The 115000-nt window shown below is 42.5% G+C and overlaps 9 protein-coding genes across 13 annotated transcripts in view; 5 read left to right on the top strand and 4 right to left on the bottom strand.

Annotated features, from left to right (window-relative positions):
- mllt10 (MLLT10 histone lysine methyltransferase DOT1L cofactor) overlaps positions 1–24036 on the bottom strand; it is a 57774-nt gene extending 33738 nt beyond the window's left edge. The window contains exons 1-9 of the mRNA XM_042710341.1: positions 23676–24036; positions 21683–21762; positions 16410–16464; positions 11840–11949; positions 10682–10785; positions 10294–10387; positions 6739–6828; positions 955–1053; positions 207–513 (exon numbers count right to left, since the gene is read on the bottom strand). Of these exons, the coding sequence (XP_042566275.1) occupies positions 207–513; positions 955–1053; positions 6739–6828; positions 10294–10387; positions 10682–10785; positions 11840–11949; positions 16410–16464; positions 21683–21762; positions 23676–23838 (1102 nt within the window). The 5' untranslated portion in view covers positions 23839–24036. The remainder of the gene's footprint in view (positions 1–206; positions 514–954; positions 1054–6738; positions 6829–10293; positions 10388–10681; positions 10786–11839; positions 11950–16409; positions 16465–21682; positions 21763–23675) is intronic.
- A 10838-nt stretch (positions 24037–34874) lies between these two features.
- Positions 34875–39876, top strand: skida1 (SKI/DACH domain containing 1). Its single transcript, XM_031584089.2, has one exon. The coding sequence runs from the start codon at positions 34890–34892 to the stop codon at positions 37284–37286; it is 2397 nt and encodes a 798-aa protein (XP_031439949.1). The 5' UTR covers positions 34875–34889; the 3' UTR covers positions 37287–39876.
- A 9953-nt stretch (positions 39877–49829) lies between these two features.
- pip4k2aa (phosphatidylinositol-5-phosphate 4-kinase, type II, alpha a) lies at positions 49830–72477 on the bottom strand. 2 transcript variants are annotated; one of them, XM_031583586.2, is made up of 11 exons: positions 71423–72476; positions 62508–62605; positions 62143–62239; positions 59570–59722; positions 58591–58737; positions 58423–58461; positions 54112–54225; positions 53275–53515; positions 52738–52841; positions 50796–50842; positions 49830–50278 (listed from the first exon to the last, which is right to left on the bottom strand). In XM_031583586.2, the coding sequence occupies exons 1-11, from the start codon at positions 71567–71569 to the stop codon at positions 50122–50124; spliced, it is 1344 nt and encodes a 447-aa protein (XP_031439446.1). In that variant the 5' UTR covers positions 71570–72476; the 3' UTR covers positions 49830–50121. The 2 variants fall into 2 exon arrangements, with proteins under 2 accessions (XP_031439446.1, XP_012688716.1); XM_012833262.3 differs by having other exon boundaries at positions 50135–50842; positions 71423–72477.
- Positions 72478–73494: 1017 nt separating this feature from the next.
- Positions 73495–81775, top strand: armc3 (armadillo repeat containing 3). Its single transcript, XM_031584330.1, has 17 exons — positions 73495–73681; positions 73997–74114; positions 74218–74343; positions 74442–74510; positions 74686–74861; positions 75110–75304; positions 75633–75816; positions 76100–76252; positions 76413–76521; positions 76879–77128; positions 77443–77579; positions 78399–78567; positions 78675–78775; positions 79700–79771; positions 79970–80137; positions 80446–80608; positions 81425–81775. Exons 1-17 carry the CDS (start codon positions 73634–73636, stop codon positions 81629–81631), a joined length of 2445 nt encoding a protein of 814 aa, XP_031440190.1. The 5' UTR covers positions 73495–73633; the 3' UTR covers positions 81632–81775.
- A 235-nt stretch (positions 81776–82010) lies between these two features.
- On the top strand, positions 82011–85099 carry msrb2 (methionine sulfoxide reductase B2). The gene is made up of 5 exons (XM_012833228.3): positions 82011–82438; positions 83774–83871; positions 84136–84212; positions 84377–84524; positions 84779–85099. Exons 1-5 carry the CDS (start codon positions 82321–82323, stop codon positions 84881–84883), a joined length of 546 nt encoding a protein of 181 aa, XP_012688682.1. The 5' UTR covers positions 82011–82320; the 3' UTR covers positions 84884–85099.
- Positions 85100–85358: 259 nt separating this feature from the next.
- Positions 85359–90286, top strand: c8g (complement component 8, gamma polypeptide). The gene is made up of 7 exons (XM_012833226.3): positions 85359–85767; positions 85862–86004; positions 88570–88640; positions 89005–89112; positions 89238–89339; positions 89420–89455; positions 90120–90286. The coding sequence occupies exons 1-7, from the start codon at positions 85603–85605 to the stop codon at positions 90125–90127; spliced, it is 633 nt and encodes a 210-aa protein (XP_012688680.2). The 5' UTR covers positions 85359–85602; the 3' UTR covers positions 90128–90286.
- A 1140-nt stretch (positions 90287–91426) lies between these two features.
- LOC105905217 (lipocalin) lies at positions 91427–93033 on the top strand. The gene is made up of 6 exons (XM_012833218.3): positions 91427–91778; positions 91897–92036; positions 92194–92273; positions 92399–92512; positions 92605–92706; positions 92833–93033. Exons 1-6 carry the CDS (start codon positions 91683–91685, stop codon positions 92850–92852), a joined length of 552 nt encoding a protein of 183 aa, XP_012688672.2. The 5' UTR covers positions 91427–91682; the 3' UTR covers positions 92853–93033.
- A 114-nt stretch (positions 93034–93147) lies between these two features.
- On the bottom strand, positions 93148–99967 carry zfx (zinc finger protein X-linked). Of its 4 annotated transcripts, none has more exons than XM_031583506.2 (9): positions 99495–99967; positions 99303–99385; positions 98427–98523; positions 97705–98007; positions 97304–97456; positions 96965–97102; positions 96505–96636; positions 96033–96182; positions 93148–95903 (listed from the first exon to the last, which is right to left on the bottom strand). In XM_031583506.2, the coding sequence occupies exons 3-9, from the start codon at positions 98488–98490 to the stop codon at positions 94621–94623; spliced, it is 2223 nt and encodes a 740-aa protein (XP_031439366.1). In that variant the 5' UTR covers positions 98491–98523; positions 99303–99385; positions 99495–99967; the 3' UTR covers positions 93148–94620. The 4 variants fall into 4 exon arrangements, with proteins under 4 accessions (XP_031439366.1, XP_031439367.1, XP_012688700.1 ...); XM_031583507.2 differs by having other exon boundaries at positions 99303–99381; XM_012833246.3 differs by lacking the exon at positions 99303–99385.
- A 1038-nt stretch (positions 99968–101005) lies between these two features.
- On the bottom strand, positions 101006–106806 carry eif2s3 (eukaryotic translation initiation factor 2, subunit 3 gamma). Its single transcript, XM_012833248.3, has 12 exons — positions 106679–106806; positions 105953–106016; positions 105588–105715; positions 105365–105486; positions 105178–105272; positions 104736–104894; positions 103295–103429; positions 103079–103173; positions 102660–102804; positions 102326–102495; positions 101650–101822; positions 101006–101360 (listed from the first exon to the last, which is right to left on the bottom strand). Exons 1-12 carry the CDS (start codon positions 106745–106747, stop codon positions 101297–101299), a joined length of 1419 nt encoding a protein of 472 aa, XP_012688702.1. The 5' UTR covers positions 106748–106806; the 3' UTR covers positions 101006–101296.
- Between the last annotated feature and the right edge of the window lie 8194 nt (positions 106807–115000).

Raw genomic sequence — 115000 nt, 5'->3', positions numbered from 1 at the left:
CTACCATTTCAGTGCCTATGATTGCTTTATATCAAAGCATATTAGTGTGATGTATAACATTAAAGATGTATAATTTCAGTACTTTATTTCCTTCTTTACAGCATTTCATGCATCTCTTTAACACATCTTACAGCTTTTCACTATACAGGATACACTGCACCACCCAAAAGGGCATGTTACACCATTGAACCGTTTCTGTTACTCACTTTGCTGGAAGGGGCTGCAGGATGTCGTCGAGGACGTGGCAGTGGTGACCACAGCACCTAGAGGTTTCCCCGTCATCGACTTCCGCCCTCTCTGCGCGGGGCAGTGGTTGTTGGCCTTCTTGTTCTTGCCCTCCATCGATTTCATTTCTGCCACCGTGCCCTCCTTGCAACCCCCGCCCCCCGCGTGAGCGGACACCTCCTGGAAGTTGGCGTTGGTGAAGCGGGCACTGCCGTCGTCTATGCGCTTCTGCATGGGTCCAGACATGGACGACAGCGACCCCGCACTGCTGCTGCCGCTGTTGTAGCTCTGAAGCGGATTAGAGAGAGGGGTACAGGGGGGTCACTGAGGGTCAATATTCAGAGTAAAACGGAGATGCCATTCGGTCCAAGATCTTTCAACAATCATGACTGGAAATGATCGTGATGTGATATGGAGTCATATTTTCCATCATGTCAGATTCCACGTGCTTATTTTAAAATAGTCACTACATAGAGAAGCCTTCATGCGCTAGCTACACCGACTACACCGACTAGCTACATCTTTGACACCGAATAATGACCATTACCAATATTCAACCATTCACACAGTACGAGAGGAGAATTAAAATACAAAAAGAGAATTTTAAGAGAATGTATATATATATATATATATAATAAAAAAAATGTCCAGTACATGCACAAAGCAGCATCAAATATTCTCAATACTCTCATCCGGTCCTTTCGTGAACACAAACTTGTCAACGCTCACCTTCTCAGTGGGCACCATGAGATGGCCAGGGACAAGTGAAGGGGTGAGCTCAAGAAGTTTCTTGTGCCTTGGTTTGTGGCGGTCGCGTTCTTTGTGTTTCTGCAGGTCGACAAAAAACACACGGGACAAATTGTTACTGATGAGAGAAGATCTAGGACAGGGATGGTGGCCAAACACAAAGCGCTTCCATTTTCCCCTCAAAAGGAGAACTGGGTCATCTTTTCTTGCTTTAAAAAAAAAAAAGAAAAAAAAAAAGAAAACAGATAACGGTAAGTAATAGTAACTAACAACAAACCGACACACAGAGCTCAGAATATGCTACAAGTCAATGTCATTCTGGGTGGGATCCCAGCCTCCGAATGATCACCACCATCAGGAAGAGCTTTTTTTGTTTTTTTAACGAACTGTGAGAAATTATTTTCCTTACGGCTGGATGTGAAAGATTTCACCCGATCCCTGGCTTGACCACAGACTACTCACATCTCAATTTACACCACTGGTTCTGTGACAGGCACAACCTAGCCGCCATTCTCACCGGGGACAGAGGGGGGGGGGGGGGGGGGGCGGTGGTGCGAACGAATTTACACCTCATGTTCCAATCGAACACCTCCAACCCCTTTCGTCTCTGATCTTCAGACCAGAGCTGTGAAATTATGCAGCGCTCCTGAAAGACACCGGCGAGCATATTTGCACATTCTGGGGTGGCTGCGCCATGCCAACCGCTATGGTTACTCGTGGCGACTCCCCCCGCTGTTCTGTCAGCTATAATCAACAATTATGACGCTGGAACTGATAACGGTTTGCCCTCATTTCCTGTGCAAGTGCCAAGAACAGCCCCTGAGGTCCTCGTAAGTGTGTGTGAGTGTAAGAGATATGCAATTTCTGCCATAATAGACATCCCTAGACAAAAAAAAAAAGGATCTGTGTGTTTATTTTGGGAGTGCGGATAAAAATTAAAAAATCTTATTCTGACAATGTGTCTATTATTATTTTTTTTTTGTTTTTCATTCAAGCCCCTTCCATGTGGGAAAAGGTCCAGCTGCATGGGAGACCTGGTCAGTGTTGGTTCTCTGGCAGCCTGTGAGCTTAAAGAGCTGAGAGAGGAGACACATTCAATCTGTCTGCACCCGACTGATCACCCAGAGACACGGCACTCTCACCCACCACTCATTCAGCTGCCTACTTCCTCCGACACTAGGCACAGTAGAATGGTTACAAACAGACAATAGACTCAAATGGTTGGGGCCTCGCACTCGCCTTCCATGTTTATAGCCTGGAGTTGGCCCCCCCAAAAAGCAGATGAGAAGCTATGTGATAAGACGTGTTTGTTTAGCATCCGCTAAACAAACAAACAAACAAATGTCGATGCAATCAGTGCCACCACAAGCAGCAAGACATTGCTGCACAATACAAACACCGACACCGACAAGGGGGAATAGGTTCTGAGGTAGAATAGGTTGGATAGAAAAGGGTCTTTTGACAGACATGGCTCATTTTTCAGAGTGTGGAGCCGGCACTGGAACCCCTTCGTCCTAATTAACAATCCTCCGAACAGGCGCTGACGGACGGACTGGGTGTGAGGGGCGATCTGGTGTTGCCGCTGCACTTTGCTTACACCCGACGCCCTGGGTCGGCTACAAAAGCTCAGCACATGTCATCACTAAAGAGCCGAAGGTGTTTTATCGAGCGGTCGCCGAGCGAATAATTAGTGATCATTTGCCATCCAGAAATGGACGCCCGTGTTTCACCGAGCCACAAAGGATGAATAGTACGTGAGGTTCAATAGATGGATTGGGCTTTTTTTTCTTCCCCCTCCGCTCCCCCTGTTGTTCTTGTCGGACCTAGCCAGCAGCAGGAACGAGCAAATGGGACGAAGATAATTACCATGATTCATCAATGCCTGCAGCAGGTTGGTGAATTTGGGGAATCTCTTTAAAAAGGCGCACCGTGGCAAGACCACTCTCTCGTTCGCTCACTCACTAAACAGCTTAAGGCTATATGGATTAAAATTCCACTTGTAAAAAAAAACAAAAAACAAAAAACAAACAAAACAACAAAAAAAACAAGAAAACCTGCATGTAATCCACAATATGAAATCATGCTAATCAAACTAACTGCCTAGAAACAGACTGTTATCAAAATTGTAGATATCTAAATGGGGTGAATAGGAAGGGGCTTACATACTGTTTTTGGAGTGGGGGATGTGGGGGTGGGGTGGGGGTACTATTGTTGTTTGGCTCCAGGGTTTGGAATTAGCTAGGTATACATCTGAGCTCGGTGACCCTTGACCTGGGAAAGCAAGGTGGGGGGATGGGGGACCCTTTGCTAATGCAAATGAGTCACGGCAACAATAGCCAGGGCAGGAGGGACAGCCCTATCCAACCAGAAGCCTTTTGGGGGAACCCAAGTCCCCATTCACCCCCTGCCTCCAGTATGCTTGAAAAATAAAGAGGATCACCAGATCATTAGTGCATTTCAAGATTTACCTACAACATGCATCTGCAACGAGGTGCTAAAAAAACATCTGTTTGACCTAAAGTGCAGTCTGTATATAATCACACAATGACTAGTAAATGTGGACTCGTTCTTACGTTAAAAAACGGTCAATAATCTGTACTACCCGAGGCCCACTGTGAGAAAATACAATATTGCCATCAAACCACGAATCAACACACCATCTACCTCACAGCCTTCATTCTGTCTTACTAGTCATTAGGACTGGGGAAAAGGTCAATGCATCAATGCATTGCAATGCCAATATGAAAGATCCTGCATTGATGCAGGGAAATTTAAAATTGATTTTTTTTTAAACATAATTAAATAAAATGCATGCCAGCATAATTAATTTAAACAACTCTTTTCAAATCCTTGTGATATGCAGTTGTAATGATGAAAGAAAAGTTAATTTACAGATAACGCTGACAATACACACTGCTTGTAACGTTTCACATTCCTTAGGGTCTTTTGACACTAGTTAAGTACAGTTAGTGTAAACCAGTCATTCCAAGGCGACCTCCACTAAAACAATTTATGGATCAAACTTTTTAGACTAATATGCATTTCTACGTTAATTTCCGTGATGGTTAAACATATCCTGACTGTTGTATTAAAGGCAATCCTTTGGCCTTTTATTAAGTGGTTTTCACAATTACTTTACAGTAGCACTGCATTTGTAACTCTGTGTTCCCTTTAGAGCTTTTTCAAAATCTCTCAGAATATAGAAAGCTGCTGTATAGTATTGCTGTATTCATATCTCATTCCTGATTGATATCGAATGGGAATCTAACCAAACAGGACTGAATCAAAATCATTATGTTGTGAATCAAAATCACATCACACCGGGGCATCTGTACCACCAGAACAGTAACGGTTGGTTCATATTTTAAATGCTGTACTGTTTTAGGTTTTATATACATTTACCACAGCTAGGCCTACATATTCATTTCTGTTAATACCTAGTGGATCAAGTTTGATCTTATAAGAGCCACCCTTTTTTTTAAGTAATATTTTTGTTATCTAGGACAGTAACTGATTAACCCTGTATGTATAATAGAAGGGAGGATTTTTTTTTAAATTGGAAATTAAACATTTTGTAACCTAGAGAATATTTTGTATTAAGACATAGGCTTGAAAAATAAGATGATCACCAGATCATTAGTGCATTTCAAGATTTACCTACAACATGCATCTGCAGCGAGGTGCTAAAAAACATCTAATCACACAATGACGAGGAATTGTGGACAAACTGTGTTATCTAAAAAAAAAAAAAAAAAAAAAAGAAGACAGCTTTTTATGTAATGGGGGTGTTTTTTACTAGATTTTTTGAAACAGCTGTTTAATAAAAAGTTTAAAGGGAACATAAAGTATAAATCTGAGTTCTTATATTTATGAATAAAAAACATGAAGGACAAGTGGTATTCATCGAGAATAGTGATTCATCGAGAATAACTTAATAATCCAATCGTCACCTTTTAAAATTGTACCGTAATTTCCGGACTATTGAGCGCACCTGAATATAAGCCTCACCCACTGAATTTTTCAAAAATAATTATTTTTAACATAAATAAGCCGCACATGTCTATAAGCCGCAGGTGCCTACCGGTACATTGAAACAAATGAACTTTACACAGGCTAAAATTAATATCAAAAGTAATACAATAGTGATGCATATTATTAGTTTTGCCAGTTACGATAAGTGCACTGTTGCTTTAAGAGAGCACAGTTGCAAGAGTCAATCAGAAGCTAGAACGTTAGATTGAAGACAGAGAGATAGAAGAAAGACGCTAGTTTGAAACCAGTGAGCTAAAGAACTTGAAGACTGGATTTGTATTGTAGTAAACTTTTATTTTCTAAAGTGTTTTGAGTTGTGTTCTGTCTATGCCGGTAGACTGTGGTTATTTTGACATTAGTTAAGTTATTGAGAGATACTGAGAAAACGCGTGGAGCTAAGCATCCATGCGGCTGCATCCATGCTAGCATCCTAGCTCCACAAAGCCACCGTAACAGGTATCATAATCCATAAATTAGCCGCGTCATTGTTTAAGCCGCGAGGTTCAAAGCATGGGAAAAAAGTAGCGGCTTATAGTCCGGAAATGACAGTAATCGAATCATGCGGCCTGTGAAGAGTCACACCTTTACTGGTTATTTTACTGATGTTGTTATTATATCTTTAAGGAGGCATCATTGTGCAAATACAGTTTTTTCTCAAACTTCAGATACTGAGTAAAATTACAAAGTAAGAAAATGGCTAATCCAAAGCCAGACATTAGTAAAAAATCCTCTTAAATCATGCTTAATAGTATAACTCAATTAGAAGGATGTGATGATACAATGTGATGATTTCATGTCCCATTTGTCATTTCAATAAAACAAGAGGACAGCAAATGAAATGATGGCATCTCAGATCTACCTAATGGGCTGGTGATACCAAACCAACTCAGCGATACACTCTATGGTATGGATGGCTTTTCTCTATCATAAGGTAGAAAAGCAAAATGGTCAATGGTAGGTTGCTAAGGATACAGGCAAAAAAAATTAAATAATAATAATAATAATAATAAAAAAAGAAATCGATGGTAACGCACAACAAGCACTTTTCACACGTCTCAAGACTATGAAGTGTACATCACCCATCATTCAGCCATTTCCTGAAACTAGTGCAGTAATATAATGGGGAGGTAGAGGGACGGTAAAAGAACATTACATCCCAAGTGTGGAAATATTTGCCAGAGCTATAGCAGTAATTGATGATGCTGTACAAGTATGCTGGGCTTAATTGAATTAGAGGGGAAGGGGAATAAGGTTGATCTGTGTGCATGTTCCATTCGATATGGCTGTGTCTGGATACATCTCGGAGAAAATTGGTGGAACAAATGACTGCTCTACCTATAAATACTGATTGCACATATTCAGTGTGACTAAGACCCGTGACTGATTGCTTTCAGGGAATCAAGCATCTTTTAGTCAGAACTATATGCATCGGTGCCAAAATTACGAATCACTGTGCATGATTACGCATACCTAGTTTGGACTTAAACCTAAAGCAAATAGGTACTGCCACTACCGTATATATATATATATAAAATATAAATATATATATGCCTACAATTTGGAACATTTGTGTTTCAAACAACTGGTGGTGCTAAACTCTCACCTAACCACGACCATGACTACACTGCCCGGTCAGTACACTTCATAATATGAGTGTGTAGGGAAAAGGGCACGTTGGGGTGAACTCATATGAAGGGAGAAGAGCTGGAGGGGAAGAAGGGGGAACTGCCTTACCTTCTTGTCCTGGTCATGGTGTTTATCCAAAGAGTGAGAGGAGGAATCGCTTAAGCTTTGAGCCCTACTACCTCGGCCTTTGCTCCTCCTCTAGAAGGTGAGAGAGGAACTTCACGTTACTACGGGACCGAAAGAAGGACTAGCTCCTGTGAAGAAAAAAAAACTCAAAAGACCTGGCTGAGACATAAGACTGATTGCATGGTCAGGATAAAAAAAATTTACTTGGATGATTAAAAAAATAAATAAAGGCTGAAAAGCTATAACAGACAGTGTCAGTAACAACAATGCTGTAAAAAAATAGACTCAAAGAGGCAATGCACTGCCAGATACACCTCTTTAATACTTGTCTGTAGAGTAAAAAAAGGATTCCTTTTTACCAGTGGTATACTAGCCTATTCATGGATTCGGAAGTTGTACATGCCAATACATCCTGTTGAACAAGGAAAATTATTTGTAAGAGGATGCTTTTTAAAAACATGTTTTTTCCCCCACTCCTATACTGGTCTACCGTTGGGAGGCACCACCCAAGACGAGCCTGTTGGACAAGGAAAGGGACTTTGAAGGAGCTTGTTTTCAAACCAATGGCACTGGGAGGAAAGCAGACCCAAATGTGCAAATAAATCAAAGCCAAAAGAAAAACAGTTCCATTCGATTGTAGTTCAAATACCAAGGAGGCAGGCTCAGACCAATGCAGGAATCCCCAGCAAGATTATTCAGTTTGTTACCAGCAGAATACTACTGTTCATTAAAAAAAAGGGTCCGTCCAGCTTTTTTAAGTAAAAAAAAAAAAGCTCTTACTGTATTCCCTGTCGACGCAGAAATACTTTCTCAAAATACTCTCAACACATACAACCCAAATTTGTTGTGACAGTGGAAAATGCCAGGCAATGATCAAAAATAAATTTTCGGAAAAGAAACCCTCGTACAAAAGTGTGTTCCTTTTCAATTATCGGTTCGTGAGAAATTAGCCAATTTCAGCAAGCCAGCTCACATTAGCTGGAAACTCAGTTTGTTACTACATGCATTTCAAAGTGAACCGTTGAAAAGTTTCTGCCCGTGGTTAGCCGTGATTGGCTCTGCGCGCTCGTAGCATACTCATACCTAACCACGCACAGTATAAGCAGAGCCATTCCTCATTCCACTGATTCCGCCACAAGGGACCGCATACGCACGCACAAAACTCCAAAGTCTACGACATTAAGGCAGTGGTGAAGAAGCCAGAGCCTACCCTTGCCACTGAAAAGGAGTGAGCTTGTAAGCTGCAGTGATTTTCACTCAGAAGTGTATGGACTTTTAAGACTATTACAAAAAAACAGTAATATATCAGAGTACACTTAAAAATAGATTGAAATGTGTGCATTTGTATGAATTTGTTGTATAGTTATCTGTATATTGTATATTAGGCTACAATACCCTGCTGAACAAAGGGCCGACTTTGCCAGATTAACAACACTGGCTCCTACAACATATTAAAATCAAAATAGTGGCTTTCAATGCAAGTGGGAATCGGACCTATGAAACGCTCTTACCGTCTCCGTAAGAAAAACATTCATAGGGAAGCACAGCTCATGATTGCTACATGCTGGCTGAAAAAGATTACAGGCATTTGACTACAGGTTGGCAAATACAACCTCAAACCCCCAACGCCACACCCTGCTTAAGGCAAATCTACATCAGATTCACTGAGCAGCTCAGCCCTTTTCATTCACCTAAATAAAAGACTAGTAAGAGGCACAGAAGTCATGTTAAATAACGTCAACATTGCACGTGCACACTTGCATGAACAGGCTTTATTGCTCGGAGCCAGGTGAAACACAATGCTTTTGCCAACTGTCACTTTTGACTCCATAGACATGGCTGCACATTCATAGTGCACATATATATATATATATATATATATATATATATATATATATATATATTCCCAGTGGCTGCAGGCTAAACACTGTAGATTCCAACCTAATGAGAGGCCATTTCCTTTGCTGTTTTTGTGTGGCAGTCAGAAATACACTCTGTAAAAGACTCTGAAGGCCTTCACCTCTTCAGCTAGAGAAGCTTCTGATGGAAACCTATCAGAGCCACAGCATCCTGTCTCCATATGGCCACAAAGCACCTCTCCCTTCACCTAAACCCACCCCACACACACACACTTCAACCCCAACACTCCTCTCCTGCACCTCACCGCCCCACAGACCTGGCGGCGTATGTGATGGTGGTGTTTGGGGGCTAGCAGCGTGTGTGTGTGTGTGTGTGTGTGTGTGTGTGAGCCCTTTGTTGGGTTGGAGGATGGATGGAAGACAGGCTGAGGATTTTTTTTTGAAGGGGGTGGGGTGGCACTCATGGCTCAAATCTGAGAAGCAGCAGGGGCTCGGCTAAGGGCCTAGAGTGTGGAGAGAGAGTCTGTCCACTACCATCCCATCCCCTCCTCCTCTCTCCTCTCCTCTCTCCTCCGTAACAGTGGGCCAGTCAGGCAGGAAGGAAGGAGAGCCCATCCGCCGACACTCAGGGGCTGCCGCTGGGGGTGAAACCCAGCCCCTCCCAAGGGGGGGTTGGGTTTTTTGGGGGGGAAAGGGGGTTCGGGGTAAAGCAGGAAAGAAAGAGTCCTGGGGGGTGGCTGAAGGGGATGGATAAGAGAGGAAGAGGGGGAAGGGGGAGGGAGGGAGAGAGAGAGAGAGAGAGAGAGAGAGAGAGAGAGAGAGAGAGAGAGATCAACAAGATCCAGAGAGTTGCTACTGATTGTCAATGAGATTAAGGGGTTAAAGAGATTGAGATAGAGTGGGGGTTGATGACTGCTCTGCTTTCAGCATCTGCAACTGGAGAAGAAACACGATCCACACGAAACACGGGGACCAAGAGGTATTTCAAACAGGGGACATTTAAGACAAAGAAGAGAAGAAAGAAGATCTTGTGCAATTCTGCCCGGACATGCCAACATTTCATAAGGACAGTCTCTACCCATGCGGTCATAATTTGGTTCTCAACCTACACATTTAAGAGTGAAGGCTATGATTTGGCATCTCCAGTGTGTTTGTGAGAACACAGAAGTCATGACAAGCAATACTTTTAAAACAACAGACAAGTGAAGCTACAAATATTGCACTGGTGTACGGGTGAATAATTGAGAATATGTAACAGTGAGCAACTAGTAGGATTAGCAAATAAGTGGAGATATGAAAGCCCTCAAACCCGCAGCTCAACAGTGGACTAGAGAACATGACTAAAGATTAAGTGTACGCCTGTAGATCTGTCTGCAGAGGTACTAAATGCCCTGATAGGGATCAACAATATGACAGGACTTCACTATTCTCAACCTCTCATCAATCTTGGATTATACCCTTTCATTCTTATCTCACCATTCTTAAATTACAGCAAAAAAAAAAACGTGGAATTTTCTTTTCTTTGTTTGTGTGTGTGTGTGTGTGTGTGTGTGTGTGTGAGAGAGAGAGGTTGCATGAGTTTGAAAGATGGCTGGAGACAGGAGTTACACACAGAAGCACAGCTGCACCAAGACAGCCAGGTGGAGGGGTTTGTAGCAGGAAGCAGCAGGAGGCTTACCAGTTTGCTGTAGTGGTATTTGCAGTAGCCACAATACTTCACGTTATCAGCGTCAGAGCCCTGCTCTTCACACAACAGCCCAGCAAACTGGGCGCTGGGGGGGGACACAGAGAAAGGTAGTGATGGTCAGTTGTCGTAAGTGATGGTAAGTAGACCTTTTAAGAATTAGCTTAAAACTAATTGTAAAGTGACACTACACAATGGTCTGGCAATCTGGTAAGTAGACCTCTAAAATTTGGTTTAAAACTAAATGTATCACAAAACTATACAATGGTCACACCACTACAAAAACAAACTTCGGGGTCAACAAAGTCAGAGATGAATTTGTGACAGGTGAGAGATATGGGCTTGTTTTGAGGGCAGGCACATGACACACCCTCCGACTCACCATGTGACATGGAAGGCCTGCCGGCAGCCATGTTTATTGCAGGTCATGCAGGCCCCCGTGGCGGCTTTGCTTTCCCGGCCCTGCTCCTCGCAGATGTAGCATGTCTACAAAGAAACACCACACACACACACACACACACACACACACACACACACACACACACACACACACACACACACACACACACACACACACACACACACGGATTCATTTTACTGTGTGCGCATCTATACTTGTGTGTATGAATGGACAAGATGCTTGGTGGTGGTGGTGGTGGTGTGTGTGTGTGTGTGGGGGGGGGGGGGGGGGGGAATCGGTGCTAGCTGTTTTCCTGGCTTTCGTTCTGGTTTATGGCTGGCTGTTTTCTCGGCTGCACGGTTAGTTAGGCACCCAGGCTCTGGCGGTTTGAGCGGCTTCGCTCCCTCTCTCTGATGCCTGCCTTCCAAAGGCTCCCGATTATCTAGGCCGTGATAAGCATGCCGTTTGAAATTGCTTCGCAGCGGACGACTCGATAACCAGCGGCGCTCCAACCATCTCATGTCAATCCCGACTCGATATGGAGGCATTTCAAGCATGAGATTAAACCTGGCTGCAGGTTGTGTCAGGCACCAGGCGCTATGCTGAGCCTCAAACACAAAGGAATTAACGCGTCTGTGTTTAGCTAATCACCCCACTGGTATAGGTGATGTCTATGAATAGTATTATATTTGTTCGCGTTGACGTTGCTTGTCGGTTGGGAGAAGAATGTTTACGTTGGCACAACGCAGGGCTTAGAGTAACAATCAAAGACTAACAAGAGTAAACAGTCAAGCCAAGAACCAATAACTAGTATTCTCAGTGGCGTCTTTTCTGATGCACATGCGCATGGAGATACGCTTTAGTTTTAAATCTGATGTGAGAGAATTAGGTATTTAGACAAATATGACTTTTAGGATGATATATTTCTTACAAATATGACCAGAAATACAATCACTACAAAACAGCAGCTCAGAGTAAATCATGAAGATCTGTCTGTAGTTGAAAGTGTTGCACAAGTTAACCCTGAGTTTGTAAGCCAATGGCGGACCATCTTCCTCAGAAGTTAAACATGGCGCTATTGAGCACATGTAGCTAAATCAACAGGAATAGTCCCAGGCACCGCGAGGTGTTGAGGCTTACTTTGTTGTAGCGCTCGTGTGGGACAGACTGCAGAACGATGGGCTCCATGGTGGAGACGTTGGCGAACTCCACCTCTGGGATATATAGAGCACAGACCACATGTGCCCAGCCTGCAAACAAACAACACGGTCAGCTGAGGTACATGGCACTAAACATGGAATGCTTTGAAATACATTGTAGACAACCTGTCAGCTAGAATGACTGAATTATATATATATATATGTATGTATAGCGTCAAAGAGTTCAGATATGGCTTAGAAATTAAGCTATTAGACAAGCTATAAGGGAGAAATGACTTGTCAACAGTGATATTTCAATTTTTAAACATGGCAACAAAAAAAAAAATCACACTTGAATAAACCAGTTTGCATGATCAAAGCATTTTACCAGAATTCATTTCACAATGAAAAGCTGTTCTTCACCCCTCTGTTATTATGTCTTAACAGCTCCACAAAAAAACATGACATAAAAGTATCTATTTCAAGACTGTTCAGTCACAACACAACACACAGAGAGAGCCGTCCCCTATGCATCGTAAAACTGGTATGATGAAGGCAACAAGCCACAGCCATCCTCACTGTGATGCCAGAGGGAAGAGTACTGTGGAGTGTGTGGGACGAGGGAGACTCGGCCACACGAAGGCAAGCACTGGTGCCCACAGACAGCAAGCCATCCCACCGTACCACCCAACGTGCCAACCAACTCCCGTCTCAGCCACGGGAACAACCAACACTGGTCTACCCACACACCCCCCCCCCCAGCATACACATCAAATTAAAACACTACAGCGGGCGACTGTAATAACCCCTTACCCACAGCTGCTGACTGCATAACCACAAAACCACAACCCATACTCTACAAGTGTGTGATGGGGAGTGTGTGTGTGTGTGTGAGTGTGTGTGTGTGTGTGTGTGTGTGTGAGTGGAGGAGGGTATTCAAACTTTTTTCCATAATGAAAGAAAAAAGGGGAATGATTTAATAAGGAGAAACTCTCTCTCTCTCTCCCTCTCTCCCTCTCTCCCTCTCTCCCTCTCTGCCTCTCTGCCTCTCTGCCTGCCTGCCTGCCTCCCTCTCTCTCTCTCTCTCTCTCTCTCTCTCTCTCTCTCTCTCTCTCTCTCTCTCTCTCTCTCTCTCTCTCTCTCTCTCTCTCTCTCTCTCTCTCTCTCTCTCTCTCTCTCTCTCTCTCTCTCTCTCTCTCTCTCTCTCTCCCTCTCTCCCTCTCTCCCTCTCTGCCTCTCTGCCTCCCTCTCTCTCTCTCTCTCTCTCTCTCTGCCTCTCTGCCTCTCTGCCTCTCTCCCTCTCTGCCTCTCTGCCTCTCTGCCTCTCTGCCTCTCTGCCTCTCTCTCTCTCTCTCTCTCTCTCTCTCTCTCTCTCTCTCTCTCTCTCTCCTCTCTCTCTCTCTCTCTCTCTCTCTCTCTCTCTCTCTCTCTCTCTCTCTCTCTCTCTCTCTCTCTCTCTCTCTCCTCTCTCTCTCCCTCTCTCTCTCTCTCCCTCCCTCCCTCCCTCCCTCTGGCTCTCTCTGCCTCCCTCTCTCTCTCATTTCTAGGAGTGCCACAGCCCCAGAGGCATCTGAGGGCGCAATAACAGGACTAAACTTAAAGTTGAACCCCTGAACTGTCTTTGACCCCGGTCAGAAGGGACACCCGGAGCACAGGGGCAGATGGGGCGTGTTGTTGTTTTGAAGTCCCTCCAAGAATCCCGCAGAAGCCAATAAAATGCAGCCCGTAAAACCCTCAGCACACTCCAAAGAGTCGCTCACCGCGGCACTGTTTACGCTTAGTCTCACCCGAGAGAGGGAAGGGGGAGGGAAAGAAAAAAAAAAAAAAAAGACTTTTCCACCATGTGTCAAAATACCCAACGTGAACATCCGTCTGCGTTGTCGATAATGTCAATCGTGCAGAGAAATGAAATGGCACCGAATGGCCGAGCGAGCCCCTGTGTTGCCTTGCACCTCTTTCCCCATCCGTAAAGTAATCCCTTTTTCATTCTCCAAGTCCTTTGCTTCCAGACTGACGTCCCTCTTCCCTGCCGGGTCGGGACGCGCCGAGGGGAAGCCCCCGTGGGCCGGCTGTGACCCGTGTGCTACAAGCCGCGCTCTGTGGCCCGGCCGCCGTGTTTTGGTTTGGGATTTGAGCGCGTGTTTGCTCTGCTTAACTGTAGCAACACCTGTGAAAACCACTTATGGACACTTTGCAGGAGGGGGAAAGGGTTCGCTTGTGTGCTCAGTGCCGATCGCGCTTCAAGACGTTGAATAAATTCAATGTGCTTACTAACTTCTGAAAAGAGGGGGGGGGGGTGAGAGAGAAATGGCATGCGGCTTTCTCAGACATTCCTCCTGTGCGGACCATTGGCTGGGCTCAAGGCTGACCGCAAGGACCTGACACACCAATAAATCCATGTATTGAAGACAGCGCTCTGTTTGACAACACACCGGCTCTGACTATCACATACATGTTCAAACTGACTTCAGACAGGGGCAGGGAGAGAGAGATAAAGAGAAAAGAAAGAGAAAGAGAAAGAGAAAGAGAGAGAGCCCAACTGCCCCCTGGCACAGTCACCATATGGGGGGAAACGGACAAACACGCAGAGACAGAGAGAGGACTAATGTCACGGCCAAAGGTTCGAGGACGTGGGTGGTTATAAAGGGGGGGGGGGGGCTGGTGATGGTGCTGTCGGGTCTGACAGGCTGCTGGGTTTACAGATTGCGGGCTGACCTCCAGCTGAACCCGCGGCCCCGCGGAGGAAAGGAGCCTCTTTCGCAACCTCACGCTCACCCCGGCCCGGGACGGCCCACCGACCAGCCCCTCATAAAAGCCAGATGAAACGCAAACACACACACACACACACACACAGAAAGTCTTTCTCGCACTGTCTGTCTGTCTCTCTCACACACACACACACACACACACACACACACACACACTCTTTTTTTTCTCACACACACACACACACATACAATCCAGCAGGCCCCCCCCCCCCTACCCCACGTTGTTTCATTATGCATGAAAAAATAAGCAGTGGAAGACCACGGGGTGTATGCGTCACCAATTACCATGGTGTGAGGAGGAGGGGGGGGGGGGGGGGGGGGGGCTCTGCCATTCACATAAAAGCAAGCCTAATATGTAAAACATTTTCACCACAGAGGGGCATAGTCTGTTTTTTTTTTTTTTTAAATGAATGTGCACCAGTTACTTTGCTCAGCCCTCTATTATATGTGCTGTAGCATAAAAGTTAATCTCTTTGCACATGGCAAATATATGACTATGGCGCCAATGCAACATTGTGCTTAATTGCCTCCATTTGGTGATTACGACACTGTACGACACCCTGTCTGTATGGCTTGCCAATGCATTTCAAACAGACTCTCTGAATTTACAATCAAGGTGGTGGTGGTGGTGGTGGTGGTGGTGGTGGTGGGCATCAGGGCTGCAGTCTTAGCAGTCAACCAAATACTCCAGCAGAACAAACAACACTTAAAAGAGCCCCAGGCCATTAAGGAGCAGGGTTGACAGAAAGGCCAGCAACATGAGCCAGACCAGCGTTGAATGAGAGAATTACCCAGCGTACAATGAGCCGTGAATGTATTCAGCCTCCCAGCTACCTGAACACGGAGTACATTAACACAGGGCACCGCACTGGCTACGCTAAGAAGCAAAACAAATAGCCAACTGAAAAATGTAACAGTACTGTGAACTGATATAACAACACATGCCTACGTATGAGATATACCCCCCCCCCATCAAGAATAATTGTTATTGTAAAAGTGAATGTTGGAGAAATGTATGTGCAAGACTGTATAAACTGTCTACCTGTCTGAACTGTGACATCTACATTTACACATTTATCAACGGCACTAAAACATTTCTGATGATGATCGTCTGTACACTGTATACTACGGACATCTGTGGCTCAAATGTGAAACGTACTCCACTTACATGGTGATGATGTAAGCATGTCATTTCACATTGAAGGGTCAGGTCTCGAATTAGGTGACGCTTGATCAAATATTTCCAATTGTAATACCACTAAATCGATAACAAATCATAATTAAGTTACAAAAACAAACAGTAGTTCTCAGGTCTTCGTGTGCAATCGAAAGTTTAGCCACCCGTGCCCGCGAATCTCACACCCTTGGTGTCAAGCGCTAGCAGACAATTCACTGGCAGGAATCTATTTCACAACTTGACGTGAGAAGAGAGTAAAGAGGTGAGTGTAGTCTTCCCCATCAACTGGAGATAATCTGCAACACCCTGCCCTCATTGTTATAGCAGCAGCTGTTTCTAAAACAGCACTGGGTTGCGTACTTGGTCTTAACTAATGGTGTTATTGTCACACCAACTCATGCTACAGCCGAAAAACAAGAACCCACTCAGAATTCTCCAAGAGTACCTGAAGTCTAACTTTACACCTGTTGTGCTGCCATAGTTATGGTAATGCCGTAATAATATACTGACGGATAGAGAAATCGAAAGACTGATAGAAAGAAGGGGACAGAGAAACCAATGAGAATATTTTGCACCCTGTAAACAGATGAAAACAAAACAAGTGGCTTAAATACACCAGGACGTACCTCCATTGTCTGTGCGTTTCAGGGCTCCATCTTTATGGGGGCACAGCTCACACCTCTGCAGAGAGAAAAACAGACGAGCGTAAGTGACAAGCCTCCAATCTGACCTCAAACTCTATAGCTTGGCCCTCTGTCCTGATGCAGAGCCCTACTGGTGGCCACTGCCTCGGGGACACATCAGAGACTCAATCATGGGACCTTTCTAAACCAACTTCATACAGCTGTACGGGTGAGGATTAATGTCACCTTCAAAAAAAATGTGTAAAAGTGATTCATCTCTTTTGTATATACTTTGCCACATACAAGGCTCAGATTGGGTTTAAGAAGAGTGCTCTGGTGTTAAAGTGAGAGGGCTGAAATAACACACTGCTTTGCATTTTACTATGGGTCATTTCTACTCTGATAACGGGATATAGTAGATTACAACACCCAGATGGCCTTCATAAATTAGCAGCAAAGCTGGTTGTTTTTTTTCTGCCTTTTACTGCCCATTACTTGTTTTGCTTATTGGGTGTTGAGCATTTTAAAGTTGCTGCAAAGTAATTCATAAATAATTCATTTGACATACCAATTGTTAATACACTGTTACAAGATAGGATTTTTCCCTTTTACGATATATAGTCAAGAGATATAATTAAATCACTTTATTTATGGTACACATGATTCTTTAAAAGGTAATGAACAGAAGCACATTAAGGCACTACATTAGAAGAAAAGTCTATTAAGATAGACTTAAAAATTCAGAGCCCTTCAATCTACCCCAGTGGTATACCCCAGCAAAGCTGGTAGTGTCAGCTTGTTTAAATTCAAGTGAACTTTGAGCTTGAACAGCTTTAATGGATATCAAGCCATTGAAATGTATCTCATTCTACATGTTAGTGAAAAATCATCATAACATTCCGGTCCCACGTCCTTCAGCGCCCCCTCCATCTCCAGTATGGAGATAGGGGGTCTGGGAGGGAGGGAGGGAGGAGGGGGAGGTTTGGGGTTTGGTGATGGAGGAGACAATTTTTGCCGTCCTCTTGGCAGAGGCTTTGGGCTCCAGATTACTCCTCTGGCTCAGCTGGGCATGTACTCATGTGATTGGCTGATGCCATGTCAACATGACCGCAGCTTTTTTTCAACCGAACTAACCCTGGCTTCTGGGTAAAAGAACACACGCAGGCACCAACTGGGAGCTTTTCTCCAAACAGAGAAAAAAAAAGTAACTTCGCAAAAGTGAATATTATTACAACCCTGGGCCACTATGTGACTACAAAACCATTATCGATGCACCATGATGCATCTTGGGCTTTATTGGTTTTCAATAGAGGCACTCCATCCCTTTAAACATTTTATTTAACCGCTGTTTTGAAAAATGAGAGAGGAACATCACATAAAAAGCCATCTCAAAGACACCCCAGCAGTAGGCCTATGTCGATGTCTCTGCTTGGCTGTATTGTCAGGAGTAGGCTTTCAGGGGGCGTGGCGAGAGTGAGCATCCGGCAAACAGAGGGAACTTCAGCTCTCCTCTGGACCTCGAAAACGGCAACAAAATCCAACAAGGGTTCAGTGTGTTTGTTAGCGTTGGTTGGGTGTTGTTGATAGCCGATTAAACATATTCAGTCTACCTTTGCTGGATCGCAGAATGTTTGACCAGTGTAGTATGATTTTCCAACACACTCCACAAGTATGTCACTAGAATGAAGCTAGAACTATGTCTTAAATACAAAGTATGATTTGTGCTTGCAAACGGCAAACTGTAAAAGCGAAACACTAATCACAATTGTAATTCACTACTCGCATTTTTGGAGTTTGAAAACTCTGAAATTCTACTTGGAGGCTGCAGGCGTTGAGAGCCATTTCTTATGCAGGCCTACACTTTTTGCCTTTCTTCTTTGTATACTGGCTGAGATTAGTTTCTGTTGCTTATTTGACTTTTGCTTTGTGTTGAGTATTATTTGAATCCACTCCATTTGTTTTATAGTAACTTAGTGTTACTTTAGCCCCTACCCATAACCGGTCTGACATTTTTTTGTTCATGCTTATTTTTTGCGTAAGCTGGAATACTTGTTAAGTTAAAAAAAAAAACACCTTGAATAGTGTGGGACACAAACATGATCAACCAGTTGACAATTATCAGTAGGACTATGATCACTTGATGCTTAGAATTCGCTGAACAAGTCTCAGTTTATCAATTTGTCTCCAGTAGACAAGTCACCATTTAAGGGCTTTTTCTCTCAATTTTCTCTCCTTTGTACGTCGCTTTGGATAAAAGCGTCTGCTAAATGACTAAATGTAAATGTACATTTTCTTACAGGGGAGCAAGCCCACAGACCCCACTAGTATTTCTGGGTCTGCAACTTTGTGCTTTATAGTCAATATTAACCACAAGGTAATAAAAAAGGAAATCATACATATATCAAGCAAATTATATTAAGCTAAGTAGTAGCAGAACTACATTAAAGCTATGTTCATTCACTGATGGGATACAATCACATTAAAATGTGTTAAAAATACGCTCATGATCCGATATCAATATCTGAATCTGGCTAGCATTAAAATACCCAATGGACTGTGTATGTGTGGAGTATGAATGTATCTGTAAGTTAACCATTCATTCACTGATATCTATGGTGGTCACAGTGGAAAGGTTTGTTTACTGTAACTGTACTTGGCCAGCTTCACAAGATAGTTGCACATTACAATACACATAGTGTATAGCCTAAGCTATTGCCAGCTTTATCTGTAAATGTACTTTTAATTTATCATTACAAATGCATATATCACAATGAAATGAGGTTTGAATAAGTTGTTTAAAAATTCATTAAGCTAGCATGCATATTATTCAATTACATAGGTTAAAAAAATTGAATATTTCATTTTCCTGCACTGATGTAGAATCTTTCACATTAGCATCATGGTACATTGATGCAACTATGATTTTCCCCAGCCCAAGTAAATAGTTAAAAGTTTGCCATTGCCATTTTCATGAGATAAACCTGAAGAATTAGGCTACCATTACATAATGGCAAAAAATATACATTGCCTGTACTGTAAGGCACTTTGGATAAAAGCGTCTCCTAAGTGAACAGGTATATTGCATATATACAACAATTCAGAGGATCGTTCAAAACTGAATTGGCGCAATGTGATTTGAAACGGTATTCAATAAACATCAGTGACCAGCCCCAGTCAAAAAACAGTGACCTTTCAACAAACCCACACCAACACACATGAGGTCAGTTCATGGCTTTTTATGACTTATGAAATCACCAAAAGCAAAATTAGCAATTTAACTCAAAGGGTACCAAGAGGTGGGGGACAATAACAAGAATGACATGTGAGAAATCCAAAGGAAGACTAGCCTAACAAGTCTGAAAGGACCATGAAGCTTTTCCAGGTTTTCATTTCCTGCTATCAACACGCTTATGTAAGTTAATTGGGACTTGGATTTCACTTTATTCTGAAGAGAAAAAGGAGATACTGGCAGCTGATATTTTCATATCGCACAATCAGAAGTCTGAAAATTCAGTGACCTTGAGGCTGACAAAGCAGTTTGGCTTCACTTCTGTGTGTATGTCGATTATACTTCATTGCCATTAAGGCCTAATGACACAAAGAACACACTGTGTTTGAGGGTGCTCCTTCAACAAAACACAGTTCATTACTTTTAGGAGAACTTCACTACTGTAGTGTTTCAGCTTCAACTCAGGTCTGTGACTGCACCACAGACGTAATCCTACGCATAATAACACAATGCCCCCTGCTCAGGTTGACTATTCACACTGACAGCTGGGCAGGTCTGTCACCCTGATAGCGTGCTAACATTAGAAGATTTATCCTCAATATTAATACATATGTAATGGTGGGCACAGAAACATATCTGCTTTCATCTATAGTAGATAACGGTGTCCAGTTTGGCCACAACAAAGCTCCCAGGCTTTGGGGCCCCCCACTCATTATGATCATCGTCATCTGCACGGTTACACACATTCAGTCCACTATCAATTAAGTCTCAAAACTGTCCAGTTATGATTACAGCATCCGAGAAACAAATAGAGGGGAAGCTAGAGCACTGGCTGTGTTTTGAATGTTGTTCTTTTTGCGGTTACCAAGAGAAAGAGAGATAGAGAGAGAGAGAGAGAGAGAAAGAGAGAGAGAAAAGAAAAGCTTCCTTTTTTGGTGTCTGAGCAGGTGCAGCTGTATACTGTCAGTGGTCGCACAGGCGTAACACTACATGCAGCGGGGACGGCGTGTTTTGGCATAACTCCAGCTCTTTCTGCAGAATGCCCACATTATCAGGGTTGCGCAACAGGCTTCTCATCCTGTGCCCCCTTCTTTATGCTCGAGATCCCAACTGCCATCTACATTTCATGCCGGCCCGACACTGCCTTGCACACTCAACTGCAACGTTCCTCCCCAATTCACTCCTCCGGAGCTAGAGCAGATATCCACTTCCAGGGAGGGAGACCATCATTATGACAAAGAGCTTCGTTGAGACAAATCGGACAAAGGTCCAGCTTATCCTGTCAGTGGTATAACCATGCATAGTAGCACATCCCAGAAATCAAAGCTACACACCATAGCATTTGCATTTGTTTTAATCGTTGCTTTTGTGCGGACAACAGGCATTTAGCAAAATGAAACTGAATGTTGCAGGACAACTGAGAAAACTGACTTGCATATTTTTGCATAATTGTGATTTTGGACAACAGCAGATTAGGGACAGTACAATCCATACTGTTGCTTGCCACCCAATTTTGAGCTGATGATAACACTGGACGATGCCAACTTAGGGGTCCTTTACACAGAAACCATGCTTTACAGTTCCCTCAATACTCTATTTTTTCCTGAGATTACCATTTAAACACAAAGGAATTTGGCCATTTAGGTGCTTGATTGTTAAAAAGTGTTGAAGCCTCAGTTAGTACTAGTGCACGGTCTCAAAACCAACAAAACCAAAAGGCTTGCTTGCAACATGAAATGATAAAATCTCATCCATAGTGCACAATTATGTTACCATGCAACCTAATACTTCTTTTGTGCAGGCAATATAAAAGCCCAGTGGAGAACAAACCTTACACAACAGTCACAAAACAGTGTGACAACTCAGGTTTACACAGAGGAACAAGACCAAAACAAGACAAAAGTCAGATCAGATGTTTTCACACTCCACTGACTGTTCTCTATTTGTCAGAGACTTAAAAATAGTCATGCATCTCGACACATGTTTCCACATGGATCACACCTTGGGAGTGGAGATGCTGCATCTGTGCGGTGCTGGGAAGACTTACCACCCTGGCAGCTCTCTCCTGAGATTCACACTTCCTGCAGAACCAGGGACCCGTTGGGACTTGCACAATTCCATAGCATGCTGCAATGGGGACAGGAAGAATTATGAGCATTTTGTAGCATCTTATGTCACTATTGTTGACCTGAATGGGACATTTCTGTGTCTACCTCAACATGAAGTGCTTTAAGGTGACATGGGGACTATGGTGAGGTGTATTGAATTGATGTTATTCATTTGAGAATACCAGGGGGTTCTCAACCACTCTATGAAAATGAAATCCATAGTGCCCTGTTAATCACACATCTCTTGGTCCCTTTGTGACTACAATAAGACACTATATGAAAAATTACATGAAATTGCTTGGATTGCATTTACTTTCACAAAGTCTTCAATAACAATGTCACTGACAACTGTACCACCAATCTATACATGTAATAGCTACAGGGGAGATGCTAAATAGTGTTTAAGAGCAAGGCATCCTAGTGCTTCTGACAACACTAGTGCGCGAAACTGAACAAATGGTGATTTTAAGCATCGTTTGACAGTCAACATAATTTCTAGGAGTTCAATATTCTGCAAAGACTACTCTCATTGCACACCAAAGCCATTCACAACTTCAATCTGAATGGCTTCATTCGAGATGTCTCCTCTCTAAACTAGGACCCAAAACATACAGGTGCTCAAGTGACAAATATCCTTTGACTGACAGCAAGCCATTGATGAAGTGTGTAAAGTGAATCCAGAATTTCAAGTTATTCAAGTTATTGCTCTATTACTATCCATACAACCCACCCACTACAAATACACAACATAAACTGAATATTTCATACAAGGTCATTTGCCGAGGTAACCAACACTGAAAAGAGGCTCACAAGAAAAGCCTAATATGTACTGGCCAGGAATATACACTACCCTTCAACCCTTATTCAAGTCACTGCAGCCCAAGTTCTGATATTAATCCATGTCTCAAGTTGTTTTCCAATTCGCAATGTAGGTCAGTTCAAAGCACACTGGTGAACCTGCATTTGGCAAAAGCAAACCAATCATGGCAGACCCACCCGGTCACCTGTTCCTGCTTCTGAGATCTGATCATGTTGTCAGTAACAATATATTCTAAACAAGGTGTACAGTTGACCAAGACTTTTCAGTTACTTGTAGTAGGCTATTGGCCGAGGTCAACACGTTTTGGCAGCTAACCTTAGCTTTTCATTACCTCAGTAACTCTTCAATATAAGATGCAGCCTATTTCTGTAGACCACTTTGTGTCGGCATGGCTGTATTAAATTATACAATACACGTTGGGCAAAAACCTATAGCTCCGTGCATGCAAGCTTAACCTTATCTGGATCAGCGGCAAATTCCTCAGCTAGGCTAGTTTAGTTAGCGTTGTATTATTAATGCACGCATGCTAGCTCGCTAACTGGCTATGTTGGTATGTGTTCATCGAGACATTACTGAACCCTGACAAAATCATCCGGCACAAGTTACGTGTGTTGTCGTTTCAAAGCTTGCCAACTGGTAAAATCAACAACTGAGGTAATTGTCAGGTAACTGTTCTGTTGCGGTTGGTATATAATTTGCCAGTAAGTTAACTCGCTATTTATAGCTAGCTAGTTAGCATTAAAGCATTGCTTGCGATCTAGGCAAGGTTAACATAAACAAAACACAACAGTGACAACAGTGTGGCTGTATGATAATCGATGATTTGATAACTATGTCAACTGACTTGCCTGGTAATAAACACAACAAAAGACTCTGTCCACTTCTTCATAGTGGACGAACCAAAAACGGCACCTGGTTAGCTGGCTAGGATAACCGAGTACATGGATAGCTGGCTATCTTAGCTAGGGCTGACGACTGGAGGGAAACCATGGTTGAGCCGAGGTCACTAGCAAAGCTTAGCACAACAACTCGCCTACGTTGGCAACAACTTCAGCAGATTATCCTCAACAACACACATGCAATTCATCTTTTATTTAGTAAATATAAGTTACCTTGATGAACAGCGACATTACAACCATGACCGTCACAGTAAACCAGAGGATTTTCGGCCCAGCCTCTCTCATCAGAGCAAACGCAGCAGCCTCCAATCATCTCCTTCATATTATTCGCGAAGTAGTCGTCTTCCACTTCCAGATACAGCTCACTGGATACCATCTACAATATAAGTAATAAAGAAAATGTAGGACTAATGGTTTACATTAAGTCTTCATATCTCCTATAAATGTATAGATTAGGTCCCACTCCTCAGGAAGGCCATTTTTTGTCGTGTTTACTTCCCCAATAGTATTTTCGCTCAGCACACAAATGCGAGTAGAGGCTCTTGGGAAGTAGGAACACGTGGGCGCATGCGCGTGGTCAAGACAGGGAGAGAAGAATGGGGGTCCAGTCTGGTTGGTTACATTGTATAAAACAGGCTGGTTACGCAGGTAGGATTTTGGCTCTTAACTGTTCAAATGGGATGCGATAGTTGCTCTCAGTCTATCATTTATTGGTGTCAACATTGGTGTTGAGCAAATGCAATGAATGCTTGGGAATCAGTTGCTAATTGCATTACTAGCATTAATAAATAAACCACATTATTTAGCTACATGTCTATAAAGTGCCCATGATTGATTTCATAAAAAGGACGCATATTTGGCTATCGTGTAATGTAGGCTCTTTCCCCCCTAACACATTTTCAGTTGTCATCATGACTTTTCAGTGAATCTGCTTGTTTGAGTTGGGCCTGCTTGAGTTGGAGGACATCAGTTTTTTAAGCAGAACACAATTCCTTGATTTTTTTTCTTTCATCTTCAAGAACTGCTACTAAATTATATTCATAATGTGAGTGGATGTGTTAACTAACTAATGATAAAACCATAAGCCATAAACCCCCTTAATTCTCTTTGAAATGTATACCCTACGATGCTACTACAGTTATCCATTATCTAATCAGAAGCAATAAACAAAAATCCATGTGACAGCGCCGGACAACTGTTGCATGATGCATGCAATTAAACACTGCATTCATGAATATGTTTTATACTGTTTATTATCACTTATCTCTTATAATAATTTGGCCACAAATATATAATTCTAAAACTGTCTGCTGCTACATATGTTAAGCCTATGGGCAAGATCAGTGTGTGAGTGTAAGGCTTTGAATCTCAAGTCATTACATCAAGCAATGAGAGTTAAAGGTGCTGTCAGTAGTATGGAATAGTAGTAGTATAACAGTATTGTATTTTTCATTGAATGAGAAGCATGGATGCATGTCTTTTGAGGAGTTAATTTACATTCACATTTACATTTAGTCATTTAGCAGACGCTTTTGTCCAAAGCGACGTACAAGGGAGAGAATAGTCAAGCTACGAGCAATAGAACCTGGTGTAACAATAAATACGACTTTACATAAGAAATATAACAAAATGAAAGAAAAAAAGAAAAAAGAAGTGCAGAAATGTAACTGCTGTAATTGCAAGTTACGCACTAGTCGAAGTGCCAGTTAGGACGGGAAGTGCTCTCTGAAGAGTTGGGTCTTCAAAAGCTTCTTAAAGGTAGAGAGGGACGCCACTGCTCTGGTAGTGCTAGGTAGTTCATTCCACCAACGTGGAACTACAAATGAGAATAGTCTGGACTGCCGTACTTGCACAGACGGCAGTGCCAAACGACGCTCACTAGAAGAGCGCAGCATCCTGGGTGTAACATTTGCCCTTACAAGAGCATTTAGGTAGGTGGGAGCAGAACCATCAAGCACTCTGTAGGCAAGCATAAGTGACTTGAACTTAAAGTTCACCAATTGGTTATTACAAATTGTCTGAAATTTTACTTGTTTTCCTTAGAGCTTTTCATTTCGAGCTAGCAGTCTATATTTAAAGCCAGATATCGTAAATATTCCCAAGCCCACCTTTGTCTCATAATAAGTAGGCTATACTGAAGCCTGTAAGCCCCTTTGGACAAAAGCATTATCTAAACACCTTGACTATAACCATACTGCATATGGCCCATGGAAAGGAGGAAGTCAAGGCACACTTTGAGAAACCAAATACCTCCTCTGGGTGCATTAAGCCATCGCCATTATTTGTTGATTTTTTATCCCTGTTCATTGTTCAAAGTATCACATCTTTGTTTTTTGTTTTTTTTTAATTTCCCTTTGATTACAGTTGACATTGCTCTATTTGATCTAATCTGTTTCGAGATGTGTGGTTTTCATTTGAGTCCATTAAGCATTAAACTGAGTGATTTATTTATTTGTTTTTGCTTACTTATTTACTTACTTATTATATATTGTTTTGTAATTCATTTCTACCTTGATTATAGTTGAGTTTGGGACCGTGGGATGTGTTGCTCTGCTATGTAACACTGATTATCTTCTGTATGACTATAATAATGACCCACACACAAACGTGGACCACCATCTATCGCACACTGGAAAACACTCACATTTATTATGGTATATTACTGAAATAAACCATGATGTGCAGAATGGTGCCTATCCTCAATAAAATGCATATACCGCATTCAAACTTTATTTTATTCTTTTAGTTTTGAATATGGTCACAGAGTGTCACAGAATATGCTCATCCTGTGTTCAATATTTTTAGGAATAAACATTTGATAAATAAATACATTTTGAGTCTTTTGCTCATAGCAACTTCTGCAAATAGGTGAACAATCAAGGGTGCAGAATGTAAAGCAGGTGAGATCCACAATTCATTTTTCATCCATCACATTTAATATGCAAGACCCAGCAACTTTATGCACGAACAGGGCATCTGAAAAAAAAAAAGTTAACTTGCATTGACATTACATACAATTAGAAATAGTCATGGCAGATCTCAATTCCAAAGTAATGTGTTTATACTTTTAAATATAATGTAAATATAAATCTGGACAAAAAAAAAATCATCATTTTATATCACAAGTTAACAAAATGAATGTCTAGACAAAACAAACAACTAAAGCAGCTAAAAAACTTGAATCTATGTATAATTAAATAATCTCTCTCTCTTTCCCCATTTGAATGTGTGTCTTCAACACAACTTTTTCAAATTGTTGTTCATTTGTAGCTATCCCATGTTTTATTGTTGTATCATGTGTGTATGTGGGGGTGTAGATGGGGGATGGGCAGCATACTGGGGTGGCGATTCCCTCTGAACCTGGCGGATTCTAGTATCACAGAGCTCCCAGGCAATGACCAGCCAACATATCTCTCTGCATTTGTGCCTAATTTAGTCAGCTGTTTCCAAGCTTGTACAATAACCAAAACGTATAATTACAGGCCATGTAATTGGTGATTAGTGAGGTAGGCCAGATATTCTGCCCAGTCCTTTGTCTTGAGGAAATAACTTGTTGATATTCCTCACAAGAAGGGTCTTTTCTAGTTCCCTGAAAAAGACTTTGGAAAATAGAGCATTATCTCCGTGTTAATGTAGTCAAATAACACATGCTTAAAATGCACATTTACACTTCGATTTAGACCGTTATGCTTGGACATGACGCTTTCACACTTGGAATGAAGCCAAACCTTGGCAGCCAACATCCCCAGCACGATTCAGTGAGTTACCCATCTCTCTCCTCTTGCGGGACAAAAGCCTTCATCTGCCAAATCCTCTTTGTGCATTCTGAATATCAGTATTCACTGGTATGCGCGACATGTATGGGACTATAGGATAGTCTATGCCTCACTGGTGATCAGAAACTATGTTTCACACATTGCCTGTGTAAGCTTAAAATGTACGTTGTTGTGTTCTTTAAATAATATGATGAGAATCTTGCAGGGTGTGCATCAAGAAGCGCGTGTGATGCACAAGATAACCTAACTGATTAAGCACCAGAGATATGCCAAGATCAGCTACAGCCTGAACATCATTTGATTAAACACAGTTTAGCGTATACAGGCCATTGGTACGCTAGAACTTCACGACTGGGCCACAATTGGGCTAGTCTACAATAATTCACTAACTGATTGTGGAGGGCTATGGATTAGCCCATTAGCCTACTCATTACTGGTATTAAATGAAAAGTTACGATCTGATCTCGTTGAATAGAGTGCGACAAAGCTTGCATACCAGACCTGTTTTCACATATTGCTGCCTGAAAAGCGATGCAGCCTAATATTTCAAAAGTAACCTAAATTGAATAGGCTACCAGGCCTAGTTCAAATGTGGTAGTTCCATTCTCTCTATTTGTAAAATTGCTGAGATAAATATAATTTATGTTTGTTTGCTGAATAATATCATGGAATTTAGCGGATTGGATAACTCGCCTGTCTTTCGCTGTGATGTTACAAGAAGACGCATGCCTATCTGATGCATGAAATGCCTATAATAACGGCAATGATACAGAATGACTTCATACAGCATAGGCTGTGAAGTTGTGAAATGTTCACGTTTCAGTGATGCCGCTGACATTCGAGTTGTCTTTGCACACCAATAGGCCAAGACCTGAGCCCAGTGTAGGCAGTAAGTGACCAGAAGACGAACGCATGCCAAAGTCCCATTAAGTCTGAGAGAAGTAGGCATTACCCATTATACAGATGTTTAAAACACATCCTGTCTAGTAACATTACAAGAATGTCCAACATTCATTTTCTAACATTTTGCATGCATCATTTGAACTTTTCTCTTATAGGATAAATGTCAACCGTTATGCATATCTTTTTTTTTTTAGAAATTGCAAAAGTGTACGTTAAATACCCGGTTTTTATTTGCGGTGTATTGTAGTGGTCGATTTTCTTGTGAAAATAACTTATTTGTCTGTGTTATGATTACCGAGGCCAATGCATTGTTCGCAAGCAGAATTATCATTCAAAACACTCTGGGCTCTAGGCACACCTGCTCCCTGGAAAGGAGCTAGGACAGAGTCAGAATGACAACAATTCTGTTCCTTTCACCACAGCATTACAGCTGCCAGATATCAGTCCCATAAAACTCTGAATGTCATTATGCTGGCTAAAGATGCAGCATATCTGTATCTGTGTGCCGCCAAGAAAATAGACACTTAGTTTTTGATGACGAACTTCTTCACGTAATTGGACGTATTGTTGCCTAATGTAATTAACAGTTATTAATGAATGTTCAGCAAGAATAGACAGGTTAGGCCTATATGTTGCGTAGATGTCTCTGTGAATACATAGACGTCAATCAATTGTTGGGACGATCCTGGCTACACTGGATTCGTTTAACATACGGTGCAGAGCATACAAGTAGCCTACAGGACGTGGGGCATATACTGCTTTAGGGATTGTGTTATAACAAACAAGAATGCTCTCAGTTTTGCCATCAGTGGTGTCACAGAAGACAGAAGCAGAGTGGTCCTCGAACTAGCTTGAAATGCGAAGGGTTAAAGAAGTGAGTTTGTGGCACGAGCTGCATTTACGCAAAGCCTTGTGGGTAAAGCAGGGGCACACGATATACAAATAGACACGACACCACGGGGTGAAAGGTTATTTTGGCCCACCCCCATCCGATTCACACAAGGTGTCAGGTTGCATGTAAAAAAAAAAAAAATAGCCCTCAAGGTATCTCATCTTGGACATCAGGTACCCATGTTGGCTGATTTTATTTAATTCTTTTAATTTTCTACCAGTTTGCTTTACAAACTGATGTCACTTACTTTCAAATGGAAGAATACGTTTGGCATTCACTTGTGACTCCAATAACTAATCTATTGCAATGAGCCAGTGTCCGTTTGGTGCAGAAGTTGTAAAAAGATGTGCACACCACCCCCCACCTCTGTGTACGTTTGGTTTGTAATAGAAGGCAGGCTAACCTTAAAATATAGTGGTGCAACGACTAGAGAACACCCTGAGTGGTGTGTAACTCATTCACAAAATTCAAAAACAGCATAGCCTATTTTACAGCAGCATGGTTTAACAGATTTCTGCGAGTTTTGTCGGAATTGTACCAAGAGCAGTGAGACAACGTAACATTCTCAAAAGCATTACGCTAGAAAAATTAAACAATGTCTCCAAAATCTTAGGTGTAATGCTGCTCAACATGTTTGTCACTGCGACTGGTGTTTCTAAAGTAGCCCCCGCTTCCGAGAACGCTCGTGAGAGCCCGTTCTTTGTTCTTCCATTGTTTTAAAGCGCGCAATTCTTATACTTCCTCTTACCTTACACTCGTTCTAACACGACAATCTTCTCCATCAAACTTTGTTCACACGATCATGGGGAGTATCACAAACAAGTCTCGTATCCTCACAACTCTTTAACGATTCAAATGAAACTTTAATTTGCGTACGATGTATTTTCTCCGTCGGTGTTTGAGAATCCGGGCACGTTGTTGTAGGCTAAGTATGCGGACCCCCACTTGGCGAGTCTGTCACGTTCGCAGCCCCAAGGCCCGTCCTAATGTCACTGCAAGAAATGAGTGGAATCTGGGGGTTGTACGAGAAATTAGCCCAAGCAGACCACTTTCAAATAACTTTTTATTTGCGATTAATGTAGGCTAATTCTAAAAGTCTATTTTCTTAGTCTATAGGGAGACTTGTAGCATGTGCATTAATTCAGAAAAATCACAGGTAGGCTAAAAGTTAAATGAAACTGAAAACCTGCACAACAATCCAAACTGTTTTTGTTTAACACACACAAACGCACACAAAAGTATAGATACGTGCGTGTAATTATAACTTTATAAGTTAATGTTATCACATTTATAGTATAGCCTATATGATTGTTATTCGGTGGCATATATTATATATTTTATATTATTAGCCTTTACCTTTATATTGTATTACTATTGTGCACTACTACTTATGGGTAATAATTTGGCATCAATTTAGGTAGGCACATTCTGTCAAAGTATGTGCACCGCAAAATTCAGTCACCGTAGAGAATACAGATTATCTTCTCCATCGTTTTCCTTAGTGGGTGATTCCTATTGTTTAAGGACTTATCCGGGAAATGTGGTTGAGGACAGCAAATCGCAGTTACCTCTGAACAACTCACATGCTCATAAAATAATCCTTCCCAAATTGTATACACAAGGTTTCATTTGGTTGAGGCTAATTTGTGAATACTTTAAAAGTAATATAGTATGGATCATTGACGTTTGCAATGCCACAAGCAGCGCCGAAAATGATGCTGCGAAACTGATAAACAACAGTCGACATTATTTTTGTATTAAATATTCTGGATGGTTAGACAATTCTGCCATTACAGAAGTACATATAGCAATCTATACCTTATATATTCAGAGTAAGGTTTAATTGGCTTGAGGTCCTGAGATCATCAAGTACAAAAGTGACATCTCCACTTTCTCCTCCACAAACACACACACACACACACACACACACACACCGAGAGAGACTGCAACGGCCTGATATTATCATCTGCTGCCTGTAGCACTGCGGTATTCATGCACTATTATAGGCTGGTTGTTAAACCCACACGTGCAATAGTCAGTTTTCCTCATCTGGATTTACAAGCGTTCGCAACAAGTGGTCCCAGAATGTCGTACAATGCTAGGCCTGCGGTGAGGAGTAGGCTACAATTAAACGTAGGACTGAAAAGGTGTGTCAAAAGGATCATTAGACAGGAAGAATTCACTTCGATGGACGATCAAAATTGACATATATACTGTAGCTTGCATGCAATGTCTAGATCGCGTGTGAAGGATCCACACATACACACATTAACAGAGAGAGAGGAGAAAGAGAGGGAGAGAGACAGAGAACGGCGACTGTCATTATATGATCATGTGGTGTTTCCAGGGCTATTCAGAGAAGAAGCCTATCGTCACTGTTTAAAAAAAAATTGGCAGTACACCTAATCTGCATTTACATCGTATCTCGATAAATGGCCTCAAAAAGTGTTGTAGTTAGACCGACTCTGTAGAGTATAAATAAAATTAGGGATGACAAGGTCTGTTGATAGTTTCATAACTTCGAGGGACGAAGCTTGCATACATATGCTACTGAGCACAATACATCTACTGAGTAGCGTATTTGCATACACACTTGGAAGCACGCGCGCAGATTAACAGAGAGAGAGAGACGCTGAATAAGTTTGTTTCTGTCGTCATGATGTCATAACCTGGTGCTTGTCTATCCTAATTCACGCAGATGTTGAACCTGGCGCCAAATGGACTGAGGTGATTAATACTAATAAGCACCTTGGTCTCCTGTTCAATGGTTTCACTGTCCCTAGTCTGTCAATGGCCAGAATATGTCGAGCTACAACAATCATTATGACGGTTTATACAGTTAGGATGCTATGTGGCAGACGGACTATAAACTAAAGTAATCCACTCTTATTAAATCTGGCTATACAACTGTATAGCCAACTTTCATATCAGGCTGTAGGGCCATTGGATGCTAGAGTAATGTCATAAAATAATACCTGCATTTAAGAGACTGCGACAGCTGATGTGCACTATGCATCCCCTTCTCATCTCCAACCACACGCACACACACACACACACACACACACACACACACACACACACACACACACATACATACACACAGCATACTAAAAACGTAAAAATGGCACACTACACTGTTTTTTCCCCAACTGAAATGTTACGGTAAATCTTCAAGTATGCCCATTTTGTTCAGAAACGATCTCGGTTTATGAAGGCCAAAACTCCAAGGCTTTAAAACTTTAAGGCCTTAAAAAAAGACGTCTGAAGAAGTCTGCCGTTAACTACCTCAGTGTTCACCAAACTAACCAGTGCACCTCACACCACTTTCGCGTGTTTTCAGTGGCCGTTTACCATTGCATGGGCTAGGCCCAGAGCCTTCTCCTGCGTAAGTAAGGCGCTATTCGTCGGCTCTCGCTATAAGCTGGTTTGACACCTTGCTGTAGCTATACTGAAGCAGGTGTTAATTCGCCCGGCTACGCAGGCAGCACCACACACCTATTTTCGAAGTTAAGGGGCGTCTAAATTTGTAAATGTAATCCCAGCCACTGAACAGAACTGTAAACTATGTGCCGTTCCCCATAGCGCAATAATTAACGATTTAAGATAGGAGCTTCTTAACTGATGATATGGCTCAGCGTGAAGTTTCGTCTCTCTCCCCGTTCAGTCAACCAAGAGGACCGCATATATCTTTGTGTAAGTGTACTGACAAAGACAGAGGTATTTCTGCAAATGCCATTCCCTCAAAGTCACACGCATGTATCGAAGATGCAAGCGGTAGACCTACCACACGCAGCCTACATGCATTTATGAAAAATACTTTGACATGGACGCACACTCTCTCTATCTTTGTCTGTCACAAACACACACACACACACACACGCACACGCACACACACACTCTCACACATACACGTGCGCACGCACTGAGAGATAGAGGCGCATACGACTTCATGCACATATACACACACGCACATCCAAGCATGTGCACACGCTCACGAATGCACACGGGTATAGATGACCCCTAGACTGCCGGCCTACAGACGTTGCATATCTCGAATGCTTTTGCCATTGTTCAACATTAAAGTTACCATCTCATCACCATCTCCTCTGTGCTTTAAACAATTATTGAAGCACTGTAAGGCTATCCAGCGAGTAGACAGCACTAACAAGAGGCAGCAGGCCACGGTCGTGTAAAGTACTTTTAATAATAACATTAAAAGCGTATCGACAGCTTGTTACTGACTTAAATATATTAGAATCAATAATCACAATAGCAAATACATGCGCGTGAAATCACACAAACAGACCAGTGAACAACCATTTAATTTCACAGCTACGGTATTCGAGTGTGAGCAAGAACTGCTGAAATGGAGGTCGGTGGTGAAGGGAAAAGCAACTTGTACAAGACGAGAGCCTCTCCGGTAAAGACATAAAGCCGCGCTAATTTAATAAATAAAACATCCCACAACGTTAGGAATGTGTCATGTGAAGGTATATTAGGTGTGTTGGTGCGTTAGTGAGTTTTTGTGATATTGCATATGTCCAGTCTTCCTATCTTTGTACAGAGGATGAGGTTTTCCTCTAAAGTCCCTCATTGTCGTGAAACATGGGGGAGGGGTCCGCTCTTTGGAGTTTTTTTTTTTTTTTACATAGGAATAAGAGCACACACGCGCGCATGCACACACACATTCACACACACATGAAGTCGACGTTAGGCGAAGGAAAAATCATCTCAGTATATTATAGATTTTGCGAATGATAAAAAATAACTTTAATACAATATGGTATATTTACTGAGTCCTTCATTATATTGATATTAAAGGATGTTTGACCATGCTATGTCTGTTTATAACTTCTTTCAAAGAAACTGAAAAGTACGGTATTTACGAAACTCATCTTTAACTAGAAATATATACGACAACGGTGTTTAGTCTGGAAAAATAAAACATTTGCTTATTTCATCAAGGGTGATTAGTGGAGGGCAGTGATATCTTTATATATAATGTAATACATTCATGGTTAAAATATTATATAAAAAACACTCACACACCGTAGTTTAGGTATGATAAATGAATCATACTCCGTCGAGGGTGCCGACATTTTGGCCACATCGTGGTGGACAATGACAAGAATTTTAGAAGACTATGTGTGGAAATTGCTAGACTATGAAGCATGAATGTCATAAAGACGCAATATTTACTAAACAAGAGGTAGGAGTACAATAGTATGGTAATCAGCTGAGGTGGGGGTGGTCAGGGGGTGGAATATCCATTTTTATTGCATCACCTGTCAGTGGCGTCCAATCAGGGCCGACTTTCGGGGCATTAATTGATGAAGGTGTCTCCGGGCTTGCTCACTTCCCTCTGTCATTTTATTTGTGGCTAAACCAGCAGCGGGAATAGCAGCTGCAATTGGGCTCTTATATTCTCTCTCTCCCTATCTGTTTCTCTTTCTCTCTTACGCACTCTCCCTTCCCTTCCCCTCTCTCTCTCTCTCTCTCTTCTCTTCTTATCCCACTCTCTCTAGCAGTGCTGTTCACCTTCCTCTTCTCCTCTTGAGCAAATGAGAAGAGAATTGAGGGACCGCAGGTACAGCGGCACAGACAGGCTACAGCCAGCCTGTCGGCAACATCACACACATTCCATCAATCATGCTGGGCCCGGGTCAACGGACTGATTGTGTGACTTCTTTAAAAATCATTCGTTTTTACTTTCATATCCTAAAGTTTTATCCATGATGCAGTGTGGAGATCTCAGCTACTAATTGCGGTTTCGTCAGCAGAATGCCTTGAGATAATCGCAGGAGTTTACAGTGGACGTTCATCGCGTTAAATGTTGGGATTTACTTGCTGAGCAACATGGGAGACCTGGAGTCGGGTTTTGAAGAGATGCAGGGTGTAAAGCTGGGCTATCTGGTGATTAAAGGCAAGCAAATGTTTGCCCTCTCGCAAGTCTTCACTGACCTCTTGAAAAATATCCCAAGGACTACTGTGCACAAACGAATGGATCACTTAAATGTAAAGAAGCATCACTGTGATTTAGAGGAACTGCGAAAGCTCAAAGCAATACATTCAATAGCTTTCCATGCGGCTAAATGCACTCTGATTTCACGAGAGGATGTGGAGGCACTGTATTTTTCTTGCAAAACTGAGCGTGTGCTGAAATCCAACAAAAGGAAGGTAAAAATAAAGCCGCCGGATGATGTACGTGTTGGCCAGGTTCACGAGGAGTCGCAGGATGGATTTTGGAAAGACAAAGTTTGGTTAAGTTTGCATGGCGTTCCACAGACTTTTTCATTTAAAAACAAAGCTGGCCGGCAAGAGGCTGCGACCCGACCCGACTCCAATCTACCTCAAATTTACAGCAAAACCCTTCGTCATAACTTCCAAGCTGTCACGAAGTCGGCATGTAAAACGCTCAAAAACTATGAAACAACTCAATTACCGAGCAACTATGTAGCCTATAATCAGAGACACTCGTTTATTCGGAATGCTGTGAGCCGACAGCCTGTTCTTTATCAGTCCGCCATTGCAGCTCAGTCCAAGCTCGCAGGCACCACCGACCTACTTTACAGAAGGAAAAGGAAGCGTGAGAGCACCGGGAGGCAGTTCTGGAATAGGAGCAGACCCAGTCACCAGCTTTTGTTTGTTCCGAAGTGCTGCAAGACGAAAATACCTAACGGATCTTTTCACCTTGATCACGACTTATACCTCGACCACCAGCACACTGGGAATTTTCAGGAGAGTTGCAGCAGCGACACGGAATCTAGTTCCTTCTCGGAGCGCGTTAACAATGACTCGGATTTTGGGTCAAGTTTGTCCACTACGAGCAACTCCGGAACTTCAGATGAGGAGGAGGACGAATCCCTCTCGGAGTCTTCGGATGTCAGTTCCGATGAGGAGAGTTCGTCCCAGTCTGATTCAAGTTCTGTGTCCAGCCAAGTGTCCATACAGAGCATTCGTTTCAGGCGTGCAAGATTTACGAGTCTCAACACTAAAGCACCTTTGCTTTTGCAGCCGACTTTCCAGTACAATCTCCAGCAGAGACCAGGCCCCCACAGTGGAACAACCGCACCGAATGATGACAAAGGCAAAAAACAGCAGAAATGTGGCTTTACCAAATGCAGGAATAACCACGAGGATAGCGATGTCTTGAATTTGTCTAAATTCAACACGTCTGTTGCCGCAAGCTATTTCATAGATTCTAAAGGAGACGGAGTTTCCAACACACCACTACAGTTTGAATTCCCAAATGATCCAAAGACGGAGGACCTTGCAGCTAACGGAGTTAAAGATACAGGCCCATCTTGCGTAAATGGAAACAAAGCATTTCTACAACAAAGGACATCAGGACATACAAACAAATGCCCTCAAGCCTTGATTTCACACCGTGCCCAAGACAAGGAAACAATAGTTTCGACGTCCTCTGAAAACAATCTTTCATTAGCCTCCCATTTCAAAAGAGAAGTGAAAAATAGCCACTGCCCGAAACAACCCTCACCTCTGAAAGCCATCAAAACAGAGGCGGGGGATCCCATCTCGGCCACAAGTTACAGCAACGACACCAGACTGGTGAAAACACCAACCACTTTATTGAATAATGTGAAAATCAAAGTGGAAAATACATATGACGAGTACGAATTTGCGACTCAGGGCTATGCGTACTCTGCCAAAGGAAAAGAATCAGACATAAACAACAGTCAAGACCTCACCAATGAGTTAAAACGAACCGACTGGTCAAGTAACTTCTCTAAAGCTAGCGAAAGCACTGCCACTATTCACAGGAAGACCCGTAGTAACCTAGAGGCAGAAAGCACTTTAAATACTGCTTGTCCCGTGGAAGGGGAGTACAAAAATGGTGCTCGAGTTCGGAAAAACTACAGGAGTTTGGCGCTGGGAAGTAAAGCTGAAGCTTCAAGGATTCAGGCGAGGGTGAACGCAAGAGTTGACAGGAGTCCTCGTCCAGCAGCTAAAGTCGACAGTAATGAAGGATCAGGCGAGGGTTGCACGGGGACGAATAAGCGCAAACGTGCAACCAGTAATGGGGCATCTGTGAAAAAACCCTTCAACTTCATGGCGAATTTTCCATTTCCGCCGTCACTCGTTCTTGGGAGTGATGGAGATTTGACTCCAGCTTACTCTTTGAACTCTTTAAGAAACAACGAACTGCCTCACAAGTCTCACCCTGTTTGGACATGGCAGCTTGGTGAATCTGTCGTACCTCCCCCACCCAGTCAGAGATTCAGGAAATGTTAATGTAACACGCTCTCATCTCGTGAAAATGTGCTTTGTTTATTTATGACAGCGTCTTAAATTTTGTGCACTGATGAGCCTCCTTCATACCACATTCATTATTACCTCCACCAGGGAGTTTGTTTTCATTGCCGTTTGATTGTCTGTTTGTCTGTCTGTCATCAGAGTTACGCAAAAACTAACCAGCCGATTTTCATTAAACTTGGTGGAGGTGTGTAGCATGGGCCATGGAAGAACCCATTACATTTTGGAGCGGATCCGTTTCACTTTCTTAAATACTGCGAGGTAGGGCGTACTGGCCTTGGCTGAGGTCTGCGCTCTCCAAGTGCCCTTCTAGTTTGCATTTGCTTCTGAGGATAAGCATGGCAAGTTGTCATGGAACTTAAGGTGCACATTATGCTTGGAGTTGGGCTTCTGAGCGTTTTGGTCTTATCATTGGACTGAATGAGACACGCTCCAGGAGTATTTTCTGAACAGACGCAAGAGAATACGAAGCTATTCCCTCAAGCAATAGCTGTGGTATTGCAAACGTTTTTTTTCTTCTTTGTGGACCTATTGTTCTTGCCACGGTGCTCAACCTGTTGGATTTTAGGTTGTCATTGTTAATATGAAGTAAACCTTGAGTTATTTACAGTTGTGGGAAAAGCCTCTTGAAACCAATGGATTTCTCATTGTTCCAGCATCGGCTGGGCATCGACACACTGTTGGAATTGATAATCAAAAGGACTGACTGTTGACGTGGATATGTCCTTTGATTTTTGCAGGGGTGTGAACATTATCTTTTGTTTGGAGGTTTTTTAATTAAGTGCTTGGGTTTGACATGGGTTGTCGATGTGCTATGTTTTCTGTTTAAAGAAATCCCCATAACCTTGTGTGTTTGTACAGGCCCGAGCACAGGCATCACAACACGTATGTGGGCCTCAGTACCGACAATCAGGAGTTGTTTGATTTGCACGAACGCATACAAGGGAAACAGACACCAAATCGATGTATTTTGAGCACACACATTAGGATTATACAGACAAACACAAGAGCACAAATTCACCACGTATTGCACTTTGACACAATACTGAGGCCTACATCAAGTGTACGAATTTTATAAGAGAAATGATATGAAACGCATTTCTCCTATAACAATAGCAGGTATAAAGTGCCCATTAAACTGGCTGAATTAAGATCAGTTTTTATCCATCTAGCCCGTTTTCTGCTATTGAAAGGGTTATGAATTCATCAATACTGTGTTTATTGTTCTAGGCTGGTTATGAGCTACAGACCAGCAACAGCACAAACATGAATTCTTTGAGCAAAATATTCTGTACATTGTGTAATATACCTTTGTGAATTATGGGTTGGAAAATCCCATAATCACACGGGTGATTATGCCCAGCTGAGATTGTATTCGTTCTGACCCACTATTCAAGTGCTATTTTTAATTGCTAAGGCTACCCTTGGAGGGTAAGTCATTGGATATCAAAGAGATACGAATTGTGTTTTTGTGTGCCAATGTAATGATATGTTTTCTGTTAATTCAGAGCCATCACTGACACAAGTAAAATGGCCACTGTGGATGCTGTCATGAATGTACTTCAGCACACCAATATGCATCTAAGCTTACCATAGCAACGTAAAGCTAAAGGGTTGCTACAAATGTTCACAGCTCATCTCCTGAACGAGAATGGCAGCGTTGAAATTCTGCTGAAATTCAGTCATTGTCCCAGACATACAGAGAGTTCATTCAGAGGCCAATTTTGTGTAGGCTGTAGAGCTTGCCCCACACCAAACTAGGCTTCACGTGTCTTGGTTTAAAGGAAAAAGAGCAGGGGATTTTGTACAGACAGCACACCCCCAGACTGTTAAATGTAGGTTGTCGGCCTACACATAAAGAGCCTCATGATACATGTATTTTTGTATTTCAAATGTGGATGTCTAAAGCCCCGCGATAGCAAATTTGTAAGAAGTTCAACTCTGCCTTGTAGATTGTTTGTATGGGGCTAAGCAAAATAGCACCACACTACACAGACCAATTTGATAGGTGAAAAGAAGGTGTTCTCAAAAAAACAAAAAAAACACGTCCCTCGCACGCATTTACGTTACACCAGTTTAGCAAGGAACCTTTCACCCGTAATCCCCGTGTCAAAGTGCACTGCGAGGCCAGGGAATGTAGCGTTGCAATCGGGGTGCAGCACAATGTATCTCAACGGAAGGATCGCCAAATTACATGCCGTGTAGAATTTAGCACAGATTAAGGGAAATGGGCATAGGCTCCATAGCATTTTGTGAGGGTCCTAACATGAACACGAGGAGTGAGGAGTTGCGGTAAACACGAGTGGTGTCGATGCAGATTCATATGTGAACGTCTTTCCTTTGTACATTTTTTAATAATACTTGAGGTCAAATAATGACATGGATTTTGAAGTCACTGGTTGTTTATATGAAAACCTGAATATTTATTTTCGTGATTTTCTTTCTTTCTTTGATAGGCCTACCATTGTTGTTTAGAATAACGCACTCGAAATGAAAACTTGAATGGTGGATTCTGAAGCACTTTCTATTTCTTTTTTGAGCTAAGAATTATTAAACGCATTTGGGTGTAGATGTCAGTGAGTTTTATTTCCTGTGAAGTACCGTACATGTCAACCTCATACACACTGACCCATTCAGGACCTGTTTCTCAGTTTGTCACCATAATATCTCTCTAGCACAATACTGTTGGAATTTGGAGTAGGAAAGAAATATTGTGAAACTGTAAATAGTCAATGCATATACACACGTGAGGGAGGGGGAGTGTTCCGGTGTCCCACAACACTTCACCCAAAAGCATGAGAACTCAGTGGCCATGAGTGTACATGAATGCAATTCTTAGTGGTGAGAAGAGTGAATGAGTGTCGCTTCTAGGCCTATTACGCAGTTGGCTGGAGCAACTTGATACATACGATTTTAAAGGGTCTAGTTACACCAACGTTCTGTTAGGAGGCAAGGTTTTGATTATCTTCAGAGAATATGTGATATTTGGCGAACTAAATATCGGCCTACGTCTTCCTGTCAATTAACATTTGCGGGATGAATTGGTTGTAAAAAGTGTAGTTGTAACTGCAAAAGTTAAAACAAGTCATCGTTATTTATCCAGAGACATTCAATCATGCTACAGTCTTCAAATGGATTCGTCGTTGGTGGTGTTCAGTGTTGGTCAAGTTTAGCTAATAAGTATATGGGGAATAATATGAGAATATATGTCTTAACTAATTAATGCTTGTTTGTAGGCCTAATTTGTGTTGTATTTTCTGATAGGATAAAGTAGGCTACTTTGATAATACCATTTTAGGAAAATGTGACAATCACTTCATTTCTTCAATGTGTTATTTGACTAAATATATGTGTAGGTCTATTTCATGTGTTCTGACTTTACACAAATGTACACAGAACTTTCAACATGAGTGGAAAGACAAAAATAGCTAATTAAGCGAAATAATCCAAGCCCAAAGAATATGTCTTATGCTGGACACTAATGTCGTGAAAAAAAAGCTGCTGTTCGGTCACGTTTGTGTATTCAACAATATGCTGCAACCTTGACTACGAGTCTCTGAATCATGGAGAATAGTCAGATGTTGAGTTAGGCTATGGTGAGGCAGTCACGGACTGATAAAAACACTAAAGTGAATTTACCATTGAAAACCAGTAAGTTCGACGGGATGTGTCCGTTTGGTCCGAGGCTAAACAAAGGAACTTCATAACTTTGTCTTCATGTTCTGAATAAACATCCTCTAAAGCAGCTCAGCTCTAACACGCACTTGGTTAAGTCAATGCGAGCGTCAATGCATTTCAACACAAAATGCTTAACACGCTTTAAATTCTTAGTTAATTAATTAATAGCCTACTAGTCAATCAGTCAAAAAATACACTCTCCAGATCTCCCTGCTGGATTGAAGGTATCAAATTAGCATAAAGTGTAAAGGCGTAGATCACAAACAAGCAAATAAATAAATAAATAAATGTCTTATGATCCAGCCGGAATACCTGCCTGAACACCCTGGGACAAACACAGATAAACGAAAAGGGTTTAAACCCCATCTCAGCGTAGCCTATCGTAAAACAAAACAGGCTATAGAGTAGATAGGTCTGTAAGACCTTCACGAAAACCTTAGGAAAGAGCATATATCTAATCAAGAACAACAAATTGCATAGATGGCGTCTTTCTTTACACCAGGCATTAGCCGAAAGCCTTAGAATTATGCTGACGTGTACAGCTTTGCAACTGTAAAGAGTATCCTACATTTAAAATATAGCCCATTCTAAAAGATACGAGCCTGCACTGTGTAGGTCTGTGTCTTTTAAGAATATATTGGACATACACATGCATATACATAGGCTTTATAGGCCTACTGAAGGGCAACACCTAGCCTATGCTTTAACAGGATGAAGTTTTTTCAGCCCCATGGACTGCCGCGATGAGCCGCTGATAATGCGCTCTGTCCTGCTGCCCTGATCCCCTTACTTGCTGAGCAGCTGACGATGAGAACACGGGACATTCGGTTTCCTTCGTGAATTTTTGTTGTAGCCTACTATTGCCTATCGATTTTGTTTCAAGGTGTAAATTGCTATGAACATCTGAGGACACTTGCGGGGACGTGGCCAGGACTTTAAAAAGAAAAACCGAGAAATATTGGCGGTTTCTAAAGATGTATTTGGATTTTGTGAAAGATGTATATTTTACGCAACCTGCAATCAGCCTATTGCATAAGTCCGGAGTCTCCTTATTTGATGTCAATTATATGCCCATATGCTCATGTCATTATATATATTGCACCTTTGCTTCCTCAGCTCTGTCTTGGGTGCCTTTCAAATGTAATGTAAAGGTTCAAATTCATTTGGTTTTCTATTTGGTGAACCTTCTTCTGCCATGGTTTTTCTTCCAATAGGCCTATGGACAGCCTGAAAAATTCATGAGAGAATTAGGCTATGAGTCTGTGTGCAAACAAAGGGTTCGGTTATTTAACATTACAAATTCGCTTTTATCATAAGGTATAATTAATTCTTATAGGCTTGATATGGCCTATAAGGCTATATTCTAAAGCTTTGCACGATTAGGCCTTCGCAGTTTGTGCGCCATGGCCCCGCCACATATATATATACACACAAGACCACAGCTTCAAATAAGTACGTTCATTCGGCAGTTATCATACAGGCCTACTTATATCAGGCTTCGTGCCTAGGTTGCCCCCGGACGCGGGCCACAGTTATCGCACTATTGCGCCACAGCAACAGGAACAGTCCAAGTTTGCTATTCATTCAGAGGAAGCATGGCACACCCTAAATAAACTTACTTCCCCCTGTATGTAATTCAAATGCTGATAAAGTACTGCTGCTTTGCAAGCTATTCCTATGGCTCTGCAATTCATCTTATGTCAAGTCTTATGTCATCAAAAATATGATTCCTCGTTGGTGAAAGTCGTCTTGTATACCAATCCAAAAATACCCCAGAAACGCAGTATAGGCTAAAATAAAATAAAAAGTTTATTTTAAAATGATTATTTTAAACCTTAATCAGTCTTTGAACCTAAATCAGAGACAACCACCTCATATCGGTGCCCCGTTCGTCCGAATATGATATTCACAAATTATTAGGCCAAGACAGGTAGCCCAGTAGCCTATAAGTATAGGACTATGAATTTGCTGTTTCGGCAGGCTATTTTATTTAATGTAGTACATGGTCATTTAAACATTTATAGCGTAAACCTAAATTTAAAATGGTCAATGGGTACAATTTTATAAGATGATGGCAGAATATCCGTGTATGATTTATATTTTTTATCTCACAGTATAGTGAGATTTCCGACCTATTGAATAGCTGCAACCCGCTGCATGGTTTCATGTTTGTTGGTTACAAACCAGTTAGATGTAGCCCTGTCTGAAAGGAATTATAAAATACGAAGGCTGCTCTTAATATATAGGCCTAGCCTTTCATAATTTCAATTGTCATGAAAAAGATTAATACATTGGGTTTGTCTGTATCTCCCATTCGATGCGTCAAAGCGAGCATTTGGCGAACGGTTCCTTACAGATAATAGCACGCATTCAGATCCAGCGATCAGACAACTGTCTTTGTTGAAAGAAAAGGGGGGAGAGCTTCTGACCTAGCCCAGTACAATGACATTTCTGAATCAGCTAAGTTTGATGGACAGCGGAGCCCTGTTTGACCCCCTGGGTAAAAGCATCATCTGTGAATGAACCGATCAGGCACAGGATCGAGTTTTGAAAACACAGGGCGATATTTTACACAGTTTGAATACCTGTCATTCACCGAATGCAATTTTTATAGATTCACATAAAAGATAAGATAGGTTTAAAGATAAGATATGGATATTGTAACTTCTTGATCCGAATTACATTTCTTCAGAATACTGAAGTAGTCAAATTTCAGATTTGCAGACGCTTGACCTCGACTCAACAATCCAAATACAGAACATAACGCTTGAACTAACCTATAGAACTGTAGGGTCCAGTAGATGACGCAAATAAAGCATGTAGCCTTAATGACAACTTGATGTAAACAGTAACCAAATATCTGTCTTCAAGACAGACTGTAGCTTCGCGTCAACTAACAAGGAAACATGTTTTGATAAGTCCTCTTCACTCATTCACTCTATCACAGTCACTCATTCCTTCATTCCTCCCCCTTTCCCCTCATCCGTTCACGCCGTTGACGGTAATGGTAATTTTTTTGAAAGTATAATAAGTATGACGTCATTTATCCAATTAAGAGATTTACGCAGCGTCATTGTAAAATCGGTGTGGCTTGCTTGTGTTTCCTAGCAGACCAATGTAATGTAATGTGGGTTGGAAAGAAAATAATAGATTTAGTGTGATCCTCTGCTCTGTCACCAAAACAACAGCAGAGCGACATGTATCGCATTTGGATAGGCCTATCCCATAGTTTGGTTGCCTCCAGAACAAAATCTTCACATGCACGGAAACCTGTGCGTTTTGCAAATGCCCAACAATCTGAAATAAACAAAATAGCCCATAGCTCGTAACCTAGCACTGAGTAAAGAAATATTAACAAGATTTCGTGCATGATTTGTAAAGTGTTGCATATTATTGCATGGTTTTAACTTTGTCCCTAACATCCTTCACAAATGATAAAATAATCTTATAAAAATAAAGCATTAATAAGTCATAAAGCATAAAGCATAAAAGTCATTAATTGGGTCTGTTCTCCCCAAAGACCACCATGATATTTCCAATTAGGCTTCATCTAAACTAACACTTATGCCATGGTGATTGCAGGCTATTTTCTTAAATGTGCATCACATTTCATGCACATTTAACCTGTATGTAAGTATGTATGTATGGATGGATGGACAGACGGGTGGCTGTAGGCCTATGCAGGTAGCCTGTGTGTGTGTATGTGTAGGCTGTACACGTATACTCTCTCTCTCGATGGGAGTGTGTGTTTGTGTGTGTCTTTGCACGCATGCGTGTGTGTGTAGGCTGTACACGTGTACACACACACTCTCTCTCTTTCTCTCTCTCTCTCTGTATGTTTAGGAAGAAAGGTAGCCTAACTTTACAGTGCTCCAAATGGGAATGATTGCCTGAATAATAGAGCTGAGCAACATTATTCCGACTCCAGACAGAAGCATCTGACGTCTTTCTGGGAAGTTGCAATAATGAAGAGGTTTGAGAGACACGTGGGGTGCACAAGCTTGTAAAGAATGTCACATGCACAAAGATGCATGTTCATTTAATACGAATAGACGACCAACCGTTAATGCACACGACTTAAAACAAATTTGCGTATATCATCAGTTGAAAATCATTCAAAATCGACGACAGTTTAAGACTCAATGCGTATAGGTGTCTAGTCTATATTTCAGTGGATTCCCAAATTATTAGACCTATTATGTGTCCTGGCACTGAATTTTAATTGATCAAGCACTCATGACAAAAACAGATATCAGTTTCCATTCAGAAATGATTAACCTTACAGCGAGTGATTTGAAGTGAAACAAATAAGACCTGACCACTTGTCTTTTTTAACAATAGAATCTGTTTTAGATGGTAATTTCAATTAATTAAAATTGTGAGAACAAGTAGCCTATGGCTTCCATAAAAAAACAGTCCTACATCATGGGGGTTGAACTAGGCTAGTACGACACTTTAATGTATTCAATAAAGAATAGAAATACACAATGACGGGTAATTAATGAAGAGCTAGGCAGTAAACAATATTGACTCAGATATTAGTCTAATGAACACGAATGTAATTCACAGGTCATAAAATATGAAACAATTACGATAATATTATACGTTTACAACAGTCTGTTGCCACATAAGCTATTTAGCCTACCCTTTTTTGCATAAATAAATCAACCTAGCTACTATTTACAGTAGCCTATTCTCTAGATAAAGTTCGGAACACAATATGTCTTGGGTAGCCTCCCACCACAATGACCATAACTACAAACTTCTTCAGCAATATGTGGGTTGGAGATAAACTGATTCTAAACTGATCAATGGACCTTTTCATACGAACAGTCTCTCTCTCTCTTTCTCTCTCTCCCTCTCTATGTATCGGTGTGTGTGTGTTCGCGCGCGCGTGTTTGTTAATCATTAACCGATTATGCCAGTTATGTAACTCAACAACATAAACAAACATGCTGTTAAAAACAGATGATGGAAAATTACATCTATGACATCTATGAAGCATAACAAAAATTAAACCCCTTTATAGTCTATTGCAACCCCGAGTCCAATGAAGTGAGAATGATAATGTAGACATTTTACAATGAAAAATCCTACGAAAAGAGCCTGACCTGCAAGTCTTATACATTGCTCCCCCCTACTGGTGATCTTAATTATTGAAAATATCTCTTAAAGGGGAGGTTGGAGAACCGAGGGAAAAAGTTAAGGAGGAACGGAGAGATAGCCGCATCAATGACTCTTTATTGTAAAAACAGCACCTTGTCTGTGAGACTGAGAAAACTGGAAAAGAGTACCCTTCTGTACCGTAGGCCCAAGGCTTAGGCTACTTTATAGCTTGTTGGCAAATATGGAAGGGTTGGGAATATTTTTTAAATAGTGTTCCCTTGGGTTAAACGATGCAAATCTGATGCAATGGAGAACAAAAACAGTTACTTAGACACCATTAAAACTGCTTAAGAAATCTCCTTGTTTGGGACAGGCTACTGGGCGCAAAATATATTTTGAAGTTTTCTATCAACCCCTATGTGGTTACTAATATATCAACGAGCAACGGTCGCAGACATAAGGACTTACAGAAAATATTTCACATGTTTGGTGGATGATAACACGTCAGGGCTTTCCTGTCAAAGACGGATACAGGCCTACATATTTCACACCTGAGACATGAGTCTATTCACAGGTATGTTCTGCCCTTCCAGATCAAGCAAATATTTAGTGGTCTGGAGCGGTTCACTTATCCAGATAGTGTCGCCTCTTGCGACACGAACCGTCAGCACGTATGGCCTTTAGGTGGCCATTTATTCCTTACATTATCCTATCTGATATGAAGAACTGATTTGGGGCACTTTTACTTAATAGGCTACTTAAATTGACTTGGCTGTACAGTCACATTTTTAATTTATGCAAATTAGTAGACTTGCAAGTGGATTTCACACACGCACGCACGCACACACTAAGCATGTGTTTGTTGTTAACATAACCAGACAATCTCTTATGACTTGAGACAAAACAGATTTTTGGCACGAATCATAGTTGTTGGTCAAAAATGATAGGCCAAGGCCTCCTGTTGGAATTTGTGATAAACCCAAGATGTAGGCTAGTCTAATTTAAGCTACTTTATGGCTTAGTTTAAGTGTACGGTTCTCTTAATTATGAATGGGGTCGTGATAAGTCTCACCACGGCAATTACCAACATCCGAAGTGGAAATATAGCCTATTAGTCTTCACAAAAACGTGTATTAAATTGAATTTAATTAAATTAAGAATTTCAGGCCCATACGACTTCGCTTGAACCCGATTTGGCGTTGTGGGGTTTTACCAACAGAATTGAAGCCGAGTTGTTGGTCAATAACTTACCCCCCTTTAAGTCAAATGTCACTTAAAATGTAAGGACTTTCAATCCGCTGTATCGTGAGGTGTTCAATGACTAATTACGACAGGTGTGCCGCACAAAACTCCTCTACTTCCTCTACGAAGGTTAATCTTACCAAATGTAGGCTATTGTCTGATTGGCAGTCGCAACTTGGTGGTTTGAAGTAGTCTTCCTGACCTTTGACAATGAAGACTAAACATTTGCGGTCGCTGTGCACCAAGGCATTCTCAAACCTTTATCAGCCATCGTAAAAACGTGCTCCTTGATGCTGTGTAGAAAATAAATGTAACACAATCCAATGATGAATGACAAAAAGGGACGATAAACATGGGAGGGCAGATATTGCAGACAAAGTGTTTTATTGTTTTGAGCAACGCACATGGAATGGAGCCTATCAATTCGGTTGACATGTTGGCTACCGCTTAGGGCAGCAGGACTCTTGGGAACTTGAGTCAGTGACGCGCATCGGAAAGGCAGGTTATCGGCATCGTGGTCATCGTAATTGCCCTTTCCAACAGTATTTAGATTGAAACAAACTAGAAAGAGAGTGGTGGTATTAAGCTATTTTCCATCAATGTTTACACTTTTCAAAGTCACACAAAACGTATATAACTGCGGCATTCATACATATGCAAAAAAACGTAAATGATAAAAGTACAATGTATAATTATAAGCTTCTCTGTTTTAACCACATGGATGCAAAAGGGAGAAGTAGGCCTGATGTTTTTGAACAACGAGAAAGATTATCAAGAAAGATGATCTGGACATTACTATTAAATCATACCTGGTTTACCACAGTGAATCAACAGCAAACAGACCGAGAGGGACAGTTTTCAATCATTCCTCTTTTTCAGGAATTGCTCCTCATGAAAAACTGCCAATCAAAGCGGCCAGGCTCTCATTTTTCGAGAACCATACTTTAAATGTTAAATTTGATGAGGATATCTCCCTTCCAGTGCTTGAAAATAATCCCAAATCCAATGAAATCCCAGTAGTCCGTTTAAAAAGATGTAGCACGTATAATACTTAGAGGAACAAATGTGCTTATGAAGTGGGCTATTACCGGGAAACAATGTATGTACTGCACGTTACACACTTAATCAAAATGGGCATATTTTCGGTCCATAACAGCGTGTACATGTCTTGATGTCTTTCGAGGAGATGGCCACCAACGGTTTTGAAAGCCGGAGGGATAATGCTGTTATTTGCCAAAATCGATTTCACACATCGAAGACATCCACAAATAAGGATGAAAGAAAACTGGATAATATCCATGCCACCCTCATATTAGAAAATAATATTTGACCTTAGAAAGAAAAATATTACAAAATACAAAATTAAATAATTTTGAGTAAAAAGGCACACTTTTTGCACAGTGTGTACACTGAAAACAGTATAAAGCAGTTTTGGACTTTTTCAAACATTATATTATGGGGAGGAAAACAGTATTAGAATGTAAAACAATACATTTTAGGACCCAACCACATATAATGCAGAAAATAAAAGCCTTATGCAACATGCACTTTTACAGTACTTACAGTACAGTAAGCATTGTACAATTTCAGAGACAATCTTCATTTATGAGACCACTTTAACGCAGCACTGCAGCATTTTCTTTTTAAATAGTCACAATAGCAGTTTCTGAATAAAAAGCAATGAAAAAATATATGTGCATATAATCTGTAACTCTAACCTAATCTAACGCTTGAGGCTTTCCACAAAGACAAGATGTGAGGAGTTACTTTAGAATGCACATTACCTGCTTCTATCACTCTGCCATATACGTCATCCTTTTATTTCCCTTGTATATGAAGCCGACTGGTGGGATAAAATGCATTTCATTTGGTTCTCTTCGTAATGTGCAAAATATACAAAATATTCCATTTCTTGTCAATTGAAAACTGCCAATCCAACACATTTGAGGGACAAAACGTCAATATAATCACACATACAAACATTCAATGGGGGAAAAAAAATATATAAAAAAGGCTAGAACACACAAACACACACAGAAGAAGAAGAAAAAAAAAAAAACGGTCATCAATTGGCAAATGAAAATTCACAACAGAGCACCCCATTTGAAGAGCCCCTTCTTTCCAAATCCCCCCTCCCCATCTTAAAACACTGACATGTCACACTAAGTTGTGTGTACTGTTAATATGACAGAGGTAAAGTATGGTTATCCTTTCATCTACACAGAGCTTACTCCTCACCCGAGAACAACTAATGGTGGCCTGCATTCAATAGAAATATTGTTGCAACAATTAACAGAATAAACAGCCATTTCTTAAAAAAAAAAAAAAGGAAAAAGTGCAACAATTTGTTTAAGGTGCAGATGGCAAATATAGGTCAATCTCTCATGTAACAGACTCAAGGATGCAGACTGTGCAGTGATTAGATGCCTCTTGCTCCACCTTTCTTTCTCATTCATCCCGTTCCCCTCAACACACCACAGCGCCCCCCCCCCCCCCCCCCCCCCCCCCCCTGCCCCCCCCTCGAAACACTGTAAGATAAACGCAAGGAGCTCCTGCAAGCCATGCATTAAAATAAGACATTGTCCAGTGAAGGCCTCATTCTTGGCTTTTTTTTCTCTCTCTCCGTCCAGGAACGTCATCACAGCCCTGATGTGGGGAGGTGGGAGGCTCCGGTCAGGGATGGGCAGAGGGCGAGTGGGCAGGAGGTGCCTCATGGCCAGATCTTGGGTGCTGGGTCTCACTGGGTGCCGGGTGTCTTAAGCCAACAGGAGCAGAGATGACTGTCTAGTCAAGCCTGTGTAGGAGAGGCGAGCGCTGTAGAGGGCCAGCTGCTGGCTCTGAATGGAAGACCAGGTCGCGGGGATCCTGTGGGGGAGCGTGGTACACGCAGCCAGTCAGAATGTGCTGCTTCCTGCTGGGGGTCGGGGTGCACTTCTTGTCCACTCCTGTGTGGATGTTGGTTTTATTATTTTCTTTTTATATATATATATATATATATATATATTTTTTTTTTTGTACGATATTTTGTATTTTGTATTAAATACACTGCCCCTCTCCCTTCCCTGAACCTCCAACAAGGCAGGCAAAACAAAAACAACAACAAAAAAGGACACATTAGAACAACGCAGTCACAGACATGCATTACGAAGCCATAAAAAGCCATAATTTCCCACCCCCAACTGTCTCAACTTGTACACAAGTTCTCCTTTGTCACGCTCATGGTCCCATTAAAACCAAAAACAAACGGAAGAAAAACTAAACAAAACACAGAAACAAAAACAAACAAACAGTAAAATGTAAACGAATGGTGGTTTGTAGCTGCAGAATGGAGCTCCATGTGGCCGAGCTGTGGAGCGTGAGGGGGGGGGCGGGAGGCTTCTGGTGTGTCCCTCAACCCCTCCAGGGAGGCTTCATGGCAAGCAGCCCAGCTAGGCCAGGATGGTGGTGATGAAGTCATACAACCTTTTGGAGTACTGTTCCGGGTTCACCGTGGAAATCTCCGCCCCTGCCTGCAGAAATGGGAGGGGTGTTTTAGGCTAGGTTCTAATGGCACAATGCAGTTCTTTAAGGGCTTCATTGTCCTTTCATGTGCACACAGTAATGCTGGTCACACATATAGATTCAGACCCCTTCAACCTTCTGTTATGTTGTAGCGTTTACACTATAATCATCAGTCATCAGTCTACACTAATTACCCCATAATGAAAAAGCTAAAACAGGATTATAGAATTTTTTGCAAATGTATTAAAAAGGAAAAACTGAAATATCTGACTAACTGACATTAGTATTCAGACCTTTTGATATGACACTTAACATTTAGCTCAGGTGCCTCCCAGGTGCCTCTTGATCATCTTTGAGATGCTTCTACACCTTGAGTCCACTTTGAAGTAAATTCAATTGATAGGACATGATTTGTACAGGGACATACCTGTCTGTATACGGTCTCACAGGTGACAATGCACATCAGAGCAAAAACCAAGCCACGAGGTTGAAGGACCTGCCTGCAGAGTTCAGAGACAGGATCGTGTCGAGGCACAGCTCTGGGAAAGGCTACACATTTTTTTTTCTCCCACATTGAAGCTTCCCAAGAGCACAGTGGCCTCCATAATTCTTAAAGGGAAAAAGTTTGGAAAACCCAGAACTCTTCCTAGAGCTGGCCGCCTGGCCAAACTGAGCGATGACAATAAATAAGAGAGGTGACCAAGAGCCGGGTGATCTTCTGTATGGAGATGGGAGAAACTTCCAGAAAGCCAACCATCACTGCAACACCTAAGAACCTAAAGGACTGTCAGAAACAAGATTATCTGGTCTAATGAAACCCAGATTGAACTGTTTGGCCCTCAATTGGAGGCCCAATGGAGGAAACCAGGCACCACTCATCACCTGCCCAAGACCATCCCAACAGTGAAGCATGGAGGTGGTATCATCATGCTGTGGGGAAGTTTCTCAGGGGCAGGGACTGGGCGACTGGTCAGGGTTGAGGAGAAAGCTGAATGGCGCAAAGAACAGAGATATCCTCAATGAAACCTGGTCCAGAGTGCTCAGGACCTCAGATTGACCCGAAGGTTCACCATCCAACAGGACAATGACTCTAAGAGCACATCAAAGACAACACAGGAGTGGCTTAGAGACAACTCAGTGAATGCCTTTGAGTGGCCCACCCACAGCCCTTACTTGACGGACCCCATCCAACCTGACAGAGCATGAGAGGATCTGCAGAGAGTGCAGAGCTTGTCACATCATACCTAAGGAGACTTGAGGCTGTAATCGCTGCCAAAGGTGCTTCAACTAAGTACTGAGTAAAAGGTCTGAATAATTATGTCAACTTTTTCCTTTTTAATACATTTGAAAATGTTCTAAAATCCTGATTTCGCTTTGTCATTACGTGACAAAGCATACATCACGCACGCGCACATTTAAGCACATACAGTCAAAACTGGTGCATGGTTTCAAACATGCAAAAAAGGCCATCTTTAAATTGTCAAAATCCATAATTCTGTAAAAGTTGAAAATTCATAAGCATGTGTCTTTTCCCCGGGAACTTCTGAACTATGAGAGCTTAGCACTTCGTTTAGGCAAGCATGCATACGTGATTACAGAATGTCTCAGCCAACATGAAAATACTGTTTGGGCGAAGCCATGTGGTGGAGTATTAACGTCCTTTAAACCACTGAAACAATTACACCGCTAACCTACCTATTCTTTAATAGAATTCTTTAAACCTTTCCATAAATATAATAATTTTCATAAGGCAATGTATCGTTCAATTTATCATGGGAAAAATGACATTTCAGCAGTGGAGCCATCATATGCACCTTACCAGCGTGGACGGTGTACACTGTTATACCTCTTTTGCATAACCCACACGAGGTCAAATCGGTCTGTAATTAAGGCAAATACTCACTCCATGTTTAACGGTCTTGGCAGCATGGGCTGCTTTCTTCTTGGCGTCGTAATGTGTCAGAATGTCAATCACAGCCATGAAGTACACCTCTTTCCTCGGGGCAGCTGTTAGGAGGGGGAAAAGGGCTTTCAATACATTTTCTATGGAGAAATGCATCTCTCTGCAAGGGGTGAGGGGAAGTGAATAGTTTTGACCATTGCATTTAAAAAAAGAAAATGGAACTCCGTAACATTAATACACTATAATAATAGTATACAGTATACACACACACACACTCACATATTATGTGACTGAAATCAACATATGTTTAAAATAGAACCACTAAATCACTATAAAAATACAGAATCTTAGAAATACTTCCATTTACATTACTGTAGTTTACGCCTTTAAGTCACTACAGGGGGAGATATCCCAAACTCTTGCTTTACTTTGAGAACACAGGAACACAAAAACATGAAGGTGTGTATGTGCGTGTGTGTGTGTGTGTGTGTGTGTGTGTGTGTGTGTGTGCGTCTCTGTGTCTGTCTGTCCACTCACCGTCAAGACTCTTGATGCCGTAGACGTCGATGGTGGGGTCGAACTCCCCAGGTGAGAAGGGCTTGTTGCTGTCCAGCGTGTTGCTGGGGCTGTCCGGGGGGGTGCCCACGCCTCCTCCGTCACTCTCGCCCTCGTCGTCGCCCTCGTTGTCCTCGCTCTCCACGTCCTCCAGCTCAGCCCGCTCCACATCGTGGATGCCCACCAGCAGGCTGTAGTCCATCAGCTTCAGCTGGGCCAGGAACTATAGAGGACGGAGGAGGCCAGGCACACACATTGGTAATTCAAATCCAAATTCAAAGTGCTTTACAAAGGAGCAGATACAAGTTCAAAAGGGTCTACTGTGGAGTCTATGTTTTCATTGCATGTTTGTGGTTTCATAGCATGTTAATTGAATCACATTTATCTAAAGTTCACATTAAATATTCAAATATTTACTAAATCTGTTCCGTTCCAATACATGTATTCATTTAGTTGCTGACTAGTGTTTCCTCTTACATGTCTTGCTACTGTTTTGGATTATTTCTGAAATCAAATTTGCTCTGGCGGAACAATATAAATAGACTTGTTGACTAATCTATCGCCTGAGGCAAGTCTCAACAAAGGAAAACACACGCCAATGGGTAATAGTATACTTCAGTTCCACTCCGAGCTGCCTGTCTGAAAGAATAATTATGCAATCCCTCCGACTGGATGACTTGCCAAAACCACAAGCCACAACAACTTGGGTATTTGTGTAGTTTCACTAATGGTTATCAGATCACCGTGTCAAAAAACAAACAAACAAACAAAAAGACACACACACACACACACAAAACAATAGGAAAACCTTCCATTCACCTCAACATCTTTCCTTAGCTTCTCTCGGAAGAGCTTCTTGTTGTCCTCATCAACATAGATCTTTTGCCTATCGTTAATGAAGTCATTGTCTTTGTAAGTGGGAAGCTCCTTGGCCTGATGATAAACAGAATAGAAAAGATAGAAATAGAAAAGAGAAAAAAAACAAGAGATGATGTTAGATGTTGCACTTGTACAGCAAAGCATCCTCTTGAGGACGTGACAATAAATCTGAACAAAGTAAAAGTAAGGACAAAGATAGGACCTGTTGTGGCCTCATGCCCTGATATGGACACATGTAACCCTGTAATGCCAGCGACCCCACTGGCCAGTCAGTGTACTCTCTGCATGCAGTACCTCTGGTTCACCACAGAAAGTGCTGCTGCACCATCTGAGAGAGGCCTGCACCTAGAGCGGTCATTACCATGCAGGAAGATAGGAGGAAGGAACTACTAAATGCGGTGGATAAATTAAGAACGTAATGATAGTGAAGATGACACCTTTTATATTTAGGGTGATCTAACACACCAAATCACTATATACACGCACAAACACACACACACACGCAAATTTGCAGTTGTCACCAGACATAACTACCTCATACAGACATACTCACACACACAGACTGACAAACTGACTCACACAGACGGCAACCCAGCCCCCTGCACCATGTCACAATCATATGTCTGGTCATAGGACAGCAAACCAAGTGATTCAGATATGCCTTCAACTGTGCCTTTAAAAAGTACCATATATGGTTGTCCAATTCACTTCCTGAAGATCTAACCACATGCAAGGTTTCAGGGTCAAAACTTCTCTACCTCAGCAGGCTGGACTACTGACGTGCTATAGCGTGACTGGTTCAATCAGGCATGTTATGATGAGCTGGACAAGAGAGTTAATCCCAACATGGGAAGGGTAGTCTACACAGTGAATGATGACGGGCAAAGGAAACATTTATCTATGAGACAGTATGAGAATATTTTACCTTTCTTTGCAGCTATTCATCAAAACCTAATCTGTTTTGGTTCCTGGAGACAGTATATAAATAGAAAGCATGGATTTTATTTTTTGAGAGACATCAAACCGTAGCAACTACTTCTGAAAAAAAGAAAGGCTAATTAAACTGCAACCCCTATGATCTATTCACAAAGGCCTCTTCACTTTTGAAAGCAGAGGAAGTGAGAAATCAATGCTGGATGTAGGTCATCAAAAGTGCCTAATTCCTATTCCCCATCCCCCACCCCCCACCTGACAGCAGACAACAGCCTGCACAGCTGATCTCCTTCCCATTCAGATGGAGAGGTGAGTTTGTCTCTGAAAGCACAGCAAGAAAACAACCATACCAAACCACACGCTTTTATTAAAATTGAGGTTCTACAATCAACCTACTGGTAGGAAGTCAAAGTCCACACACTCAAGGTCTGGATAGATGTTACAATAGAACCAACAAGTGGCAGCCTTCATATTTGCCAAGACACATCCAATCAAATGGGCTTTTTTTTTTTTCAATATTAAAACATACAATACAATTCATACTCCTGACATGAACTTCATATTCTTGACAGTTTTAACCTCGGAGACAGAAACAATTTGTAATGCATCTTCAGGTAAGAATGCTGGCTAAGGAGATCAGGAAGTAGACGAGATCAAGATGGTTCAGGGAGGTAAGTTAAATAAGCTCCGGAGTTAGTTTGCACCATATTCTTACACTTGTTTTCTGCAAATCCGAGGTAGGTATTTACAACCAGACCAACTAATCCTCCAGGCACTATTAATAGTGCTATTAATAGTGCAACCTGGTATATCACATCTTCCAAGTCCTGGTTTTAGAACTTGTGACCTTTACTTAAGAGCATTGGCTTAAATTATATATCCAACCTCTCAGATAAAAAAAACAAGATCACGGACCTAACGGCTCTAGGACTCCTGTTCTTTAAGCCATTTTCTCAACAATCCCTAAGCTTTGTGCCCGAGATGAGAACATCCAGTAAGGAGTATTTTAAGCCATGACACGTTTCCTAAGAACAAAGGCCAATCCGCAATCTGTGATGTGTAGTCTGACAGTGGCGCAGCATGTGTGTGAAGAACACAGCGTCTGAGGCGAGGAGAGGTACTATTTAAGCACCACGGAGTGCCGAATGTCTGTCTGACTTTGACACTGAACAAGACAGCCAGCTGGTGCTGCCTAGCATGGCTAGCCATAGAAGACAAAAATAGATACAGTAATGTCAACAAATAGGAGCCTCTGAGGAACAGACTCTCTGAGGGGAAAACGTAAACATGTAATATAGATCATCTAAAAAAACAATGTGAGGCAAACTTGATTGTCATCATGTTTGTTGAGACGTACGTGCATTTAGGTTTCAAAGCAAGAGTGTCCAGTAGATGCACTAGCCGGCAGAGAGAAAGAACCAGAAGTGAGATGGTGATTCTACGCGTGCACGCAGTCAATGTAAATCACTGTTTACCTTATTCACCATCAAATACATCACAATACAATCGAAAACATTTTGTTGACACTCCAGGACACAAGATTAATGACATTGTGGATATGAATGGGCTTGCATAATCACCATAAAGCACACATACGGGAGAATGTGCCCCTAATAAGCATGCAGAACCTGCACGCTTCATAAAATTACAAAATGGAAGAGCACAGGGGACACTATGTTTCTGTTTAAACTGAAAAAGAGGAACTGCGTGAAGGCACTTAATAAGTGTTACTGCGGGACTGTGGCCAATCAAACGTTTCTATACATTAATGCGGCTCGCCCCTTTTTGTATGTGCATCAGGTTGTGGAGAGGACGGACACAGGCTCGAGAGCGGCTGTGAGTGTGAGCGAGGGAGGGACTGAAGCGCTGCGTGCTTTGATCTCCTCTGCTATAGCGGTGCTTTTGGGGGGGGGGGGGGGGGGGGGAAGGAGTTTCCGTGGGCCGTGCCCTTGCTCTCAGGGAAGGGCAGAGATTAGGTAGCGCTCATGTGTGGTGGAATAAGGGGATTAAACACAGGAGCCTGTGCACCTCGCGGAACCTTTGACCGCTCACAGGCTGACCGCAGGGCCGAGCTCAACCGCTTCAGAGAAATGTAGCTAGGCAGGCGGGACAGGCCGAGTGGGAATTTCAGGCTCCCTCTCAACAGAGCCTTTCCAATATGAATCTCTTTATATGCATATGTGAAAAATACAAATATGAAGTATTATGACTGCTACTGTGCAAGCAGTAACAACTGAAAAGCTAAGGTAGGGAAGTACCATTCAAGTCATTAACAGCACTGTTTTTATTCCTATTTTATGGCTCATAACACAAAAGTAGAATTATATCCAGCTTACCATGTAAGCGCTGGGTCCTATTTTAGAGCTTCACGTACGGGGCTAGACACAAAAACTCAGTCACCCAAAACCACCACCACCACAGGAATACTAAAAGACCTTGAATCGTTCCTTCAGTGTAATCTTTTGGAACGTTTACCATTTATGTCACTGAGCTACGCTAGCGTGAGTTGCTGAAAAGCTAAATTCAGACTGCTGGGGCCTTTCGGTGCAACATTCCACTGTTTTCACTTCACACACACTTAAGCTCCCCCATGTCCCAGCGTGGAAAGTTCAGGCCCCCCCAGGGCAACAGACACGTCCTTGCTACAGGAACACTCCCACCACAAATGACTCTATTAAAGATGGGTAATAGAGACATCAGCCAGAGAAAGACTGTTCATGCGAAGAATGTAAAGTGTGCGTGCACCATGAAATGTGCATAATGCTACATTGCCTGGCACAAAAAAAAAATATCCTGAACAGATGAATTCCCAGCCCCCATCATACTCACAAATGCAGCCAGGAAGCCATCAACACCATGAAAATACATTATATGCCCCGGCGAGTCTAGATTTATGCTAGCTAGCATACTTAAGGACTAGACATATAAGGATTGATGGTGTTGTGCTTTAGAAATGACAACCAAGACTAAAATGATTCTGCAATTAAAAAAAAAAAAAAAAACCTGAAGGCAGAAAAGTGTTGAATAATTAAATCAACTAAATACATTGTGCTGACATGAAAAAAAAAAAAAAATCTGGAAACTATTTTCCCCAGGGATACACGTGAGGAGATAAAGAAAATCTTGTGGCACACCTTCAAGGCAGAGATCTGTCTAGCACTATGACGTTGGTCTTGGCCTCACCGGATTTCCCACACATACATTTACAAAGGCATTCTTAGACCAGTACTGACTGGTTCGACCACAAACGACATCAGTGCACTAAAAGCATTTTCGCAGTGTGATTAGTGTTAGGCGGTGGGTTAGAATTACAGTTACCTTCTCCTTGTCACTTGCCTCCCTGGCAACAGTGGAGCCCTGTGAAACAAAATAAAGCATTTAAAAAGGTGATGGAGGCTTCCATTACATGCTCATCAGTTATCGGGTGTTGACACACAGCAGTTAACATTGAAACAGGGCCTGGCTCAGGGTCACTCCGAGGCTCACCTTCAGGTCGTACTTCTTATACACAGACAGCCTGTGGCTGAAGACGTTGCGAGTGACAATCATGTAGGTCTCGTCCCCGTCGACCGTAAGGCGGTACATTCCCAGGAACTGGGGGAGAAGTGTGCTGCCGTGACACTCCACTATGAACTGCGTGGAAGAGAGAGGGGAATAAAAACACACACTCACCCCAAAAACCCAAACACCTCATCCACTCATGGAAATGTCTTATGGACTCGGGAGTCATTAATGGACCATCAGATAGCTATTGCTGGCTGACGGGAACAGCAACTACCCACAGGGGGTGACCAGGGGGTAAAAGCTTTTCAACGTGGGCATCAATCCAGTGCAGGCAATGCCAGTCTACCCTCCTGGTGAGAGAAGGGGTGTTTGGGCCAGTTGGGTTTACTTCTTGGATTTCTGCAGATGTTTTAATCAGCAACAGCTTGGAGCACAGAGTAAGCACACAATAAATCAGCTCTCGCTCCCCCTGGGATTTAAAGGCACGGGCTCAGTGCTGCCAGCATTCTACTCTACTTGTCGAGTTACTTGACCATCGTGTAAACAGATGCGGGTTCTCTCAGCGGTGGGCGAGATTAAGGTGGTCAAGGAATTTTCCACATTTTCAACCTCACCCGTCAAAACTGTAGCATATGGATAACAGTGAACAGATAAACACAGAGATCTTATCATTTGAATTTATGAGCGATAATCACAAAACTTGTTGATTCGAAATGGTTTACTTCTACAATTATGTATGCTCAAGAAAAAAAAAAGAAGTATATATATACTATATCCTCTAATTTTTTTTATATTGCAAGTTAACTGCACTCTCATAATAAACGACATCCTCATTTTAAAATACAGTGACCCATTTAAAGTAAATGTCTCCTCAATTTAACCACGCCTCGCTAATCCATACAGGCTACACTTTCTGGCTTTCTAAACCCTGTAGTCTGCACCTGGGGATGGCAGCCTGTACCTGGTGGTACTTCTTTAGGATGTTGTGCATCTCGGCCACGTCCTCGCTGGTGATGGTCTTGACGACGTACCTCTTGTCGTAAGAGGTATGGAAGCGGGCGCCGCTGCGGCCCTGAGCATCGCTCGTCAGGGGTGCGCTGCGCGTCAGAGAGTTCTGAGGAAACACCGGTGAGAACATTAACATCTCGCAATCTGAGTCAGCAGAGGTGGGTGGATCCACATTCAGTTCAGCGGTTGAATTTGGTGTAAAGCATATGGTTTTCTTAGATGGCACAATGCTAGACAGGTATACAGTGGGAGGTATTTCGTGGGTTTAGAGCAAAAATGTACCAAACCATTTTGTGAACTTTTACTTGTAAACTAGTGACTTGAAATGTCTGCACATTCTCTCACCAGTTGCTTGGGACAGTTCTTTAGGTCAAAAGTCTGTGACTTCATTTCAGAAAAATACACGCAACAATTCTCAGACCGCTCGAAATGACAGCTCATTTTAATTACCACCATGTGTCAAATACTGAAACAGACTGGTCTGATGTCTCTGAGGGATATTGTTAGTGTGTGTCCCAGTTTTTGAGCAGCCTGAGCGCGGAGAAGCAGACATGACAAAGTTGAGAAGACCGCAGGCCTGGTCTGCTCTGCTGGAGAGGGTGAGTGGCAGACACAGCTGCCGAGGTCCACACACACACACACCACACACACACACACACACACACACACACACACACACACACACACACACACACACACACACACACACACACACACACACACACACACACACACACACACACACACACACACACACACACACACACACACACACACACACCTCAAACTCTCCCTCTCTCGCTGGTTTTCCATTTTAACAAAAGGCAGCTGGCACTGACTGGAGCCAAAGGCATGCCTGTTTTCCGTCGCTGGTATTGCATGTGTCCTGAGCAGAAGCTGAGGCAGAGGGCTAAAGAGATGAGGCCTGGCCCAGGGCTGGTCACCAGCGGCAGCAGCATGGTGTCTTTCCTCCCCAGCAGGAAGTGTGAATACAGATGAGCTCTGGAGAGTTATGAGACAGGACTTTGGCAAAGCTCTCGGGCTGAGCGGGGTTCACCAAAAGCAAAGTACCTCAACGTGCCTGGGATGAACCTACGGTATGCAAGCAACAAGCACTACGGTGGCCCTGAGAGCTCAAATGCAAATAGACAAAACACAAGCAAATTAAGAAAGCATCTTCATCAATCTGACAACTCATGTGCAGGATTTAAGAAAACGCACTGAAAATTCAACACAGTGCGTTTTTACAGAAACACTACCATACAGCACTGTTCTAAAGAGAAGTTGCAATTTCTTTTTACAGAATTCCACATAGTTTACTTGGTTTTGTGAATTGCCAAATAGTTTAGAATAAAGTTTAAAATGTTTGATCTATTTCAGTTTAATACATAAACCAACAGTGCACACATAATTTAAGACAATAATAAGGTGTCTGTTTTTGCTGTCTCCTGCATTCCCATTCTGACAGTGGGGTTCACAATGCCACTGCATCTTCCCACCCAGCTGAAGCCGGGTCCCCAGCCAGAGAGAGAGAGAGAGACAGCCGTTTGACTTCAAATGAGGTCAGGCCACCAGCTAATCCTCTGGCCAACAGTTGACGGAATCCCAGGAGCTCTGCGCCGGGTCACACAAGCAACTGAGCTCCAAAATGAAAGAGAGAGAGAGAGAGAGAGAGAGAGAAATAAAGAAAGAGCAAGAGGGGCAGAGAGAAAGAAAGAAAGAAAGAAAGAAAGAAAGAAAGAAAGAAAGAGAGTGAGTGAGTGAGTGAGTGAGTGAGAGAAAGAGAGAGAGAGAAAGAGAGAGAGAGAAAGAGAGAGAGAGAGAGAGAGAGCAACAGGGGTTGTGTCCGGGACGTCAGCCTCTCTGAGCGGATAATTGCAGACATAGCTTGGGATAATGGCACGATGCCCACCACCGTAGCAAGGAAAGGAGACGAGCTGCGAGCGAAGCGGGCACCCACGCTCTTGGTTTATTAGTTCTTGCGAGGGGCAATCTTTTCTCATAAGCTTTTATTGGAGGTGTTAAAAAAAAGCCCTGCCTAAAGCATATTGCCATTGACTGCCATTATTTTTTCCTTGAGGAGGCGTTTTTTGCTTCTTCTTCTTTTTTTTTTTTTTTTACCCAGTCCCACTGTGTCTTGGTCCAGGCCCCACAGGATCAATGAATGTGAGAAACACGGGGGGAAATTAAGAGTTGCAGTTGCTGTTAAGGCTGCCTATGCTACCTATGCTACCTATGTAGGTGGAGAGGTTGTCAGAGGACTGATGTGGACTTATGGCATCATTATGTAAGATAATGGGGCATATTACCACAACACACCAAGTATTTAATGATTAAATTGCCACTCGTTAATCATGGTCTACACTCACACAAATGAGCCAGGGTTTCTGGTTTTCTGTGTAAAACATTCATGCAAAAAACATACTACCGTCACTCTATCCTTGGCATAGACCAAATATTGCCCCAATGACCTCTTGACCCTAGCTACCGTCTCCCTTTTCATGGTGTGCTTGTGTTTGTGTTTACCTGGAAATCTTGGTCATCGATGCCAAACCGCTCTCTCAGGTTACGAAACACCAGCGGACAATACTCCTTAAATTTAAAATGGCTTGGCATGTTCTCTCTGCAAAGAAAGAACACACACATCACCCTCTTCCAAAAGCAGAAAATAAATAAAAAACATTACTGAAATACTGTAAATATATATTGTTCTGTAATATCTATTCAATGGCACAATTAAAAGGGTTTAGTTTCCACATAGTGATGTATATTTTAAGTGACTGCGGGTCAGGAGTCCTATTGGTCTCAAATATGACCTGTACAGTCCATGACCTGCAGTCTACCCATTCAGCATTAGCCTTGTGCTTTGCCATACATATACAAGCTCTTACTTGTTGAATAGGTGGTTGTCCACTTTAATCTTGGAGTAGGCCTTGAAGTCATCAGGCATGAGCATGATGGGGATCTGGATGTGGCTCAACTCATTGATCTGTGAGGGACACAACAGAACAGAAACAATCCGTCACAAGGAATTCCCTAAGTCATAAGACGTCACTAAATTAAATGCAACGCTTTGGGATGTGACACTGTGGGATCTGTGAACACAAACAAAAGTGGAGGCATCACCTCAAACGACCGCGAGGGCGACCTTAACAATCGACTTGGGTACGATTCACTGTTTATTTATACCATTAACCCGTCTGGTTATTGTTACTATTCAGAACTGGCAGATCTTCTTGTCCTTTCGGAGTGTTTTATACACACATACACACACACACACACACACACACACACACACACACACACACACACACACACACACACACACACACACACACACTGTTGCCCTGCGCCATGCGGGGTCCAGACTGGCGAGAGCTCCGGTGCTCTTGGTGCCCTGGTGTGTCAGTCTCGGAGCGACGCCTCGGAACACAAAGCACTGCTTGATCGGGCGAGAGACAAGGACGAGCGACAGGGAGTCAAGGACTTGGAGCCGAGACAATGCCTTGACGCATCGCACACAACTACCGCTCTCAGGTCCAAAAACGCCCCATTCAGATGCCTGTGCTCGTTTAAAAGCCTGAAACAGTCTGACATAAACAGCAAGAAAAGGTCGTCAAGCTCATAAATAAATGTGATTATTCAGTGTTATTAGTTTTTAGGTTCACTGTAACACCATTCATATGACTTCAGGGATAAAGGGTTTCTTGAACCAGTAATGTCATTAAATTGTGGTGAGTTATCTTAGCAAATATGTAGCTGAAACAAAAAAAATACTCTGTTAAACTGGTGATTTGGTGCTTGTTGTCATTACAAAATCAGGCTACAATAAAAATTAAAACATGTAATAACTTCTTTCTTGCTCTTTTCGCATGTGCGGCGAGAGGCAACATCTCAAGGTGCGACCATGACCCTATAGGCTATACACAATGGAAACTATCTTACCAGGCAATCCTTTACACACAGCTTGAAGTTTTGGACAGTGGTAAAGACACAAGATAAGTTTTTAAAAGTGGAAAAAAAAAAAAACATGCCATTTAACAGGGAGCGTAAAGTAACTACTCATCAAACCACCATGACACAACCTTAGAGCGAGTAGAGAGCTAGGGCCCTTGTTTTATTCTGGCATAGTCCCAACCAGAAGGAATCTGAGGGGGAAAAAAAACTCCTCAGAACCAATGCAAGTAGAGTTTCAACAGCAGACAGAATTCTTATTTCCTCAGTCACGGGAAATCTAATAACGCCTAATTTTTCTCTCCTCGCTACCCCTGACTTTCAGCACTGGGGGTCTTCATCACGTTACTCGACGCACAGTCTACAAGACTGCCATGACAATGGGGCTTGGCCTATTATATGCATGAAATGGCTCATTCCTACATTTTACCTGGGCTGCTACCTGGACCAGAGTTCACATTTAGAAACTGGTTAGATAGGCATTTACGAAACTGATTAACACTTTGACGCCTGAACAGATTGACACTTGAAAAACAATGTATTGCCAATTTCACTTGCAAGAAACAAGAACTTTTCTACATTCTTGTGACCACAAAGTCCATTCAGGCCAACATTTCAATTCTGGCTTTAAAAAAAAAAACTAGAATACTTCCTTGGTCTATAATTTATGGATTAGCATCCGATTATCTTGTATCATAAAATCTCAGCGTTGAAAATGTCTCATCTTTAAAGTTTGACAGTCTACAGCCAAGATCAATACATTCAAGATTGGTAGGTGCATCATCAGTGTGCACAATGTCACAGTTAAAAATTGGTAACAGGCCATTTCATCAACAAACAAAGTCTAGAGAAGTTCAACAAGTCCTATGTTAGGGGCAATACAAATGTATGCAGGCTCAGGGAGAGCAGGTCTGCTCTGGTCACTGATATCACATTTGAGTCCAACAGGTCTGCCACTTTTAAGTCTCATCACTTGATGCATGAATATGGCCAGATCCCGTCTGATGTTTACCTGAAGTGGGAAACATCAAAACCTCCTTGAAAACGCCAGGTTTCTGAGAGGAAGAAACAACTAACACAGATATCTCCCAGCAAGGCTGTTCCTCCACAGCAGACAAAATATAAACCACTCTATTTTTAAGTCATCCAAACTTTCCCCCCAAACCGATTAGCTTAGGATTTATTAACGAGACTTTTTTTCTCCCTGTCTCAGCCCGCTACGACATCCAAGATGAAGGTTACATTGTGTGTTCTGGGGGAATAGGTACATGATTGATGTGATAGTTCTGGAGCCTAAAGCCTCTGACAACCTTACATGGAACAGTCGTAAATCACTGACCATGGAAATTACAACCAGCCACACACACTGTTTTCATTACAAAAGAAAAGAGAGAAAAGGGAAAATAAAAACTTTTGCAGGAAGTCTTCACCTAGAAAAACAAAAGGGTTTACTCGAATGTGACGAAGCAAAGCACTCCTGCTGAATCTGCACTAATACTTGGCCTACACTGCTTCTGACCTTCTCATCAACATCGATGCTTGACGCACTGAATGTACAACGATCATATACGATGCATAGGCTCAGAAGAGAACCTAACCACCTGAACTCGGTTCCTCTCTCTGTGAGGTAGAGACTACAGTCGGCTGAGCAGTGCTGGGGCTGCATGTTTGAAGCCGCCTGCTACGACATGTGCGAGCTCGGTGAAGAATGAGGAACGGCGTTTCCTGGAGGTCGAGGGCCCGTCGGCTGATATCAGAGGAGTCTTGGTTCAGACAGATTGGATCCAGCAGCTGAGTACAACACACAGTAAGCTCCAATGCTCACAGTTCTATTGGTATATTCGTGTTCCGATAAAACTAGTGATGCATCAAAGAAAAGCCTTACTTCAAAAAACACTGCTAGCTAGGGCTGAACGATTAATTGCATTTGCGATTAAATCGCGATATGGTTAAACGTGATTTTCTAACCGCAACGTCCGCGATTACAACGTGGTCTAAAAAAAAAAAAAAAAAAAAAAAAAATATATATATATATTTTATATATACATATTTTTTTTTTTTTTTTTAAGCTGGTAAATCTTGCACACAGTGTTTAAAAAGTGCATGCCTAGTGTTTATACTTACAATGACTTTGTTTAAATTACTTAAATGCACAGTGGCAAAGCCACCGATTTGTTGTTCTTGTTTCTGTAATGAGCAGTTAAATAAAAATGTAAAATGTGGGAAAGAATATTTTACACTAAATGTATCTAATATTGTGTTGGTCATATTTAAATCATTCATTACGTTTTGTTGGGGAAAAAAAGAGTATAAAAAAAAATCGCATATTAAATCGCAATCGCAATATTTTGGTAAAAAATCGCAATTAGATTATTTTCCCAAATCGTTCAGCCCTACTGCTAGCTGCCCCTTATTCATTTGTATCAAGTGACAAGATGTACAAATGGGCAGGGTGTACATTCATAATGTATTCTCCAACCTCAGAGACACTTTAACCATCCTTTGGCTTTTTATGTGAAATAACTTGTTCGACGTGCATTTAGGCCACATGTATTTGTCTCATTTTCAGTCACACTTAAGGACTGAGAACGATCGTCTCAATCATGACCAACTGTAGCAGAAATTAGACAACATAATGATGTGAAATTCTGATTCTTATCTCTTGACTGATCTTCACGCAGTTGTGCATGTCTGACATTTCTTGCGCTAAGCTGTTTTTTGACAGCTGCTCAGTTGCTGTCATTTTTCTTTATAAAAAGGCCAGCTAAATGAATATGCATGTCGGAAATACACAGTAGAATGAGCCACAACACTATCTCTATCTTGGTCTCTACATTCAACTACTTCTCAGCAAAAGCTTGCATACACCTAATCTTCCATTACAAAAACATCAAGTTACCACACCACCTCCAAAAATACATTTCACCACTTTTGATAAGACACAAGCACCATGACTTGACCACCTTAGACTGTCAATTTGAAACATTTTAACTGATGTCATATATGTGTAATGGCTGGAGAGAAGAAGAAGACAAAAAACACTAATTGTTTTTCAAGATTTCACAGAAGATGACACCAATCGAGACAGTTGCCTATGCTGCATATTGCATTTCCAGACTTTTCCAGAGGTTTTATTCAGCATTTCCAATGACAATCATCGTTTCAAGCAAAATTGCGGTCAAGAGCAGGGCAGGTGAGTCTTTGCAAAACACTTGAGACATTAAACCACTGAAGTATATTAGATCACCATACAAGTACTGATGACATTCCACAAGCTCTCATGGGCAAATTGCATTCTTCAAATGACTATTTATGCATCCTTTGTTATTAAATCATATTTCCAAATAGACTATGCGCGACCTAAATAATGATGATCCCGATTTTTTTAAAGAGGTTGCCCTGCTACACTTAGTGAGTGTGAGAGTGTGTAGCATGCGTGTGTGTATGTGAGAGTGTGTAGCATGCGTGTGTGTATGTGAGAGTGTGTAGCGTGAGAGTGTGTAGCATGCGTGTGTGTAAGTGAGAGTGTGTAGCATGCGTGTGTGTATGTGAGAGTGGGTAGCGTAAGAGTGTGTAGCATGCGTGCGTGTATGTGAGAGTGGGTAGCGTGAGAGTGTGTAGCATGCGTGTGTGTAAGTGAGAGTGTGTAGCGTGAGAGTGTGTAGCATGCGTGTGTGTAAGTGAGAGTGTGTAGCATGCGTGTGTGTGTAAGTGAGAGTGTGTAGCATGCGTGTGTGTATGTGAGAGTGGGTAGCGTAAGAGTGTGTAGCATGCGTGCGTGTATGTGAGAGTGGGTAGCGTGAGAGTGTGTAGCATGCGTGTGTGTAAGTGAGAGTGTGTAGCGTGAGAGTGTGTAGCATGCGTGTGTGTAAGTGAGAGTGTGTAGCATGCGTGTGTGTAAGTGAGAGTGTGTAGCATGCGTGTGTGTAAGTGAGAGTGTGTAGCATGCATGTGTGTAAGTGAGAGTGTGTAGCATGCGTGTGTGTGTAAGTGAGAGTGTGTAGCATGCGTGTGTGTGTGTGAGAGTGGGTAGCGTGAGAGTGTGTAGCATGCGTGTGTGTATGTGAGAGTGGGTAGCGTGAGAGTGTGTAGCATGCGTGTGTGTAAGTGAGAGTGTGTAGCATGCGTGTGTGTAAGTGAGAGTGTGTAGCGTGAGAGTGTGTAGCATGCGTGTGTGTAGGTGAGAGTGTGTAGCATGCGTGTGTGTAAGTGAGAGTGTGTAGCATGCGTGTGTGTAAGTGAGAGTGTGTAGCATGCGTGTGTGTAAGTGAGAGTGTGTAGCATGCGTGTGTGTAAGTGAGAGTGTGTAGCATGCGCGTGTGTGTAAGTGAGACAGTGTGTAGCATGTGTGTGTATGCTGGGGGATCAAATAAATCAAACGTTCTGGCACATTTTCAGCAACTGTTGCACACTCAGCACTTATCTCTCTTCAGTTGCCTCTCAGTCCAAGTTTCACATCACCACTTCCTGTTTGTCTCCATGGCAGCAGGCTAAGGTTTTCCGCTTCAAACCGAACATGCTTGCCCTCCACCAGGACAGGAAGACACAGCAGAAGAAGGTGCTCATCCTGCCCACAAGCACCTTCAGCAAATCATCTCTAATCTGACTACATTAAACTCAACCAATCATTTAACTCAACGTAGTGGAAATTCGCAAGGCAAAGTGGGCTGTCGAGTCTCATCTGTCACTGAAACATAACTAATCAAGTTTAAAACCGATTTGAAGAAGTAGGCCCATGTCAATTCTTTCTATTGCTATTTAGAGATAGAAATGAAAGAAGCTGCGATGAAATCGGTTGCTAAAAGACCCATTCCATTGTTGGGAGGTACCTATAGCCCTTGACCTACGGCTGAGGCAAGCTGCACAATGTTTACAGTGAGTGACCTTCAAGGGGATCTCTTAAACAATGTAATCTGATATGCACAAACAGTGCAGGCTACTTTAGGTATACCCTGTGTCAAAAGCATAACATCACCGTCTAACTATGAGTTTCCTTTCCATGACTTTGTCTAACTTGACAGGATCGGTACAAGATCATCAAAACAGATGACACATACAAGCAGTCTCAAACACTGCCACACAGAAAAGACAGAAGTGACCTCTTTCTCATTTTAGTTTCCTCTCATGATTACTTCCAACACCATGTGTAAAGATGTCTGACATTTTCATACAAAACCTATGACCTCGTACAGGCTATAGTATACACATCCATTCTTTTTTTGGGTCACTACAACCAAACATTACATCCAAAAAGCCACATCTCTCAGTACTAGACAGCAAAAAAATATCGTAAGGTTGTTTGGTCAGTGACCTCTGAAGATGGTCCTATGACCAACCTTTCATCCGAAAGCCTTCTGCAGATCTTTTAGCAGCCAAAGAAATCTCAAGAGCACCTGGGAGCATCTGTTTTTCTACATGTATGAGAGGAGCTGAACCAAAGAAGCTTAGCGCAAGTTAGTTCAGCGATAACTCTATTGAACATGTGCAGCTCAGCGGTGGCCCAATAAGCTCAACAGAAGGGAAGTGACTGTGTGCTTATCAGTCCTCCAGATCTCAGATAAATAAGGGATTCAAAACCAAACTTGAGAACGTTGCAGTGTCAAGCGATGCAAATCTCACCTGTTAAACTCACATCATGTTATGTGTCAAAATGTATTTCAGTGATAGTTCAATGGTTTCATTAGGCTACTTTCAGTTAGTTTTTAATTATTTATAAGAATAGCCAACTTCTGATCATTGCCAGGATATCTCGCCATTCTGTTATTTTGTGTGCATTCACCTATTGCCATATATTAGCTTTTAGTTCTTTGCTATTTATAGAGACTTCTTATGCAACACAGAAACAGAAACAGAAACAGACAGAGCTATTTTGAATCAGAGGGAGATTGTAGGAATTTCAAAGGATGAGGCAAAGATGTAATGAAGAAAAAAAGAAAGAAAGAAAGAAAGAAAGGAAGGAAGGAACAGGAAAGGAAAAAGATAGAAGGAAAACACAGTTAAAAGCTAACACAATCAGTACCAATTCTTGCGAGTTAGGAAACTGCACAGACAAAGTAACATTAGCCTCTTCCTGATAATGACCAGTTAATTTCATTAAGCTTCGAAATAAACCATGAAATAACATCTCTGTCAGATTGACTGATGCTTGACAAAAACAACTGACGGCCACCGAATATTAAACCACTATGCGCCAAAAGCACACAGCAATCATCATTCTGCTTTCACACTCATGAAATTCATCCAGGGACCTCGCCTTGAGTGGTCAAGCGTTGGCACACTCAATCTAACAGCGTGAGTTCACTGAGAGCCAACAGCTGCGTGCATGATTCATAAGCACCAGTGCTGCATGCACCAAGTGGTGCGCCACAAACCCCAGTCACCCGAGGCTTTGTTCCCTACAGGAGGGATGCTGGAAGGTGCAATAAATCTCTACTGTTTGACCAGAGCCACATTTCACTGACCGCTTGAAGAAAAAACAAAGATTTCAACCAATGGCATTAATGGGTCCCTACTGTTAGGGCTCGGCTGGAAGAATGCGGCAGCGTGGCAAGGCTCCAGAAAGTGGCAGTCAATGAGTTTAATTGATGGGGACCCTTCAAAAGATAAGGAAGGGTTTGTTCTCAGGCCTCTAAGGCATTCGAGGCAGCGCATTCTTTGCCTCCCCCTCGGTCCATTCCTTCAGTGTGGGACACCCAGGCCGGATAGTCCTCTGACAGCCACTGTAACCTGGGACACAGAGTGTTTGGCTGCCATGTTGTGGAGAACAGTTTTCTGCAAGTCCTAAAGAGCTAGTCATAGACTGTGAAGTTTCAGCCAAGGCCACCTCCTACATTTTCCAACAGACAGATCTTAAGCGCAACTCAAGAGCACGGCCAAGACAAACAGCTAACTTAGGTCACTGGACTTCACCAATGCACAAAGGGTTTGCTAAAACAGTGTCGAGAAACAGGCGTCAAACAATGGCAGACAAATCAATTTGCTCATTTGGGGCAGCCTTAACAACGATGACAGGACCAAATAAACAGGTATGACACCACTATTGTTAGTTGGAATTGTAAAAGATGCTGCAATAGGTGATGAGAAGATGGCATGCACAGGGTCCATCTTGGGGAAGCCTTTGCTTCAAGGAAAGACAAAGAATGTTGAGCAACTCCTCTGCTGCTGCAGTCCACCCACAGGCCAAGCACAGTAGTGACTTATGTTCTGCAGGTGGTCCAGCAGCCTTGACACAGAGAGCTGCTGTGCAAAAAAAAGCTGCAGGCTCACCAATAAGCTCAGAAACTAACCATTATGTATGTTTATCATTCAACATGCATAATGGATGAGAGCAGTTTTCTGATGACAGTAATTATAAACAAGGTCCTTGCCAAGAGATAATGGAGAACAGCAGTGATGGCACACAAGGGGAGTTAACCTGAACAGAGACACTTGCATACCACAAGACACGACTTTACTCCTCTTGCACAAAACAGGAAGTTCAAGGGCCACAACCATTTAAAAATATTTACCTGCATGAAGCTGGTGTTAGATCTCTAATTCGTGACACTTCGGACACATCAACATGAAAGGCTTTTCTAATTTATTTCAGATGCAACAATATTTCTGGCTAATCAAGAATGCCTCAAACTGGCTTTTTCCACACTATGCAGGAAAACATTCATTGTGAACAGACCATTTACAGAGCTTGCTGTGGACATCTACTGATCAAAACCTGAGAAAGTTCGCATCTATAGCTTTCCATATATAAATCTGCCATCAAATTCGTGATACTGCAACTTGAAAGATAATTTCATCCTTTTATGAAAGCAAGAACGATACTTTAAAAAGAAGAGACTGATTGAAGGCTACTCACCGAATGGTTGACACCCCACATAAGAACGCTCAGCAAAGGGTCGCTGGCACGGAACAGCTTCACTTTCTGGGCCACGAAATGTTTCTTTTTAGTTTTAGTTTTGCTCGCGAAAGATGCAGCAATGCTGCCAGCCGTGGCCATCGACATGTTTGCTATAATAACTGACTCACTATAACAGTGAAAACTCGTTACAAAGCAGGCTGTCGGAGTCCTGACTGCCTCTCAGTTCAGTGACATTTACGTCTGGCTAGCTGGCTAACATAGCTTGCAAACTTATGCTATCTAGCTAACGTAAGTACACACTAGTACACACTAGCCACCAGTAACCCCCAGCTAGCAATGTCCACTCTAAGCCTGAAACGGTAACTATCAACCAACCTTAGGAGGAGCAAACAGACGGGGGAAAAGCTATCCAATTATGTAATATTAATAGAATTCACTGACCAACTTGATGTGTTAATCGCTATCTCGCTAGTGCAACACTTCCCTCATCATCAGCCTCCCCTTCCTTCCCCTCGATTCCCCAGCTGTGGCCAGACCAACCCCTTCAGTAACTTAGCTAGGATATATCAGTTACCACAAGACTAGCAACATCCCAAAAATACTATGCTCTTCCTACCTGTCTCACCACAATGATGACAATGTCAAGAAGCCTTAACATTAGATTCGATTCAGTGTCCCGACAAATACGTCCAATTTCAGAGCCTACAATTCTAGCAATCCAACTCCCAGACTACAGATGGTCCAGCCCGGCTGAACTCAGTCACTGCGGCGCTCCCCTAGTGGCATGCTAGCCATCGAGCCCAGTTGCCAAGCCAGACAGCCAAGAAATAACTACCCTGGGGTTATGCGAGGAATAGTGCTTCTCTTTCAACCCAAGCCTCCAGAATCTTCTAAGGACGGCGAGATATTGCGTCTTAGTCAATACACCAAGAGACAAAAAGAGACCAGTCGTGCAGAATAGCTGTGCGCTGGTGTTAGCTCAGCTCCAGCATTTCCGGCTGGGCTCATTGCGCTGACTGACAGCTCGAGGTGGGAGGAGGCCGGGGCGGCGTTCCCTCGCAGTCAGTCACATTCATTCTTCATCTGTTTCTCGTTATATCCGGAGCGGTAGGCCTACGCAGTCTCTGGTTGGGTAAAAATGTGTCAATGAAAATGTACGGCGTTGATTTCAAAGTTTTAAAACTCTCAACAGATCAACAGGGTATACATATTCTTTTAAAATACTGCAGAGTCAAATCATCGGCGCATTCCAAAATATTAGTAATGTATTTGGCATAGTATGTTTGCCTGCTTGTGAAAACAAGTATCATATATTTGTTTATATTCATGTTAACTTTATTCGCCGTATTGATGACGTCGATTTAATGAGTCAAGTCTTGGAGCATTTCTTGCTATAGCCTATTTCAAGTAAACTACACTACACAAGAATGGCTTTGTCACTGCCTTTCGTTCCATTATGAATAGAATTTGCATACACTTTTGTGTATCTGTACATGCAAATCGCTGCATGCAAAATAGCCTACCCACAAATGTCTGTCAACAGTTATGTGACAAGTTGTAATATGACAGCTTGACCCGTTGTAAATCTCTTCTATGACGAGTTAATTGAAAATGGTATTGCAAGGCAGTGATGTTCATTAAATTGAAATCCTCACTTCAATTGTCTCCATACTTGAGTCTCGAAATGCTCACTATTTGTAGGCCATAGCCTAATTCTCAAAGGTAAAAGACAATATTATGCATGGTAGTCTCGCACTATTTCACTTGCATAACTAGGATAAAATTGCCATAAGAAAATCACGTGTCGCTTCATTAATTTGTCACTTAAAAGTGCTGCATGCCGTACGCGCAAGTTAGACCATTTAATTTGGTATTTTCAACACACGCACTTGTGTGTTGTTCTTGACTTCGTTGTAGGCTATAAATCATAACGGAGAGCACAATGCGCTAAACTTTAAATTGCATACGAATATACTAAAGACTACCACGTACATTACCTACACGAATCTTGTTTGTTGTGAATAGTTTCATATTCAGGTGTCTGGGCTATTTCCCCCAACCCCCCAAAAACTACAGGAAACATGGAATCCGTATCCTAGCAACAGTGTCAAACTGTGTACTCCACCAAACAGCCCCTGTAACATTTAAAACAAAGTATCTAGTTAGTTTGTTAATTAGCCAGCACGTACTAGTGTGTTATATTTCAAGATGGGAAAGAAGGCGAAAAAGGAGGCAGAGACACCTTCTAAAGATGAGGTAAAAACAATCCTCGATATTTCTAACGTGTATGCAACGTCTTGGTTTTAAACTGTTGAAATGGCCTCCCTGCTAATCCCAGCTAACGTTAGCAGCTGGCTGTTCCAACTAGCGATACATTCCCTGTGTCAAATTTTACGATGCTGAATAATACAATACTAAAATGTATAGGATTGCCATAGTGATATCAGTGTATGGACAGCCTGTAGCCTTTTTGAAAAGTTTCAGCATATGTGAAAACAATTAAAGTACACTTACATAAGAAATGCGCAAGTTGGTTAACATGTGGTCATGTCATTTCATTTTCACCCTCAGTTTGACCCTCTATCCATCGAAAGTAAGAGGGCAGACACAGTTGTGCTCATGCTGAACTCTCCTGAGGAAGTGGTCTTGGCAAAAGCTTGTGGAGCCATTTGCAAATTTGCAGAAAAGGGTATGTAATACTTTTTTATACTGTTGTCCGTTGTGTAAAGTGTTCACATGTTGTAACTTATTTCCATATATATTTGCTAATATATACTATATATAATTTTCAGGTGAGGAGAACAGGATCACCCTCATGGGCCTGGGAGCAGTGGAGCCTCTCTCACGCCTCATATCTCATGAAGACCAGTCAGTGCGGAGGAATGCCTTCATGGCCCTTGGGAACATGGCCTCCAATGGCAAGGCTGACACCCTTTTCTCAATGACTTTCAAGATAGAGGTTGCAGCATATATAATTGAGTGGACATTTTAACAGAACAATTGCATTTTTTAACAGGTGATGTCAAAAAACTGCTGAAAAAATTGGATGTCATACCTTCAATCATTGCAAGGCTATCTCCTGAAGGTATGGCTAATCCATCATCAGATATAAATTTCTCTCATTTGTTATTATAATGAAAGTATGTATGGTGATTGTATAGTACAATTGTATAGTACATTTGTTGTAATAATGAAAGTATGTATGGTGATTGTATAGTATATTGTCATGGACTTATTGCCCTTGTGAATATTCTCATTAGAGGATGTGGTAATCCACGAGTTTGCCACTCAGTGCCTGGCATCATTGGCCCTTGACTTCACATGCAAGGTTCAGATCTTCGACAGTGATGCATTAGGGCCCCTTATCCACCTCCTCTCCAGCAATGATCCAGATGTGGTGAAGAATTCTGTTGAGTGCATTTACAACCTTGTTCAGGTGAGACATGGGACTGGAGACCTGTAGTATGAATACTGCTGCATATTGTTTACCTTTGTATACTGTTGCATAGTCCCCCCTTAATGCCAGGTTAGGCCAATGTTATACCATTACCATGATGCTACGTCTGTTATGAAGTGAATTAATAGTTAAAGTCCCACATTTTTTGTGCGCATCAGACATCTAAAGATGAAAGCCTAATTTCAGTCAAACTTAAGCGCATCCGCTCAATGGGTTTGCACCCTCAGGACGTCCCGAGTCGCGTGGCATTGTGCGAGTTGAATGGGATCTCTCTGCTGCTGGGCCAGCTGCGTTCTGAGTTCCCTGTCATCCAGGAGCTCGTTCTGCGCACTCTGGAGCGCATCACCGCAGACAAGGAGGCACGCGTCGCCTTCAGGGAGGAACAGGGCCTCGAGAAACTGCTGGAATTCCTCACAACCAAAGTAATAACCCAAGCAACACTAACCAGAAGAACGTCTCAAGTGGATCTTAGTTACACTCAGTAGTCTTTCCAGCTGTTATCCTTTCTGGGAATAACATTTTGAGGATAGTTCACTGTGAATTTCTTTTAGGCCAGTTTACTGTCTTTCATTTCTGCTTTTCAACTAATGTAGCCTGTGTAATGCTAACATTAAGACATGGAACCAATGTGAATAATGGTGTGCTTTTTTTGTATAGTAGTAAAATGGGATGCTGAATAACACCATTGGGTTTGTTTGACCCATATAATAAACAACATAATGCTATGGTCTGACCCCTTTCTTCCAATAGGAATACAGTGACTTGCATGTGGAGGCCTTACAGTTGGTCTCAAATTGCCTGGAGGATGCGGAGGCCATGCAGCACTTCCAGGAGACAGGGGGTCTGCAGACACTACTGAAGTTCGTGATGACACCAGGCCTGCCTGAAGTGCAGAGCAATGCGGTTAAGGCCATCGCCAAGGTGGCGCAGAGCTGTGTGTGGATCCTACTGACTCGGTTTCATTTTCCGGTGTACTTTCATGATAGCCACACAACAGCGTAAACTGTGTTATCAAGTTTATGTGCTGTGTAGGTATGTGTATTTTAGTAGATAAGATACAGTCAGCTAAAAAAAGAAAGAACAAAAAGAAAGGTAGTGAGTAATGATTGAATAATGAGTGATAGAATAATAATGTGAAATAGAGAGAGATAGATACGTCTGCAGTTTCTTTATTTATTTATTTATTTGCCCTATATCTTGTCTCTATTGTGTTATAGATGAGAACAGGAAAATCCTTCACGAACAAGACGTGGAGAAGTCGTTGATGACCTTGCTTGCTGTGGAAAACAACCGCATGCGTTCAGCAACCTGCCAGGCGGTGGCAGCGATGAGCAAGAACTTGACCAGCAAGGACACTTTCAGACTTCTGGGTACATATGATGCATTCCTAAAATAGACCTCCGATGCAGCCACTGCACTTCCCTGACAAGGGGGGAACATCAGAGTGATTACATAGACAGAAGCAGTGGTGCATTAACGTACCTGCTGCAATTTACTTTGATGATGTTTGGCCTTTGTGTGTTCCCATAGATGGCATAAAGCCAATTGTTCAGCTCTTGAGAAGCGAGAGTGCAGAGGTGCGGGAGTCTGCAGCACAGGCGCTGTCTAGCCTCACCAGTGGCAATCAGCTTAATGCTTAGTGAGTTTGCACAAACCTCATTCCGTTCCCTGATAGTGTCTATGGAAATGAAGCCTCAGTGTCGATACCATGTCATGATTCATATTCCAAAACACGTGGAGGTGCACTTGATTGACAGACTATTTTAAGCAACCAGCACAACTTCTTTGGGACGTTTACATAGAAGAAACAGTGTTCTCCTCCTCCTCTCTCTCTTCCTCTCTGTCCACACCCCTGCCCTGTATCACCCTGTCTATGCACCTATAAATCCCTCTCCTCCCTCTTACCCTCTATTTCTCTTTCATTCTCTCTCTCTCTCTCTCTCTCTCTCTCTCTCTCTGTCTCTTATCTCTCTCTCACCCAACTCTGTCTCTCTAGTGCTGTCTCTGAGGCAGAGGGAGAGGAAGCGCTGGTGCAGCAGATCCAGGAGGGCAGTGCCAGGGAAGTGGCCTTTGCCGCGTCTGTCCTCACCAACATGGCTGCCCAGGAGGCCCTCCGGCGCAACATCCTTTCCCATGGAGCCATGCAGACCCTGGTGGGGCCTCTGCAGTCCAAGGATACACATCTGCTTGTCTGTGTCATTCAGGCAGTGGCTGCGCTGGCCTGTGACGCAGAAAGCAGAACCGAGGTTAGAGCAGCACTTCATAAACACAGTGGCAAACAGTAAATAAAAAACAAATGTAAATGTGCAAACAGGGTAAAGTTATATATGTTGTCCCTGAAAGAATATTTAATATTCTGCTTGATATTCTGCTGATAGAGTAATTGGTAGACCTTTTTAATAGCAGTGCAAAATCTATATGTTTATTTTCCAGGTAGTATAAGTAGTGATAAAATATATATTGTCAGCTAAGCTATAAACAGATAAAAAGTAAATATGAAGTTGAAATGATTACGTACCAAAGCTGTACCTAGCTCATAATGGCTTCCTTTTGCATGCAGTTTATGACTGCTGGGGGTCTCCCACACTTGCTCAAACTGCTCCATTCATACAACACAGAGGTATGCCGCAATGCATGCTGGGCGGTCAGTGTGTGTGCCAACGATGAGTCCACTGCCTCTGAACTCTGCAAGTTTGGGTGAGCCAGGCAGCATGTATTTATTTTGCCTCTTAAAGTTGTCATAGTTATACTTATAGTTATATATAATTGACTTATTTAATGTGATCATTTTTCAATGAGATGATGTTCAGTAATGCCTACATTTGGGAACAGAGTTACAGATATGACCACCAGGTGGCGATATACCTCACAACAATAAGAGCAAGAGTATATATTTTTTGTTTGTTTCAGGTATCATTACTGATACTCACAAAAATAAATACCATGCTTGGATTCGTGATAAAGTGTGATAACTGGGTTGGGTAAAAGCTTACAGCTTCTGGTATTCCCAGGCAGTCTCCCATCTAAGTACTAAGGCCTGACACTGATTCGTTTCTGAGATTGGGCGTTTTTAGTGTGGTAAGCGGTAATCTACAGACTGAATTGACGTTATAAACTTAACACAGCATATGAAAATATATGGTATTGTGACCCCCCTTGAACTTAACTGTTAGGCTCCTTGTGCAAGTAAATTATTGTTTAATTTTGGTTCGCTAAATGAAACATCAAAGTTCAAAATTGCATAGCCATTTTTTATGTTAAGTAGTTCACACATGGAAGCTTGTAAGAACTTTGTGGAATATCACAGTTATTTCAGGTAGTGAAATAATGTTCCAAAATGTACCAGTGGATGGCGCCTCACCCAAAGAACCTAAAACAGTTAGGCGCACCAAAGGGGATGTTTTCTCGGTTTGATTTCAACCTATGAGCCACTGTTAAAGGTTGAAATGGCTTTTCATGTACCAATTTCGTACTGCTTTAGCCCAAACTAAAGCATCATTCTCCCTCACATCACAGAGCACTGGAGGTCCTGCAGGACATCAACTCCTCCACCAACCGCAGGAACCGATTTAGTGGCATCGCCCTGCAGAAGCTTCTGGACAACAACCTCTCGGCAAAGTACAGCCTCACAGGCCTCCTCTCCTCCACTGACGTCATCACTGATGGCTTCTATGACCCTGGGAAGGTTAATGAATTGCATGACTCTTGTAGAGGAGTGGCTATTTGTAGTGTGTCCCCCCCTAGTGTGTTAGTGAGTCTCACATTTGTCTTCTCCTTTCCATTCGACCACAGGCCCAATCAGGTCAGAGAGTTCTGGACTTAGTGAACCTATCTAAGCAGGTCATCAACCAGCGTCGACCAGTCGTATTAGTTAATGGAAAACCACAGGACCTGTAAGTTAAGGCCAAGGGTTATTTTGCAACAACCAGTCAAATATTTTTCTCATGGTAGTTTTAAGTACTAGTCATGAAACCACAGGTTGTGCAAATCACTGGTGTTATTCTAAGGTAATGGTGGATGAGTTTAAGGTTTATCATATTCTGTCAGTATTGCCTATAAAATTATGATTAGCTCATTCAGCCAATTTGAACAAAATCCTGTGAGTGCACTTACCTTTTTGTTAAAAGGTAAAAAAAGCTGTCATTTTTCGTAAACTAGGCAATGTTTTGAAAATAGGGATAATTTATTGCTGCGTTTTCTAATGTACACATAGTCTGTTTTTCCTACACATATTAAACTACCTCCCACCCCTATACCAGCCCCCACTGTGAAGCTATAGTCGGTTCAGTTCCAAAACATTTCCTGTTCAAAAGGAGTGGGCCCCTTTGTTTTCTATTGGCCAGCCATTTCCACGTCATTAAACCCTTTACACTGGTGCTATACCACCAGCATATTAAAAAGTCAGTTACGTAATGTTGGTGTTATAACCATATGGTATTAACCTCTCCTAAAAAACCATGCCAGCAATATCAGACCATCAATGGCATTTAAAGACAAGTGTGTCCACTGTCTGATTCCACCAGAGCACATTTAAATAGGTTTTATGACACACATATTACACGGCTGTTGAGTTGGTAATAGCTGGTAAGTGGCGTCCTCTAGTTCCGCAGCCAAGTCAGCATAAAGGTTAGTGGCACTCGAATGCAGTCACGCTCAGCTCTTGTTTGTGGGAGCTGCACAGTATGGCGGCTTTTCTGTTCAGTGCCTATAGGAGTGGTCTCTCTTGAAGGGCGAATCTTGAGTCTTTTTTTTTTGTGTTGTAGTAATGTTCTGAGATTTTTTTTTCTTCCTTCCTTTTGCATGTGCGCACCGGACAGGCGGCTGGATAGTCCCAGTGAGTCACGGGCCACTTCAGCCCAGAGCAACAAGTCTGGCAGCAGAGCGTCCAGGTGTGTTTGTGAGCGTAAAGTATGAACTTCACTCTAACTGTGTTTAACTGCATGGGGTGTTATATTACCATAATTGTGTGTCTTTACAGAGGATGAAGACTATTATTCCTAAACTCACAACAAAATGAAATTAGAAATGGAAAATGAAAATATCCACACACTTTTTCTTTCTTTCATCCTTTCTTTCTCTTTCTCTAGTAAAGCTAAACATAGGGACGAGGATGAGAGTAAACCTCAGCAGGACAAAGAAGTGGAGAGGCAGGGGTTGTTGCCATGGGATTCCGCTCTCTGTTCCCTGATTGCTGAGGCAACCAAGTCCATACTGCCACTTCAGGAGGAGAGGGAGCAGCACAAAGCTCTGGCTATGTACGTTTATGTCATGAGCTGAGAGAAGTGACTCTCCACACTTTTCCCTTAAAGCAACTAAATTCACACAAGATCTACCCCTGCTGTAATAAGAATGCTTCTTGCTTATCACCAACTCAAAATACCGGCTAGCGCCATTCAGAATCTTGTATTTTCAATTTTCACATGTGGTGCCTCTGACTGGCATCAAGGTTTCTCAGTCTAGATGGGATTGTCTGAATCAGACAGAGTTGGACTGGGATTGACAGTGAATTAGGGAGTTATTAGCAGTTATAACCCATTATAGCTGCCTTTGTGATGCTCTGCAGCCTGGTGAGCGGTGCCATGGGAGGCCCGGTGAGCGCTGAGCGGCAGCACGAGCTTCTGTGGGAGCTGCACCTGAGTGAGCTGAAGCACGAGGAGCAGTCCAACGTTATCCTCATCGGCAAGATCGAGAAGGGCACCTACTGCCACAGAGCCCTGCTTTTCAAGGTAACGTGCTTAACCTTTGACCTCCGTCCGTGTCAACTAGTGCCCTTAGCAACCGAACACAGCGAAGCCTCAACATGACAGAATGGAATAAGTCTACCAAGCTGCGTGTTTCAGTGATACATCCACATCCTGACGTGCATTTCTAGCTGAAACTAAAGACTCATGCAGTAAGATGCAGTACATATGAAATGTATACATAGTTTGGGAGGCAGACTTGAAATCAGGGGAATCGAAATGCGGCTTTGGTGGTTTACCTAGAGTGCCGTCAGCTGCGGAGGACATCATCTCATACAAGCCCCTCCTTCCTCTGAAAATGACATTTCTGTGTTCGTATCTACCGTCTGTCTGTCTGTCTGTCTGTCTGTCTGTCTGTCTGCTGCATCTGCTCTGTCCTGTCCTGCGCTGTGTGCTGTTTTTGGCACTGTCTGGCATGATTGGGTATTGCCTGCAGTGTGTGTTGTATACTTGTGTATATATTTGTGTATTTTGTGTATCACTGAAGAAGCTTTGTCACTACCCTTGTTGAATCTCATTGATTCAACATAGACAACATAGACACCATTCTGTTGCAGAGATATGTCTAGATTTAGTTTTATTTTGTTAGTCGGACCTGTATTTTGTGCGAGTCATTTTGAGACACTAGTATTGGAGCCACAAAGTTTCACAAATAAAATAATGAAATGGGGTAAGTTCTTAAGTGGACCACATATTTGACATTTCAGGATTTCAGGGCATGACTAACTCCATCTCTTCTAGTCTCCTCTCACACACCAGCATGCTGCCCATCTCATGGGTATGTCTGTTTGTACGTTCCAGGCCCTGTCAGACAAAATTGGTCTCTGCAGCAGTTTGGTGCGGGGAGATTATAACCGGGCGTGGAATGAGGTTCTGATCACGGATGGCACTCCGAAGTCTCCAGGATGCTATCCCCAGCCATGCAAATATGTGGTGGATCTGATGCACAGCCCTGGGGAGCTAATGAGGAGCAACTCACCAGCTGCTGTAAAATATCAATGCATTTGAAAGACTGCTGTTTTGCACACAACATCCAGAAGTATACCAGATTGCTAAGAAGGTGTGGTGACACATTGTAAATGTAAAGGAACAATGAAATTATTGTTTTTTTAATCAAAGCAATAACTGTGGTGTGGTTGATTAAAGTTCATGGCTGTCAAGCTGTGTGTGTGTGTATATGTGTGTATGTGTGTGGGTGTGTGTATATGTGTGTGTGTGTGTGTGTGTGTGTGTGTGTGTGTGTGTGTGCATGTGTGTGTGTGTGTGTGTAAACAACAGTACTGTCATTGTTCCTGAACTGCTAAAAAGACACAGTTGCCTGGAATATGCATCCATTGCTAGATGACTAGAGTCTGTCTTTAGCCCAAAGAGAGAAGACATGTTCTCTGGAGGATAAGTAAATTGACCTATACCCTATAATATATCTGGGACTAGCATTTAACCTGATATTTTCAGTGGCGCGAAGTCAGTGAGTGAGTGAATTATCTGGAGTGTGACCCATATCACATATCTAGATGCAGGGTGGGTTTTGACCAGTCCCTACCACACTCACTTCACAGAGCTGGGAGGGAGGGGAATGCGCACTGTCCACCCGAGGCGAAGTATTTATAATCCGAGCAATTAAACGTCGGTAACTGCAACAGCGCGACAGTGTTTTCTGCTAATTTCGTGGACTACACAGAGCTGCACAAAACACCATGTCACGTTTTCTCCTTCGTTTTTCATGCATTCTCAACAAAGGGGCTACCTCCACCACCAAGTCAGTATTAACAAGAAGGGGTGCTGTTTTCGTTCGTCCTATTCACACACACCCGGGTAGGTGTTTTTTTTTCTTAAATACTATTACTGTACCTATAATACCGTATACCGTATAATATAACTTGTACACTATTTAGCTGCTTAGATATTTATGTTTTTACCAGATCCACTCTGATACTTAACATTCAATACTTTCTGGACGTAGACTTCATTTTTGTGGCAGGTGCATGACTATCTACGTCTGTTTGAATTATGCAGCCTATCGTAGAAAATTACTTATTTCCGGTGGTTAATGTACATATTTGTCTTAGAAGGTGGGAGGATACATTTTTCATTATGGAGGGGTTGAATACGATGTTTCAGCTTGCTTACGTATTCTGCCGGAGGGGCCTGACAAATTTGGGCAGAACATAGAGCCCATCAGCAGAGACATCTACCGCTCGCGCTAACTTTCCAGGAAAAGCCGCCTGTAGTAAGGAATTTTGTGAACAGGTCTAAACCATTGCAAGGAATAGTTCATACCTGCGAATGTTTTATTTAACATATTTAACCTACACAAGTATTTGGTTTACATGTTGAAGGTCGAAAAAGCGCATGACTTCATGATTGATGAGATGGCATGACATAAGGATATTGCTCGTACTGCTTGAATACTGTTGTTGCCACATAATAATGAATGTAAATGTATGTATTGTGAACAACCAGCGTTGGAGGGTCTTATGTCTATAAAAGATTGACAGGTTTAATAATTCACAGAGGTTAGGCAACAGCCATATGATTTACTTAAACCTGAGTTTAGAGAAGTAACATTTTATATAAGCTAATATATAACCAAATACTCGATTGGTAGCTATATTTCCAAGAAATTGTTGCAAAGTGCTTCACAAAAGGACTTTACCTCCAATGGAAAACTGTAAAATCAGCGATAGAAGGAAGGTGTGTCTTCAAACTGAAGGTTAGCAAGGGTCACAAGTTCATGGTCACTGGGAAAAATGTACAACCAACTTTATTGTGTTAGCCTAGAGTAACCAGAAAAATTGCCTTTATTGATTGCATTCCTTTCACAGACAAAAAAAATGCAACAACACACTGTCGACTTCATCTCTAATGTTAACAAATAATAATAAAAACATTGTTTTTTAGAAATGTTATATTCCACATGAAAATGTTCTCATCTGCCACATTTGCATGACTTATTAGATGATGAATCGTTACTGTTTCCCCAAGAGTAATTTGTGAGCATGGCCATATCCCCCTGAGCACTCTTCTTTAGGCCATCAGGAGTGTATTTCGTGAACAGTTAATGGCTCATCTTATATAGTCCACTAACATACTACTTGGGAATGTGTGTTGTCGAGTTTGATAGTTTGAGTTACCTCTGCGCTTGTTAAGGCTTGCTGTCTCTGACCCGCTATGATGAGACCACAGACTGGCAGAAGAAGTTAACCCCAGAGCAATATGTGGTTACCAGGGAAAAAGGCACTGAGGTGGTGAGTGTGCACATCATGTAACACATAGCAAAGGGCACGTCTGGGCAATATCTCTGGTTAGGACATGATGGTGGGAAGAAGAATTACAGTTCAATTGTGTAAGTTGTCAGTTAGGACAAATAACTCTGGTTAAACTATGCTTTAATGTTCAGACAGGCTTCATTTTTTTTCCATTAAACTGAGAAATAGTGCTGTCATTGTAGGAACACAATTTCTAAGAATGCACAAATTAGTAAAAACCCTTTTCTGTCTGTGCTTCCACAGCCTTTTAGTGGCATCTACTTGAACCATAATGAAGATGGGATGTATCACTGTGTTTGCTGCGATTCACCCCTCTTCAGGTAAACTAGTCCAACTCCCTCCCCTCACTGTGTGTGCATTGTACAATAGATCAGCAATACATACACCGCATGATGAATGAGTAAAGTAAATCTGCTGCCTTAAGATGAGGCATCTGAAATAATGTGTGTCAGTGAAAGGATCAACTATTCTATACTCCATGCAGCTCAGAATCAAAGTATGAGTCGGGAACTGGTTGGCCATCCTTCTCCCAGGCCCATGGAACATGGGAGCGGGACGAAAGTCATGCCAGCATTGTACGTCGCCCTGACAACTCGCTTGGCAACACTGGAACAGAAGTCCTCTGCAAACATGTAATTGACCACTCTTTTCCTGGCAACAGACACGACATGTCCATCATTGTATTACACCACTCTAATGTGGAGTCTTTTTACCAGTCAAAATGTGCGATCTTAAACCACAGTGGTCTACCTTACATGTGGGTTATAGTCCAGTGTATTTTGCCTTTGCCCTTCATAGATATGCAGTTATGAACATATTGATTTGTAAATGCCAGAGTGCTGCTGGACATCTTTCTGAATGTTAACAAGCTGTTTTGTTTTGGCAGTGCGATGGACACCTTGGTCATGTGTTTGACGATGGACCAGACCCAACCGGTGACAGATTCTGTATCAACAGTGTGGCTCTAAACTTTAAACCCAGGGCAAAGTAATGTCTCCCCAGGACAAGCACAAACAAAAGCTTTTTTTTCGTTCTCAGTCTTGTGGCCTCATGTCTATGTGTGTGGAAAGAGTTCTTCAGTTGATTGGAAGCACCTGAACAAGGTTTTGCTCTTTGGTGACGGTTTCTTTCCAAGAAACAGCTTAACAGTTTTTGAAAATCTGTCAAAATGTTTGTTTTGAGTCAATAAATGATATGTTTTATCATTTTTGAGTGTGCTGAGCTATCTGTTCAAGTAGCTTTTTTAGTCATATTTAGACGATTTTCCCCATAACTGTGAATCTTTTGAAAAGTATAGAACAGTATAGTTGTTTTTCTCATTAATTTGGACTTCAGTCCTTTGTCTCTCTGAAAACAAAGGATGCAATATTGTTGGGCCACAGATTAACCCAGTAAGAAGATTGATCTTGTGTCCCACTAAAACAGGGTTAATAATAAATCCAGAGAGTTGGGGGTCAGCTCACTGTCCTGTGTGTTTCAACACAGAGCAACCCAGCTGACTCTGACGTGAACTGAGGGATAGAAGTGTGTTTTCTGAAACAGAGCGGTGAGTGCAGACATACAGACAGGCACACTGTGAGAACAACATAAACATCAACTTAAAAAGCTTAGGTTATTTTTTTCCCGATTTAGGCTAATTGATCTAACAAAACCAATTACGTAACATCAGATTTTTTGCGAGAGTATTTTTCGACAGAAGAAAACAGCAAGATGAGGAGCACATGGATCTGTATGGTTATACTGACAGCACTTGGAGGACTGAATACAGGGGGGTGGGTTGGAGCCTCGAGAAGCCAAGGTGGGCGAAACCGGAACAGGCAGAAGGAAAGCCCCATCGACAAGATCACTGCAGACCCCAACCTCAGCCTTAACCTGGTACAGTAACAATTCAACTTCAGTTCAGAATCTGTATCTATACATTATCTCTGTAACCTCAGTGACTCTGTAAGGTAGTTTGTTTGTCTCACAGATGGCCGGGAAATGGTTTCTGATTAGTGCCGCCTCAAAATGCCCCTACCTCCTGGAAAATGGTTTTAAAGTGGAGAGTACTTTCATCTCTGTGACACCACCTACCTCCACTGATGGTCTGTTGGTCAGCACTCACAGGAAACTGTAAGTATATCCGATCACCACAAGAGGGTGCCATAACCGTCCTCCTCATATAACAGTCCTTTCTGCCTTTGGTAAAAGTAAAAGTAAAAGTAAATTTGCACAAACAAGGAATTTGACTCCGGGTTAAGTGGCTCTCGGTGTACTTTCACAAAATATACAACACGACACAACACAATACAACACAACAGCAAAACAATCTAAGAAATCTATAGAGGAAGGAATGGCAATATACAGGAGCTGTGAACTGTTAACGCAACAAATAGGGCAAAGAAGTGGTAAGGGCAAGAAGTGCAGATGTAAATATTAAATGGTAAAAGAATGACGTAAGAAGTACAGTATATACAGCCTGTATAGTTATACAGTAAGGGGTGGAATGTATTGCACATTTTGTATTTGAGAATAAATAAATAAATAAGATTTGTAGGTGTAATTGAACAGTGGTTATATAGTGATCCAGGGTTATTGCACAGTGCCCCAGTGAGTTAGTGAGACGGTGAGGGGGAAGAAACTGTTTCTGTGTCTGGTGGTTTTGGCGAACAGTGTTCTGTAGCGCCTACCATTGGGGAGAAGTTGGAATAGGTCATGTCCAGGGTGTGAGGGGTCTGCAGTGATTTTCCCTGCCCGTTTCCTGACTCTGGAGGTGTACAGGTCTTGGATAGTGGGCAGGTCGGCACCAATAATATTTTCTGCCGAACTGACTGTCTGTTGGAGTCTTTATCCAGTTTGGTGGCCGATCTAAACCAGACAGTTATGGAAGTGCAGAGAACAGACTCGATGACTGCAGTGTAGAACTGGATCAGCAGCTCCTGAGGCTGAGCTGGCGCAGGAAGTACATCCTCTGCTGGGCCTTTTTGATGATTTGGTTGATGTTGGATTCCCACTTCAGGTTCCGGGAGATTGTGGATCCCAGAAACCTGAAGGATTCCACAGCCAACACAGTGCTGTTGAGTATGGTGAGGTTGGGCAGTGCTGGGAGGCTCCTCCTGAAGTCCACTGTCATCTCAACAGTTTTGAGCGTGTTCAGCTATAGGTTGTTGCGACATCCTCTTCACAGACCGTCAGTGCCGTTGGGGAGTCAGGGGGGAGGTGATAGCAGGGGGTGCAGATGGTTGTGTGAAGTCTGGGTTGGAGCGGGTGAGGGGTGTGAATGTGGGGTGATCAAACCTGCAGTAAAACACATTCAGATCGTCAGCTAGTTGAGGGTTCTCTATAGTGTGGGGGGAGGTTTTCCTGTAGTAGGTAATGTCCTGCAGGCCTCTCCACATTGACGCGGGGTCGTTAGATGAAAACCTGTTTTTCAGCTTTTCAGTGTAGCTTCTCTTTGCTCCTCTGATCTCCTTTGTCAGTGTGTTTCTGGTCTGGTTGTAAAGGACCCTGGCCCCACTCCTGTAGGTCTCCTCTTTGCCTTGGTGAAAGCTGCCTGAGCTTCATTGTTGTTAAAGGTGCAGAAAGTTTTGTACACACATGCCTTTCCAAAAACTGATGTAGGATGTCACAGTGTCAGTGAGGTCGTCCGGGACTGTAGATGCAGCCTCTAAAACACTCCAGTCAGTGCAGTCAAAGCAGGCCTGTAGCTCCAGTTTTGACTTGTTGGTCTGATGTCTGATTATTATGGTTCTTTAATTTGGTATCTGATTCCTTACATAAGATCTATACAACTAGTATTAAAACACAAGAGGGATAATAAATGATTTAGCTAAATGTGGAGTGTTACTACAGTGTTATGATTTGAAACTGACTATTGGCCTCAGTGGCTTTTCCTATATATGGTTTGGGTTGTGCTTCACCTTGCTTGTGAACTGCTTGGGATAAAAGCATCTGCCAAAATGAATTAAAGTATATGAAAATGTAATGATTTCTTATGTAGCCTTACTGTCATTTCAATAGTCAGGCAAGGCAAGAGTTACCTTGAATAATTCAGTTGTGAAGGAGGTTTGCACATACAGTCAGAAAAATACTGCAGCTATTTTATTTAAACAGTAGAGAAGACAAATGATACCACCTGGTTTAGACAGAGAAGCGAGTCGCCATCCTCTTTGGGGTGTGAAGAAGATTATACAATATGTGCACACATGGAATGAACGTAGGTTGCAAGCGAGCCCATCTCTTGATTTTCCTGTGCAAAATAAACATGCAATTTCATAGGCCCAAAACAGCTTCGTAAAAACATGTGGCCTCTAGGCGTGGTGTTAGACCAGAGTGGAGAGATTCCGCTGTGACTTGTAGCTGTGTTTACCGACATGACTGGCATATCTGGCTAATTTGGTCAGCCACGACCAAAATTTGCCAACGGCTTACCTAACTTGACATAAACATGATAACAGTGACTAATGGTGAATTGATAGCATTGAGCACAGAGAGGCCATTGTTATTCAATAACACACACTTAATGTTTATTATTGTCATAGCCTCAAATAGTGTTTATCCCAAGTTCACAAAACTATCTATAATTTTACATGTTTGATGAACAGCATATATTGTGTTTTTTTTTTTACTTTTTTAACATACAAATAACAGGAAAAAAGGAATCTCTTTTCATCCAAACTAATTTTTTCCCATTTCTAGGAATCAGCAGTGTTGGGAGATCAAGCAAGAGTACCAGACCACTAAAACCACAGGAAGATTCTTGTTCTCGAGTTAGTATTGCCCACAGATGCAAACCCCTACCGTGCACTTACACACATCCCTTTGAAGCAGCTCTATGTCACCTGCATTGTACCAGTAAAAGAAGACCATTGGCTTCAAGACACATATTATTCTTTAGGCCCCTTTGTTTATTATGCAGATCAAGTCCTATCCCAGAGAGATAAGACACATTCTGAAAACAATTGTGTACTTTGCTTTGAAAATACTAACCACTTCTTGGCCACTCAGCAAATTCATTCAGCGACTCGTGCTGCTGTAAGACCATTAATTAACTCAAGTAAGAAAGAGACACCTCATTACTGTCACATCACAGTCTTTGTATCTAAATGTACCTTTGCTTGTTGTGTTTCATAGACAAGAATCCAAGAAAAAACATTGATATTGTGATTGCCGAAACAGACCACAGCTCCTATGTCATATTGTACTTTCAGAGGCAAGGAAAAATCTCCATGAAATTATATGGTGGGTACCTGACCACTGCATGGTATTTTGTGAGTAGTTTTAGTGACAAGTTAATGAAACTAGGTGAACTGATGGTATTTAAGTTTAAATTTGATGGTATGGTATTTATATGTTGTACCTCTCAGGTCGATCCCCAAAAGTGCCAGACTCTATTGCAGATAAATTTGAGGAGCTCGCAGCAAAACAGAATCTTGGGTTGGATTATGTCTTCCAGTTCCCAGATTACAGTAAGTCTCACCACTTGGTGCAATTAAACATCTATTTATGTGGAGTAAGGACTAATTTTGCACATATTGTCCATTTCCAGGCTTCTGTGAGACCACTGACAAAGATTATGTGCTGGGTGAGTCCAAAAGATGTTCTAATACCCATTTTTATGTAAATGGTTAGTTTAGTGTTACTGAAGGAGTTTTCTGCAATATTTGTTGCAAAAAAATGCATAAAAACACGAAATGTACACTACTGATGTAACGCAACCCTAGGAACAGTGATAAGAGTGCTCCCTGACATACCTGTACATTGTTACGTCTACTTGTGGACTAAATGCTACGGTGGTTTTATATTGGTTTGCTCTAGCGCGGTGTTACACTGATGAAAAAGTTCTTACAAAGCTTGCCGAGTTATTTACAGCTGTAAATGTATCGATTTTGATTGCGTTCAGGCACACGAGCCCGTTGTAACAGGTAACTAGCGACAAAGAGCAGAACGAGGTTTCGAGTTACCTCTTTGGCGTAGCGAATTGGAGGAAGGAGATTGGTGGAGCACCACATTTTGGAGAAAGTCCAAGAGGCCAATCAAGCGACATCTATTCCTCTCGAAAACATCACGTTGTTTTTTCGTAGGCGTCATGAGTTTTCATTGTTGCATAACTTTCTCTTAAGAAACAAGACATGCGATGTTAAGTAACGGCTGGATATCATATAGATTCTGGAATAGTTTCATGCTCATTTCCGTACAGTTATACCATTAATGCTTTGGAAAACGTGTTCTATGTCACTCTCTTTCAGTCATATAATGGATCATTGTCCGTCTCTGTCCTGGGCAACATTCATGGAGTATTTGGGAACAGTGAAAGCATATTTGTCTACGAATCTGGATCACGCGTAATTTGATACAATTGCTTCTGTACTTATGAAGAGATACAATAGCAACATTAAACACAACTAATTTTTCATCCCAGTGTGTGAAGTCAAATACATTTTTTTTAATTATTACTTGTGGTGGAAATCTGATAATAACCAGTCTAATGCGAGATCACACTTATAATTAAATATTAGTCATACGTGTATTAGTCTCCTGCAGAAGGATCAGAAACACACAGAGTGAACAATAAGCAGTCTGTGCGAATCGGATGAATTATCTCACCGGCAGTGTCTATTTAACAGGGTTACAGAGATAATAAGAACAGAGGGTATCACTCTGTTCCAGCACACTATATTCTCAAGGACAGAAAAAACTATCACTGCAGTTCTCCTTAATATTTCACATGACATGCTTTACACAATAACTCTTGTAATTCGCATCATTTCTAATACCTACTTTAGATATGGCACTGAACATTGGGCTTGAACTCCACAATGGGCTCCATACTGTTATCTAACAAAGGCTACTGACATCCCTTTCAAATTTTTATTTCAAAGCAGAAGGTAAACCTTTAGTGGCCCCATTTCACCTCTGCAGGGGTAAAAAACCTGTTTCTGCCTTAGTGCTCTACATCACATTCCCACCCCTAACCCTATCTCCTCCTTCCTCTTCTATGTGATGTAACTCTCCTTCAGCAAGACTCTGCTTGTACCTTTAAACAAGTTAGTTACACAACTAATGAGAAACACGTTTACCTTATGTATCCACTACTCCTCTTTGTTTTTTTGTGTGTATTAATTTGATACCAAATTAGTAAATTGAAAGCCCTTTCATACATGTAGCCTTTATTTACATTTACATTTAGTCATTTAGCAGACATTTTTATCCAAAGCGACATACAAGGGAGAAAACAATCAAGCTACGAGCAATAGAGACCTAGTGTAACCATAAATACTACTTTACATAAGGAATAAAAAGTGCAGGAATGTAACTACTGTAAGTGCGAGTTAAATTGATTGTTTATTGATTTTCAGAACAAGCAATGATTTTTTTTTTTTGCTTCGCATTGGAGCTGCACATGATTCTGAAATGTGCACGTTGTTTGACAAAGGAAGCCCTTATAAAACCTGTTGCTTATTCATCAAATAGTTTCATCAGCCCTCAGAAAGCTCTCGGCTCTGTTCACTGCAAGCATGCACCAACTGAATGGAGGGGGGAAGGGGGGGGGGGGATTCATGCCCCACAGCCACTGGTTGTGCACAGTCCACATGTGCCTGTTGTGTAACGACTGCAATTTGCATGACTAAAAGCTCCAGACTCTGGTGGGACTGAACTCTGGAGACAGTTGAGGGGAGGGCAGGGAGCTTGGGGGCTGGCTTTCCAAGGTGCATAAAACAGTTGCCGGGGAGCACGGGTTAGCACATCTACTGCATCCTCCTGGTTGCCGTGACTTAAGCTCTCCCAGAGGAACTCTCGCCAGTGCAACCATGACGACTGCCATTATGAGGTTGTTAGGAGTGCTCCTGTGCTCCATCTTCGCCACTGCCGAGGTGATGCCCATGGCTGACTTTGACTTGCAGCCGGTGAGTTGAAGGATTGCTCAAGTTGTATTCCCTGCTTCTGAGCTAAGAAGGACTGAAAGGCATTGTTTGTGAACATGAGTGGGCTTTGCTAATAGTTTCTCTCTGTCCATTTCCATAGATGGCAGGAAAGTGGTACATAGTTGGTTTCGCCACAAATGCTCAGTGGTTTGTCAACCACAGGCAAAACATGAAGATGGGCACCGCCATCCTTACTCCCACTGCTGGAGGTGATTTGGACCTTAGCTATGCCAACTTGAAGTAAGTGTTAGAGGTTTACAAGTCAAGATTATTCATCAGATAAAATATTTGTATGAACAACTATATATATCAGTTACTTTTTGTAGATTACAAAACATCACACTAAAATCAGTGATATTTATTTTAACGCCATCTTGCATGTTTCTTCTTTCTTCAGCTCTGATGGGTCCTGCTGGAGGATGACTCACCTGGCCAAGAAGACAGACACCCCTGGGCGTTTCACTTTCCGTAGCCAACGTGAGTCTCTGTGCTACCTAAACTTAGTGTGCGGTGACCTAGACATGTATTGTGACCACATAAAGCTGAGTTACCAATTTGGTCCACTCCATATCACTCATGGAGCAATCTGGGTGTTTTCACAGGCTGGAATAATGAAAATGACATGCGTGTGGTGGATGCCAGACCTGATGAGTTTGCGCTTGTCCACACAATCAAAATCAAAGATGGCGTGTCTGAGGTTCTGAACAAAATTTACGGTACGGATTAAGCTCATGATACTAGACCGTCCAGACAAGAAATCATAACTGTTATGGCTTTGCAATCATGTATTTTAATGTTTCTATTGCAGGACGCAGCGCTGACCTGAGCCCTGAGCTGCTGGAGAAATTCAGACAGTTCAGCCTGGACACCGGCATCTCAGCAGACAACATTGCCATTCTGCCCCCTAATGGTAAGCTTTGGCACAACCGTTCACATGAAACTACCACAATATATTCTAAGTGAATCTGTATTTCTCCCACCTATTGTAGTTTTGTCAGATAATAACCACCATATCTTTTTGTTGGTGTCTTTTCAGGGGAGTGTGCAGATGCATAAATACAGCTTGTGATCAGCAGGCAAGCTTCTAGTGGCTCCCTGGCATCGTCAGGCCGCCTGCTCTAGCACCTTTGCAAATGCATTCCACACTGATATGTATCTCACCTCACTTTTTTTACAGCTTGTTTTGTATGTACACTTTAAATATGTTTGGTGAAATTAAAAGTTGGAAAACATGGGATTCTGCTGCTTGTTTTTTTTTTTTTAGGTCTTGTAATGCACAGATGGTTAGACTCTGAAATGGTGGTTGGTGATTGGTTTAGCCACTGAAAAAGTAAATCATGCTGAACCAGGCAAAAATCTTCTGCTTTTTAATACTTTTTTTGCTCTATTACAATTACCTCCAATACAATTACACAACATATTTCTGGATAGCTCTGTTAAAATGTTTACATCAACAATAGTTTTAAGTGAAACTTTGCATACAAAAATGCTAATATATACTCATGTTCCCCTTTAACTATGCAAACAAAATAAAACAATAACCACAGGTAGCCAAGGTGTAGGATCAAAAAGGTGTTATTGACGAGGAATTGTTCAACTGATTGGGGTTAGTAACATTGGTCAGGGGGAAACGTGGCTGAAGTCACAGGTACCATGAGCAATCTCACTGAAATGTGTCTCCTACCCCCTCTTCTTCAAGCTTTTCAGGGCTGCCTGTGGTAGGTGCTGCTGGTTAAACAGAGAAGATACCACTCCTCCCCCCTCTGCAATGAGGGCAAAAAAAAAAAGAAAAAAAAACTTAAATACCTGCCAGGTGAAAGCAATAGTGTTATAATAGGTCCTTAAGGAGTCACCAGCCTTGCAATTATGTATTTTTCTAATTTCGACCAAACTAATTACTTGTTTGTAGACACTCTTTTAACAAAAATATTACCTTAAGTACTAGCACCGCAGTTTAAGTGAGGATGGTTCTCATTGCTGGAGCATGCCCGCATACATCCACATAGAGAACCGGATGACCTCTCGTCATCAGAAAAAACACCAGGAAAATGAAAACAGCAGCCAAGTGGAAAGGCGCAAGTGGAAGTGTTTAGACAAATAAAAAGCTCACATACAATGAAACTGAAAATATAGAGAGTAGGCCTGTTCCTTAACGCTGTTATCTGCTTTCAGAATAGAGAAATTAATAATTCAAAGTCAACAGTCTAAATGAGGTGGGACATCAGGCCTCTTCAACTTCCATTCGGAGTTTATCAGAGCTGTGTGTGTGCATGGCCAAAAAAAGTCTATCCCATGATTGTCTTCAAAGTGAAATACCAAAAATACCATGACCAAATACTGTTAGTGAACATAATTAATAATAATGAACTCAGGTTGCATGATGGAGCTTTTTCCTAGAGTGCCGTGTATTTTGCTGAAGGCATTACAAGTCAAAGCAACTCATATCTGGCACATTCGTTTTACATTTCATTCGTACGTGAGCCAGAGCATTGCAGAACATTGATGGAAAAGAAATCATTAAAAAAATAAAAATAAACTAAATCAGAGGGAAACAAAACCACTTGTAAAGATCAACAAACAAGAAACAGTTCTGGCTCTGACACCTCAGTCTTTGCCTCACACATGGCCAAGTTCATGCTCTGTGGGAAACTTTTTTTCCTGGGGTCCGAACATAGCACTTAACAGCAATTTCATGAAGGACCAAACAAAACATTGTGATGGATGGACTGTTTCAAAATGCTGACCCACAAGGAAGCTGATGTTCTTCCAGCGGCTTGGCTGGGAATTGCCGGCAACGATAGCGGTATTTACCCGGGTTGCCAACTCATTCCGGGGATATCAAGTCCTTGTGGTGGCGTATGATGTGCTGGTTCTTTTCCGAAGGCCGCCGGAAGCCCTTGGAGCAGTATTCGCAGCGGTGCGGGTAGTCCTTGGTGTGAATGGAGATGACGTGCCGCTTGAAGCCCGAGGCATCGCCTGTGCTGTACTCGCAGTACTGGCACTGGTACACCCGCCTCTCCCTGGGTCCCTTCATCACCGCCGCCCCAGCAGAGAAGGCCTTCTTAGGCCCCGATGCCGAAGCCCCTCCAGCCCCAAAGGTCCTTTTGGCCACCACCGCTGCCGCCGTCGCTACCACGGCAGCTGGCTTGTCGGACAAGGCCTTCTGCTCCTTGGTGTGCACCGAGAGAATGTGCCTGCTCAGAACGAAGGGGTCCGCAATCTTGAAGTTGCAGTGTCGGCACTTGTGCAGCCGGCGCACGCGGTGCGAGATGGAGTGCTTCTTGAGCTCGGACGGCCGGTGGAAGCCCTTGCCACAGATGGTGCACTTGTGCGGGTAGTCTTTGGTGTGCACCGAGATGATGTGGCGCTTCAGGTCGCTGGAGTTGGAGCTCTTGTGGCCGCAGTGTGGGCACTGGTGCGACTTGGCCTCCTCGTGCGTCAGCCCGTGTTGCATCAGCTCGTCCATCTCGGCGAACGTCTGGAAGCAGCGGTCGCACTTGTACGGCATCTCCTTGCTGTGCTTGGTCTTCACGTGCGTCTTCAGGTTGGACGAGTCGGCCGACTTGTAGTCGCAGTAGTGACAGGCGTACGGCTTCTCGCCCGTATGCGTTCGCATGTGCTTCTTCAGCTCAGACGGGTGCCGGAAGCCCTTGCCACACTCCACGCAGATGTGGGGAAAGTTCTTGCTGTGCACAGCCAGTAGGTGGCGGTTCAGGAGGCCCTGCTCGGCCGTCTCGTAGTCGCAAAACTTGCACTTGTGCATCTTATTGGTTTGGGGCGGCGTGATCTGGAGCTTGGGCTCACGGTGGTGGTGCTGCAGACGGTGGGAGAAGAGCGCCGCCTGCTGGTTGAACTCCTTGCCACAGATCTCGCACTCGAAGGGGGCCACCTTGCTGCTGAGCGCGTGGATCTCCATGTGGTTGTGCAGGCTGGCCTTTTTGTTGGTGGTGAAGTCGCAGTCCGTACACTGGTACTTCTTCCGGTTGACCGTCTCCTGGTGGTGGTTCTTGGCGTGGCGCTTCAGGAAGCCTCGCGACTTGAATTTTTTGCCACAGAGCATGCATGGGTAGACGGTCAAAGGTTGCCCATAAGGCCCAATGATGATGGCTGGACAGAGGGGGGGGGGGGGGGGAGAGAGAGAGAGAGGGAGAGGGATAACGAAAGGCATAAGGTGAGCAGGATATTCCGTGTGAAGAAAAGTAGATCATTTCATAGCATACCAGGGGAACAGCATACCTGTCTGAACATGATGGAGCTCGGAGCGTTTTTTGTTTTTGTTCTTGCTCCGCTGCCGATTCAGCTTTTCAATAACGTCGGACTCGTCAATGTGAAGGAGAGCGCTGGCCGCCCCGTTCCTTGTCTCACAGGTCTCACTCTCCTCTCCACCTGCAAGCAGAGGTTCATCACGTGTTAAAGCATTCAGGAGAGACCCGGAGTCCACTGAGACTGTAGATCAAATTAACTCATAAGTCATAGATAAAGAAATTGAATGGTCAACCTTTTGCAATTACTCATTTCCACTCCAAAAATCTTTTTTACACAAAGGGTTAAACGCTCTTAAATAGTTCTCCTTGTTTATGTAAGACCAAACTTTACTGGGTATTCCAAAATTCATTCAAAATCCACATGCCCATTTATAGTGTGTTTAAAGGTGCATCAAATGGTTGTTCTCTGATCATCTCCGTGCTAGTGCATGTTCCTAACTAACCACAGGCAGCGGCCCACGCCACAGGCATGAACTCCTTGCTCAGCGCGGTGCTGTTGAACGAGAGCTGATTTCCCGCCTCCTCTCCTCCCACCACCACCTCCATGTAAACCTCATCGGATATCTTTGCAACATCTGTCAAAGACACAAGACAGGGGTGCTACTTTATGACCCTCCCTTTTATTACTATCGGTTTCTTAGACTGGAGATAATGTTACAATCACTGGTAAGTGCATAGCAACTGGTGAGATATAGTTGTCAGTTCTTGGGATGTCTGGTACCGGTTCGTAAAGAGAATGAATAGCTCTCAGTATATATTATGGTAAATACCACAAATCTAATGCATAAAATTGGCTTGGAGAAAGACAGCAACCTAATGTTTTCCAACTGGTTGAATGTGTCAGATTCCAGCTTGACACAGTTGATAAAGAGGTCATAGGACTCTAGATATGAAAGCACTCACTGATGTCATCCTGAGTTTCATGAGCATCTCCGACAGACATGTACACCATTTTCTCCCTGATGGGAAGGCCAGTGGAGTCCACCAACTCCACACCTTCATCAACATCGAGCTCACTCTCATCAATGTCCACTGTCCCACCTGTGAGAAAATGGGGAAAAGGTCTCTTTTGTGCTTGTTTAACAATAATGTCCCCCAGTCCCCTACTATGTCCATAGCAAGCAAAAACAAACAAAACTTCAAAAGGAAGAACTGCAATACAAACATAATGACAATATAGTATTTTTGTGAAAGAATTCATTATTCCATTAGTCATGGACACAAGGAGGGTTCAGATCTTACCAAGGTCTTCCTCCCCAGAGTCAGCTTTGAAGATGTACACCTTGATGACTTCCTGGCCATCTTCATCCTTATCTTCACCATCCTGCCCCTCTAAAGTAGCTTCCACCGATACCTTTTCACCATCACCCGACACCATTTTGCCAGCTTCATCCACTGCAATGGGAGGAAATATGGCCACATAGAGAATTAGAGAAAATTACATATTTCAATTTCAGCATATCATGTCCATCATCAGTTACACTACTACAAACAAGGTGTGATCTAAACATCAACACAGTGAACTGTAGATTTAAATACAGCCTTGATGGAGTTGTTTTGTAATAAATATTAGCAAAACAAGGAATGCCCAAGGGAAGTAAATATCAGCAAAGGAGGTGACCAAATCAAAGAATTTCACATACATGAAATCATCAGATAATCGCCGCAACCATCCTCCTCTGGCTTGTCGTCCATCTGGAGGCCTTCGTCCTCGAGTGCCACTTCGTCGGGGGACATCTCACACGTCTCCACGGCGATGGCCGACTCCAGCCCATCGTCATCGGCACACTGCACATACTCTGCAACGACGTCCTCAATGGCGTCCTGGATCACGAGCTCCTCCGGAGCGAAGCCGTGCACAGTCATGCCTTCTCCATCAATGTCAGAGACCAGAACAGTCTCCTGCAGCTCCACCACCACTCCATCATCTTCCTCGCCATCCCCACCTGATAGTCCAAGAGCAGGAGAGAACCGATTTACATCCAGGGTCACAGTAGGGCGTTTTGGATTAATTAACTAGGAGATGTTTTATTGTAGCATTGTTTTTATGTGAAGAGAATAAAAAAAACTGTTTAGGGTTCCCCCCAAAGCTCCACTTGTGGCTGTGAACAACAAGGAAAGGAGAATGGCTTGGAAAATATTTCAGATGTTGAGTAACTGAAAAGATTTAACATATTAACCCTAGGAGGATTTAAAGCTGTGGGTAATACTAAGGTCCCTCCAAACATCTGGACCCATGACCCTGACCCAACAGCCCTATTCATGAACACAACGACTAACAACCCATGGACAGTTTCAGTTATGAAATTAAGGTGTCCTGCATACAGTAAAGCTTCAAAAAATAAACCACAAAAAAATAAATCACCTGATTCATGAAATATGATCTTAGGCTCTTGAGAATGGATGGAGAGAGCAGTCACTTCATCCATTGTCTTCACTCCTCATCTGTGTTGTATTTTGTTCTACCGAAAATGGGCAAATTACACATGATGGATAAATAAACAGAATGGATGATTGATTTGCATAGGCATTAAGAGCCGCATACAATGCTCATCAACATAAGCATTGACGTAGGTGTCTATAAATGTGAAACAGGATTGTCAATACTTTCTCAGCCTTTCACTAAACTTTGCCAGAAACATACAAATTACATTTACAATTACAATTAAAGGTGGTGAACATACTGCCATCTTATAGGACTGCAAAAGTGCATCATTTTGAAAAAATCTCCAAAATGAATGTACAAAGGTTGTGAGGCCATAGGTAGAACTTTTGCAGAATTGAGCAAATGACTTAAAATGACTGTGTGCATAACATCTGAGTGCTCTTCCGTGTGCATCTTCTGATGTGTCTACATAACAATGTTGCAACAAGGCATAACAGAAAACAGGTAGATGCGACGGGGAGTAAATGCTCCGCCCAATAACTATAGTTGACTTCACCCGACTTCACCACGTTAAGTGCTGACACCCCTCTCTTTTTATTCGCAAAAATACGACTAAAACCAGAGCTAACATGGCGGTTAATCCCCACCTCCTGACAATCGAGTTCTACACCACACCTAAAAACGAGCGCCACCTTTTAGCAGCCGCAATTTTAAGGAATTGCAGTGTCCTTCTAATTCGCTGTTTGCTTATTTATGCTTTCAAAACACTACAGAAGCATATTCACAAACTGCGAGTAATCGAAATAACGTGTAAAGAAGCTAACTATCCAAACCACGATATCAAATTCGACGAACCTCCCTTTCCTCCTCGCGGCCTAGCTGCGGCCTCCTGAGGCCTGGGCTGCCTGCAAACAAAGGCCCGTGTCTCGACTTTCTGTCTTACGAATAAAAACAAGATAAATGTACATCAGTAACTAAAACACAATCGTTTCGACGTACACTGCAAACGAATTAACATACTGCATTAGACCAAGTTAGCATGCTTACCAAATTTGGGTAATTTGCGGCCTGTCTTTTCGCAGTTTCGCAGGCCGTATAGGTTCACCAGACTCGGGCAGGACTCAGACGGGGGATTGTGTAAGCAGGGCGGGCCGCTGAGGCTCAGGGAGGGAGGGGCCGAGCTTTTCGGAGCTCCACTGATGCACAAAGATACGATGCAGCCCCCAGCTCCTCCAGCATTTAGGCCGCCGTCAGCACAACACGTCACAGTCTTAGAGCCGCAGGAAAATGCGGAAGGGAGCTGTGGAGCAGCTGGCATTGTCGTCGAACAGGCCACGGTTAAAAATGTTTCGGTGACAGTCAGACTGGATATACAGGACATTATGTTTGCGATGCGATTGAGGTGTTTCGTTTGTATTGAAGGTATCCAAATGCATTTTAACATCACCCAGTATTATGGACACTACGGCGCTTAAATGCTGAACGATGCTCGACGCGGTGATTAGCTAGTTTCATTTCTTACCTAGCTTCTCGCTAAGGTTAGCTGTGATATGCTGAAGAACGTTAAGACGGTGGCGCATCCACTAAAATGCAATTATGTATTATTTTATGGAAAAGACTATGATATGGCCAGACATGTTCCATATCATGTGTATATTAATGTTTCATTTCATATATACATTTTTGCAGCAGTATTCAATCTTTATTTCTGTAGTGAAATTACTGATATTAAACCTGTAACCTGTGGGTAAACGGTCAAATGTTTTGGTGTCTTTGATTACGATACATGTTAATGAGCGAATGTACGTGCAACGTTTGTTAAAGCAACCTTGGACATATTTATTAATTTATGGAAATTAATCAATATGATGCGATTTTATACTGAGCATCCCAGATACCTACATCATTTTCCGTCTTGAGACGCTACTTGTCGACCGACAGGTGAATTGCTTTACAGAGAATTCATACATTCAATCAGTAATATTTGGATTTATCATCGTTCCAGCACGAATACGAGTATGAAGATGCAGTCCTAACTCCAAAATTATATAGGGTGAGAATGCAAGCGTTACAAAAGTGTAATTTATGTTGCACACACACTTGAGAACTCACTTGATTATAACCTTAAGATGCACATTATTTTACGGCACACCGAATTGTACACCATATTGCTTTCCCCACTTTATTGCGTTATTAGATCAATTTATCGACAAACCTAATCACACGGAAAAGCTTTCAGTTTGTGTCCTTTTAATTCACACCTCTCAACTCCTCAGAAAGACATGCACCCATGAACATCTATTTCAAATCCCTTTGCTCACAAAAGCTTGTTTCATAAAAGCACAATATAACAAACCTGGTTGTCAGAAATGCTGAAGTCACTACCCGTTGTGTTTCATTATTATTCATTTTTGTGAACTGGAAAAGTATCCACAGACCATGCAAATTTACTTGGTTAATGTTCTGTTGCACTAAGGGTTTTGTGTAACTTCCATATTATGAACAAAATATGCACGTCACCAGTTGTATAAGGAAATGACACACAAAAAAACAAAGCATTTGATCCAAAACATTTTATTAGATATAATTGAAAGATGTTTACTATAGTTGTGAAACCTGTGTAACCCTGCCATTAGCTTGGGGTAGCATGTAGAAATCGGGCCAGTCTTGCGATCAAGATAATATTTCATCTCAACCCAAGACCTTCCCTCCTCTCTCCCCACCTGAGAGATCACTTCCCTCCCTTTGCCCTGAACTCTGCAGCTCACCAGCTGCATGGTGTAGTAAAATGGTTTAATAAGTATGTCTCGCTGATGGGCGATTCTAAACACACACTTTCAGCAAGCGTCTCAGTCGTCGTCCACTGTGGGTGTTATGGTCACTCCTCTCCTGATTTGTCCCCAACCGATCAAACTGTAAAACAACACAATTCTTTTCAGAACAGGTAGAACATGCCATACAGCCAAGCAGTCAGTAATTGTTTTTCAATTATATGGTTATTTAAGATTCAATTGATATTAGTTTTATACAACAGTTCTCTAAACTCAACCAATAAATACAGTTCAGTTAATATTCTAACTAATAGCAAATAAACTGTGCATTAGCATTTAAAGGAGAGTAACATGAACATCTGTAGCAAACAGTAGCACTGTTGTCCATTCTGCTTGACCAAAACTGCAGTATAAATGGATTTAAAACTCACCGCCAATGTTTCTCTACTCTACGACTTAGGGCAATCTTCTCCCCTACTTCTGTGCATACAGGGTTTGTGAGCACAATCTTGGCAAGATCAGCCTTCACAGCACTCACACGACCGCCAGTTGACAGGGATCCTATGTTGACCATCAGCACCTCGTTCTTTGAGAGTTTCTGAACCTGTAGCCCAAAAGAGATAAAGAGGTGATTCACTATTGAGGGGGCATAATGAAAAAAAATATATATACACACATTGGTCACATGAAAGACAGTGGAACCACAAAATCTAGGGTGCCCAAAGTCCTTACTAACCACCAAAAAAATTGTGCATAGTTGCGGCACAATTTAAGTACGTCAGATTCAGGATTCAGATTCATTGGTAAATTAATTGTATTAATTTAGTGATTCTGTAGTGCTTCACATCCTCCCACCACAAGAGGCCATCATGACATCCTATTTCAAGCAGTTAGGAACAGTTTAGGGCTCAGTGTTTCCCCAAAGGACACGTCGACACACTGCGATGACAAACTTGGCTTGAACCTGGACCCTACCAATAAAGTCCATCAAAGGTGGGTGGATTTCCGGTAGGAGATATGCCTTCTGAGTTTTTGGTCTCAGGAAAACGAACTCGACATGCTAAAATCAAATGCCATTATCTGGGAATCCAAGAGACAAAGGCTCACCTTTGCTGCCTTCTTGTCTCCTTCAGTGCGCACGCCCAGCAGTCGCCGCAACAGAAAGTACGAGATCTCCAGCTCCGTGAAGATCTCTGGCAATGCTCCGACAGCACCCAGAACCTGCCCCACCATACGGTCAGCCCGACACAGTGTTGGGTCAATCTTTGTGCCCACACCTTGAGGGTACAAAAGAAGTGTTGAAAATAAGTGTAACCTCAATCTGAACGGCAGATTAAAAGCACACCAACGCCTAGTGCATGTCAATGACCAAAAAATCTGCTGATAGAATACTTGTATGTACAAGGTGCTTTGAGACTTGAGAAGTTTGTAAAACACATACCAATCAGGCCACCAGGCACAGCATACTGAAGGTCGTTGTGTTCAGCAAACAGGGACACGATCTTTGAGAAGATGGGTTTGCACATCAGCTTCCCTTCATGGTCCTTTGAGACGATACCAGGCCTGACCTCAATCTCCTGTCCCACCTTTAATGAAGGAAATAAGACACAGGTGTCAACAACACCTTTAATAGCCAAGCATAAATTCCATACTCCTTGTAAGCTTGTAACAAGCATCGCGATATCAGAGATATAAAATAGTAATCTATGCTTTTGATAACAAGATGTTTTCCCAAGAAGATATCCCCAATGATTTTAAGATAGCTGGCCTCACGACCTAGTTCATATTACAATAGAAACCCGGGTGCAGCAGAAGGGTTATTAACTAAACAGTTATTCAGATAATACATTAGTGTCTAACCTTCAGCACTCCTTTGAGAATACTGCCACCAGCCACACCCCCCTTCAGGTCATCCACTTCACATCCAGGCTTGTTGACATCAAAGGATCGGATGACTGCAAAAAGAAACACCCTTGCTTCATACTGACTACATACAGCATATCATAAGCACACAACCACACAGTTGTCAAACATGCAGGGAATGAGATTGATATGATCACGCAAGCTGATTCTTACCAATTAGTCTGGGCTCAGAGATGAAGTCACGAATAGGCACAGGGATCTTCTTCACAATGTACTCACAAACCACTTCAATGTTGTACTTCAACTGTGCCGAAATAGGAATGATGGGGGCTCCCTCAGCCACTGTCCCTGAATAGTGGGAAAAAATATAAGACTTTAATATTAATCTTCCAACCACAATCTAACGTAAAATCTGAACTAATTGTGATAACTGTGTTAAACCAAAAGGCCTGATTTATACAGACAGACACATTTGTGAAGCATGTAAACTATGGAATCTTCTGATAATTCAACAGCAATGTTTATAAAAAAAAGCGGGGGTACTGTTTTAGTCCACCCTGTTCAACAACTCACACGCACGGGATACATCATCCTTGAAAATGATTGGCTTGCAGCTCTTACAAACGCCAAAAAGCATTGACCGGCCACGCCTTTCCTGTTACCATATATCATACTGTGTGAGCTTGCTTTTTCTTTCCGTTGACACAGAAATTCAAGAGAAGTCAGCTTGAGAAGCAGTGTCTCACTCAACTTCCCCTAGAAATCTCCATTCATATCCAAACATTCACCATTTTACACAGTTTGCAAATAGGACTATGTCAAACAAGACGACACACACACACACACAACAATACTACACTATGACTGCCATTCCATCAATCTCCAATATTCACCTGCATCTATCTAGATTGCATTACTTGACAAAAACTGGAGGATTGGAAAACTACAGTGTACATTTCACAGATGACAATCCACTTGGACAGCCCAGGACATAACCACACCTGCGATAGAGTAAGCTGCCCACAGACCCCTAAAGGACTCGCTACCCTTACAGCTGTAAGCTATGCAGATGGCCTCCACCATGCAGTTAAACATGCGCTGTGCAGGCTTAACGGATTTACACCAACAATGAAGCAGACTGAGAAAACAATTCAAACAAAAGAGGTTGAGGACAACTAGTCAAATAAAAATCACTCCAGAGCAAAAAACAAAACCATAGAATGTCAAATCAGGGTTCAATCACCCACTGCAATGATCGCTGCATTTCATTCCAGTATCAAATCTGACTAAACCTTAAAAGTCCACGAGAGGCTGTTTCACATTCAGCTTATTTCCAAGCAGACACCAACACTGCATACCCCGTGACAATTCTGTGTTGCTTCACCAGATTCAACATTGGCTTACCTCAACTAAACCTTCCATAGAGAAGGTTTGTGGCCTACAGCCCTGGAGTCTGAAATACAGACATCAGGATTACTTAACAAACCAGCTCGGTGGAGTATCCCTCTCCGTACCTATTATTTACATGGCAAGAGAATTTGACACATTTCATTACTTTTGAAATCTGGAAATAACCATTTTTCACATCCATGCCCTCCAAAGCACCACAAGAGGCCTGCACCCCAAACGATAGTTAACCAATAGGCTAACATACCTTGTACGAAGGCCAGGATCTGTTCATACTGTTCCTTAGCCTGACTCTCCTTCACCAAGTCGATCTTATTCTGCAGTATCAGGATGTGTTTCAGCTTCATGATTTCAATGGCAGCCAGATGTTCAGATGTCTGAGGCTGTGGGCAGGATTCGTTGCCGGCTGTGAATAATACCAGAAGGTCATGAATGACAGAGAGTACTCACAGTCCATAATGGGAACCAAATCTAAGCAAATGTGACACGCAATATAACTTTCTGTGTCTCTGTCACATTACACAGATCTCAGGTTTATCCAGATAACCATGTAGTGAAAAACCACAGAACCCCATAAACCTGAACAGTAACAGTATCCAGTGTTTTTTGTGAAATTCAGTCCAGCCATCAAGATTATTATCTGACACCCAGGGATAAGACCACCAGTGTATTGTAAATATCAAGCCTACCAATTAGAAGAAGAGCAGCGTCCATGACAGCAGCGCCGTTCAGCATAGTGGCCATCAGAATGTCGTGACCAGGGCAGTCTACAAATGAAACATGTCTGAAAAGAAAGGAAAAGTGTGTATTAGAGCCACTTACACTTACTCGCTGTTCTATGCTTATGTAGCGCTTATTTTGCAGTAACAGTACTACCTGACAAGTTTAAAGTTGCCCTTTGTGCCAGGTATGTCTGTTTGAAATTCATCAGGAGTGCTACTTCCACATGACCTGTAACATTCAGGCCGAGGGCAGCTGGGATCCTCCAGTTTGTAGACCTAAAATGGAAACCCAATAGCATCAGTCAGCTGCACTGTTGTGAAGCATTACTACACTACAAGCAAGACAGCCATATTGATGACATGGCCTCTGGACTAACCTTAGCGTTGGCATATCCCAATTTGATGGTGATGTTCCTCTCCAGTTCATTTTTGAATCTGACAGTGTGCACACCGGAGATGGCCTTCACTACAGTAGATTTCCCGTGTGCCACATGGCCAATGGTACCTGGGAATCAGTAATCAACGCATGTTGACAAAGGCATGGCTCGGTCTATGTAGTCACACAGGTTATATATGTGCAATGAACGTTAGAAACAAAACAATCATGGCTAACAGTTGGTTATTTGATCTTGCTATAAAATATTAGCCAGCTCAAATTCGTGTAGTTTAATGAACATTCTAGTATGAAAGTCCATAGATGGCAGTCTTCATGAAAGACCTGAAATGATGCTTAATGTCTCACCAATATTGATGGTAGCCTGTCTGCTAATGACCTCGGGAGATAGAGGAGTCAGTATGCTCACATCCTAAATTAAGGAAGAAAAGCAACGTTATAAATACACAACAGGGAACAGTTCTTCGCGTAATATTGTCGTCGTGTCTCGCCTTTGTGGCTTCACTTGCGACTACATGATACGTTGGACGTCATCGTCAGAACGAACCTCTGAACTCTGAATATAGTTCTATCAATATATTATCTATGAACAACCGACTTAACCAACATATCGCAACAAAATGGTTCGTGACAACATACAAATGTAGTTTATTAGAGTAAGGCTGAAGGATAGCTGTCGAGCATACCTCACGTTCAAACCTTCGCCAGTAAGGTTACCTGACAACAGAATCGTGTCGGAAATTTAGTATGTGGCTTTATGGTTTCACGTCATTACAACTGAAGTATATACTTCACACATGAAAACACAGAAAATCATGTGTGATTTTTCCGAAACGAAACACATATGCTACAGCACAACTGATGTTGCATGGCTAGCTAGCCTTGGATATAGCTTGACACCGTCCATGGCTTTTTATCAATGGGGTCCTCACAAGCTCCATCACTAGTATCATGTGCTACCGGCATGCGAGGCACCCGTCTACCACCTAAACGAATACGTTCACATGGCCAGAAACAATCATATCCAACCTAATACATACACGAATTTGTTAGGTGTATACAGTAAATACTTACTAAGCTACTAAGGTCTTGTTTTGCTAGATGTGGTTGGCCCAGCGTTACTCCAGACTCGTCACCCGCCATCTTGAACGGAAAAAGGAATTGAAGTAGTCCAATTAAATCGCCTGACTAGCTTTTAGGGTAATTTTATTCACATGCTCTGAAGAGTTGTTTCATTAATTTCATTCTAGTATACCATAACATGTTCAACCTATCTCAGCTTCTGTGCAGGTTTAATTTTGTACTATTTCGTAGATTGTTCGTAGATTGTAGACAGAAACTAAAAACAGGAGAGTTCAGGCACGGCTGATGCAATCCTGTGCTACGAGCAAATCTCTGTCAAAAGGGTGGTTGTTGAGGAACCGGGAACTATTTGTGGATATTAAGATGGCTGTATAGGATATTATACGGCTCGACTGATAAGTCCCACGAAGAACAAAGGTTTTTCAGGTTTTTAACACATTTCAAACAAAACCCTGCGCAAACTTTTACAGGTCCTTTTCCTTTAAAATACGTCACACACATCTTGTTTGTAGTTTTTCCAACTTGAAGACGCAGCTCATAGACATAGGCCTATCTGTGGCATAGAAAGGCAGTGCCTCAAGGATTTTGTGTCTTCACAAATTCCCGTAATTGCAATTGTGGATTGTAATTTTCTATTTCTACTGCAATAATCCTGGAATATTCTCATGGGATTTCTGCACTTTTTGCGATTGATTTTATTTAACTGCAAATATTTTTTTTATAATCCCTGCGGCAAAATCAGTAACTTTTGGCAACAAACCCTCGCAAAATTCTGGTGGGATCACAATATTTAGGAATTCCCGCAGTAAATAAAAAATGTTTTAACAGCAACTTTTGACAACTGCAAAGCAAATTCAGGCACTTTTAGAAACAATCAAAATAATAAACCCTTGACAAATCCTGGAGGGACTGGACAGGCCTATCATGGTTTGACCAGAAAACAAGCCAAGCCTCCAACAAGGCATGAGATATACCACCAAGTGAATAGAAACGAATAGAATATACTTTATTTGTCATTGTGCATTAGATACACAACGAAATTTGTTTGTGCAACCACTAAAAAAAGTGCAGTTGTGCTGGGTGGAGGGTATGAGGGTTGTGTGATTATTTAGTTCTGTGATGGCCCTGGGGATGAAACTGTTCTGCAGTCTGGGGGTGCGGGCTGTAGTGGCCCGGTAGTGCCTGCCAGAGGGTAGCAGGGTGAAGAGATGGTTTGCGGGGTGAGTCTCATCCTTCAAAATGCCACATGCTCGGCGGAGGCAGCGTGTCGTCCAGGGGAGGCAGTGGAAGTCCAATTATTCTCTCCGCAGACCTTATGACCTGACTGAGGGATTTCCTGTCCTTGTCTGTTTAGTTGACATACCATGCAGTGATACAGTATGTGAGGACACTTTCAATGCAACAGTGGTAAAAAGACTTAAGCAGCTCGGGAGACAGGTTGTTTCTCTTCAGTATTCTCAAGAAGTAGAGCCGCAGCTGTGCTTTCTTGACTGTGGCGGTTGTGTTCATCACCCATTTCAGGTCCTCTGAGAGCATAACCCCCAGGAACTTAAAGCAGGAGGTCCTCTCCACTTCCTCACCATTGATGATGAGGGCTTGAGGGTTCGCCTTTTGCCGTCTGAAGTCAACTATGATTTCTTTTGTCTTTTTGACATTCAGGGTCAGGTTGTTTTCTTTACACAATCCTGTCAGTCTGTCAACTTCGTCTCTGTAGGCACTTTCATTTTCGTTGGTGATTTGTCCTACCACAGTCGTGTCATCTGCAAATTTGATAACTGTATTTGAAGTATGGGTGTTGGTGCAGTCATATGTGTAGACGGAGTATAGCAGGGGACTCAATACAAAGCCTTGTGGAGCTCCGGTGCTGAGGGACAGGCTCGAGGATTGGTGAGGACCCAGTCTCACTGTCTGCGGGCGATCTGTTAGGAAATCCTTGATCCACATACACAGGCTGTAGCTGAGGCCCAGATCAAGGAGTTTGGTGATCAGCCGGTTGGGGACGATGGTATTAAAAGCCGAGCTGTAATCTATGAAGAGTAGTCTCACATATGTCTCCTTCTTGTCCAGGTGTGTCAGCGTTGTATGGAGGGCTGTGACGATAGCATCCATAGTGGACCTGTTTTCCCTGTAAGCATACTGATGCTGGTCCAGGGAGCGAGGGAGGGCAGCCTTAACGCGCTTCACCACCAGCCTCTCAAAGCACTTGGCGATGATGGGAGTGAGCGCCACAGGTCTATAATCATTTAAAGTGCTGATGTTGCTTTGCTTGGGCACTGGAATAATAGTTGCTGTTTCAAAACAGGTTGGTACGGCCGCTTTGGCTAAAGACATATTAAAAATGTCCGTAAAGACATCTGTGAGCTGGTATGCGCATTCTTTGAGCACTCTTCCTGGAATGGCATCTGGTCCCTCTGCCTTCCTTGTGTTCACAGACCTGAGGATGCGTCTTACCTCCTCTGCTGTTACCATGGCTGTGTGGTCTGTGCCAGCAGGTGGGGGAGCAGCTCCATTATCTAGCCCAGATGTCTCGAAGCGGGCATAGAAGTGGTTGAGCTCCTCTGCTAAGGGGGCATTGGTGTTTGTGGGTGGGTTGCGGCTTCCCCTGTAGTTGGTGATCTGTTGTATGCCTTGTCACACTTGTGTTGGGTCTCTGTTGGTGAAGTGGCCCTCGATCTTCTCCCTGTACATGGCTTTGGCCTGCTTGATGCCTTTTTTCAAGTTGTGCCTGGCTATGCTGCACTGTGCTCTGTCACCTGATTTGAAAGCTGTGTTGCGCTCCCTCAGAACGCAGGTCCTGATGTAACAGAGGACAGCAAAGGCATACTCATTCACATCCTGATTAAAAAACAAGGTCCAGTTTGTTCGTTCAAAGCAGTCCTGGAGCTGTAGAGATGCCTCTTCAGGCCACTTCCTAACAGTTTTGATGGTAGCTTCTTGTTTTTTAATGATGGGGCGATATGCTGGAATCAGGGATAGTGACAGGTGATCAATGGCCCAGGTGTGCGAGGGGTGAGGCCCTGTATCCCTTTTTAATATTAGAATACACACAGTCCAGAATATTTTTTCCTCCTTTTTTCCAAGTGAGCAATTCCATAAGAAGGCAAAGAAGGCCATCAGTGATGTTCTCATTGAGAAGGTCAAAGTTCTTGACTCCATGTCTTGAAGTGGTCATTTTTATTCTGACACTGTTCTTACAAAGAGTCAATGTGAAAGAAAAATAATTTCCAACTGGATGCTCTTCCCAGCCTGTTTACTCTGTTGCCTCCATGATTATTGACACATTTGTGGAGGAGATTATATCAGTAGTAGAATCCTTTGAATGTACATCAGAATCAGTTGGAAATGAGGAAACAGAAAGTGAAACTTAATCTGGTGAGCCCTCTGTGGTGTTTCAGAGAAGTGCACATAGGACTGTGAGCGAAGTTTTGCTTAAAAAGAAGAAGAAGAAGCCATGACTATTGAAACAACTGATCAGCATTACTTGTCGGAAAGGGTGCAGGCGAGCTTTTGTTCCTGTGGAAACAGAAGCTACTGACACTGATGCTTTTGTACAAGAAAAACGTAAATGCTGCTGCATCAAAAATAGCCTGTCAGTTTGTGAGCGACCTGCTCTGTTGTGATGAGTCACTTTATTCAGTAAGCCCTAAGCCTCATAAGGGGAATTTCTTCTCTGCCGCTTCAAAGATGCATGAAAATCTATTGAACAATATGATTGGACAAGCCCAGTGCAGAGTGCAAATAACCAGCAATGAGTGTGAGCATCCCCTTCTAGAAGAATACAACATCCACCCATGTATTGATCTTCATGACAGTACACAGGAAGTTATGAAGTGTTTGAAGGTCTACAAGACAGAAATGGTGGGTGAAAGTGCGATGAGTGATATCTCACCTGTTATCTCAACCCAGGAAGTGATGAAATGTGATGCTGCAGCTTGACACCTATTTTTTCAGCCCCAAGTCTTCTAGAACAATCTGTGAAGAGTTTCACAATCTCTCTAAATTCACAGAAAGTGAATGATGCCTTTATATCTCATGCTTATAAGATTATAAATGTTCAAGGAGTGTTTATCTGAAGATTTAGAAAAGGAATAAACCAAATTAAACTGTATAAAGAGTTATATCTCTTGGATAATTTAGGATAATTTTGTTGTTGCATGCTCTCTCATTTATTAGAGCTTCCAGTCAGGTAGTAAGAAGGAGCAGTCCTCCAACCTTGATCAGAACTTGGATCCCACCTCTGCACCTGCTGATAAACGTAGGTCTCCATAATCATTATGGTGCTGCTGAGCTGATGGTTGTGCATAGAAATTGCACTAAAGGACTTTGTGGAAACCTCTGAATCAATCATGACTTTTGTGTTTCCCAAGCTGTTCTATGGACAGGCTGCTTTTTCTGTGTCACAAGACATCTACTGTTCCACCAGAGAAGACACATCGGCTTTCTCTCCGGGATGATTTGGGGTTTGGTGTCTAAAAAGTCCTTTAAGATATTTCCAGAAGCACTTGAGTAATAGTGTAACAAACATAGTCATTAATATTGTTTTAGTCCTAAAAGGCTTTAGGTTTATGCAAGCAATACACCCCTAGTAAATGTCATTCAAGTTTATTACAAATCCTGTCCATTTAAAATAATTCTATTTATTTTTAACCCAAAGCCTGAGAAGGAAGATAAATTGAAAAACTGAAATGTTTGACTAACTAAACTATAATGAAACGTCCATATTTAACTGCCACATAAATCCGAACATCCATAATCGATATTTTGCGTCTGCCTTAGTTTTGATGACAGATTTGATTGTCCTGGGCATATATTATGCCAGTCTTGCATAAATCTGCGGAGAAATGTCCTGCCATTTCTCATAGATGATTCATCTCAGTGAGGAGGGTCTACAGTGAGGAGGGTCAAAGTGTGGCCAGAGGGTGCAGACTCTGCACTACAGTAGCGGTTTGAACACACAGACTGGAGTGTGTTTGCCACTCAGGCCACACTGGACTCTCACACGGACATCGATGCCTATGCCTCCTCTGTTCTGGACTTTATCAACACCAACATCAACAGTGTCACCACCCTCAAACGTATTATTACATTCCCTAATCAGAAGCCATGGATGAACAGAGCGGTCCGCCTACTGCTGAAGGCACACAACACCGCTTTCAGATCAGTTGATACTCAGGCCTACAGTTCATCTAGGGCTGACCTGAAGAGGACATCAAGAAGGCCAAGCACAGCCACAAGCTCAGGATTGAGGAGCACTTTAAAAACAACTCCGAATCCCAACGCATGAGGCAAGGCATGTGCTGGGCAGCTGACTGAGGTCTTGACTGACATATTCAACCTGTCACTGGCCCAAGCAGCTGTCCCCACATGCTTTAAAACCACCTCCATCGTGCCGGTGCCAAAACACTCCACTGCACCAGAGCCTTAATGACTTCCGCCCCGTCGCACTCACCCCCACCATCATGAAGTGTTTAGAGAGGCTGGTCCTGGCTCACCTCAAAACCTGTTTACCACCCACGCTGGACCCCCTCCAATTCGCCTACCGCCAGAATAGGAGTAGGGAGGATGCCATTTCCACGGCACTACATTCCGCCCTATCCCACCTGGACAACAACAACACCTACGTTAGACTGCTGTTCATAGACTTTAGTTCAGCATTTAACACCATCATCCCCTCCAAACTGATCACCAAACTCGGTGATCTGGGCATCAACACCTCCCTCTGCAACTGGATACTGGAATTCTTAACCAACAGACCCCAGCCTGTCAGGTCTGAACACCGGTGTCCCACAGGGCTGTGTGCTGAGCCCTTTCCTCTACTCCCTCTTCACCTACGACTGCACACCTGTACATGGTTCTGTACCATTGTCAAGTTTGCAGACGACACAATTGATTGGCCTCATCAGCGACAGCGATGAGTCGGCCTACAGGGAAGAGGTCCAGCACCTGGCGGAGTGATGCGCCGACAACAACCTGGCCCTCAACACCAAGAAGATCAAAGGAGTGGCACACATTGTGGACTTCAGGAGGACCAAAGGTGGCACACACACCCCCATCCGTATCAACGAGTTTAAGGGTGTCGCCAGCTTTAAGTTCCTGGGTGTCCACATCTCTGTGTTACGTCCAGTCCTGTATACTAAAGTTAAGTGGGCTGGTATATATCGTTTATTCTTATGTTCTGTGTTGTGATTGTTTACTCATCTCTCCTCTCGTTTCAGACTCCTCACTCCCTGCCTTGTGTGTGCTCCACCTTGTTGATTGTCTGCCCCTCCCCGATTGTTTGCACCTGTTCCTCATCACCTACAGTAGTGTATTTAGTCTGTGTGTTCCTGTGTCTCGTTGCCAGTTTGTCTTTGTTTCCCCCGTGTTTCAAGCGTTCCAGCGATTTCCCATGTTCTCCGAAGTTCTAGCGTTAACGACCCTTGCCTGTGTAATCGACTCCGTGTTTGCCTTCTCCTTGCCGGTACCTTTGCCTCCACAACCCTCTACCTGGATAACGACCCTGGACTGTTTACTCGACTCCGTGATTGCCTCCTCCTTGCCGGTACCTCTGCCTCTACAAACTACTACCTGTGTGACGACCCTGGACTGGATAAACGACAATCCCCGCTGCCCATCCCTGATTGGATTTGTTTGTTTGTATCTGGACTGTTTTACCGTGTACCGAACCCATTCAGTAAAAGATGATATTCTGCATCTTTGTCTCCGAGTCGAGCATTTGGATCCTACATTTCCACGTACATTACACTCTGAGGACCTCTCTAGGACCCTCAACACCTCAACCCTGGTCAAGAAGGCACACCAGCGTCTCTTCTTCCTGAGGAGACTGAAGAAGGATGGTGAAAACTGCCCAACGCATCACCAGTTCCTCATTGCCCACCATTGAGCCTGTCCAGAGCAAGAGATGTCTGCGGAGAGCGTGCAGCATCGTCAGGGACAGCTCTCACCCGAGCCACAGACTGTTTGCCCTCCTCCCCTCTGGGAGGCGCTACAGGGCCCTCCATTCCCGGACCAGCAGGTTCAGGAACAGCTTCTTCCCTGCGGCTGTCACCCTGCTGAACTCTGCACCACGGTGATAGCCCCCCTGGTTACCCCCTCACACACCTTCCTCCAGTGACTGTACTTTCCCCCTCTACCCTGGTCTGGACCGCCACACACCTTCCTCTAGCCACTGAACATTTGCACTAAACTTTTTTTTTTAACTACTGTACTTTTTTCACCTATAGTGTATTCATATTTATATCTATTTATGTATATACATATCTTGTCCATAGTGTATTCATCGTACTTATATCACATAGTGCCTCTTACCTCATTCTGTACAGTACTTCTACTACTACCTTCACTTGTACTTACACCTGCACTTTACATATACTTATGTCATATCTGCACTACCTCCTGCTAAATATCAATATTGCTGCTCATGTTCATAGTCTTTGCCACAGTTAAACTATCAATACTGATCATACTGCACATACCTTATTTAATACTGTATATATCTTATTTATTTATATATAACTACCATACATATATACATATTCTGCACATTTCGTTGTCTCAGTACTTGTACTCTGTGCAATGACAATAAAGTTGAATCTAATCTTATACGTTGTGCTTTAAAATACTCTTGTATACTCAATTTATGTCAGGGGACATACTTGGCCAAGTCACAGGTGTCACTTTTCCCCTTAAAAACTCTTGAGTGATTTTTGCTTTTGTGTCTGGGCTCTTTTGAGTCATCTTCTGATTCAGGATTTGGGTACAAACTTGCATTCATAACGCCACCTATGAATGCCATCTACCCTGTGCACCTTTTGCAGCCCCATGTCAACGGAATCACACACATCTCACTAGTCACAAGTCCTGGCCAGGCAGTTAGAAGCCATTTCTGAGAGGTTCTGAGAAGGGTAGCATACAAGTGGAAACTGCACAGTATTGTTTTGAGCAGTATTGTGCTGTTTAAAAGTCAAGCCATAGTTTAATGCTAAACTGAAATGAAAGTAAGCCCTGTTTTATTCTATTTTACCATTTCAGTTAATTTCAGCAGTGCATGAAATTAGTTGAATGCTCCTCACCGTAAGTGTTGGCTAACACTACCACCAAGTGGACACACTTGAAACCATTTGACACTGTTCACAGGTGACAGACAGCCTGTTTCAATGCATTTTACTTTTTTATTGTTAAAATTAAATCCGAGAATGGCATTACAGTTTTTGTGATCAGACATAACAAACATTTGCGGAATCAGACATAACACACCATGCTATGTAGTAACACAATCTGATATCCTCAGGTTTTTATTCTACTTCCAGAAAT

The sequence above is a fragment of the Clupea harengus genome, chromosome 17, assembly GCF_900700415.2.
Source record: "Clupea harengus chromosome 17, Ch_v2.0.2, whole genome shotgun sequence".
In the NCBI taxonomy this organism is placed as follows: domain Eukaryota; kingdom Metazoa; phylum Chordata; class Actinopteri; order Clupeiformes; family Clupeidae; genus Clupea; species Clupea harengus.
Note: the sequence above shows the minus strand (reverse complement) of the source record. Positions and strands in the feature narration are given on the sequence as shown.

What these genes read in the sequence shown, in the direction of transcription:
- pip4k2aa (XM_031583586.2), bottom strand. Translation starts at nt 71,569, where the DNA reads ATGTCGATGGCCACGGCTGGCAGCATTGCTGCATCTTTCGCGAGCAAA. An exon ending in CGGCATCAAGAGTCTTGACG is followed by an intron (nt 52,842 to 53,274) that starts GTGAGTGGACAG and finishes CCCTCCTAACAG; the next exon opens with CTGCCCCGAGGAAAGAGGTG. An exon ending in CCGGAACAGTACTCCAAAAG is followed by an intron (nt 50,279 to 50,795) that starts GTTGTATGACTT and finishes ACATCCACACAG; the next exon opens with GAGTGGACAAGAAGTGCACC.
- msrb2 (XM_012833228.3), top strand. Translation starts at nt 82,321, where the DNA reads ATGTCACGTTTTCTCCTTCGTTTTTCATGCATTCTCAACAAAGGGGCT. An exon ending in TCCTATTCACACACACCCGG is followed by an intron (nt 82,439 to 83,773) that starts GTAGGTGTTTTT and finishes GCGCTTGTTAAG; the next exon opens with GCTTGCTGTCTCTGACCCGC. An exon ending in CAGAAGTCCTCTGCAAACAT is followed by an intron (nt 84,525 to 84,778) that starts GTAATTGACCAC and finishes TTGTTTTGGCAG; the next exon opens with TGCGATGGACACCTTGGTCA.
- LOC105905217 (XM_012833218.3), top strand. Translation starts at nt 91,683, where the DNA reads ATGACGACTGCCATTATGAGGTTGTTAGGAGTGCTCCTGTGCTCCATC. An exon ending in CTTAGCTATGCCAACTTGAA is followed by an intron (nt 92,037 to 92,193) that starts GTAAGTGTTAGA and finishes TTCTTTCTTCAG; the next exon opens with CTCTGATGGGTCCTGCTGGA. An exon ending in TGCCATTCTGCCCCCTAATG is followed by an intron (nt 92,707 to 92,832) that starts GTAAGCTTTGGC and finishes GTGTCTTTTCAG; the next exon opens with GGGAGTGTGCAGATGCATAA.
- zfx (XM_031583506.2), bottom strand. Translation starts at nt 98,490, where the DNA reads ATGGATGAAGTGACTGCTCTCTCCATCCATTCTCAAGAGCCTAAGATC. An exon ending in GATCATATTTCATGAATCAG is followed by an intron (nt 98,008 to 98,426) that starts GTGATTTATTTT and finishes TTGGACTATCAG; the next exon opens with GTGGGGATGGCGAGGAAGAT. An exon ending in TGAAACTCAGGATGACATCA is followed by an intron (nt 96,637 to 96,964) that starts GTGAGTGCTTTC and finishes TGTCTTTGACAG; the next exon opens with ATGTTGCAAAGATATCCGAT.
- skida1 (XM_031584089.2), top strand. Translation starts at nt 34,890, where the DNA reads ATGGGAGACCTGGAGTCGGGTTTTGAAGAGATGCAGGGTGTAAAGCTG.
- eif2s3 (XM_012833248.3), bottom strand. Translation starts at nt 106,747, where the DNA reads ATGGCGGGTGACGAGTCTGGAGTAACGCTGGGCCAACCACATCTAGCA. An exon ending in GGCAACTTTAAACTTGTCAG is followed by an intron (nt 105,273 to 105,364) that starts GTAGTACTGTTA and finishes CTTTCTTTTCAG; the next exon opens with ACATGTTTCATTTGTAGACT. An exon ending in TGTGCCTGGTGGCCTGATTG is followed by an intron (nt 102,496 to 102,659) that starts GTATGTGTTTTA and finishes TGTACCCTCAAG; the next exon opens with GTGTGGGCACAAAGATTGAC.
- armc3 (XM_031584330.1), top strand. Translation starts at nt 73,634, where the DNA reads ATGGGAAAGAAGGCGAAAAAGGAGGCAGAGACACCTTCTAAAGATGAG. An exon ending in GCATTTACAACCTTGTTCAG is followed by an intron (nt 74,862 to 75,109) that starts GTGAGACATGGG and finishes TTGCACCCTCAG; the next exon opens with GACGTCCCGAGTCGCGTGGC. An exon ending in TGGAATTCCTCACAACCAAA is followed by an intron (nt 75,305 to 75,632) that starts GTAATAACCCAA and finishes TTCTTCCAATAG; the next exon opens with GAATACAGTGACTTGCATGT.
- c8g (XM_012833226.3), top strand. Translation starts at nt 85,603, where the DNA reads ATGAGGAGCACATGGATCTGTATGGTTATACTGACAGCACTTGGAGGA. An exon ending in GTCAGCACTCACAGGAAACT is followed by an intron (nt 86,005 to 88,569) that starts GTAAGTATATCC and finishes TCCCATTTCTAG; the next exon opens with GAATCAGCAGTGTTGGGAGA. An exon ending in CTTCCAGTTCCCAGATTACA is followed by an intron (nt 89,340 to 89,419) that starts GTAAGTCTCACC and finishes GTCCATTTCCAG; the next exon opens with GCTTCTGTGAGACCACTGAC.